A 103,543-nucleotide genomic window follows, 5' to 3' on the forward strand; every position below is an offset into this window, starting at 1 on the left:
AAAAGAATTATCTTCAATAAATAATATATGTGATATATATATATATATATATATATATATATATATATATATATATATATATATATATATATATATATATAAAATTCGTCATTGAACAGGTCAATTTAGACATAAATTTAAAATTCAATAATTTAATTGTAATTGAATAATAATAATAATATATAAATTAAAAATATAATTTTATAATACCTAAGATAAAACATCTTTTTTATATTTTTAGCGTTCAAAGTATATAAAAAATTTCAAATCAAATATATCATAATATTTAAGTTTAGGTTTCAATAACACACAATAACATTTATTAACAACAAATTCACATGTTGAATAAATAAGAAAACTACAAATTAATACTTTTCATTTGTTTAAGAAAGAAATTTAAACTAACATTGTATTAAATATTCATCATTAACGGTTGATGTGAATCAATTTTTTTGCTGATTTTTACCCTTTTTTAATTAGTTTTCTAATTATTTAACCGAATTTTTCCTCTATATCAATTTTCATAGCTTATTTGAATAGATAATCACTTGCTGGTCTAACAGATTATTCAATCCGATTTTCAAAAAACACTAATATAAAAACTCTGCACATGTGTGTGTACAACATTATAACATATGAAAAAAGAAATTATTGTTGGAATACAAATATGAGGTAAAATCTCACATTCAATAGAAAAAGGAACACTAGAAATGAGGAGAAGATTCATAAGCCTGAACTTTAAGGTTTTAAATTAAAATTTATTTCTATGATTGTTCATTTACGTAAATCTCTCTGATATTTATCACCTTAGTTCCCAACAATCGATATCAAAGTTAGGTTCGACTTAATAGTTGACTTAAACAAGTAAGATGACGACGATGAATCCATGGACATGAAGATCTTTTGTATCAAAAGTCTTCTTGACTGATCCATGCATGAAGATCAAGTGACGGGTCCCATAAGTGTTGCCGCAGTACAAGGTACTAGAGCATATTGGTAGCAATGACTAGACAAGTTGGGATAACCACAGTTAAGCTCTAAGGACTACCATTGGATACTTGTGGTTGAAAATGACTTCCACTTGAGGGGTAACTACTATGTGAAAGAAACTCATATTTGAGGAAAATATTGTTAAAGTACAAGTGTGAAGTGAAATCTCACATCAAGTAAGAATGAGAAGATTAATCACCGTATAAGTGAAGAAAATACCTATAAACTAAAGTCTTGAAGTTTTAAGTTAAATTATGATATCAAATTCACTTATGTGTTTACTTGTAATCCATTAAATCTCTCAAATATTTATTCTTATTTGTCCTTGAACACCAAGAAAAAACACATAAATCAAAATCTTAAAATTTTGATTTAAAATATAATGTCAAATTTATTTATCTAGTATATTCATGATTCCATTGATTAAAATTTCTCTGACCCTCTTCTTCCAACAACTGTGAAGTAAAAAGGCAACGTTATAGCATCAAAACGAAATTATGGAAGTTTAGATTGCAGAGATTGATATGTATACGTCGCGTTATGCATCAGCATGACGTTAATAAAAAGTTACATTGTGACATAGAGATGATTACGAATTAACTTCCTTTGAAGAGTGTACCCCAAACCATGAGTTTGTAAGTCTTCAAAATTGATTTGGATGGAAAACAAATCAGCATATAATCCTTGAACAAAATCAGCATATAATCCTTGAATAAACAAATACACAGCGGCGGGGTAATCTAACTAGTTAAATGGAAAGTCATCAATCCAATGAATATATGATAAGCTATATAATTGATATAATATGTTTTGTTTATTCCCATCATATTAATAATTTATCATTCAATTTTTTTTCTTTTTGATTTTTTTGCTGTAAAATATTGAATAAAAATTTAAGCAAATGTCGTCACCAAAAAAATGCAAATATAATTTCTCATGTTTTATTAACTGATAAAGGAAGATTCTTTCTAAGAAGCTTTTTTAAATGTGTATTATAGAGACAAGCTAGGAGCTGTGCTTTTAAGCAAAAAAATAAAAACAGTTATTGCGTATAAATTTGATTCTGTGATGGTCTGGATATACAAAGCAACTAGAAAACGACTTGCCTTTGTTGCCAACAAAGCTCCATTATATCTGTGTCTTGTGCTGTAAGTTAATTTGTCATCAAAACCTTATTAAACCATGGGAATTGTTTGACCTAAGTACACAACTTTTAGTATTTTCAATTCCGGCTAGTTATGCGTCCAATTTGTTATTGCCTTTTTTTCTGAAAAAAAAAAGAAGTTTAGAAATATACTTTTAAACGTATTTTTATTACAATAACTAATATGTACACTCACAATGTAAGTCTCTTTTATTTATCCGTTATCCAATCACGCAAAAAATGATTTTTGATTGTTGTTAATATAAAAAAAAATACTTGTATATCGATTAAATTCTTTTTATTGTTTTTAAAAATTTATTAAAGTCGCATTTATAAATTTATAGGTAAAATTCGTTAAATAAAAATAAATTTGTGCTATATATTTCATAAATCTTAATCAATTTTAGTAATTAATAATAAAGGGTGGTTGAAAAAAATATTTAAAAAATTTCTTTTTAGCATTTTTTTCATTAAAAGTTGTTAACAAGTGTCTTTAAGACACTAATTAAGAAATCAAAAGCAAAATATTTTTAAGTAAATATATTCCCGAAAGTGACACATTGTTGCTTTTGATCTATGTGGAAGTGTTGTCGTGTACAATTCGCTCCCCAAATGTCTAAACATTACAATATTTTTACAAAATAGTGTTGGCCATTTAGTGTTGGCCTCAAAACTAGTCGACGTTAACATAACACTAATTTGATTTTTACTAATATTTTATACTGTTTATCTTTTCTAAAGCTGTTTAATTTTTTTTAAAATAAAACTGAACATTAGCTTAGCCGACACTACTTCTTACAAAAAAAATAAAAACTCTCTTGCATTCCTTAGTTGAATGTGCTTGAAGCTTAAATTTTAAATCTCAAATGCTTTGATACAATACACCAAATGAATATTCAATTCCATTCAAACTTTTCTCTAAAACTGAAGATCAAGGAATAGCTTTCTCAAGGGTCCAAAGAAAAACAAGTGGTGCATGTGGATTTTTCTCAAGCCCTCGTTTCTTAGGGGTCCAAAGAAAAATAAGTCTTATATATATAACAAAAAATATTTCCACAGAGTTTGTAGCACTATTAAGGATAACTTTCCTTCGAGGAATCCTACAACACTCAAAAAGTGGTCTAATAACAAAGTCAATTGATATAGACTATAAATACTTTCTGTTAGCTAGAGACAATCTTACCCGAACTAGGACCACTATTTTCTCTTGATATCTATATCTTAAGAATTATCCACAAATTATTTTCCTAAATCAAAAGATGCATGGGTGTCACAAAAACTAATAAATTAAGCTTGAAAAGGAGCAAGCGAACAAAGAAGGCACAAACGCACGAGCGTGTTGTTTGATTGTTGCACGAAAAAACGCAAGAAAAAGGACCGAATGCTATTTATACCCTGCATATATAGGTGCATAATTTTGCGAACTTGCACTTCACATCAGAAATCTTGTCCTGTTTTTGAATTCAAAGGTGCCGAGAAGAAGCATATACTCATCCTTAATGTTTTGCTTTTGGTTCTTTAGTTCTACATTTCTACAAAATAATCTTTAGAAACGAATCTTTCGCGTGACTCTCTTTTTCTACCTAAGTATCTAATAAATCTGAATATATTCAAACAGGAGTTTCCATACATGGAGGATTGGATAATGATCATACAGAGAATTGAAGATGCATTTTTTTTTTCATTTTTATCCGGTGTTTTGCTACTACTTCAATCAATTTAAAAATATTGTATCATTATAAGTCCTTTCTTTTTCTTATTTTTTATGTATCAAATTTTTGTTTCCGGTTTTGAACTCTTATATATATATATATATATATATATATATATATATATATATATATATATATATATATAAATTAAAATTATATTTGTGTGTTAAAATATTTATTTTATATAATTAAAATTTACAATAAATAAGTATTTTTAAAAATATAAATTATATGAAGACATATCATATGTGAGAAATATAACTTATATAAGAATTGAGATGAATAAATCTAAATTGTATAAATAAACATGGATAGTCAAGATTTAATTTTAAAATTAAAAGTCATGTGAGTTTTTTGAATTTCTTCAGTTAACTTGTAAAAAAAGAATGAAATGGAGTTTTTTAAAAAAATCATGTGACTTTTTAAGTGATTACATCACATTTAATCTTAACCCTTCATATATGATTATACGATACAAATTTAATTCTCTCACTCTCATTTAAAGTGTTTTCTTTCAGAAGATATGTCCTTTAAATTATATTATGTTAAAATTTGTGATAAATAAATAGTTTTAAACATATAAACTATATTTTAGATTTATACTAAATAATATATTAGTTTATTCATTTGAATAATAGTATTTCTCATCCTTTATATAAGAAAAAAAAATTCTCATATACATATGACCATTTTTAAGTGTATTAATTAATAAACTTTTTTACTCTTAATTAATTGTGAGATCTATTAATGATATATAATCATTGTTCATTAGAGTTGATATACATTTATTCAACTATTAACAAAAAAAAAAATACTTATTTGTTGGAAAAGTTATCTTTTGAAATATAATCATATCTTAAACCATTTAATGATATGAACAGTTTTAAAATAAAATTAAAATTTATAATATTATTAATTAAAAATAATCAATTTAATCACTTTTATGAATCTTGATGAAGTTAGATATTTTTATATATAAGATAGGGTAAATAATTATTTTTGTCCCTGAATGTGTAATTAACTGGCAAATGCGTCCTTGAAAGATGAAAATATAAAATTTAATCGTTGAAAGTGTAAAAAGTACGACAAATATATTGAACGGTTAACTTTTGTCTAAGACAAATTTGTTATTGAAATGATTGTCAACGTGGTCATACTGATTAGATTGGACGAAAATGTCAGTAAGCTTTTTTTTAGACTTAAATGTGAGTGCATTCTATTATACCAAAGTGTGAATTATTGGAGAGATTTGAGGGGTACACCTGTGAACTACGAGCCACCACACTCTAACCCAAAACTTTAAGGCTCAGGTTTATGGGTCTTCTCCTCACTTATATGGTGTTCAACCTTTTCACTTCTACCTGATGTGGGACTTCACCTCACACTTGTGACCCAACACATCTCCCCCTCAAGTGTGAGTCTCTTCCACATCGTAGCCTCCCCCTCGAGCGGAAGTCTTTATCATCCATGAGTATAGTCATGGCCACTTGCGGTACTTGCCTTACCCGCTAGCCATTCTGGCCACCCCGCTCCACCTGCGAGGCACGCTGTGCCGCTAGCCATTCTGGTCACCTGCGGTACTTGCATACTCGTCTGAGCCGGTTACCAATTTGAACTATCATCTCTGATACCAATTATTGGGGAGATTTAAGGGGTACACCTGTGGACCACGAGCCACCACATAAAAAAGCCTGACACCACACTCTAACCTAAAACCTTAAGGCTCAAGTTTATGGGTCTTCTCCTCACTTATATGGTGCTCAACCTTTCCACTTCTACCATTATTGGACGAAAATGTCAATAATTTTTTATTGGACCTAAATATCAGTATATTTCTATTAGATTAATTTGTTAGACTCGAAATTTCATTTCATTTAAGGGTAAAATATAATTTTAGGCTAAATTTTTACCATTTTTTATTGTTGCAAGCATAACATTACAACAATCACTTAAGAAAATATATTGACAAACACAATTTAAAACAAACATAATAAATGATAATATTGATTATCAACCATAATTTATCTGTCAAAATAAAAATTATTCGAAATAAACATTGTATCAGTTTACCAAAATAAACATTTTAACAAGGTATCAATCATTATAATTTTTTCAAAATTATAATAATTAGTCACAATCTACTAAAAATAAAAGATAAATATATCTCATATTTCACTTCTTCGAATCTTTACTATTTTATTAACGGTGACGGACAAAAGTTAACGCTCTAATATATTTGTCGCATTTTTTACACTTTTGAGGACTAAATTTTATATTTTCATCTTTGAGGGATGTATTTTTTAGCGAATTACACATTAAAGGACAAAAATGACTATTTATCCTATTTCTATTCCCAAAGAGTGAGAAGACGAAAAGTCAATAAAATATTATATGACAAATATGTCTCTCCTCTTTGTTTTCATCCTTTCCTTCTCTTCACCTACAACGCACAAGTGGATTTCAGGGTCAAGTGTGAGAGAGAGACTTGGAGAGAAGTGAGGTTTGAGAGTTGGAGGAAGATGGTGGTGACGACTAACAATGGCGCGAGTGGTGACTGATGGCATCGCGACTGGCGGTGCCAACGGTGGTCGGTGGCTGGGTTTGTGGTGATCCTTGAGAATGGAGAACAAGAGGAGACAATCATGGAAGTAAGGGTTTGTGGAAAGAGCTCGCGACAAATATATCTCTATGTTGACAATTAGAGATGATCACGTTGACAATTAGAGATGGTCACGTTTACAATCATTTCAGTGACAAATTCGTCCCTCTATGCTATGTAGGCTATTTTTATTAATGATGACAAACAAAAATTAACGCCCAGATATATTTGTCGTATTTTTTACACTTTCGAGAACTAAATTTTATATTTTCATCTTTTAGGGATACATTTATTAACGAATTATATATTTAAAGATAAAAATAATTATTTATCCTATAAGATAAGAGATAACATATATGAATAAAGTTTTTAAGGTCGATGGTATGATGACTGCGCATAAAAAAAAGTCCCACTCACTAAATTCATGGTTACTACACATTTAATGATCATTAATTATATATTTAAACTTAGTCTCGTCTGAGTCGATGGTACTCTGAATTCTTCTTTAGTGTTTGTTTTGACTAACATTTTTTTATTTTACTATTACAAAGGTCAAATAAATAATGAAGGATTATTTCTAATTTATGTTGGCTAGGTTGACGTACTTAGCTTCGGTGTTCAAACCAACTCTAAATATTGTTAGACTCTATTTCACACATTTTCAATATAGTACCTTAATGCCGTGTTGAAATTTCATCTCTTTTATTTGGGTTAGAACACTCTTTGTATTCTTACTAATATAGTATTTTTTTTCTAGGAATCATGAATAATTTCAAGAATCATAATTTGCAGGCATGAAAAAAATTCAGTCCCTAAATTTTAAGATAATTGATTCATCACATGATATACATTTAATTCTTAGTGATTATCTTTATCGTTCTAAATAAAAAGTAAGCTTCAATGAAAGGATATATCCTTTCCTTGGGAATAAAAGCTACTAAATTCAAACAATGCTACTCTCTCTTAAGCTCATCCATCCGCTATTGATGTTTCTTTGCATTACCAAAAAAAAAAAATTGATGTTTTTTTCTTTTTTATAGAAGCAATTGTGATTCTTACTTTCTTAAATAATTTTTTTCAGAAAATATAAAAAATATATTTTAGACATTTTTAAGGTATTCTGTATTTTAAATGTTTTAAAATCATTACAATGGAAAAATTCTATATTAAAAATATTCTTAAACGAACAACAATAATTACTAAAGTATATATTTTTAATTTAAATAAGTAAGCAGTAATTAAATAAAAATTAATAATAAAGAAAAAAAGACCTACTTAATACAATTTATAAAGGAGAGTTTATTAGTATAACATCAATTTAGATGCGACTAATGCATTTTATTTTATTATTTAAAAAACTTAAATAAATAATGAAGGATTATTTTTGTGTCCTCCCAATCGGATTCCTAGTCAATTGATCTAGTATCTGACCATTTTAATTAAGTCTCTTTTGCTATTTGATTTAAGGTCGGAGGATGTGTCATATTCTTAGTCATATATATATATATATATATCATATCTAATACTTATTTTAACTTATCATCTTCTTTTTTTATAACTCCGAGACTGAAAAATTGTGTATCATTTAAATCATATATATATATATATATATATATATATATAGATTTAAATTGATTATGTCAACTCGATATCCATATAAATTCGTGGTAAAATCCAATCCTACATAACAACATCCGAAAAGGCTTGGGGGTCGAATAGAGATTCTGCCCAAGTTTGCGAAAACTAATTCCAATCCCAAATATTGGGGAACAATGACAAATAAGGACCTAATGAGATTAGAGATATAGGCAAAACAAACACTTGAATGCTCTGGCTAAGTCATCTTAAACACTAGAAGAAACTTAAACCGAAATGATTATGATTTTCAATTTGTATTAGTTAGGTTGACGTTAGTAGTATCGGTGTTCGAACCAACACTAAATATTGTTAGACAATCTATTTCACACTTTTTTTTCGTAGTATTAGTTTGAGTTAATACTGTCATGATCATTTATTTGGGTTTGAGTACTCTTTGTATTCTTAATAATATATCTCTTTCCTTTTGATATATATATATATACCAAAAAAATGCCATAAAATCGAGAAACGACGGAAATGGGAGAGATAGAGAAGGAAATATATAAACACATTATTATTAATTATAATTATTTATTTGGAACTACCTCCACTGCATATATATAAGATAATTACTTATTACAAACGCAGAAAACTAGCAATAACGCAAAGACACAGAAGTGACAGTTATTATTATACATCGAAACCTAAGATTTCAACCCTTACACACGTTGATGATATATGACATGCATGGTCGATCCACGAACATGTTTACTGGAGATAAAATTGATGAAGCTATTCATCATTTTTTGGTGGTGCTTTTGGGCATAATATCTTGTATATTGGGTGGGCCTGCTTTTGCAGAGCTTGAAGCACTCTTTTTGCTTTGTGGTGGTGGTGGTGGTGGTTTTGAAGGGTCCGGGCAAAGGCCTTTTGCAGAGCTTGAAGCACTCTCTTTGCTTTGTGGTGGTGGTGGTGGTGGTTTTGAAGGGTCCGGGCAAAGAGCTCTTTGGATAGTAAATTTATTGGGTGCTTCCATGAACACTACACTTAAACCTAAAGCTCTTGTGTCGTCGTGTAGTTGTAAGTTATGTTTTGAAAAACCCAGGCTTCGATAAGCCACAATTTATAGAGATTTTTTCCATGAGTGAAAGTAGCTAGCAAGCCAAAGCATGTGATCCTGTTTCTCCACCTTATATTCTAATATTCTCATGCATGCACATAGGAAATATAACAGCTTAATTATCACTACGTCTTTTCCTATTCTTTTCACTCAAACTTACAATTTGTTAGATGTTTCAAACATATTTTCACCATGTTTCTTTGTCTTCTTGTATTTATTTATGTTTTATTTTAAGAAAAGGAATCCTATATGAGTATATATGTTTTTCCTCATTGCTAAAACAAATTAATTTAGTTATTAAGTTTTATTAATTAAAGTGTACTTTAATATAATTTTTTCTAAGTATTAATTAATGTTGAATATTTTACTGCAAATCAGTCGAAGTTTTAATAAAAGAATTAAATAATTAAATTAAAAATATCCTTTTCGACTTTAATTATATAATTTTTTTTAAAAAAAGATAATAAACTCAACCATCCTCAATTTCTTTAAGTTTATATAGAATTTATTTTTTACATAAAAATTATGTACTTTCTCAGAGAAAAGATTCTTCTTACTTTCTCTTAATTCATTTCTTTTGCTTAAGTACATTTTTAGTTTCATCATTTATTTATTTTATTTCAGTTTCATTCCACTATTAATTCAATTATGCCTCATTATTTTAAAAAAAACATTTTGTGTAGTCCTTTTAGTGACAGTTTAAAACTTTCGCTAAGTATAAACATTGGTGACGAAATTGTGTGCAAAAGACTACATTGAGGATTTTTTTTTTCAAAAAAAAAAAATAGTTGGAACTGATTGAACATTTAATTATTAGTGTGACAAAGTTGAAAAAAAACAAATAAATAACAGAACCAAAAATGTAGTTAAGTCTTTTTTTTTATTTTTTAAGTATTTTATATTTTATTATTTTATTTTCTCAAATACTATTTATTAATTAAATTTAGTCATATTTTTTAATAATTTTTTGGGTGTATATCTTTTTTTGTTAAATTTAGTCAATATGTTAGAAACTTTATAAGTTTGATTTAATAAATTATTAGTATAAATATTTTTGCAATTTCAACGAATTAAAAATAGCTTTTAATATGATTTTTAACATAATTTTTATAGAATTAATAATTTATAATTTATGATTAAATGATAATGAAAAAACTCTACATTATCAATATGCTCCAATTAAATTCATTTATATTCCTTATTAAGAGACGCGATGTCATCATTTTTTAGATGTTAATATTTTTATTTTAGTTTGAATTTTTAGATTTTATAAAAATTAAAAGTATTGATGCCATACATAGAACTTTTTTCTAGTGTAATTTCAAATTTCAATTTTTTTATGTTTAATTCAAGTACTAAATGAGCTCTGAGTAAATAGTTATAAAGAGATTATTCTCTTGTATATTTATTTAAGGTTTAATATGTTTATCAGTTTCTATTAGTTCTTGATAAAAAAATTATTAGTTTTAATTAGTTTTCATAAAAAAATAGTACGATAATTAACCTAATTAAAAAAAAAAAGAGGTAATACGGTAAAATACTAACCTTTAGATATAGTATGAAAATACCAGCACATTCAAATACTAAACAATAATAGCATGAACTGGAAGTATATATGCTAATAAAGTAACAGACAACTTTTAACAGGAAGAAAACAGGAAATTCTAATATATATCAAAATTCTATTATTCTATCGTAATCTTGCTTTTAGTGGGAACCTTGGCTTTATTTGACTAAAAAAAGTGTATTAATGCTGGGTTTATCACGATCCAAATTCTTCAGACAAGGCTAAAGGGGAGCAGCACTGACCAATATATAGGTGGATGTGGAACAACATAGATCGTGCTGTCTAAAAGTGTAGCAGTACGTCATTAATTAATCGTTGATAAGCGATTAATTATTTGAATTTTAGGAAAAATTTTCTAGCACTATTGCACTAATGGCTTTACTTTTAATAAAAAACAATTGTTGTATATTTTAAAACCCGAAAATTAATTGAATTAAGTAATTAAGATAAAATGTTACATCATTTAGGTTAAGTTAGGATGAGTTAGGTTAAGATAAAGGCTCATGTCTAGTACATAGGTTAAATTCAAGTCTTGTAGATTTAAAAATTATCTCAAGTTTTACGAAACCTAACTTAATTTAGTTCATTTTAACCTATTGTGACGTAATAAAATCTAGAAAATTTAAAATGTTAATATACGATCTTTGATGTATGTTTTTAAATTCATTCTTTACTATTGACTAAAACTTATTCTAAATAATTAAATAACAAGACTCAATTGTAAATTGCAAAATAATGAGTGATATTAAATGATAATTTGTGTATGGAAGAATGTTAGATTATCATTTTTTTTATTTAAATATGTTTTTTTTTTGTAAAATTACTGAGTTTAATTCTAATTCTTATGAAGAAAAGAAAATGTTTAGTTGGCATCCTTCGAAAGCTGAAATCTTTAATTAGTTCTATATTTTATATCCCTAAGTTTCTAGAAAACGACACTCATGTAAATTTTTGTTCGCTCTATAGTTTGTTTGATGGAATATTAATTAATTGGCTAATTACAGCTAGACAGTAGACATTCCCCAGCTTGCACTATCTCGTTCTATAATTTGACTTCTTTTTTATTATTCATACATAAACCTAGTTGACATTTGATTCCAAAACGTTTTTTCTGTTTTAAAAATAAAAGAATAAAGGTAATTGTTTGAAAAAAGTGTTTTTCAAATAATATTTTTTTTATACAAAAAGAGAGAGAATAAAATGCAAGTTTTAAGAGTAAAGCCATCTGTGTTCATTATCTCCATCTTTCTTAGCTAGCGGGTATTTAAATTTACAGTTTTACACTACAAGAACACAATAAGGTACGTAGTAATAAGTATTTCGTGCATGATATAACTATATTTTTAACTTAAGTGAAATTCTAAAATGCAAACTTAGAAATATTTAAAATTGAAAAATTGATATCTATTTTTTTTAAGTAATTCAGATTTAAACTCAACGTGATGTCAAACCAATGTAGGAGTTTGCTGCTTCAAGAGGTGGTTCGCACTTTGTTGGCTTTTTTTTTTTTTATCGACAAATATCACATATTGTTGTTTGAACCCATCAGCATCCAACGAAGGGTTGGCATGTTGAGACAAACGAGGGGGTGGGCATGGCGGCTAGAAGCTCTTCGAAAATGGAGTAGGGATGCACAAAAGACAATTGGGAAAAAGAGAAAAAGAAAATTTATTTGTATTTATTTTACAGAATAAAGAAAAATAAAATTACATATAATCTTTTAATTTATTTAGATCTAAATAAAAGTGGATTGATTTTTTGTCCAACTGTAAAAGTGTTAAGAGTGTTAATATACACCTTCTAATTTTTAAATAAGTCTATGTTAGCGGAATAGTTTAAATCTTAATTTTTCATTTGTAAGCTTTGGATTAATGATCAATTTCTAAATAAGGGTCAATTAATGAAATATAGGGTTTAAGTTTTAAATATTTAGTACGAAGTAAATCTATGCCTTTTACCCTGATCATCCAATCATATCATGGTCTTATTTGTTGACTTGAGAGTTGAGATTCTCCCCTTATGTTAACATCATGTAAAGAGCTTTACGCGTTTTTAGTGAATTTTTTAGAGAAAAATTATAGCATTGACAACAAATTTTTAAAACTAAAAATAGAAAAAATTGAAACTACAAACTAAAAATTCAAAACTAAAATCCACCTAACAAGACATAATTTTTAAAAATTTAATTTACCATATTTAAAACACTATATGTTAATGATCTAAACATAAGAGCCCAATTAGTAAATTTTAAATTATAACAAAAAAAATAAATTAAAAAATTAACTACTATTTTTAAAAACCTCCAAGAACTGAGTCACAAAAGTTTTAAAATATAAGGACCTACTTAATTTCCCTAAAAAAAAGACGCTATAAATTAATTTTTGAAGAAGGTATCTAAGTATTATATATTATTATATAAGCATAGCAAACTAAGCAATCACAAATTAAACTAAGGTGATTGCTATATTACACATAGGGTGAGAATAGGTCAGGTCAGGCTTTGAAAGGCCTAAGCCTAGCCTACAATGAATCTTTGAAGTCTGAGCCTGACTTATAGCCTATCAAAGACTTTTATTTTGACTCGACCGGGCCTTTTTAAAAGTCTGGCCTAACCTGATAGCCTTTTTAAAAACTTTCTTCGCAATAAATATTTAATATTTTATGAAGTAGGAACGTAACAGAAAAGTTAAAGAAAAAGGGAAGTCAATCAAAATAATGAGGAATATAAAATGACACATAACTCACATTTAAATTGTAATTAAAGTCCTTGATTATAGGAATAAAAGTTATGGAGAATCAAAGTCTGATAGTTTCAAAAAAAAAAAATTAATTGTATCCAAAAAATAATATAAGTATATATATATATAGGCCGGCTTATCAGGCTTATAAGGTTTTTTAATAAGCCCAAGCCTAATTTATTTAATTTAATAGGCTTTTAAAAAAGTCTGAGCCTAACCTTTTTATTTAATAGGCTTTTAATTAAATAGGTCAGTTCAAGTCAGACTTTATGTAGGTTAGGTCGTAGGTCCCTTTAGGCCGGTCTGTCCTATTCTCACCCCTAATTACACATCGAAAGCAATTATTTTAGCGTACCGTACACATCATATCAGTTTGCAATATATATAACTTGTCGATCCTCATGGACGTGACGACCATTTTCAGATAACATTGATGAAGCTACACAACAAGTTCGGCGAAGGTAGTGCATGCTGATGTATTTGTATTTTGTAGTTGATGACTAATTAATGAGTTATTCATTTCTTGGTGGTGTTTTAGGGAAAGATTTGTTGTATAGTGGGTGGTGGTTTAGCATGCCCAAAGCTTGAAGCATTTCCATCACTTGGAGGTGGAGGGTTTGTAGGACAAAGAGCATTTTGGAGTGTAACCTTTTTTGCTGGTTCCATGGATGGAACACTTACAACTAGCTAGCTCTTATATCTGTTAATTAAGCTTTGAGAAACCTTACCTTTGTCAAAGAACAATTTATAGAGATATCATCCATATATAGTTTATGCATCTAATTAAATAGTCCAAAGGCATGTAGGTGTTTTACCCACCATATATTCTTATGCAAACATAAAGTATAACAGGCCCTAGATCGACCACAGCGAGCTTTTCTTTTTTGTGTATATCCTCAACTACAAGAGGGTGAAACAATTGTAATTTTGTTACACGAAATAATCTTATCTAATTTGAATAAGATTATTTAGTAAAGAACATGTGACATAAAAAAAATGTTATAACATATGTTGGTTGGTATCTAATGTTGCTGAATGACAAATATGACATCGATCTTTATCGTCTATTTTTTTTTATTGCATAAAATATATTTGGATTTTATTGTGAAAGAGAAATTATTAACAACTTTTTCGTATAAGAATATTTATAAATTGGGATACATATTTATTTTATATAATCAAATAGTTTAAATATATAATTTTTTATAATTAAAATTCATAATACATTAATATTTTTGACATAAAAATTATATTTTAAACTATGATAAATAATTTATATTAAATTATAAAATTATATTTTTAACTAGATGATGTTTTTAGAAAAATATTCAAATTCAATTTATGAATAAAGATAAAAAGGATAAATTGAAAGAGATAAGATGTTATGAAAAATTCATAAAAATACTTTTATTGAAGAAAATTTTCTAGAAATTGTTAAATAATACTACCTCAGTTTCTAATCAAAATACATGCTTAATTAAAATAGGTTAATCTTTGGAATGCTTGCTCATTGTCTCAATCTTATTTAATTTCATTTTCAAACTTATTTTTGTTCACTCTCGGTCTCTTTTATAATTACGAGAATATATACTAATCATGGTCAAAATAATGTTATTCATTTTATCTCTCCCCTGTTAGATAATGGTGCAGGAATTTAGGAGTAAAAAAAAGAGAAAGATATGGTCCTGGTACCTAGAAGTGAATTTTGAAAGCATCGACTTTTTGAATGTTGAATGGCTTAATTAGAACTCAAGTGGATCCTGGAATTCATTTATATGAAGTTTGGCAGTCTTCTGCACTAAATTTCTTAAAAAGTAAAGCTGCTATGGTTTCCATCCACCAGTTTTCTTAGAAAGGTGGAGGTCAATCCTTTATTTAAGAGGACAGGGATGCTTACTTAAACTTGTATCTAAGGCTCTCAAATTGACTAGTACATGTGTGAGAGAATTTATAGTTTTCTCCCCTCTTAAACGTGCATAATGGGTCTTATTGTAGGAATTTTACATTTAAAAATGGTTGGGTTTCTGTTTCTAACATTCATTGAAGTAATGCATTGGAATTAAAAACGTTGTTTCACAATTGCAACAACAGCAAATGCTACTTTCAATTAAACGCAACACACCACCCATGCATTTGTTTACAAATTATAACAAAACTGAAACTGCAACGAAAATCAATTTATTGACATATTTTTCAGAATTTTTTATTCTTTCAATCCAAACCCAGGTTGAATGTATTGCTTGTGTTACAACACAACATAATTAAAATAAAATTAGGGTGAGTTTATGGCATAATACTCCTAAAATTAGAGCTTTCAAATATTTATTTGTTGACATGCGTGTGGCAATGTTTTCAATTCTCAAGCCATTATAAAAAGTGAATGAAAAAAAATAGAATAAGTGGAATTGTGAAAGGGGGAGAGGAACTTGAAGTTGTGATAAGTGGAAGAGAGTGAGAAGGGAGAGAGAACAGGTACGTGAAACGGAATTGGGGTTGGGAGAATCATGGATAAAGAATCTATTTTTTTTCCACTACTCCGGGTGAAACAAAATGGGTTGGGAGAATTAGATAACGTAAAAGGGTGAGACAGAAAAAAAAAGACACATGTACCAAAGAATTGAGATTTCAATCTTAATCATCATTTATATATATATATATATATATATATATATATATATATATATATATATATATATATATATATATATATATATATCATGATCAATTGACACTAGATGCAATTCATTAGATTTATACCAAAATTTCAGTCCTTTAATTCAATTAGATTCACGTTGTATAGTATTTCACATTAAAATGTAAAAAACAAAAAACTAACATATAACGTGACATGAAATCCCTAATCTTGGCTTTGACAATTCAGCTCTCCCGTTCTGGGCAATTACGTGAGCAATTACGAAGGACTTCAGTTCAAGAAATTCAATTACGTGAGTGAGCAGAGATTGGAAACTTCAACTAAAAAATAGAATTGCAAACAATAGTCTCTTGGTGTTGTTGGTGCATGCGATTCTGTATAAACCTATTTTTTCACATGATATCAGAGTTTATCCTAATGAATTTTTATGATTTTCACGTTCTAAGCATATAATCTTGAACCTGAGAGGAAGTGTAATTACACATAAAGGGATGTGTTGAGAGTCCACATGAAAGAAGAATTATAAACAAAATGAAACATCTTAAAATTTCGAATGAAGATAATATCAAGATAAATCATATAAATAGGAGTAATTTTCGCCTAACAAATCAGTTTTGCAGGGGTTGAATTAAGCTTATGAAAATTTTGAATCAACTTTAAATTTGAACCGCTAGCAAAATTAATGTACGACCCAATTGATAATTAATCTCTAAACCGATGAAAAAAAAATTTACGTCCATAAAAAAAAACTTTGTTATTTACGTTTATAACGAGTGTCCTTTGGGGAACCTACTCCCCACCGCACTGGATCACAGCGCCAACATAACTGAACCTTTCCCAGCCTTTTCTGCAACTTTTCTCATTCTTTTACCACGGATCACTCTATTCGATTAAGCGAAGCACGTGACGAGCCTAATTTACGCTTTACACCCCTACACTTCCCACAATTTGTTCCTGGAGACGACGCCGTTCCATCACACCCTCAGCGGTCAGAGCATGGCGGCGGAACCGGTGAGTGACGGCGGAGCCGCGGCGGAGAAATTGATCAGCGGGAGAGAAGAATTTGGTGATTCGTCCAACTTGTTCAGCGCGATTCTAGCAATGGTGCTGTGGCTGGGAGCTATTCATTTCAACATCGCCCTGATCCTCCTCGCCGTGTTCTTCCTTCCTCTCTCCAAATCGCTCTTGTTCGTTATCCACCTCTCTCGTGCTCTTCATTTCTCGGTTCAATTTAATTGAGTTTCGGCTTTTTGCGTTGCAGGGTTTTCGGTTTTCTCTTTGGGTTTATGGTGCTTCCTATCAACGAGAAGAGCAGATTTGGCCGAAGATTGTCGAGGTAGTTTTTTTTTTTTCACTTCGTTACCCTTTTGCTCACAGTTTTTGCTTTTTCTACCGTGTCTCATAAATCTCACTTTTGGTATTTTGGTACATTTCAGGTTCATATGCAAGCACGCTTGCAATTACTTTCCGATCACGCTTCACGTAGAGGATATGAAAGCCTTTGATCCTAACCGTGCTTATGGTTTGTTTGAGCTCCCTTTTCCCTGCCTAAGATGAACTCTCTTGAAATGGAAACATAAATTAGAAGAAACATAAAATCTGTTTCCTATTTTGAATGGAGTCTTGAAGTTAATTTGTCTGCATAATTTTGCCTAATAAGTCATTGGAATACTGTTTACTTGTATCTTTTGTTCGTGGCTCTTTCATTGTAACAACAGTGTGCCCAACATGCAGTTTTTGGGTATGAACCACATTCAGTTTTGCCAATTGGCATTGTTGCATTGGCTGACCACACAGGTTTCATGCCTCTTCCAAAAGTTAAAGTTCTTGCTAGCAGCACGGTAAAGCTTGTACTTGGGACTCTGTAAAGATGAATTATGGTAATTGAGGATTTCATTTCAAGTTTTTCTTCACATTAATGGATAGGTGTTCTACACACCATTTTTGAGACACTTATGGACATGGTTGGGTCTTACACCAGCAACAAAGAAAAATTTTATCTCCCTGTTAGCATCTGGCCATAGTTGCATTTTAATACCTGGTGGAGTGCAAGAAGCATTTCACATGCAGCATGGCACTGAGGTGTATTGCTTTTCATTCCTCTTACTCAATGCTTATGTGATATATTTATTCTTTTGACTAAATGAATTTATTTTTATTTTCCTCTACATATAGGATTGTTATTGATGCCAAGTTTAATAATACAACAGCTGGTGCAGAGAATTTTCCCAGCTATTGTATCAATGGGGCTCAACTAAGAACTGTGTGTGTTTCAATTTTTCAATAGTATATTAGTTATTGTTTCCTATTATCTTCCATATCTAATTTCAATATAGTCTTGATGGAGGAAAGAGAAATGAAGTTCATTTACTTCATTTGTGATCTGATTTTTAGGATCAATAACCAGAAATAGTGTATTTCCTGCACGCTGACATGTCAATCACCCTTGAGTTGTGTCCAGTTGTGATAAGTAAAATCTTGTTGAATTGGTGTGAAAAACTGGTGGCTAATGCACAAATATGAATACAGAAAGTATATGTATAAATTTGTCTTCTATCCTCCTCCAATCATGTTTCTTCTACTAAATGGATACTGTCCAAGAAGCTTTGTTTATGGGTCATGTTGAATTTTTTTTAGTTTGTAAATATAGGTAGAAATGATCTATACATAAAATGGGTCTTTTAAGAATGACTTTGCTCTATTCAATGTATATTTATTTCATAGATGTAACAACACAACTTGAACTCTTTACTTTGTAGATTGCTTTCCTTAAGGCAAGAAGAGGATTTGTCCGCGTAGCAATGGTGAAAGGCAAACCTTTGGTTCCAGTCTTCTGCTTTGGTCAGGTATTTATTTCCGATGGAATCAGATTTCAGTTTACAATTCAACAATCATTTGTAATTTGTTTCTCTCTCTCTACATTTCTTCCTCTCATACTCTGATATCAGGAAAGATAGTTTCTAATATGGCATCATAGAGCTCCTTTTTTTAATTCATGGACTCATTCATGATGGCTTCCTCTGTGATTCCTGTGATGTTTTCCTCTTCAATTCCAATCAAACTTTGATTATAACAATTTCCTTCTATGGCAATAGCAAGTTGAAGCTGTGATGTGTGGCCTTAGCGCTTCATGGTGAATTCTTTCATTTCATCCCACTTTAACACAAAAGATGATTGTGAAACTGGTAGAGTGAGTCCAGCTTGTTTGGAGTGGGATCCACAAGACTCTGTCCCTCTACATTGCTTCTCTCTTCTCTATCTGATTCTCTGAGCTTGTGTAGTTGGATTCTGTCATTCTCGGCAAGTGTGGGACTGTGGGAGGAGGGGCACATTCACTTCCATGTTCTCATTCATGCAAAATCACATTAGTTTTGTCTAGAATTTTGTCACATAAAAAAGGCAAATCAATCTGACTTTCTACTTTGGATGAAATTCATTTCTGATGCACTAGCGCCTATTGGAGACCCTACCCTGTCTCTCCTCTTGATCACCTAGATGCTGTTTTGGGTGGATTACCCAATGAGTATGACTCATTTGTCACCTCTCTGCTAAGTTGTTTTGATCCGATTTCAATCACAGAGATTGAATCCCTTTTACTAGCTCACAAAGCTCAAATGGCAAAGCACAAGCATCTCTCTATCATTAAGTTGATCTAGGCAAATGTTACACCAGCTCCAACTTCAGCTCAACCACCTCTGTTGTAGGTGGCACAGAAAGCTCAAACATATGCTAGCTATTGGTTTCCTACTGGTGACTGACTGTGGTGGCAGATTTGGCTAATCACATGGATGAAGTGAAGGACACTCTGGCCTCAGTCTTCATTCCATTGACAAATGTCACAAGACAGGACACGAGGCCTCCATCTGTTATCACTTATCATCAACGACTGGGACCTCTAATATCCCACTTTTCCTTTTTGCTATGTTTCTTCCTTTGCTAGTCAATGGTCCTTCGATACTCTATCTTAATGCTTTCATTCCATGTCCGATGCCCCTTTCCATAGTTTGAAGCTGTTCCTTCACACCAGTATTGTAGAAATGCTGACCAAAGTCACAAGCAATCAATTGCTGCATCTCCACAATCGTTACAGGCCTTACTAACTGGCTTTGAGGCTCACACTTGGTATCTGGATTCTTGACTTTTGCACCACCCATCATGTCATATCTGTCCCATGCAACCCAATTCAAAGCACTCCCTTGTGTAGATCTGATCAAGTTGTCATGGGGAATGGGCAAGTTCTGTTCATAAATCAACTGATTCTTCATATTTTTCTTCCCCTGTTTATTTACACACTTCTTTGGTCCTCGACAATTTACTCCTTGTTCCTGACATGATCACTAAGAACTTGTGTTTATAAATTTTCTCAAGATAATAATTCCGTTGAATTTCTTCCCTTCCATTGTTTTTTAAATCATAGGACTCCTGTAAAGTGCTGCTGGAGGGCACTCTGGGACATGATGAATTGTACAGGTTCACAAATCTTGTCATTCCAAGAGATGGTTCTGCTAGTGCTAGTGTGCAGAATTCCTCAATTTTATCCTCTACCTTTTTTGCAGAATACTACTGTCTGTATCTCCTATGTTTAGATCCTGTAATTCCCGCCACACGTTAATTCACCCACTGCACTTAGTTCATATGTGAATTGGCATTGTAACTTGGGCATCCTCATCATGACACATTGCACAAAGTTATGCAAATTTGTAATATATCTGGGCTTAATAAAAGTGCCAATGGTTTTGCACCTCTAGTTGTTTGGGACTTCTGTGGCTATCAGTGACATTTGGAGACCTATAGCAGTAGATTCTTATTGTGGCTGTGGGTGTTTTCTCACCACTATAGATACTTTATTTGTTGTGATATTTTCTTTGCACATACATTACAATTTGAAGATAATTATCCTTTTTGGTATTATTTTTTGCAGTCAAATGTCTATAAGTGGTGGAAACCAGGTGGGAAGTTATTTCTGAAATTTGCAAGGGCTATCAAGTTCACCCCAATATGTTTTTGGGGAATTTTTGGGTGTGTTTCTTTTGTCAACCTGCAGCTTTTTCTCATTACTGCTGTTTTCACCAGCAAAGTTGCTAAGGGTCCTTCAAAAAGGAATGAATCTAACTAATACTTTGTGCTGGAAGTTGAGGCTGTGAAATTGATTAAATTGGAGAGGATGAAACAAACAATATAATGATATTCAATTTTAAAATGTGAAACCATACCTTCCACATTCAAAATGTTATGTAGGGATTGTCTAACAAAGGTATTAGGTGCGAGAAGTTAATTTTGGCTATACAACTACAGAAAGATGGCTGAAAATTTTTACTTAAATTTAATCTGAACCATTAATTTTGGTTGCATAATCAAGATTAATTTATTTCATGCTCTCACCTAATAGGTTTCCTATATATTTAATAACAAAAGGAATTGGCACCTAATATGTATAGGAGCAGTAGAAAAGTGAATAGTTCAAGTTTCGTAGGGAATAAGCTCAAAATATTTGCTAAATGTGATCAGTTTTTTAATAACTTGCAAGCTTTTTGTGTGTGGGTGTGAAAACATTTATTCTATATTGAAGGCACTTATGCAGCATTGAGTAATTAATCTAGGAGAATAGCCATTTATTGGTATAGAAGGATAGAGTCTAAACTAGTGAGCATGGAATTCGCTGTTCTCTGAAATCACTAGTAGCTTCTTCTTTTTTAAATACATTTTGTTATATCCTTTTCAGGTCTCCATTACCGTTCAGACATCCAATGCATGTGGTTGTGGGTAGACCAATTGAGGTTGACAAAAACCGAGAACCAACCACCGAGGAGGTATGTGCTATTGGACAGCCTTTATATTAAATAGGATTCACAAGGATCCAGTAATTTAGAACCTCTCCTAAGTTAAAATGCCTCATAAAATTTTATTACTTGTTAACTTGTTGCTAAGATGGCAGTGGAGAGAATTCGGAGTAATTACATAAGAAACTTACATCTGGTTTGATCGTTATCCTGTCTTTTCCTTCGCTGAAGTGTTTGAGTAACATGCAATCACCCCTATATGACAAACTATAATCTTCCTTCTTGAGAGTAGGATAACCCTCATTACAAGTTTTCTGGGTTTATATATCAAACACAACCAATATTATTTTCTTGTCAGTTAATTATTCATTCAAAGGAGACTTTTATTTTCCTTGTTTTATTTAATCAATGATTAAATTTATTCAATTAACATTAGGCATAAGGGAATTTTCAAATCACTAGTTAAATAGTCTTCTATTAACTAAACTATATCTTTGTATTTTAAAAAAAAAAAACTAAAAAATTTAAATGTTTGAATTTTATATTTTAATCAGTAAAACTAACATTCTCTTGATGTTTTTTTAATGTATATTTTTTGTATATATCTCTAATACTTAAAAGTTAAAACTTAAAATTATCCGTTCAATTCATGAAATACCTGTTTGTATACTTTCATAATTGAAGACTTAATTATCAATACTACCAATACGTAAAAATGATGACTTGAGATTAGCATAATATGATAAATTGTTTCTAGATGGGAATTCTTGTTTACTGTATGATGATATCTGCAGATGTGGGGTTCAGCTGGCTGAATTTCTGACCTCTTTCATTATTTAAACCTGCTTTTAGGTTGCCAAGATACATGGTCTGTTTGTGGAAGCACTTCAAGATCTCTTTGAAAGGCACAAAGCTCGGGCTGGCTATCCAAACCTTGAGTTAAGAATAGTTTGACAAGGCCTTAATATTGTACCATATTTTCATTGGTTTATTTTATTTATTTATTTTATTCCTTTTGGGGATGGAGTTGGTGAATGAAAATGACCAACTATCATCTTGGGAATGAAATAGAATAATAATGAGAAATAGGGCAGTAGCTACCTTTCGTTAGGGTATCTATTTCAGTTCATGGACACATTTATATGCCTAGCCTTTATATGCTGGATGTTGTCAAAGTATTTCAGTCTGGGAACCTTTGCCACGGCTAGCAGAATAATAAGAAATGATAATACAAAGTAGTGGTGATCAAGGTATATATTACCGAAGCAACTCCCTGATTCAAGGGAAAAAACAAAGGTTTGATTGGGTTGAATTTGTATATATCTGATTGAGTCGGCTCGTGAACTAGGTTTAACAATCTTGTATCTGACCTGATTCAATCTAATTACAGAAAGAATATGTAGGATTCACTATATATATATATATATATGTATGTATGTATGTATATGTGTGTGTATGTAATGTGATTTAATGAATGTTTTGGGGAATAATATTGACAAGATGTTAATATTCTTTCAATTTTTGATAATTTCTGATTCCCCCCACCCCCTCTTATAACCCATTGATCCAACACTATTCAATATGCACGTGATTGGATTCTTGATATATAGAAGTAGAAAGTAAAGATAAAATTATCAAGGCTCGGGGAGCGTATGTTTCACGCATAAATTTTTTTAATATTGGAAATACAGGAGGAAAAAAAAGATATCCCACATGTTACAAAATAATATAATAGTTACAAAATAAAAAAATAATTAATCTCATATTTTATTCCTAGATAAGTTACAATCCTACCTTTAAGCAATATTTAATTCTGACAGGAAATAAAAAATATATATTTTCATGTGTAAAAAAAATTTAACAATAAAATAATTATATTTCTTATAATTAGAATAAAAAAAATGTTACATTTTATTACTTGTATTATGACAAGAGGTATTATTATTATTATTTGCACCAAGAATATTATCAGTTAGGTAGTCAAAAACTAATTTCTTTGGCGTATATCAACGAAGTAAATTTGCCTCTCTTAACAAAAACTAATTTCTCATAAATCTGAATATTTGAAAACCAGTGAACCCATCCCTCACTAAAACTGGTCAGACATTGTTATCCAAAAAAAAAACTGGTTAGAAATTCCCTCTTGGCAGCTTCTTAACTTTTCACTACACAGGCACCCTACTAAAATGCTTCGCAAGAGGGTCAACCTACATGAAAGAATTACATGCATCAACTCCATTAATGGCAATCACAATTCAATCTTTCATTTCTAACTTAATATTTTGGACTTTAACTGATAATTGTAGCTTCTGCTCTTCAATATCTTTTAAAATCGACAGCAAGTTGGACCTATAGACTTCACACTTCCTTCGACCTCTGTCAAGTTGCCGTGTCAACTTCTCAATTGTTCTATCTTGGTCATCCTACGACAAAATTGTATTGTTCTTTAGAAACAGAACAAAAGAAAATAAGTTGGGAGAGGAATAACAGAAGCTAAATAAACAGTTCATAAATGACTTCACTGCATGAATTAAAGCAATTCTGTTGGTTCCATTTAGTTTGAATAATCCCAAAGTACGGGGCTCCCACCCCTAGCCTAAACTCAAATTTGATATGAGAATAATTTAATAAAAGATGTAAGAAAGGAGAATCAGGAATCCTCCTAGAAACAAAGGGAACAAAAGCTTTTTTTTCAAAGATCCAAATGCATGTGTAATGCCTCTGAATATCACATAGCAAATTAAATAAGATTCACTGTGATAAGGGACCAAGATTTTCTTGATAGTTTTTAATCTTTTCTATTTTTTTAGAACTATTATCAACAACACAGACTTATCTGCATGATACAGTGATGGTGGCAGAGGTGGATAAAGAGAGAGTGTTAGGAAGAAAGTGTCGCTAGCATTTTTCATTGAACAATAAATTGGCTGAATAGCTCTAGCAATTCTAACTAGCAGAAAGTAGCACAAGACATCAAATGTTGAAACAATAAAATTCAGAAACAAGATCATAGAGACTATTGTTAAAAAAAACAAAAAAAAAACCCAAATTGACATGGAGGAATTAACTAAATGCACCGAACAACTTGAGGGCTTTTGAAGTCAATCACATAATAGGTTTGTTCTCCAATTTACTCAAGGATAGTTTTGAGATAGAAGTTCTCCAAAATTTACAGGGAGAAAACTCTATAAAACCAAATATAGAGTGAAAGCCTAAATCAAAATGCAGTTAACAATTAAACTGTAAAACATTTTTAAATACATTTACTTTATTAGCATCAAATCTCTCCACCCACTACTAAGCACTCCAACACAATCTTGCTTGCTTTTCTCTTTTTCACTTTCATTCAACTTCAACAATATCTACTTCCTTTCTTTTCCTTTCCAAGATCCGGGTTTGTCCTTTTCCATTTTTTATTTTCAATAATTCTTATCCGGCATGCTCATGTTGATTTGACACCGGCACTCTTCTTTCCGCTATTCTAATCACGCATTCATCTCCATTTGTGTTGGTTTCATGGAGCTCAAACTGTACCATGCACGCACATAAATATTGATGAAGGATTGGTATGTTTTTTGTTGTTTATCGTTTCAGTTGTGTTTAATCATTTCAGCCCTTTAACCCCTTTTGTATTATGCACCTTTACTCTCTAATTTTTTTCAACAAAGATAGTGGCTTGATGAGAGATTGATGCTATTTTGATTATTGGGTTTTCTGTAAAATGGAGTTTGAGCCTTTGAGTCTCAGCAACAAGGTTTGTTGAAAAAATGAGTGTGTATGATAGAGCAGGAATCAATCAGTTTACAAATGGAAATAAGATTAAAATTAAATTGTGGTGTTGGAATTTTCTATTCCAATAATTAATAAAACCCTTTTATATTAGTTGTTTAATGAACTCTCTTAATTTGATCATATAAAATAAAATCAATTAATGATAAATAACTAATATAATTATCTTATAATATTAGTACACATTAATTATTGAAATAGAAAATTCTAACAATCTCCCACTTGAGTTATATATTGTAACAAAAAAAATTATAACTAATTATTTTTAAGTTCAGCTTACCTTCATGCAGCCTATAAGACATTGCTTCAGTTGGATATCTCTAAATGTAGATATGCTTAATGTTGGGATTTCCTTGACTCACACCTATAGGGGTTCTTAGTAACTACTTTAATTGGTACCCTAAAAAAATATAAATTGTATTCTTTAGAGCAACTTTGGTAGAGAAGAATCAAACTTCTTACTATATCTATACAAGCCTAATTTCATCATTCTGCAACTTTGTCCATGGTATGTTTACCTAACATTATATATTGTAGAACAATTTCACAATTATTGAAGAAAACACATGAAGGACTCCAAAGGTTGTACCTTATGTCATATCTACCATAGTATCCCACACGATCATATAAAGGACATCATGAATGACAAAGTTTGGTGAGGATTGGATTGTGCCTGAAAATTGTGAAATAACGGAGGCAATATCTCATTCATCCTTTGAGGCTAAATATTGAGCTCTTGCTTCCACCACTTGTGAGCTACAATGACTCACTTATTTACTAAAAGACCTACACATCACATGTTCTCGACCTGTAGTGTTCTATTGTGACAACCAAAGTGCTATACATATCGCTGCTAATTCTATCTTTCATGAACTTAATAAGAACTCAGACATTGATTGTCATATTGTCAGAGAAAAAGCTCAACAAGGTCTAATGCAATTGCTTCATGTTTCTTTTTCCAATCAAATAGCAAACATCTTCACTAAGGCTCTTCCTCCAAGTCTATTCACTATCAATCTCTCCAAGCTAGAGCTAATTGACATTATTAGAAAAATAACAGCAACCCATAACACAACATCAGTCCTCATTAGGCCAGGCCCAAGACCACAATTCTGTTATCTCACCATGTTCTAGAAGTATCTAGAACCATATTGTGCTCTTGCAGAGCTGTTATTCCTTGTATACATTACTATCACACACAATTTTGTTTTTCTATTTTGTCTTAATAGATTTGATTAAGAGATTTTTTATCACTGCTTTCTAAGCATCAATTAAGAGATTTGATTAAGAGATTTTTCATCAAATCTCTTAATTGATGCTAAGAAAGTAAATGTATTTATTAGTATCAATTAAGATATTTGATTAAACAATTTTAGCATCAATGATGCTATAAAATAAATATATTTATTAGCATTAATTATCTTATAATTATAAACGATTTTTAATCTTTCCAAATTTGTTATCATAATTGATTTTTTTTTGTTGCTAATGATTTTTAATACATTTATTAGCATCAATTATCTTATAATTATAAACAATTTTTAATCTTTCCAAATTTGTTATCATAATTGAATTTTTTTTGTTGCTAATGATTTTTATTAGCATGGCCCTTGTTTCGCCAGTGGTAATGGCGAAACCTGCTACATTGCACATGCAAGCACGCGTTTCGCCAATGGTGATGGTGAAATCCATGGTGGATAGTGGAATGTCGACATGTCATGCATGGGCATGGTGTAAGGATGCATAGTGTGTTTCGCCAATGGTGATGGCGAAACCCATGGTACTCACATGAACCTGCTGTGAACCTACTGGATTGACATGGATGCATGATGATACGCTAATAGGAATGGCGAAATAAGTGTTTCGCCAACCAGAATGGCGAAACCCTAACAAACCAGACCCCCCAAAGAAAATATTTTAAAAGAGACCCTTTTTTGGAATAAGTTTGTAGAACAAACCCTATCAGGTCATTTTGTCGTCACTTGCGGGGGTTTCACTATGTAGCTAACATGCGTCTGCGAGTGATCGATTGGATAAGCAACATTTCTAACTGGTTTGGGTTTCTCAGAGCATTTAATTTTGTGTTTAAGTATGAGAGATTGGTTTTTAATTTAATGGATAAAAAAATATCTTGCGAAATTAAAAAGTTGCAAACGGGTAAATTAAAAATATGTTTTAATAATATACTAATATTTATAGTTTTTAAAATATTTTTAAATTTTTATAAAAATATTATATTTTTAGATTTTAGCTGTTATAAATATTATTTAGTTATCTTAAAACTTTTATATATATTTTAATTAAAAAAACACAAATAAACAACTTTTGCTGTTAAGGCAAATATAATATCTTCCATGGATCATTGTGTAATGTATAGGACAAACAAATTAAATCAAACCTAGCTTGTTAAATACTTATTTTATATAATTAAAATTTATAATAAATAAATTCAAAAAATTGTATTAAATAAATGTTTTTAACATAAAAATATATATATTTATGACAAATAATTTTAATTTTGATATAATATTATTTTTAATTATGGAAATTTTCTTTCCAAAGATATTAAAATTTAATCTTTTATATATAAATTAAAATAATTATCGTGAATGAGAAAATTTTCAAATGCCATTTTTTCATGAGAGCGTTTTTTTGGGAGTTTTATTTTATGAGAGCATTTTAAAGAATTTTTTTTAACTTTTTATCTCTTTTAATCTATTATTCTCGATATTTTTAGTTTTGCTAAGTTAAGTCAAGCTAAACAACCCATTTTGATCACTTTAGTTAAACTTAATTATTCTAGATTGTCATTTGCAAAGTTTAACATTGATAACAACTTGTAAATAATATATATATATATATATATATATATATATATATATATATATATATATATATATATATATATATATATATATATATATATATGTGTGTGTGTGTGTGTGAGAGAGAGAGAGATAATTGTAATTTTATATTTTTATTTATTATATTTACTTTAAAAATCATGATTTTAATTTGTTTATTATCATCTTATATATACTACTTACCTAATATCAATTTCAAGTGTCATATTTTAAATATATAACTATAAACTTTCTTCAAGGAAAATCAACATTGTTAATTATCATCAAAGATTTCATCTTCAATTTAGACCATCTTATAAAATATAATATGTTGTGATTTTAATTTATGTTAAATAATAAATTAATAAACAAAGTTTTATTTAAAGAGAATTTCAATAAAAAAAATGACAAATAAGTTAATGAGTGAAATTTAAGTTTCAAAACTTTAATCAAGTTTTGTTATAAAAAAATCAAGTTAAAGCTCATGATTTGATTTGTTTATATAAATGAGTCTAAGTTTAAACATTTTTTTTTTCACAAGTTAAATTTCAATTGTCTTGTTCAACTCGATTTATTTACATATCTGGTAAGGGCGAAGTTGCAAAGTATCTTCTATTCATACACATAGTAAACCATTTATATCATTTATTGAAAAAGTAATTAATGTTTGAGTAACCACATATATTCTATTTCATCCATTTGAGGAAGTTTGTATAAAACTACAGATAGTGTAGGCAGTTCCTACCCCTGGCTGAAAAGAGATACTTATAAGGCAAAATTTAAAAATAAATAAATAATAACCATAGATAGCAATGAATACAAAATTAAGCCACAAGCCACATGAAGTAAGTTGTCCAAAAAGTGACTGCAACTGAGGCCAAAGCATATGTCCATAGCATGATAACAGAACATTCACCTTCACCAGCTCCAAACAATTGCGCGATTGTGCCTGCAGAAAGCGAATGTTTGAATATATAGTTATATCAAAATAAGTTTATTATCTACTACTACTAACAAATTGCAAAGGTGAAAAAGAAAACAGTAGATACAAAAAAGAAATTAATCGTTCCCCAAAGTCTACGTTATATGTAAAACTATCGGGAAAGTCATGCATGAAATATAATGATATATACATATCGATATGAAGAGCATGCATATTGATCATCAATTGGACATGTATATTCTGACACACCCCTTTTTATTTCACTTTCTGCCGTTGATTATTACAATTTATTTTATTAGGACTACGTACAAAATCATAAATAAAAATATTCATTAGTCATTAAATAAAAATTAAGATCTATCGAATTTTATGATTTTAAATAAATTTCAGCTAACAAAAATATATACCTCGTTCAACCCACCAAAACTAATAAAAGTATAGAACTTTGATATTATACCTATAGCCATTGCTGGTGGAAGTGCATATTGAAGGAGAAGCACAAACTGATATAAGGGATCTGGTTGCACCAAACCCAACTGTGTTGCTCCTTTAATAACTAGAATACCCAAAATTGGCAGGAAAATATATCGAACTACTATAATTCCAAGAATTGTCCAAAACGAAGTATTTGCTCCCTTCAAACCTGTGGTCCATTAATCCAAGAAAGAAAAATTATTCATAAGCTGCCAAAGAGGAGTATAAAATTTTTTTTAAAAAAAAAGCATGGCTATATAAGAATTAATTATTGCCTTTAAGGAGGTTTGCTCCCATTATAAGGGTTATAACTGGGACGGCTGCTTCACTGCATGTAATTAATAAGATAGTGTAAGGAAATACAATCTCTCAGGACAAGGTTCAAAGTGAATTTCATGATCAGCAATGAAAAGCAAGAAATCATAGTCATATGTTAGAATTTTCTAAAGTATAAGTTTTTTAATGATTGGTGTATTCAAATTTATAAAATTAGTTGAATGTAGTATTTTTTTTTTGCTTCAAAAAGTTTATATAATCATGTGATCTATGATCAGGTAACCATCACTTTTAACACATGAAATATCAGATTAGTAATGTTATTATGAAGTTAAGATGCCCTCACCGCTTCTAGCATTATTACTGGATTGTGTCTATACAAGACTTTCTCTATCTTTTGTGATTCTTGAAGTTAACTATTTCTTATGTCTTATTACTTTATTAGATTGCTTATGATCCTTTGATATGTTTTAATTTGTAATATTACATATATAGATTAAAATATATGGTACTAAAATTAGAATTGAAATTAAAAAATGGAAACACATAACTACTCCCGACGGCCTTGTGTAATTTCAAATCAAAAACAAGTTTTGGGATGCATACATACCCAACCATGGTAACTGAGTCCTGAATCACATGAAGTGAAGCATCGCCGCCAATCATCAATTTACGTATCTGGGGAACTACTCCAACAATAAAGCCAACAATCTGCATAGCCAAAAATAAATGTTCATTTGATAGGTGAATATTTTTAAAATAACATAAGAAACTATTGCGGCCATTTTAATCAATAAATGGGCTTATACTTAAAAAGTTATCACGGTGGCTATAGTATGAGCATTTTACATTACTATATCTGCATGGCGGTATTTCACTAACGTAAGTTCAGTTCATTGTATCATACCGCTCCAAGAGTTGCTGGTGAAAATATGGCTCTGAAATTGGAGTTGACTAAAAGCTTTCCAATTTGGTGTTTGATTTTAGCTGAGACTGGTAACTGCAATGAAACACCCGAAACTCAGATGCATATGTAATTTGATTTATTCAACATTAGATATGTAATGATCTCCTGCATAAGATAGAAGCTCCGATGATTTTTAGAATCACGAGTTCTACAAAAACAGATAAATTTAGGATTAATCAATGTAAATATGCTAGGTGATGCTTATAAGGATTTTGCAATTTGTAGACAACTTATTGAGGGATAGGGATTCAATTTACAATTTTATGTGTTACTACATTCAATTTGAATTCATTTTATGTCAACTGTCACACTGGCTAAAGAGAAAGAGAAAAATTAGGAAACAAGAACTTGGGTGTCTCCCTTTATTGCTTACTCTCTTTAAGTATAGATTGTGATAGTAAATGAGATTTCTGAGATAAGCACTATATAAAAGTTGGCCCTTTGTAGTTGAATTTTCTAATTATAATGCTAGTATATGAAACTATACTAATTTCTAAAATCATGATTTCCCTTTGATTAGTACAAGATATCTTTTGAAAGGGGTTATTGGGTTATCGGTAGCAACCTTCACATTCTCCTCAGATTCAATTGAAGAAAGCAGAAGTGTGTAATCATCCATGTTGTCCTTTGATGGATTTTCAGGTTCTGAGGATTCTTCCTCTGGTAAGAATTCTAGGAACTCTCCTGAAGCCTCCAGTCTGAAGGAGCTAGTTCTATAAGCATCTTTTGGTACTACACTTGCGGAAACTCTCATTATGTTATAGACATAAGTCCATATATAAACAGCTCCAACCTACAGTTTACAAATGAATACCACTTCAGAAAACAAAAATATATAGCCAAATAAACGTTTTCATTATTTTCAGTTTTTGGTTGGAAAACTTCACATTTATACCCATTATTGTAAGTTAAGAATTAATCTAAAAGAAGCTGATGAAGTTACAAACCGCCATAGAAAGTGAAGCATAAGCCATTCCATATTGATAGCAGACATTGGAGTCTCCAAAAGGACTACCTTTGTCTTTACATATAGCCGGGATAATGATTATAGGCAAGTTTCCTAAATTTCCTGTTCATGTAAGTCTGAAAATAAGCTTAACCGCAAGATGTATCCGGCAAGAACCGATGCTACAGCTTGAGCTTTAGAGAAAATATAAAACATTTCAAAAATAATAGCATGCAGCAACAGGACAACAAGAAGCTAGAAGTTTTTGTGCAACTTTCATGTCTACAGTTAATTAAAGGCCTTTCATTTCATTCAGAAACTGGAGAATATTTGGAATCCCAATTATTGCTTAGTTACTTTGTTTGCAAAATTAGTAAATGTACACACCATATAAGATTGGAGTGCTTATTTGTGAACGCCTAAACAATCCAAATACCTGATTTTGACACTCGCAAATTCTTTTTATCTCTCTTCTATCACATTATATCATTAATTATATCAATCACTATATCTCCTCTCTTCCTCTCTCTCTCTCTTGGTGTCCATGAATTTTTTTTCCTTAAGAAGTTCTGATTTTTAAACACCTATACAGTCTAAACGCCTGATTGATACTCCCAATTTCTCTATCTCTCTTCTATCACTTCACATCACCTATCTCTCATCTCTTCCTATCTCTTTCTTGGTGTAGACACCAATAGAGGTCCATAGCTCTTTTTTCTTGATGTTGATTTATGAACACTTAAACAGTTAAAATACCTAAATGGCACTCTCAATTTTTCTTTATCTCTTTGGTCTACCATATTCATCACCAATCACTTATCTCTCCTCTCTTTCTTGATGTAGACACCAAGGGAAGTGTCCATGAATTTTTTCCTCAAGATTGCTCAGATACACTTTTCAATGCCAGTAACCCATGTAGCAAAGAAGGTCTATACACTCTTTGGTATTAACTATTCAATAATAAAATTCAGGGGAAATAAACAGTGAAAACATAACACAGATTACATGTTAGGCTTCCAGGATTCATTAATTTTGAAGAGAAAATTCTACCTGCAGAACAGACACCCATTATTAGCCCTTCCAAGTGTTTGGGAGCCCTTGTTAATTTGATAAGGATCCATCCTAAGGCAGAGCCTATTATAAACGTCAAGAGGATATTGACCGGCATGAACCACCTAAATCACAACCAAAAATTGTTAGAAACCTAGTTCAAAGGAAGAAAGCGAATCCTCAAATTATTACCAAAATTCTGAACAAAATCAATAATACTCACAATAAAACAACATTCTCAAAAGTAATCGTGTCGGCCAAATTGCCACCCACCAGTGCAGGATTGAACACATAATGCACAAGCTGTCATATAAATGAAACACTGCTGTCAATAAGATATGTAAGTATAAAAGACAAATGAAAAATAAGAAAAAAGAGGAAAAGACTTCATTAAGTGTTAATGGAGTTACATGATTCACTTGTATCCTTGCATCTTTTCCCAACAAATTTACGTTGTCCAGTGCAAGAAGCAAGCCAACAGCAGTGATTAGTAGTACTTTGATCACGGGCATAGATGCCACCCCAAAAAGCTCCACAAGTCCCATTTTCACAACTCTTCCAAAAAAACTATGAGCTAATTATTAATCCTACACGCAAAGAGAAAAATTACTTTAGTAAAGCAAATATATCTTAAGCAAACAACAATGAAAAAAAAAACCACACAGATCTTGAACAACACAAACTTCAGATCCATCCTAGTACTATAAGAACTCCCCAACATACGTTATGATGACTTGGCTGTACTGTAAAGAGCATATTCATTTGATGGAACGTGGAAATGAAGAAGAAAAAAACCACTTATTATATTTAATATATCATAACTCTTCTCTTCAGACAGAACTATATGAATACAGTGATTATATATCATATAGACAAAAGAAACATAACTATAGAACAAAAGAACAGATAAAACCAAAGAAATAAAAAGTACCCGTGATAAAATTCAACTAACATATATAAGCATATATTGGCCAATGGCCATAATCTTATATATCTGAACGAGATGTAGTCTAGACGCAATGGGGCGGGGCGGGTACGGGCCGTCAGGTTCCTCGATCTCGTCACATACACGATTCAAATTAAAAAAATAATTTTTTTTGTAAGAAAAATATTAAAAATTTGATTTTAGAAAAATAAATTGATTGTTAAATATTTATTTTTAACTACTTATATATCAATAAATTTATTATAGTACGTGTTTTTACAAAAATAATTAAAAAAATAATATTAAATTATATAAAAATTTTAAAATAAAATTAACTATTAATAGAAATTCTATGCTTTTATTTTAAGTGGTGGGGCGAATTCCGATTAGGGACGGGTCTCGTAATCCCATACCCGTATTCGACTTTTGATTATAAAAAAAAATTTGAATCCGAATTAATACCCGATCAACTCGGATATTTTCTGTCAAAGTCGGAACGAATTCAAGTGAATACACACAAATACTAGTTTTTTGCCATGTCTAGATGCTATTTAATTCATTCTATCAGATTTAATAAGGAGAAGAGGGTAATAAACACCGAATAGGAAGAAAAAAAATATGACCTGGCAATAATGCCAGAGAGATGACATAGACACGCGGATTCTAGATGATTGGAAGGGAACCAATGTAATTAATAATATAATAATATTGCCACTAGATATGGCATTTGCAAATGGCAATAATTTAGTTTTGTTTCTGGTTAAGCAAATCAAAATAAATAATAATAATAAACACGTCTTTCCTACTATTGTTGATGCTTATTGGTCCCTGAAGTTTGTCAGTGAAAGTGAACACAAACACTTGACATTAATTAATTCGGAAAAAATTAATTAAACTCTAAAATCCTAAGCCATCAATTTTTTTGAGATTTAAAGAAAAAAGAATAAAATATTTTAAGATATGAGATGAAGATAATAATAAATCGTGTGTGGCTAATATTTCTTAAAAGTTAAACATCCAGAAGTGTATGAGGGAAAAAAACAAAGATAAATAAAAATAAAAAATGTGACAAATAATGTAAGAAAAAATAATTTAGATGCAGGATGTATAAGCCAGCATCCTTAACCATTAAAAAACTTCAAACAAATCTTGCTATCTTGTTACCTTTAATCATAAAGTGAAGCTAAGGGTAAACAAGAAAAGAGCAAGCAGCAATGATTTGTGTTGTTTTGTCAGTCAAACCATCTGTTACTTAGGCTGATGAATAAGATGAGAAAGACATGATAGGTACAGTGATGATAAAATTAAAATAGTGTGGCTCAAGGCCCAGCGATAAAAAGTATCAGAAAAACTATAGAATATCTGAGTCATCTGATATCACAATAAAAAATGGAATCGAGACAATTATCTCCTTCTATACTAGAATTAAAATATATCACTTTCTTTCATTTTCTATTCTTTCAAATTTCAATTAGACTTTTGTTTATTAAAAAAATCATTCTCCCTTTTAAATATATTTTCATATATTATATTACTTTGTAGTTAACTAAAAAAAATATGAATAGTCTCAAATCATTCTTTTGATTTCTATTTATATACTTAATATTAACCGTAATTTAATTTATATTTTTATATTTATTTTTAAATTACATTTTAAATTTTTTAAAGAAATTATTAATATGTTTTTAACAGAGAAATTATTAATAGTTAAAATAGCATTATATTATAATTTAAATTGCAATATAAGACTATTTTTAAATATCATAAGTTATTATAAATTTAAACTATTTTAATTATCATAAATTTTAAATATAATTTTCAAATTTAAAAATATTTAATTATTTTCAATTTTATTTATAATGAATTTATAAAAATTTATCTAATATGAATTTAATTTATAAAAATAAATACCAATTCGTGTACCAACAAGTCATTAACTTGATTTTTTAAGTAAAGTCTTATTCAAATCTTATCTTATTCAATGCATTAGTTAAAATACTGATCTGAAAAAATAGTTTTTGCTATGCTAGCTATTTTTAAATATAAAGAATATAAAAATGTGAAGAAAATTTCATCAATGATTGGTTTATTTAGAATTGATGGCTTGTTGACTGTTACGCTAGGATATATTTATACGGTTAACCTAATAATCAACCTTCTCTCATTTTCAGCCATATTATGCTAAAACCCGTGAAGCATATTTCATGTTGCATTATTTTTATTTTTATTTTTTTACGAAAATTTAAACCTATGACTTTGATGTATTTAAATAAAAGAGAATTTTTTTAATTAAAATAAAATATAAAAATCTCATAGGTCAAACATAAATTTTTTTTTATTTTTTTCTTTCTTCTGAACCAAACACATCCTTCATGGATATTATTTGGACTCTTCCACTAGACCGATCGTTGTGGTTCATTACTTTTATTATCCTTTGAAAGTTTGAAATTTTGCAATGAGGAACCACTTGGGCACAGACACATGCATGACAGCATAACATGGTCTACCAACCACAACCAGAACCAGAACTAGAACTGTGTAGAGACTGTAATGTAGAGTGTAAAGACATTCACATTGATGTGACAAAGATGGAGAGAACGTTACCTTACTGTGACCGCTGGGTTATCTAATGATCAGTATGTGACAATAATTTCCACAGTATATATATATATTGCCATATTAACCCACCACGCTTATATATTCAATGATGGTGATGGTTGGTTACTGATGCATGCATGTATGCTCGAGGATAAGCTGAAACGTAATAAATAGCTGGCGGCCAAGAATATATTTGTTCTTTTTCAAGTGGTATTCATTTCAAATTTTGACTGAAATCGTTTTAACAAAATTGTTGTTAAGATAATTAATTTGAAAAGGTTAATGTAAAAATTATTTGATATTAAATATATTTTAAAATAAATATAAAAGAATTGATTTATACTTGACCGAATATCATCAAATTGCAAATTGTTTAATAGATAAAATAAAAATCTACTTTAATATAACATAAGTAATTACTTTTTTAACTTATTTATAAATATTGTTTGCTTTAATCATATTTTAATAGTTTTTAATGGTGGGAATATTAATTTGAATAGTATTTTCAATTTAATTTTTAAATGTTTAATTAATAACATCTTTGAATGATTCTACATTTTTTACTATAAAAATGAATATATAGTCCTTTTTATATTTTAATAAATTTAAATATTCAATTAATAATATATAAATGATTATACAATTATTGTCATATTATTGATTTTTATTTTTTTCATATGGCACTTTTTCTAATTTTTCAAAGCAAATATAATTTATTTTGAACAAATAACAATAATACATTTTATTTTATTTATTGATCATTAAGAGACAAAAATAATAATATATCACGATAATATATATTTTATAAGAGTAATTAAATCATTTGATATATTTTTCTCAAAATAATAAAGCTATTGTTTTCAATTTTAAATTAATTACATATTCTATATTTTATTGTTTTTATAACTTTGTTTTTTCTTAATTTGAGGTCCTCGCTCTTGGTTGTCGACTCTCACACTGTGGTATTTTATACGGTAACATTTCACTCAACAATCCTTGTTAGTATGAATCCTTTGCAGGTAATCTTTTTCAAGACTTCGACAACCAACTTGATATTGCCCGACTAATAACACAAGACTTTTCCGTGTGTTTTGTCCTCATTCGCATATTTTTTTAGAAAACTTTCTAGAAGGTTACTCATCTCAAAATTATTTCAAGTCAAGCATGCTTAACCATGGAGTTCTCAAGTGATAGGCAACTAAAAAGTAAATGCATCTTGTTAGTATAGGTAGTACTAATTAATTTCTTTAAGTCATTGTCAATTGTACATTCCCATACCTGTACAACATCTAGATCTCTCTCATTCTGGTGTGATTCGTTTGAAGTGTTACATGTCCACCAGCTTTCATTTGGTTCGTCCTCGAATCATACCATATTGAGAGAGATATATATATTTTGATATCATTTGTAATATCCCTAATTGTCGACTTATCGGTGACTTTCACACTTCGATACTTTACACGGTGACACTTCACTCAACTCCTTGTTGATTAAAACCCTCGGTAAGTAGTCCTTTCGGAGAACTCGACAATCTACTTCTAAGATCAATGACTGTTCTCACAAATCAACACATGATTTTTTTAGTACGATTTGTCCTCACACACATTCCAATAAATTTTCCAAAAAGTCTCTCATCTCATAATTTCTCTAAGTCAAACATACTTAATTATAGAGTTTTTAAGTGATAGACTATCGAAAAGTAGATACATCTTATTGGTATAATAGTACCAACTAATTCTTAAGTCATCATCAACTATATAATCTTATACATGCACATTTTGCATCCTTCGTGTAATTCGTTCAAATGTTACATAAAGAGGCAATAATAATAATAATATATCACAATAATATATGTTTTATAAGAGCTATACAAAATATATATTTATAAGAGCGATTAAATCATTTGATATATTTTTCTCAAAATAATACAAGTTGTTGCTTTTAATTTAAAATTAATTACATATTCTATATTTTATTTTTCTTATAACTTTTTTTTTCTCAATTGGAGGCCCAAAAGGCCATAAAATTTTTATATTTTGATTTTAATATTTGAATGACACACATATGTTTTTGCAAGTCATAAACCTTATTTTCTTTTTTGTTCACAAAACTAAACACGATGGACGCTAGCAAGACAAATTCTACTATGCGAAAGTAAAACATTTTCACACGATATGAAAGTGAAATAGAATAGGTTGTTGGCTGAGTTCATTTTAAAAATCAAACGTTCTTGTTTTTCTTTATTTTTTATTTCCTTTTTACCTTTTTAATTCTCTTTTCTGATTTTGTCCCCTCTTTTCTTTCATCTACCTCAAGCTCCTTGTGGCCTTACCTTACCTACTATGCTACCCCACCGATTCTTTCACTCTCACACATGAATCCAACAAACACTAATTTCACAAAAATCACACCCGCCAAAGCATGTAAAAGACCAAGATTTGATTTGAAATAACTATAACTATTAAATTTATGAATTGTTCATATTCTGTATGAAACTAACTAAGGTTATAATCAAAACTAGAATTGAGAATTATTGGAAATTGGCCTTGTAACATGATGTGCAACAAAGAGATTAGGGGAACATACGACATTTACCACTGTGACTTCTGTCGTGAACCACTGTGCGCCGTCGCCAAAAGGGATTTCTGGCAGTGGTGTTTTATTTTTTACTTCTTTCCTCCTTTCCTCTTTTCTTCCTCTACTTCTCTTCTCCTTTCTCTTAGATCATTGTGCACCATCGTGAAAAGCATTTTCCAATGGCTTTTCCTTTTTTTCTCTTTCATCCTTTTGCTTTTCTCATTCATTCTTTTATTGTATCCCATGACCACCAATGACACCACACCAACAATGTCACCTTGCACCACCACTTTCTCTTTCTCGCTCTCCCACATGGATGAAGCAGCAGTGACCAACATATAGTTGAAGGGCGATGATTAGGTTTTGCATGTTACGGTTGTGGGTGTCGTAGGGGAAGAAAACAAGATTGTTGGAAAAAATGATTGTGATGATCCAGTGTGTTGATCATGACTATTGAGAAGATGTAACTTATTGGACAAGTAACTTCAATAACTTAAGAGGGAGGGTGAATTAAGTGTTACAAAATTTCTCACTAACAAATTTTAACTCTCTTTTTAAATTATATATGATAGGCTCAGAATGCACAAGAAAAAGAAACAATCAATTTAACAATATTATTTTAAATGCGCAAGATAAAGTAAACTACACTATAATAACTAAAATTAAATAAAGGAAAAGAATTGTAAACTCGATTTATACTGGTTCAATCACTTTCCGTGTTTAGATTAATCATGATGGTTGAGAAAGTGTAACTAAATCATTCCAATACAATAAAGAGAAAGGAGAAGACATGGAAAAAAAAGAAAGAAGAAGATAGATAAGAATATGATGGGAAAGAAACTAAAAAAAACTATAAAAAAAATGACAACCATAAATCTTTGAATTAAATAATCAAACAAATACAAATTACTTTCATACGTAAAACGTTTTACTTTCGCGTAATTAATATGGAAAGCTGGGGAGAAGAATCAAATATTTGCATGATTCATGTATGGTTTGTCACGTTCAATCTTGGCTTCACGACGTGATTAGATTGGAGTGACCCTTTTGCATTTGCAAAACGTACTAAAGCGGAATTGACGCCAATCATGTCCATAAACCCAACAAACAACAAAATCTTCATTTAATAGAGATACTTCAAAGTAGAGACTAAAACTTAAATAGAAAAATAATTTAAAAACTAAGATCAATCAAAATTTTAATTGAGGAATTAAAAATAAAAATTTAAAATAATTGAAAAACTAAAAATATATTTTTTTACAATAAATTGGCCCGATTAACGAAGGATTACTGTCATAATGACACTGGTTAAAAAAAGGTTTAAATATAAGTGAGCCTTTCACCGTTAGGTTAAATCAAGTTCAATAAACCCATTGATCATACTAAATCACATGATAAGAGCTTAGTAAGATTTCTTCTTTAAAAAACATTATTTTTTATCAGTGCTTACTAAAATTTATCAAGGATTCCTTAGCATTCTCGTCTACGTAAATAAAAAATAATAGTAGTTTTTTATTAGTTTTTTTTTCCCTAAAATTCGTTAACATTAATAATTTATAATGTATCGCAATGATGATATTCGTGATGACAAAGGGTGCACAATGATTGTCCACCTGAATCATGTCTTGGCTTTTTTGTCACAATATTTTATATATGCTTCCCTCAATCATTTAATTTTGCATTAGTCTTCTAATATACCCATATTAAAAACTTGTCACCACAATAACCTATAGAAATCTAAAATTAAATTGTGTGAAAATTACATAATTAAACGGATAAATAAAAATAATAATGCAAAATTAATGGGTAAAGAAAGAATAAAAACATAGGCAAGGAAAAAACTTATTATTCCATCAACGTTTTGGTCATTTTCATATTTGTAACATGACAAACTTATACGTGCGTCTAGTTAGTAGTCATTATAGGCAAGGGAAAAACTATTCCATCAATGTTTTGATCATTCTCATTTTTATGACATGACAAACTTGTATTTGTGTCTAGTTAGTTGTAACTCAAATAATCAACGCGCCAATTCAACATTTCTAACACTAGTTAATAATAGAAGGATTGATGATTTACGATAATTTTTATTATTATTTTAGGGATTAAATTGAATGATGACTACAATTTTAAGACTTAATTGATTAACAATTTACCATTCTAAATATTATTTTGTCATTTACTTCGTATTAATTATAGAGATTAATGTAATTTATTAGTGTAATTCCGAAACTAAATTTAGAAATGCGAATAACACATATTCTAACATATTTTTAACACACTTTTTATTATTAATTAAAATTTATTAAAAATTATAAATTTTAATAGATGTCACTTAAGGGGTAAATGTCAATCAATTTTTTTTTTTGATATGATACGTAAATGTCACTCAATTAATGAGTAATAAAATGTGTTTAGAAAGAATGTACTCTCAACTAAATTAGTACATTAATTCATTCAATTTTGATCTATTGTTTCACTTTTACTACCCATAAAAAGTAATGAATGGGCCTGAAACTGACACGTATGTTCCCTTCTCTTCCTCCATTTTTTCCTCAATTTGCCCACACCTTCATCCTTCCAACAAAGTCTTAGTCAAGAAGATGCACCAGCAACCACGTGATTCGTGAAGGATACCAACGTGAAACTTAATTTATTAATAATGTAAGAACAGCGAACGCACGTTCTCTAATAATAATAGAATACTTACCCTCGTCGGATCTAACTGCATTATTGTACGTCCCTGACAAGTTAGGGGATATGCATGAAAATCATATTTTGACTTTTGAGAATAGAAAACTAAAATAAAAACAGAAAGCATCACCAAATAAGACCTGGAGGCAAAAAGTAAAATAAAATAAATTGCATCCCGTAACATCTCGCCCAAAGAGAAAGATCGAGAGATTATGAAATTGTACCATTCATAATAACTCAAAAGAAATTAATTAATTTTACCTATATTGATAAAATATATTTATTTTTTTTATTGTTTATCACTTAAAAATTTTATAACTAAACATACTAGACTTGAAGTAGTTTTGAGATCATGATTTTTTGAAAAGAAAAGTATTATGTTAGTTTGTAGGGAGTCATTGATCGTAAAAGCCACAGTCAAAACATATTCACATATTCTTGAGGTCTAGGAAAAGAATTTTAACTAATGGAAGATTCTGAAGAAAAAAAAGAAATCTAAATGTATAAAGTACAAGTAAGGGTGAACTATCAAAACGTTGACAATTAGAGACATTAGACATCTGTTTACATGCATTCCGTGTAGTTTCTTAACTCATTCACTATATATTTATAATATATATTTTTATAATAGAATAACTTTTTTTCATGGCGGAGATTATATATAATATTGGAAAAATCATTGACAATCCAAATCCAAGTGCATGAGATAATTGAGTTCATTATAGTTCGTCCCTCATTAATTTTTGTTTTAGTGGTCTTTTGTTCTCTATTTTTATTAAGTAACTATATAACAAATAAAATACCACATTATATATATTGCTATACAGATGAATAAAGAATCAAAACAAACCAAAAATTACATGGACAGAAAATAATGGCTTCGGGGAGCCACATAGGTAGGGGTTCCCATATTGGATGGGGAGAAGCTATTCGGATTTGACTAGGGATATTCGTAAGCAAATCTAATTCAATGCCAAAAAAAATTGAACAAACTAATTATAAGGGTTTTTAAAATTTTTTAAAATTGATTCAATATGACGTAAATTGAATTTATTGTACATGTATAAGTTTATTTATAAAATTGATCAGTAAACAATCACTTTTACTCGTTTAACTTGAGTGATTGACTAATTGCGCACTTACAAATATATATATTTTTTAAATATTCATACTTTCAGATACTAATATGGTGGTGTTATATTTTAGGAACCCGAGTAATGTTTTGTCTTGTTCAAAACCAAATCAATTGATTAGGTAGTAAAATAATATATATATATATATATATATATATATATATATATATATATATATATATATATATATATATATATATATACTAAAAGTGATTCAATCAAACTAACTCTTAGCAGTATAAACAGATTTAACAGAAATAGTTAGTGAGCTGAATTAGTTAGTTAGTTTTTTCAGTTGTAACAGAACTCAAGTTGCAGATGTATATAAGCTTCACCATTAATGAATAAAGGCTGCAAGCTGTAGCTGATCATTTCTTTCCGATAGTCATAAGCTTCCATCTATATGCTGTCCTATTCCTTCTAACATGGTATCAGAGCTCTTCTGACGGAGAGTTCTGCTGCGCATACCCTTCTTCCTCTTTTCTCAACTATCCACCATGAACGAAGCTTCGATCAATAATACAGAAAGCTACCTATACCTTCATCCAAGCGAGAACCCGGCCATAGCTCTCGTTTCCCCAGTATTAGACTCAACCAATTACCATTCATGGAGTAGGTCCATGGTTACTGCGCTGAGTGCCAAAAACAAAGTGGAATTCATTGACAGAAGCGCACCTGAACCGTTGAAGACAGATAGAACCTATGGAGCTTGGCGCCGGTGCAACAATATGGTCGTATCGTGGATAGCACACTCGGTGGCCACATCCATACGACATAGTATACTCTGGATGGACAAAGCTGAGGAGATTTGGCGGGATTTGAAGTCACGATATTCACAGGGAGATCTTCTGCGAATCTCCGACCTTCAGCAAGAGGCATCAACAATGAAGCAAGGTTCACTTTCAGTCACGGAGTATTTTACTCGTTTGCGTGTAATCTGGGACGAGATTGAGAATTTCAGACCGGATTCGGTCTGCTCGTGCAACATCAGGTGTTCATGTGCTGCTTTCACCATCATCGCACAACGCAAGCTTGAAGATAGAGCCATGCAATTCTTACGAGGTTTGAACGAACAGTACGCTAACATTCGTTCTCACATGCTTCTCATGGATCCTATACCCGCCATATCCAAAATCTTCTCTTATGTAGCTCAACAAGAAAGACAACTGCTAGGGCACGCAGGACCAAACATTAACTTCGAACCCAAGGACATCTCCATAAACGCGACGAAGACGACTTGCGATTTCTGTGGGCGCATTGGACATGTAGAAAGCACCTGTTATAAGAAGCATGGGGTGCCTGCAAGTTATGATGGAAGAAACAAGAATAACAATGGAAGAAAGACGTGTACCCATTGCGGCAAGTTCGGACACATAGTAGATGTTTGTTACCGGAAACATGGATACCCGCCGGGATATAAACCCTATAGTGGAAGAACCACCGTAAATAACATGATAACAATGGAAGATAAAGCTGCAAATGATCAAGCTCAGCAACATGGGTCACAAGAGGTTGTTCACTTTTCTCCTGAGCAGTACAAGGCATTACTTGCCTTAATCCAGCAGCCGTCGGCAGGAAGCACGGCGCAGTCCAAACAAGTTGCATCAGTTTCCTCGTGCACTGTTAACACACCCTTAAACCCAGGTAATTCACTCTCTACCCAAACGCATCACACCTCCTAGATCCTAGATTCGGGAGCAACGGATCACGTAACCTGTTCTTTGCATAATCTCCATTCCTACACGCAAATTCACCCGATCGCAGTGAAGCTTCCAAATGGTAATCTCGTTCATGCTACTCACACAGGAACCGTACATCTTTCACCCAATTTAATCTTACATAACGTGCTCTACATACCCACTTTCACATTCAATCTTATTTCAATATCAAAACTCGTATCATCTAATAATTATGAACTAATCTTTTCTTCTACATCATGCATTTTGCAGAAAGCGAACAATCATATGAAGATTGGTATAGTTGAAGCAAGGCATGGTCTTTATCATTTGATACCAAACCAGATAACTACCAAGGCCATCTACTCTACCATTACTCATCCTAGTTGCAGCATCATCCCCATAGACTTATGGCATTTTAGAATGGGACACCCATCGAATGAAAGGCTACAATGTATGAAAAACTATTATCCTCTTTTAAGTAATGATAACAATTTTGTTTGCAACACATGTCACTATGCAAAGCACAAGAAAATCCCTTTTTCATCTAGCAACTCGCATGCATCTCATTCTTTTGATTTACTACATATGGACATATGGGGTCCATGCTCAAAACTGTCCATGCATGGTCACAAATACTTCCTAACCATTGTAGACGATCACTCGAGATTCACGTGGATACATCTTATGAAATCCAAAGCGGAAACGCGACATATAATCATTAACTTCATCGTTTTCATTGAAAGACAATATAACGGCAAGGTTAAAACTATAAGGAGTGATAATGGCGTAGAGTTTCTCATGCATGAATATTATGCATCGAAGGGGATCGTACACCAAACCACGTGTATCGAAACCCCAGAGCAAAATGGTATCGTAGAACGCAAACATCAACACTTGCTCAGTGTCACACGAGCACTCCTCTTTCAGGCAAATTTGCCACCTGCTTTTTGGTGTTATGCCTTGCCGCACGCTGCATTTCTAATCAATTGCATTCCCACACCATTCTTAAATAACATTTCACCTTATGAAAAATTGCATAAACACCCCTGTGATATATCCAATCTCCGTGTCTTCGGGTGTTTGTGTTATATCAACACAATCAAAGCAAATAGGCAAAAATTTGATCCCAGAGCACACCCATGCATTTTCATTGGCTTCAAAACTCATACAAAGGGATATCTTGTGTATGATTTGCATTCTCACGATGTTACAGTATCAAGAAATGTTACTTTTTACGAAAATCATTTTCCATACTTACCTAATACACAACATCTAAACTTAGATAACACCATTCCGTCTCCATCTCTGACATCCTTCTCCGGCAAAGACCATGACCAACCAGAAGAAAGCCACTCATCTCAACCCACAAAGCCAATACACTCTTGTGATGAACATTCAACCAAACCAGACCCTTCACACCTTAGACGTTCAACACGATCAAGACATTCCCCAACATACCTTCAGGATTACCACAGAGTTCTTGCTTCATCTACACCAGAAGCTTCAGTGATTGTTCGTTATCCACTAAGCTCCGTACTTTCATACTCACGCCTCTCACCTGCTCATAGGAACTTCGTGATGACCATTTCATCAGCCACAGAACCTTCATCATACGCCGAAGCCTCTCGCCACGACTGCTGGGTTAAGGCGATGAAGGCCGAGTTACAAGCTTTGCAGATGAATAACACTTGGAGACTCACACGTCTTCCTCCTCACAAGGTAGCTATCGGATGCAGATGGATTTACAAGATTAAATATCGGGCTGATGGTTCCATAGAAAGGTATAAAGCACGCTTGGTGGCCAAAGGTTACACTCAAATGGAGGGGTTAGACTACCTCGACACATTCTCTCCGGTGGCAAAACTCACTACCGTTCGTGTTCTTCTCGCGTTAGCAGCACAAAATCACTGGCACTTGCGACAATTGGATGTCAACAATGCGTTCCTCCATGGAGAGCTTGAAGAGGAAGTATATATGCAAATTCCACCTGGACTTGAAGTTGAAAACCCAAAGCTTGTTTGTCGTCTTCAACGTTCTCTCTACGGGCTTAAACAAGCCAGCCGACAATGGTTTACCAAACTATCAAGTTTCTTAGTCTCCCATGGGTTCCAACAATCTAACTCGGACCACTCTCTTTTCTTAAAGCTCACTAAGTCAGCCACTACTATACTCTTGGTGTACGTCGATGATATCATACTCACAGGGAACAGTATGCTGGAAATACAAGATATCACCACCCTCTTGGATTAAACATTCAAAATAAAAGATCTTGGTGACTTGAAGTTCTTTCTGGGACTCGAGATTGCCCGTACCAATCATGGAATCCATTTATGGCAACGAAAATATGCCTTAGACATTTTGTCTGATTCAGATATGCTAGGATGCAAGCCACACTCGACACCCATGGATTATTCCGTAAAATTGCAGATGCACTCAGGGAATTCTCTTTCTGACGAGTCCTCCTCTTCCTATCGAAGGCTCATCGGAAGATTAATATACCTCACCAACACTCGCCCAGATATTGCGTACGCTGTTCAACAGCTCAGCCAGTACATGTTGGCTCCTACCACTACTCATCTTCAAGCTGCTTTTCGTATATTGAGATACCTCAAGGGCTCACCAGGATCCGGGCTCTTCTTCGCAGCAAACGGGACTCCCCAACTCCGAGCTTTCAGTGATTCAGATTGGGCGGGGTGTAAAGACTCTCGCAAATCCACCACAGGGTTCCTGGTCTATCTGAGTTCTTCACTCATCTCGTGGCAATCAAAGAAACAGTCCACCGTCTCCCGCAGCTCCTCCGAAGCCGAGTATGTGAGCTGCAATGGCTAACGTATGTTCTCCAAGACATTGGTGTAAATTCCTCCCACAGAATTCCTACCACACTAACAAATATTTCTAATTTTGACAATGCAGAAAAAATGAAGTCAAGAAACAAGAAGTAAATTTTCTATCTCGAAATGACTACTAGTAAACGTTAAAAAAAATCATAAAGGTATTAAAAAATGTTTGATTAAAATTAATTTATAAACAGTGGGATTTGGAGGCACTATACGTGATGTTCAGGGTCAATGGAAATCGTTGGATATCAAGGTTCGTGTGGCTTCTTATATTAACAAGTTAATTGTAAGCTTAGCTGTTATGCCTTATCTGTTGCTTGGGCGAAAGGAATTAATTATGAATCAGATAGGTGAGTCTTATTCCTAGTTAGCTTAGCTATCACCCTCATCTTTGACAGTAACAATGATTTATATCCTTATGATCCTTAATTCAGAAGATTTAATACTTTTTTTTTACTTGGTATAACTACTATAATTAAGATCTTAGACTCTTTAATTATATTCAAAGTATTCCCACAATCTTTAATTATATTCAAGGTATTCAAACCGACATTTCTTTATATTATACAAAAATCAAATTAGATCCTCCTCACAACACTTCCTTTCCTTCTCTTGGCTGCTAAATTTTTATTTGGAAAATATTAAAATGTCTTTGAAATCAAAATTTTAGTTTAGAAGTTGATTATTCGTAAAAAAAATATCAACAACCTAAAATATTTGTTTAAAAATGGTTATCCATAAGTAATTAAGCTTATGTTTGGAATAGCCCATTTGAAATAGTTTTTAGTTTTTAATTAAGTATCAAAACCAAATTTTAGTTTGCAGGATTTTCTTTTTATTTTTAATTTAAAAATTTGTTATAAGTATCTTAGAATTTTCCTTTAAAAGATTCACTATATAATTTCTCAATAAGTAAAGAAAAAATTCAAGTTTTTTTTTTACGGATTCCTTAAACTAAGCGTCTAAGCCCATATCCAATCCAGGAAAGATAGTGAAAGTAAAGCAAAGACAATTTATTTGTGTAACGGTTTTAAATGTGTTTGGATAACATGAACATAAGTAATTTCATTTTAAAGCAATAAGGGACTTATTTTCTGTTTTCTTATCTTGAAAAGTGAAAAATTCCATTGAACATGATATTAAAGGAAACCAAACACAAATAAGAAAAAAAATACAATATACTGAATGTAGAAGTAAAATCAATTCTAACCTTGGTTGAATAATGCATTATTAATTGTAAATCAGTGTCATCAATTTTCACGAATAAAAAACAAAATTAATGTCTTTGTAGAATTTATGTGCCTACACCTACAACACAATGCTGACAATTGATCAAAATTGAGACAGAATCATCTTTGCTACGTACACGGGTGTGCATGATTGAGACAAAACGAATAAATATATACAGGTACCTTCTTAAAAATATTTTTAAAAAATCTTGATCATAAATAACACAATTCTGATGCATACGTAATTGAAAGTTTTATTTTATCTAAAAAAACATACATGTGTAATTGGTGTAAATAATCATAGCTTGATTGAACAGTACTATCAGTAAGTGGAACACTGGCACCCCATATTGAGCCCCTAGTCCCTAATATGACATGACATTGTATGTATTATCAATGTTGATGTTGATGCATGGTTGCTTTGTTGCCATGCATTAATTGGCACTATGAGTATGACTCTATGAAACCCACAAGGCTACAACCATGGTGCCCAACAACTGTCAAATTTTTTCACATATTTTTGACACCCACGAACCAATTTAACTACAACGACTATGTGAAGTTTCCCCTTAATTTGGATTCGGCATCAGAAATTGGGGCTAACAAGAAGGCTGGCCTTATATATATATATATATATATATATATATATTAAAAAAATTGTAGTCCTCTCTATATATTTATATTTCAGCACTACTCAACTCATTGCCAACAAGGAATATTTAATATATGTACCCAAAAAATGAAATATTTAATATCAAAATTTTAAAAACCAACTCTTTTTTTTTTTTTGCAATCTCACACTTCAAGCTTTATCTAGTTCACTAGTTGTTGATCATGCAGTCAGTTTTTGTCTTTTTGATACATCACCATAACAATTGTATAAAGAAAGCAGGCGAAAAAGACATTGATCGTGGTGAAGTTTTAAAGGGGGGGTTTTGTGCCTCGGTTAATTAAAAAAATAAAATAAAAATAAAGGTAAAGATATGTGCACTTCAATTTTTTATTGTACTATATTTTGATGCCTCAATTAGAGCAGGATCTAGTACAAATTTTGCTTGTAGTTCTTCATTGTTAGGCCATTTATAAATATGATTTTATGAATTTGCATGAGACTTGTGGTTCATTGATTTAACAAGTATGAGCGATTGTTACATAACCACTACATATTTTAAGAAGATTCTTCTACAATGGATTAAGTTTCCCAAATAAATGTCAAATAAGTGGTGGGTATTATTTATATAAATGCAAGCATATTTCTCTTAGAATAATATTTATAATTTTTCAATTAGTCTTTTTTTAAAATATTTTCAGTTTAATGTTTATGCAAGTATAAAACAGTTATATGCTGTTATCTAATCATAAATTACTATTTGAATTATTTCAAAATAATTATTTTAAATTTATCATTATAACTGGATAACTCTATGTAATTTTTCACACGATTAATATATAACTCTTTTTTTAAATACTTTTTTTGCCTAAATTTTAAATTTTCTTCATAGTTGAATTTTTACTCAATAATAATATTGCAATAATAGCTTTAACATAATTCAAAAAGTTAGATCAATTGGTTCATTCAATGAATTAATTAATCAGTTCAAGTAACTCTCAAAACTATTAAAACATACTTTCTTATTTGGGGTCAACAATTTTTTTAGTTTTATTTGACAAAAGGGTCAACTACTATTAAACCATGTTTAATTACTAATTACTATTTCACCATCATATTGAGTATAAGTAAACACATGTTAGGGCACATTGGCTATTGTTATATTCACTTTTTAGCAAAGTACATCCTCCGCCTTCTCGCTCTCTCTTTTGTTTTTTTTTTTATAAGTTAAATTACTTAAAATAACTTTTTTCTTTTTCATACCTTCTTCTCTCCCTTGCACACTTCCTCTTTCCTTCTCTCTTTCATGACACTCCCTCCTCTCTTTTACTCTCTTCACCCCCTTTGATATTCCTTTATGCCCCTTTTGCTCAATCTCTTGTTATAGCATTAGGATTTTTCCATCTTCCAAACTGTAATTTAGTATGTTTACACTCTATTACTTTTCTTCCTTGTTTTAATTTTATCCACTCATGTAACACCATTAATATCTTATATGTTTAAGTTGTTGCAGCGAAGCACCTCTTAGAATTGTTCAAATTGAATGCTTTCTCCACTTCAATTGTTTGACCATTGTATAATTTTTCATTTATATAGAGTTTTTAATAGTCCTATTGTTCTGCTTAATTTTTTTTTGTGGATATTTTTAACATTTTGAAAAATATTTTTTGGAACATAATTTATTTTTTAGTATTCCAAAAAGTACTTTATGAAACACAAAAATAGTATTTCGAGAACTACTTTTCAAAATATTAAAAATAAAATTGTGTCCCAAAAAATACTTTTCGAAATATTAAAAACAAAACATTATTATGGAAAAGTACATTCTAGAATAATGATTATGTATCTATGTTATGGGAATAAAAGGGTAAGTGGATATAGCAAAAACCCTTGGCAATGTGCTATTTGGGCTGCCATAATAATTACACGAGCCCATTGTCAGGTCCAAAATCCCCCACACGCTAGGCAGAACGACGTCGTATCGTTGATCCCGGCATTGCCCGGCGCGTGGCGCGTGCCACCAAGCACGCATCAAAATCTGCCGCTTCAACCAGCAATTTGTGCAGGGAAATTCCTGTCAAACCGCAGAGAAGAGGACAAACAATTAGGGTTTTTCAAATTCAACATTTCTTCGTTTTCCAATTTAGGGTTTTTTTCTCCTCGCTCTGTTGCTTTACCCTTCAGTTGCAATTCGTACAGGTAATACTACATTGCATTGTTTTTTCAATTTTCTTTATCACCCCCCCCCCCCCCCCCCAAACTTCGAATTGATTTATTCTGTTCTCTTGAATTTCTGCAAAGAATTTTCACAAGCACACCTTTTAGCTTTTTGAATTTCATAGGCACATAGTTCTGTGGCGCCTTTTTCATTTTTTAATTGCATAATTAAACGTGATTGTCTGCTGGAGTAATGGTTGACTGTCTAGGGTTTAGTTCTCAGTGTTTAAAATTTTCCTTCTTTTAATTTTGTTGTAGGAATTCTTTTTTGGTCTCTCTTTTTTCTGAAATTTCTGTAATGGGTTGGTGTAGGAGGTTGTTCTATTCTCATGCACAATTGAAATTGGCAAATGAGTGATGCAAAAGAAAACGAGGTAGCTAGCCAGGGCATGCCCTCGGTCGTGGAAGAAAACCAACAGTTGGTTGATGCTGAGGTTCAAGATCAACCTGAAACTGCCTCTGCTCCTGTTCCAGTAGAGGAAACTTCAAATCATGTTGAAATTACAAAGGAAGAACCACGTGCCGAGGATAAAAATGCAGAACTTGAGGCTGTTTCAGAGGGAATTCCACAAGAAGATGTTCAAAATACTCTTCTCTATGTCCCAGTAGAGTCTGATGCTCAGATTTTGGATAGGACTGAGTCTGAAGAAGCTTCTGTTGCGAAGGTGGAAGCTGATGAATTAGCCCAGAATAATAAGGAGGCCGAGAATAATGATGATGTTCATCAAAATAGTAATGGTAATGTTGAGATGGCTTTGGAGGTGAAGCCTGAAGCCTGTGGAATGGCTGATAGTAAAGCATGTGATAATGGTGACCCTGTGCCTGCAAGTCATAATGAGCTTGCTACGCACCTACCTGCTCCTGCAGATACAAACACTGAAATTATGAATGTATTAGAAGTTGAGAATAAGGCTGACGAAAAGCAAGCTACTGAACCTGCAGATAATGGGAAATCAAATTCAAAGTACATGCTTTTCTTGGATGCTGACCATTCCTATGATGGTAATGAGTCAGGAACAGAGGAGGAGCAGTCAGCATTTATGAAGGAGCTTGAAAACTTCTTTAGGGAGAGGAGCATGGAATTCAAACCTCCCAAATTCTATGGAGAAGGATTAAATTGCCTTAAGTGAGTTATGCATGATCATTTTAACTTTCTCTAATATTTAAATATGACATAAATACACAATTCTAAAATGTTATCACTCTGGCCTAATGCTTAATTATTGGTGAATATAAGGCTGTGGAGAGCTGTAACGAGATTGGGTGGCTATGATAAGGTATTCATGTAATTTTACACTTGATGAGCAAAATTTTAAGGGGTTGTTATTTGAGCCAAATTAACTTTGATTACATTCTAAGCTATTAGTTTGTTTATATCAGATCACTTGTTTTTATTTTTTCCGAGACATACACCTAAATGGCTTATATTTATAAATAGGTGACTTCATGTAAATTATGGCGGCAAGTGGGAGAGTCTTTCAAGCCTCCGAAGTAAGAACCAACATGCTCTTTCATGTCTTGATCTTGTTTATGGCTCTGAAATCAAAGTCTTCTTATATATGCAGTTTTGTATCTATGCCTTCTGTCTCTTTTAAGTGTTATTTAATGTAAAGTTTTGATATGAGGGCGAGCCCTGGTGCAGCGGTAAAGTTGTGCCTTGGTGACTTGTTGGTCATGGGTTCGAATCCGGAAACAGCCTCTTTGCATATGCAAGGGTAAGGCTGCGTACAACATCCCTCCCCCATAGTGTTGGATGCTTCTTTTAAACTATGAAGGGTTGATTTACGAAAGCTTATTAGCTTAGCTTTGAAGCAGTTGTTTTCATTATTTAAGAAATGGATTGCTTGTGGTCTTCCAATATTTCTTCAGCGACTTTGGCTTTTTCCCAGAACCTATCTAACTGCACATTTTTTAGCTTTTCTTTTCCTTTTTATTGAGTGGGTGGGGAGTTGGGGAGGTTGTTGGAATACTGTGAGCTGTTTGAAAGGAATTGATACATAAGTCATAATATAATATAATATAATATATTAATACAGTTCTCTGTCTTCAACCTATGCAGGACATGTACCACTGTCTCATGGACTTTTCGGGGATTTTATGAGAAGGTGATTGTACATTAATAAGTTATACTTTAGATTTTTGTTATTATTAATTGCTCTCACTAATTACACATATAGTTTATATCTGTGCTTTGATGATGTTCCTTTAAAGCTTACAAGTATGTCTTTTGTTTGTGCTTGAATATTGACTTTTGATGTAGATAATTAGCATTTACCTGAATTGCTTGGACAATTTCTGTTACATTGTTAACATTCTTTTTCTGGCTGTTAAGATAATGACATTCATGCTATGACCCTATTGGAGAAGATTTCATACCATTTACATAGTTTCCTCGTGCCCCTAAATTTTATACTAACTTATTACTTGGCTGTGAGCCTGTGACATGGGATACATTTCCTGTTTGTTTGCTTTCTGACAGTTGGCTATAAATATCTAACTATGCTTGATTTAGAGGTTAATATGACATACATGTTTATTTCATTTGTATATTTCCTATTTGCAAAATATCCGTAAATTATATCAGATATTGTGCCTTTAGTACTATGCAGTTTGTTATCCATTTCTATTAACCCTTGCCTCATTCTTGCTGTCTGTGATATCCTACACCAGGCACTTCTTGATTATGAAAGACATAAAATAAAAGGTGGTGAGCTGAATGTTCCTGTTGCTTCTCATCCAGAGCCTATAAATATTGAAAATCAGGTGATATGTAATTTGTATTTTTGCTTTCTGTAGCATTAGAAAATATATATAAGATGGGGAATTATTGGAAAATCTAATTTGGCATCACCAAAATTTCATTAATTTCCTGTGTTTGGATTTAGCTTATTTTGAATTTGAAACAACTTGTGATCAAGAACATTCTTCTAGAGCTTTTGGGAGAACAAAAAGTGGTTTCTCCCCTAAATAAATGAAAATCAAATATGCATGCACTATGACTTTATCAGGGTGCAATACTGCAATAATCATTTATTGTCTGTCAAAGTTATTTGTTCTGGTTTGAGAAAAATTTTAGCATCTATTTATCATTTCAAATTGCCCCCAATATGTTTTATCTTTAATAATTTTAGTTGCTGGCGTATGTTGCTTCTTATATTCAGTAGAAGATTGTTTTGAAGTCAAATAGCATCATTATTTTGCAGTTACTTCTTTCTAGAAATTAAATTATATGCAGGGTAATTTCTTGCCTCAGAATTTAAGAAGTCCAATGTAAATTTTTGTTTCCACCATGGAAAAAGGTTTAATTTGTATGCCTCTGGTCATGTATACAAATTTTCTCCCCCTCTCTATCCATAGATAAGCAATGACTGAACATGAGTTTAAGGTGTCATTAACTGAGTTAAATTTCATGTCTAATTTGATCGAACAATATCTGAAATTGGTTTGAATTTCTACTTGCTTTGCAATAAAGTAAATTCCTCTTTAGTTGTGGTAGGCTCTGTAAGGGGAATTGTACTATGGCTCTGTGTCATTTTTCCTGCGACCATTAATTTGTCTTACAATTGTTTTTAAATGATGGGCAAATTCAGGCCTCTGTATCAGGTAGAGCACGGAGAGATGCTGCAGCACGAGCTATGCAGGGGTGGCACTCACAACGCCTCCTAGGCAATGGTGAAGTTAGTGACCCTATTATTAAGGTCTGGAGAGTTTTGAATTATTGATTTTTGTTCTCCTGAATTATCTTTCATTGCCTGTTACTCTGTTTTGGCCGCCATATAATTGTTTAATACTTTTGTTTTTCTTAGGATAGGAATTCTGTGTCTGTGCAAAAGCGTGAAAAGCAGCTTAAAAGCATCAGTATGTCCTTCATCCTATTGCTTTCACTTTTAACAGTATGGGTGTTAAATGATTCTTACTTTTGGATTATCTCTCTTATTGACTCAGATATACACAAACGTAAGAAGCCATCTTCACCTTACATGGATAATGCAGTCAAAGCTGCACGCAGTAAACCGTCTAAACCACAGTTAAGATCTGGTTGCTTCATTTTCAATATCGCTTTTCTTGTGTGTTGTGCTTACATAATGCTTGCAGCTTTGTCTAGTTAATGAGTGAAATGTTGCCAACCTTTTGCTTTACTTGAAACTAGAAAGTGTTTACTTTGGGACTTTGGTTTATCTGCTGACTGGCCTGCCTTTGTTGATTTGTGTGGGCACTAGATTGGACACAACTGTGATTGATATTGGACCTCCTGCTGATTGGGTAAAAGTGAATGTACAAAAAACTGTGAGTTTTCTATCTTGTGTTCAAATAATATGAGTCATATATGCATGTACTCATTTCAATGAAAACTCTTCTGTGCAGAAAGATTGTTTTGAGGTATATGCTTTAGTTCCTGGCCTGCTGAGGGAAGAGGTATGCATTCTGGTTGTTATACTTCTTTTATCTGTATTAATCTGTGTTGTTGTGATGAAAATTTAGCATATTATTTTTGCCATTTCTCCCCTTCCTTTGAGAGGAAGTTGCAACATGGGAGACAGGCAAAAGTCATGGCAGTGAGTGGGAAATTCAGTGTATATAAGGACAAGTTTACCTGTTTATAGAATAATCTGGACCTTCAACCTTGAGCTGTAAACAAAAAAAAGTTGATTACCTGATTTTGTATTGAATTGTGGCATTGTGTGTAGATCCATCATCCATGGTAAATTTGCGTACTACTAGTGACAGCCCCTTTGTCTATATAATAAATTTATACAACAATGATAGTGTTCATACTGTAAAATGTTCTATAACAAGGATACTTATAGTTTATGAACTACATAGGACCCTTGAAAAATTATTATTGTAAGTTGTGATCTCTTGAACTAGCTATTTCATAAACCCCATTTTCTTTTTTCAAAAAAAGGGAAAAGAAAAAGATGATTCAACTTCTATTTAAAGATTTTCATTTTGGCAGATGACAAATCAGAATTAACTTCTAAAGTTAAAGTGGTAGACTGATTTTAAATTTTCCTTTTCTAGCCTTTATTTTATCACTTGTAAGGTCTGTTGAAAATTTTCCTTTATTGAAGTTTGTTAGCTTTTGATGCAATAAGCTATAATCTTAAATGTATAACTCACACTACTGAATGTCTGAAATGGAATTGTGGATGACCATGTATAATATGTATGCTTTTCTAAAACCAGGTCCGTGTACAGTCAGACCCTGCAGGACGCCTAGTCATAAGTGGGGAGCCTGAACATCCCAACAATCCTTGGGGTGTGACACCTTTCAAAAAGGTATATTTTCTTCTTCTTCAACAATGAAAAGAATGTGTCTTGCTTTGAAAATTTTCAACACAACTGCTATTGTTTAAACTTTCAGCTTGCAGATATGAATTGTCTACATGTTAAAACAATCGGTGGTCTGTGTTAATTTGCTGCAATTTTAGTCTTCATACCATAAACACTGCAGAATTTTATTTTTCTGATATTCCTGGTTGTAAGTAATTGATACACTAAAAGGCTTACTAATACATTCCATATTTAAACTCTTTCTTTGGTTTCTAAATGATTTATCTGGAATACTATGCTGTTACTCGTCCCTTTAACACAGAATTTTATGAATTCAGGTTGTCAGCTTGCCCTCAAGAATTGATCCTCATCAGACATCCGCGGTGGTGACACTGCATGGGCAGTTGTTTGTTCGTGTCCCGTTTGAACATTTAGAATAGTGGTCGCTTATGCTTTCAATGCCTCTCTCTTTGACCATGATATGTATGTAGGATAGTTGACCCGGAAACCATGTAGAAAACTATTTCTGCCTGTAAAACATGTCAATTTCTAGCTTAGCGTAGCATTTACTTTAATGTTTGAGTTCACTTATAAATTCTCGTACATGATTTTCTCAAACAATACTTTAACCTTGTTAATATGAGTTAGGTAGGTTCTGTAATTGCCGAGGATCAATGTTGTAATATTGTAACTTTGTTAGTGATATTACATTTAACTTTTGACCTTTTTATATGTTGCTACTATTGCATTTAATCTGTTCTATTTGCTCCTATACAGCAGTAATTATCTGGTAGGTTTTGATTTCAAAGACATTTTTAATAATTGTTAATACTTTCCAAATAAAAATTTCGGTAATAGCTCAACATTTTTTTTAAAATTTATTATTTAAAATTTTTTTTCCCACTTACTTCATCTCTCCCACTCTTCCTTATCTTTTCTCTCCCTCCCTTGCTCCTTGTCACGCTATAATGGATTGGGTTTTGGTTTGCATTATATTTTAGGACTAAGGTATATGGTGACTTGTGGCTACCATGTACGAACACAATGTTTGATTTTACTTGACTATATTTTGCGGGTTTAAAATGCCACAAATTTATTTTAAAATATTATGTTTATCTAAATTTTTAGGAGTTTAAAACTGTCAAATCAATTTTTTAATTTTATCAGAAAACACACTGTTAGTCAAGTCAGCAGATATTTTAATGACAACTTTGAGGACCAAAATGATTTATTTCTAAATTGGAAACTAAAACAATCATTTTCAATTAAGGGAACAAAAAAATCACTTTAAAATTTGAGGGATCAAAATAAAATTTGGACACAAATTTGAAGGACTAAATTTAAAAGTAAATTCATGAAAAAAGAAAAATGGATTTGTTAATATATGCATTAGTTTATTATCTTTTATTAATTATCTTTAATTACTTAAAGATACTAGTATTAAATAATTTTATATTTTTATATAACAAATATTTTTTTGGTAGTTTCTTTTTTTTTTTTTTATTTCTTAATAAAGTATCCTTAGCACAATTTGTTACCGAACTTCAAAGAAATAAACTGTCAAATCTATTTAGCAAGTCATTTTTTTGTCTCATCAAGAGTAAGCAGTACAATGCCAATATGAATTGATTCAATTAAAAATAAATTTTGTTTACTATAAAATATTAGTAGTTTAATGACTATGAAATAAAATATATAAGTCTTTGTGATGGCTTAGATAAGCCCTACAACATACTTTATTTTTAAACCATGTAAAAAGAGTAAAAATAAAACAATTTTGTCAATTTAAAAGAAAAACCTTAAAATAAATAGATGATAATGGTCAACAATGGGTGCAAATGAAATATTATCATTTAACACATGGCTGGCTAAAATTACAGAGCACATATATGGATATTGTCTTTTTTTTTCTATGGGTTTTGCTAGGGCACAAGTTAAATAATTAAAAAAAGAAAAAGTTTTACTACAAATCCCATAAGTACATTTTGAAATTATAGAGGGACACATTTTTTTTGCATCCTAATAAAAAAAATTATTTTATTTTCTTAATTAATGTCCTAAGCAACTAGTTAATATTTAGGCTTAAATATGTTTTTAATTTTTTAAATTTGAGTAATTATTTTTTTTGGTCCTTCACAAATAAAATTATTTTTATTAGTCCCTCAAATTTCTGAAAAACTATTTTTAGTCCCTTTTTGTTCATTATGTTTATGGTTTAACAATTTGTGAACATTTTTAATTGTCAAAATAAATATTTTAATTTAATTTTTAAAAATAATTTCTAATGATTTTAGGTCATCAAAATAATTGACTTATATGGATTGGTGGTCTTTATTTTTTAATATTTTGGCGGTTTTAAAAAATAAAAATAAATATAAGAATGTTGAATTGTGATGTTTTTTTTTTACATATTTTGATGAATTTAAACTATCACAAATCATTTTCAAAAAAATTAAATTAAAAAAAAATCTGGCTGAGAAACCAACATAAATTATGAAACCATTAATGCAAATAAATAAAAGTAGCTTTTAAAAATTTGAGAGATTCATAAAAATAATTTTTTTAAAGAACTAAAAAATGTTGGGTAATCAATGCTTTTATAAATAAAATTATCAACATCCACAAAGGATCGTGAGGACACACACAAAAATTACACTGTAAGAAAAATAATAACAAACACAAGAATTTAACGTGATTCGACACCTCTTGCCTACGTCCATGAAGCCGTCTCAAAATATTTTCACTATCACAAGAATGATTACAAGATTGTAACTCACCCCAAACAGTATATCACCATACAAATCCGAGTACCCAACTCAATGGTTACAAGAAATGATAACACTCTCACACAAAGACATTTTTCTCTCAACAAAGTAACTTTGGTTCACAATCTCTCTTCTCACACTCTCTCTTCATGTGTTGTTTTTCCACTAATTATCTTCTCTATTTATAATGAAAATTGTCACCAACTATAATAAATAAATTCTCATGAAAGTTGAAACAAAAATAACTTCTAATGTATCTATTCAACTAAGGTTCATATAGTAAAATGCAATCTTTCACTTTGCATTTAAACTTCCTAAATCTTAGTGATAAAAAAATTCAATTTCCAATGTGCATACACCTTATCTTTTGGCTTGAAACTCCTCAATTCTCCCCCTAAAACCAAAAGAGAAATATCATTCAATCAATTTGAGAGTGAACAAACTCCCCCTCCAACGGAAGTATCTCTCAACACTTCTACAACATTAGGAAACTTCACTTTCTTCTTCACTTTGCTTTCACGGTTCCCATTCAAGGCTTGATCATCCAAATAGGAAATGTTACCTTTATTTTTCTGTCCTTGCAACATCAAGTGTCTCCCTTTGTACACCTTGTATTTCCACTTTGAACCAACATATTTGTACCTTCGTGATGTCTTCTCTCCCATCTCGAACTTTTATGTGCTCTCAATCATAGTTGAGATACCACTATTGGATAATCAACACTCCCTTAAATAAAATTATCCACACTCATAAAGGGTCATGAGAACACACACAAAGATTACTCTGTAAAAAAAAATAACAAATACAAGAATTTAATGTAGTTCGGCAACTCGTCCACAGAATCGTTTCAAAATATTTTCACTATCACAAGAATGATTACAAGATTGTAACCCACCTCATATAGTGTATCTACCTCACTCAATGATTACAAAAAATGATAATACTCTCACACAAAGACACTTTTCTCTCTAACATAGTGACTTTTGTTCACAATCTCTCTTCTCACATACTCTCTCTTCATATGTTGTTTCTCCACTAATTTTCTTCTCTATTTATAATAAAGATTGTCATTAACTATAACAAATAAGTTTTTTTGAAAGTTGAAACAAAAATAAATTTCAATGCACTCATCCAACTAAGGTTCATATAGTAAAATGCAATCTTCCACTTTACATTTAAACTATCTAAACTTTAATGATAAAAAATTTAATTTCCAATGTACATATATTTTTATCTTTTGGCTTGAAACTCTAAAAAAATAATTACTCAAATTTAAAGGATTAAAAACATATGTCTAATATTTATTACCTTTTCCTATTTATCATGTGATAACTGACAAGTATTATTTTGTTATTTATTAGTCAACAGGTACCGTGCTCGTGGGAAGAAAAATGAATTTCTTTTTTTTGAAATTTTAGTTTTTCTTGAGGTACAAGTATTTGTTTAATTACTATTATATATTGACTCTTGATACCTTACCTCTATCAAATTTAAACTAGACTTTTTTTGTGTGGTCAATAACGTTTTTCTTTTACACATTTTCTCGTAGACTTAACGTTTTAAACTACATTCAAAATCGCGATGTTGATTTTTTGAGAGTAAAATCACGATGTTAATGTTATCCATTTAACATGAAAAATATTTTATAGTAATATTAAATTAGTTAAAACTTTTTAGTTGTGATAAATTTCTTCTTTCATAAAGTAGCAGGGGTTGCATTAGATTATGCAATAAAATACTCTTCTATTTCAGTTTTTAAAAACTATTATTACTTTCTTTTAAAAATTAATTTTATGTTCGAGTGATGGAAAAACTGTTTATTTCTGTTCTGATTCCGAAATAGCTATATGTACTTTAAACCGAAAGCAAATACAGTAATTTCTTGCTTCTCGCAAAAACGTTAGTTTTGAAAAAGAGCAAATTAAAGCCAATATAATGGGTATACTATACATACAAACATGCTATAAATGTTAAGGATCCAGATTTTAAAGTTGTCAAAACACTGCCATAATGTAGTTTATTTATAGTCTTTCACATTGAACTAAAACAATTAAAGTTATACAAAAAGCACTCACGAAAACAGTCTACTTTGATAATTTTTTGTTGTTTTTTTTATGTATATATTAATCCTTCCAACTTACAAATAAGTAGTTCAGAAGTCGGCACTCTTTTGAATATTTGCACGTTAGTAGTTTGGAATTAAATATGTGAAGGTTATGGATAACCGGTTACGCACAAAACGTTTTATGGTTGCTGAAAGTGAAGTTCTTTTGGTTTCGTATGCAAAAACTACGCTGTGCTTTTAACAAGAACTACACTCAAAGGTTGTTTGGACAGGTGAAGGAATAGCAATACAGCATCATAACCGGCACTCATCAAATTACACACTAGTCTAAATGAAACCAATTTTAGATGTCTTTTAAATTAGATTTTAAGTTTGAGTGATGAAAAAAATGTGTTTAGAAGAAAAGTTTCAATTAAAATTAGTTATTGGCGTTTTCAGACAAAAATTAATTTTCAACAAAATCTGTTTTTACACTTATATACATTGCAAAGTTGATGTGCAATGTTCAATGACTTTCTTAGTCTACCTCCCTAAGTATGTTAATTTATTTTCTGTTTGATGAACTAGTTACTTCTTCAAATTTAAATTTTGTTTCCCTACGCAATTAAGTTCATTTACCAATTATGTACGTTGGTTCATATTAAGGAACAAGAAGACAATGCTGAGCTTACCAATCTCACTTTCTAGACAAGCATCAAGTTTCATCTAGAACTATTGAGCATTCATAATTGGAGAGATTTGATGAGCTTATCTAATGGAAAATATAGACCACTCCTCCCTCCCTATCTTAAAGTTCAAAATTAACAAATTAATAACAATCATGAAGAATAATAATAGTTCAAGAGTAGGTGTTAAAGATAACATAAATTTTCAATGAAAACTGTGGTTCAGCTACTCTTTTTGGAAGATTATTGGATCTTTTGACAAAATTCTGTAGTAATTAAAGGAACCATAAATCCAAGGAAGCCATTAGCCCTCAAAGTTCGTTATTATCATTAAAGGTAAGAAGCAATCAAACAAATTTTTAATGGAACAAATGGAATTCATCACATTCCGAATAAGAAAAGCCAGCCACTCTACCACAAAAGCCCATTCAAAAGTCAAAACGTTGTTAGACTAACAAAGCTTGAATAGCCATATTATAATATAGGCTACGCAACTCATTTTTCCGGAATCTCACCAATTTGTTACTCATTATCATATTCTCGTGGCGCCTTAGTCACCTACTTTGAAAAAGAATAGATGGCATTTTTCTCTTTTTGCTTGTTTTTCCCTTGGCCCTACCACACCAATCAACGATTCAAAACACCTTGATGCTTTAAATTGTTTATGGTCCCTTCCAATATTTAAATACACAAGTTTTTCAAGTTTAGTTCCGGTCACATATATTACGCCTCAAACTCCTTTGTCTTTGTAGCATATTAGGCCATCCAAAGTTTTCAAAACAGTCCAAATACACAAATTTCCAAGCTTCTTCCCTTCATTCCCCTTCACACACACACCCATCATATTCATTATTACCACACCATCCAAAAAGTCACCCTCCAACCTTATATATTTGTACATAACTCAGGGTGCTTAGCATAAGCCAAAAACCAAAAACATGGGTCATATGAGTTACAATAGAGTTAGCAGTGGGAGAGGATCATCATCTTGCCATGGAAAATGCAGAGGGTTTAGGTTAAACCTCAGAAGGCTTTACTTCCTTCGCCTAAGGAAGAGGTTCACCTTCTTACTCAGGCTCTTTGATATGTGGAAACTCTCTTATTCTCAGGCTCTTCAGCTTCTGAAGAAGGTGTTGAGAAGAAAAAGTGGATTCAAGAGAAACTACAGCAACAGCAGCAGAAGTGGTTTAGTGAGGGATGAAAGAATCAAGGGTCATGCTGATTGTAGGGTATCATCTTATGGAAGGAATAATTCTTTCTATGCAGAAGCCATTGCTGATTGCTTGGAGTTCATCAAACGAACATCTATTTCTTCCATGGACCAAATTCAAGACCCAGTTTGTCATATTCAAGATAGAAACTCGTGACTCCTTTTGTTTTCTTTTTGGTAGAGGAAATCAATATTAGATTTATCTGTTTTTTTTTCCTTTTAATTTTTTGGAAGCATTGAGAAGATATGATATAGTTACTCCTTAATCTGTGTATATATATTAATTTCTTCTAAATTTTTGCATCGGTTATGAGTTATTCTCTGTAAACAAGTGTGAAAATTGTCATAAAACTTGTAAATATTCTTCCTTCAAATTAGAAATTTCATTCAACATTATAGAGATGTATAGATTTTTCTTTTTTTATTTTATTATATTATAGATGGGAAATATTTGTTGGTAATAACTAATTATTATTTGTTATAGGAATCGAAGGTGATTGATGATCTTTTATGGAATTTCTTTTCTTAACTACGTTTTTGTATAAAAAAATTAGTCTAATTCTACTAACATAATGTTGTTAATAGAATTTTCCTTGTGAATGGCACGTGGCAGTGGCTGAATGGTTCGTTTCTTCTTGGTACATTTGAAGATTCTCAAGCTGTTCTTACCGTATTACCACCAAACACTAAAATCGTGTTTTTGACTAATCTAAACCTAAAGTAAGTCTAAAAGAGAAGATTATTGTTGACATTAGAAAAAGGGTGGCAATCATATCCCGGAATTTTAAAGTAATTTGTTGTTTATAATTTAATAGACATGAGTTCCATTCTTACCCATAATAAAATGAGGAAACCTTGTTTCCATATTACTATTGATGCTGATTAGATATCCACTAATGCTTAGCTTTTCAGCTAATAAACTAGGGTTTTGTTTGTGGGCCATACCGTGGCTGCTATGACAAGGGCATGTTGTGTCTAAATTGGCTTACAGGTTGGCTCTACTTAACGACCCTGTCCAAAATAATATGGGATTTCAAATTCTAATACCGACCATTCTTCCACAATATCGTTTGATTTAGATGCTATGACGACAGAAATTTTTTGTTTTTTTGTTGGTGTAGCAGTATAATATGTAATTATGTATTATGGATTCTTATGATAATGTTAAGAAATTAACTTCAAGTAATTATGAATTTATGATGATTATCAAGTTCTTTCAATTATGATTGGATTAACAGTTTCATTGAACATTTGTTATCTTCCTAGTTTTCCACGGTAATTGTATGTTATCTTGTCATCCATATATAAAATGTTTGTCAAAGAGAAATAAATCATTCAATTGGCTAATTATTGATGTTTAATTATTTTAAAAAACTCTTCGTGCAGTACACTCATATATAAAAGCTATTTAAAAAGTATTGTAATAATGTTTTCAAATTATTTTTCGTATTAATAACTTTAAATTCTTTTATGAGTAAAATATATCTTTAATCTCTTAATATGAAAATGTGTTAGCTTTTGGATCCATATCTTAGTTCACATACTTTTTTTTTAAATTAAGATTATATTGAATAAGACATTTCATTTAGTTTTAGCTGATAAGCTTATTTGGTTTGTTTGGTCAACAAATCTTCTTAGAGCATTTTTAGTACAAGTTTCTTATATGAATTAATCAGTTTTTTTTGTCTTCGTAACACTTTTTGTGGTTTCACAATATCATGTCAATGATAAGAAATTCATATAGAATTTTACTTCAATGCATGAAATCACAAGAAATTTCAAAAAAATTTACACATTTAATTTTTTTATTATAACTTAATTATTATTTCAATAAAATAATTAATTCATTTTTTCAATTTTTATGTATACAAATAATAAATATAAATAATTGAAGGAAATATAAAATATAAATTAAAAATAAACAAAATTACATAACATTGAAAGGAAATATGTAACAATAAAAAAATACATTTTTACATAATAATAGATAATTAAACAAAATGACATTGAAATAAAAAAACATATGATAAAAAATAAAAAAATATTACATAAAATTAATTGTTATTTTCATTTCTGAAACATACCCAAATATGTTCTACTAAATCTTCTTAAAGTTGACGATGTTTTTGTTTGTCATGAACCTTTGTTCCTTTGGAGATATGTTGATCTGATACTGGGGTAAGCACTTAAAGATACTTTGAATCTTGACATGCTATTACCTATACTATTGTAATCAACATTATTTCGATATGTGTCATGTTCTTCATCATCAATCATGTTATGAAATATGATACATGCATAGATGATATTCTTCATTTTACCAGCATTCCAAAAACATGTTGGACCACGTATAATTGTGAATCAAGATTGGAGCATTCCAAACAACTATTCTACATCCTTTCTTGCCGATTCTTGTTGTTATGCAAATAATTTTTGCTTTTCTCCTTGTGGCATTGAGATGGTCTTTACAAATGTGGCAAAGTTTGGATAAATGTCATCCACTAAATTGTATCTCATATTATATTGGGTTCTATTCACGGTGTATTGCACTGCGGGCGCATATCCTGACAAAACTTCATCAAACACATTAGATCCATTTAACATAGTAATGTCATTATTTAAACTTGTGGTGCCAAAATATGCATGTTAAATCCACAAGTCTTGTGATGTTACGGCTTAAGGAATGATTGTTGGGTTGCGATGATCACCTTGACAAAATTAACCTTTCCACACAATTGGACAATGTTTTCATTCCCAATGCATATAATCAATCGAACCTAACATACCTGAAAATCCACGTGCCACTCCCATTTGTAGTAGTCGTTCAATGTCTTCATTATTTGGTCTTCTCAAGCACTCATTCCCAAATATGGTGCAAATGTCTAATACAAATCGCTCTAAGCATTCCACTGCAGTGGTTTCACCAATTCAAACATATTCATCCACACTGTTTAAGTTTTGATGTGTTGACATTTTTGTCCTTCATTACACTTTCTATGCCAAATAAATCAAGAGTGTTAAAAGCTTCTTAACCTTTGCTTTTCTTTTTTGCTACTTTTTGTCCAATTGGGTAAGGCATTGGCGATGACGTATCATATTCTTCACCTTCAATGGGATTCTCTGGGTTAGAAGATGATGAGTAATTTCCACCAGCAAAAACCTTTCTTCTTTTTGAATACTTTGACATAAATTTTGCATCGAATTTGAGTTCATCTTTCAACAACAACCAAGCATGCTCAACCTCAAATTTTTTACCAATATCCTGTGAGTAAATCATATAAGCATCAACCAAAACATCCTTCTCTGAACTTTCACTTCTCCTATGTTTATTTGCTTGTTTGTAGCACCCATTAAAATTTTGAATTGGAGGGTGGATCCTGCTCTACCGAGATTTCAATTGAGTCCAACTTCTTTCACAAAATTGTCCACTTTGATGCACATCGTCATTGTTGTACGCATTTTTTATCCTTGCCCAATATTGCTTTGATGTTTGGTCAACTCCTATAATTGAATTCTTTGACACATTGAGTCATGATCATATGAGAATCACAACTTCTATCATTAAGAATGTTGTACGAGTTTTTTTCCACTAGAATTTTGTTCTCCCTCGTCTAGTTGAATACTGTCTAAACCGGTTGGTGATTCAACTTCATTGCTAGGGGGCTCAATATTGGATAAAGAAGGCCTATAACACGTGTTTGGGTTGATGGAGGTTGATGGTTGACTACAAAATTGTGGATTTTGAGAACTATCACTAGTAGGTGAAGGATGCATATACTACATGGGGGGGGGGGGGGGTGGATACATAACATATTATGATGGATTTTGAGAATTTTCACAAGTAGGGGGTGGTGGTGGATATATAACATATTGCGGTGGATTTTGAGAATTTTCACTAGTAGGGGGTGGTTGATTTTGCAAATAATTATAGTAACATTGATAATTATGCTGATTGAGATCCATTTTAGAGAGAATAAAAAAGATTGAGACTTGATAGGAATAAGAAAAAAAAAGTAGTAGAAATGTTGTATGCAAAACTCCATCAATGAGACTCAAATTTATAGTGAACAATACGTGCAACGATAAAACAAAATTGGGTCACAATAGTTATATATGTCCTGTTAACGGTAACATTTCTAGATCAACAATCATAATTTTTTTGTAAAAATATTTTATCAACGTTCCAGATCCTTCCTCACTAATTAATTGTTCTAATCAACGTTCCAAATCCTTCCACACCAAATAATGAACTTTCTAGATCCGTCCATAATACTTGTTCACCTTCACGAAAATCCTTTATTCTCTAGAACCTTCCCCACCAACCCTCTGCAGTGCACCTTTCTATCTTTTTCTCCAGAAACTTTTCTCTCCAAAATCAAACCTTCTTCACTCTTCATGCATCACCTCTACCTCCCCGCTCATTGCCACTGTAGCCACCACTGTGTCGTTCCTTCCCACTTGCGTCTTGCGCCGACGCCTCCAGCCACGGCTATGCCTCCATTGCAGCACTAACGTTGGTCATCATGTGTCTGGCGTTGACACCTCCAGCCATGGTTGTGTCTCCATCTAGTTATCCCCTTTCCATGTTTTTTCCCTTTCATCTCTTCAATCTGGTTCATGAAAACCCTTTTTCCCTTTATTGTATTGTTTGAATTTGGATTGAATGATATTTTTTTTTCAAATTTTATCAATTTTGGAATTCATTGTGGTTGTTCTTTGATCAACTGAGTTTCTATTTGTTCATTGTTCTTTTCTTGGGATAGTTATTTTCCCTTTTATCTGTACGTGTGTTATACCTATTTTGTGTGAAGAAATTATTTTTTTAATGGTAAGATATTGTTTCTTATATAAGAAACAATTTTGAAGAGTGAATTAATGCACCCTACCACTTGGGTTTGCTCCAGTGTGAAAAAATTTAAGAAATAGTTTCTTCACACTAAGCACCTAGGAAGACACTTGTGCTGAAGATGCTTTTAACGTTTTTGGAAATGTTATTTGAGGTAATATTTTTTGAAATGCTAGCTTTTAACTTTTTATATTTTCTTTCATTTTTATTCTTAATATATTTATTTAATTTCCTAGTTATTCTTTTTTAACTAAAGCATGATTTTATTATTTTTTGTCATTTTATATTTTTCATCTACTTTAATAGCTAGTTTTACTTAATACTTATAATTTAATAAGCTCGTTTTTTAGAGCTACCAACTTTCAGTTACCAACAAACTTTTCAGCTTTTAACGAGTGTTTCAGCTAATTTTGCCTAACATAACCTAACTGGTTCTTTTAGATGATCACTCTGAATCATTATAATTCTCTTCACTCCTTGATAAAAAGAATTTCAAATCCTTTTTAATCTTAAAGTAGACCTTTCTTCATCTTTCTTTTAGAGATATGTTGGATATACTAGAGGCAAGTTTCAACTATCTTATCTCTTATATTCTTTGATGAAAAAAAAATAAGGAAGATAAATTGTAATACTCTAATTTCTCTAAATATATCAAAGTTTAGTTTAATCCATTTTAAAACATAAGTACCAATATTTGGCCACATGAGATGAAAATGACATGTAACTGACAATGAGGTGATAATTCATTATCCACAAATATTAAATGTGAAATTTAATATTAATTTTAGTTTTATATTTTTTTCCTAGGTCAAAGATCATGCCTGTTTCTCAATCCATTTGATCAGAGATTAATCTTACTTGTAGTACATGATTGCCGCTGGTCCAACAAAATTTTATATAAGGTGGGAATCGAACATAGATTCTCCTATTAGTTTCATATTTCTATCAATTATTGTTATATCTATTCAACTTCTTTATTTAATTGTTACATAAAAAAGTAATAAATATATTTTTTTACAGAATAAATATATTATATTTAAAGAATAGTATAATGTCTAACCATATTGTTTAATTTGATTATATATTATATTTAATAAATATAATGTATTAAAAAATTTTATGAATATTAAAATTGATTCATTTTAATTATATACTGTAACAAATATTTAAAAGTTTAATGAAATATTAAAAAAATTATATTTAATAAATACAACATAAAATTTTATTGGACAATAAGTTTTTATCCTGGGGCAGAAATTATGAGTGTCGTCCAATTCTTTAGAAACTAATCTCACTTACGGTGTATGATAGTTGTTTGAACCAAATAAATTTTATACACGGAACATGAGTTCTCTTGACTCTTGTTAAATAGATCGTTTTCATACCTATAAACATAATGGAACGTTACACTATTACACGAATCATTTGGGTTGGACAACAAGTTTTAATTACAATATATTAATTATAGTATTTATAAATAAATCTGGTATATTGATTTTTTTAATATATCTAAGGTAAAAAAAAAAAGTGGATGTCCACCTTTGGACAACCTAATAGCTTGTCCAGCGTAGAATGCATGACAAGTAAACCCTAACTTCTTTCATAACCTTTCATTTGGCTGCAAAAATTAGTTTGCTAGGCTTCCGATGTGAAAGTCACTTTGCTGGTCCAATTGATGAAGGTAATACTTTGACCGGACTGAGGGGGGAAACTGTGTTTAATTGACAAAAGAGAAGACTAAGTTGTTTTTTGTTTTATTTTTTCCAAAAAGGGCGGAAAGAGTGAGTTTTAGTTTATTAATTATTAATAATATAAACAGAGGCATGTACAAAAAAAAAATATAAACAGAGAACTAAAGTTAATCAATTGACTTTACTTTTCCTTTCCCACTTATTGTTTAGTTTCACACGCAAGTCATGTAAATTAACAGTTTTATTTATCATTTCCCTCCAAACTATAAGGTCTAGAAAGTTATTTCCATTGGCAAATATAACATGCACTTCATCCCTTTAACATTCGAAAAAATGTTAGCACAATTGGCGATGCAAACAGTTAGTGTTATCCTTTCCTTTGTGTACCCGAACAATGAAAATGGAACACCCAACAACCTACGTAGAAAGACAAAAAAACGAAAACATGGAACAATTAGGAATACCCTATAACCAACGACAGATTGCCCTGGTTAGATTCTACCGGCCAGCTAAACAAAACAACAAGTAACAAACCACATTGTTTGTTCCTCCTGTTGTCGTCCTCAAGAAACCCATAAACGACATCATCCTCTTATAAATCCTACTTCCACGTTGATTCGTTCCGTGAATTTTGAAACGCATAGGTGCTTTCCTTCTCGTGTTCCCATCTAGATACAAAGAATATTAAATTATATATTTTAGCATTTAGATTCCTCCGGTTGATAATTCAATTGCATGAGGTGTAATTCTAAATATGACGGTGATGAAAGCTCTACAACTACAAGGATTTTCATGTTTTAAATTAATACTGATTCTTATTTTATGTATAAAAGTTTAAGTAGATTGAATCTTATTGAAAAAGTAAAGCATGCATAGTTCCATTCTTAAATACCATACGAGGCAGTCAAGATTAATGTCACCACCGGACAAAATAACTATTAGTTAAGAGGAAAACATGCATAACAATAAACAAAAATAAAACATTGCAAATACATACAAATACTAACGAAACAAACATGCTTAACAGCAAGAGGAAAACAAAACTTGTCTATTGGATGTTTCTTCGTCGATGGCCTGGTAAGCGGGGAAATAAAAAATGAATAAAAAACAAAGTAGAAAAATCAATAAGAAAAAATAACTATTAATTAAGAAGAAAACATACATAACAATAAACAAAATTAAAACCTTGCAAATAGAGACAAATAGTCACGAAACAAACATGCACAACAACAAAAGGGAAAAAAACTTGCCTACTAGATGTTTCTTTGTCGATAGCCTGATAAGCGGGAAAATAAAAAAGGAACCAAAAACAAAGTGAAAAAATCAATAAGAAAAAATAACTATCAGTTAAGAAGAAACCATGCATAACAACAAAAACTCAACAAAAAACCAAAGCAAAAATTAGAAGTGAAGATGGAAGAGACGAATCACAAAAATGAAGAAGAAAGAAAGCATGGAGGAAATCTCATGTAGCAAACAGAAAATGGGAAAACAGAAACAAAAGCAAAAATCGAAAATGAAGCTAGAAGAAGAAAGAAAGCAAACGGAGATAGCAGGAGTTGGTGAGGACACTACGGGTCAAGGCTGAAAAAGAAAATACGTGGAGCAACCAACAGAGGTGGAAGTGTGATGCGAAAATAACCAAAAAATCAATAAAAGTGTCACGTGTCAGGTGTCACAGCCTTAAATAGGGACATTTTTTATTTTTCCAAAGTATTTCTCTTTTATTAGATAGTATATAGATGCTAAGTATTTATGCATAAAAAAAGTATGTTAAGTATTTTTCGCATTATTTTCAATTAAAGTTAAAATATTAATTAACTTTTAGGAAAAAAAGCCAAAAATGTTTTATGGAGAGAGATAAATCATGATGATAGTTATGAATTGAAGCACGGATCACTCATTTTCTCAAAGCCAATTTGAATTTTTACATGTAAAAAAAAAAAAGCATAGTTTAAAAATAATTTTAGATTAAAAAGGACGAAGAGCAAGGGGGGAAATGAAATTTAGAATCTGCCCTAATCATCATAACTGGAAGAACCTCTTATCGAAGGCGCGAAACTTGATCAGTGTTGGACGCGCTTCATCCGCCGCCTTCGCCAACGCCATGGGTGACGTTCAGATCCACAAGACCAAACTCTGCATCATCGGAAGCGGCCCCGCCGCCCATACCGCCGCCGTCTACGCCGCCCGTGCAGAGCTGAAGCCTATCCTCTTCGAGGGCTGGATGGCCAACGACATCGCCCCCGGCGGCCAGCTCACCACCACCACTGACGTCGAGAACTTCCCCGGCTTCCCCGACGGCATCCTCGGCGGCGAGCTCATGGACCGCTGCCGGAGCCAGTCCCTCCGCTTCGGCACCGAGATCCACACCGAGACCGTCTCCAAGGTCGATTTCTCCGCCCGTCCTTTTAGGGTTTTCACCGATTCCCGCACCGTCGAGGCCGAATCCGTCATCGTCGCCACCGGCGCCGTTGCCAAGCGCCTCCCCTTCCCCGGCTCCGGCGATGGCCCCGATGGCTACTGGAACCGCGGCATCTCCGCGTGCGCCGTCTGCGATGGCGCCGCGCCGATCTTCCGGAACAAGCCACTGGCGGTGATCGGCGGCGGGGACTCGGCGATGGAGGAGGCCACCTTCCTCACCAAGTACGGTTCCGAGGTTTACATAATTCACCGCAGGGATACATTCAGGGCTTCGAAGATTATGCAGAGCAAGGTTATGGGCAATAGCAAGATTAAGGTGATTTGGAATTCGGTGGTGGTTGAGGCTTTTGGGGGCGGAGATAACAAGAGGGTGCTTGGGGGATTGAAGGTGAAGAATGTGGTGACTCGAGAGGTATCTGAATTGAAGGTTTCTGGGTTGTTTTTCGCAATTGGGCACGAGCCCGCAACCAAGTTCTTGGACGGGCAGCTTGAATTGGATTCTGATGGATATATAGTGACGAAGCCGGGGACGACGAAGACCAGTGTTGAGGGAGTGTTTGCTGCTGGGGATGTTCAGGACAAGAAGTATAGGCAAGCTATTACTGCTGCTGGCACTGGTAAGTTACAGATTTGTCTATGATGCATAGAGCTGCTTATTGGACATTGGTGTATGTACATGTGTGTGTATAAGATCCCTGGTTTTGAAGCATAGTAGTGTATTTTGCTGTTATTTAGTAGGGTGCCCATTGTTGACTGATTATCGTTTAATTTAACCAAGAGTCTGTTGGTTTTAAAGTAGGGTAGGGCTGGTTTCGAGCAGTTGAATAACGTAATTGGGATATGTGCCTAAATTAATCTCAGTCATAGTTTTTATACTGTTAGAATGTGTATCACAGTGAGAGGACTTGATTTTAGTAGTTTGCCAAACATGAACTAAGTTGCTGAGTGCGTGTTATTTGACTGATTGGTAAACCAAGTTTGTAGACTTAAAGGAGGTGGGGTCGGTTCAACAGAGACCATAGGTGTACCAACAGTGAAGTGAACTCACCTTCAATGCAGTATAGGTTTGTAAAAAAGTGTCGGTGTACAACAAATTTTCTATCTAGTATAGGTTCTTTCAGAACTCAGAGCATATTAGTTTGTTCTCCTGTTTGTTGTTTCTGATTTGGGGGTTACTGCATGTTTGGTTGGGCGTCATCAACACTTTTCGCATGTCCCTCTGAAGTATTATACTCTTGCTTGTGCTTCCTTTTGGAATTTGGGCGTGGTTTTTTTTTTTTTTTACCTAAATATGTGTATAATATGCAGTTCCAAACACACAATTAATCCTTCAATTAGATGAATTACAGAGATAAAATAAATAAGAGAAAGAGTTAATGTCCTAAGGTATCAGCTTTTAACATTTGAAGCTGAAATTGGATTATTCTCTCGCATGTTTAGCTGCAAACTTGACTGATTATTTCCAGCTACTTAATTAATACTTCAAACCTTGGCCAAAGGTGGGGGAATCAAGCATGTCCCATTTTCATACAGACGGCTGTTAGTTCGTACCAGACCAGAGCAAGTTTCACATGTTCTTTTTTAGACTTGTGATTTGTTTGACTTGTTGCATTATATCTGATAAAATACAGAACTCTGAAGAGCAGAAAATGGAGAGGTGAAAGGAACACTGAACTCTATATAATTTGATCAGAGCAATTAAACTCCTTTCAAGCAGAGAAATAACTGAGAAACAGTAGGAAAATAGTTATATAGTAGACAAAATGAAGAAGAAAAGTGGAGGATACTCTGGAGGGTCAGAGACCTTCTTCCACCCTAAAATCCTGCAACAAGACATACTCCTGCCAAAATCCCCCTTCCTCTCTCCCACCATCCTTTCTTAGTTCTGACCAATTTCCTCCTGAATGACACCCAGTAGCTCTCCATGCAACTGCAGAGGATGATCTGGCCCACCATCCTTCAACCCAACCATCACCCCTTAATTCTCCCAGTGTAAACCTGATTCATGGGCCTAAATTCCTTCCCTGATAACACTCGCCATGTCTTCAATTGAAGGTGAAAATAAGGAGATTTCTTGTGAAGGGTATAGTGTTCTTCCCAATAGTATTCATGTCCTGAGATTTTTGCAGCATCATAAATTCAGAATCTCGCTTGTGCCATCAGACATCTGTGTTAAGACTAGAACTACTGCTGGTTGAACATGCAGCTCATGCTCCTCTGATAACATTTGGATTGATATCATGTTTCAGCTAAGATATATGGCTGATGGGGTAAATAATCGAATAAGCTGGTGGGACCAACATGTAGGTCACGGCTTTCACTCTGATAATCACCTCAAGAGGTCCATAGATATGTGGACTGAATTTCTGATTGACCTAGTTGTCCAACTTAAATTCAAGTTCCCTATGATGCTCTGTTCTTCAATTCCTTGTTGAGCTCAACACAATTTTTCAAATCATCTGTATAGCATTTCTGTTTTCCGAAAATCTTCTATGGAAGTTGACCCCCTTTTGAAATGAATTATTCTAGAGGACTTCTCCCTTAAAAGGGATCATCCCAATGTTGACACTGATTTGTGGGAGGTATTAAACCAGAATTCTCCCCATGGAATTAGAAACAGCAATGGGTATTTTCTTGAGTAAGGTACTATGGTACCTATTATCATTCCCATATTTTTAAAAATTACTCATACTGATCTCTATACCCATATGGGCATCTCCATACCCTCTAGGTACCTAGGTCCCCAAACTTGTCCCCATTAATGTGATTTGGGAGCTCCTGAGGTAACTTAAAATTCAGAGGAGCAGAAAATGGGGAGATAGATGAAAGGAATACAGAACTTTATTTATGAACAGAGAAGTTAACCAGCTTACTAACTGTTAATTAACTCTCGGATACAATAAGAAAATAGTAGGATAGTGTACAAAGTGACGACACTTCTCTTCCAGCACAGACTCCCTGACAAAACCCTTTTCCTCTCCTAATTCTTTTTAATTCCCTCCTCATTCACACCTAATAGCTCCCATGTGTGTCCAGAGTATGATCTGCTCATCACCCTTCAGCCCAACCCTCCTCTCCCTGATTCCACTGGAGTAAACATGATTTTTGGGCTTATCATATTCATATCAATATTCATCATGAACTATATTATCTGTGTCTTGTATTGGGATTTCATTTTTTTTTGGTTGTGTATGTTGCATATAATGCCTCTGGTGTGCTGTTATTTATGTTTGCAATAACAGCCTTATGAATATAGTTCCTTGTTTGATTATTGTTTCAGGCGAGTTTCTCTTATTTCATCTGTTCTAGAAGCCTGAACTGAGGGCTTAAATTTACATTATTTTGTAGTGTGAATTGTATAGAAAGATACTAAATGTGTGGTTGTGCCTGATCTGCTAATGACCTTTAGTTATTTATGGTGGAACTTCTTCCTTTAGAAATATTGATATAGAAGATAATACATGTTACAAAGCATTAAATCCTTGTTTAACTGTGTATGTAGACATTTTCAAGCTGATTTGTTTTGTTATTGGAGTGGTATCAAATATCAATGATGTAAGAATCGGGAATTGCTACATTGTTGTCATACCTGTTAATTATATTTGAACTGCAAGTAATTTAGACCAATGTAAATAAGGAATGCACTGTGCTGTCTTTGGCTTTGATAGTTTTTTTTTTTTTTGCACAGCAAAAAAATACTTTATATTATAAATATGATTCAGTACTAGATGTACTGAAAAGTACAACAAATATCATAGGCAGTGGGAGACACCATTGTAGTTATCAGGGTTAGTGTATGCTTCATAAACATTTTTTTCTTCAAAGGATAAGCCAAGTTGTGTTATTGGTACAGGATGCATGGCAGCTTTGGATGCAGAACATTACCTACAAAATGTTGGTTTACAACAAGATAAGAGTGATTGACTAGCTTGGGTGTGTCCAAAGATCAGAAGATGCTTAATCAGAAGCAATGTTTAATTCCTATAGAAGAATGGATGCATCCTACCAGAATCTTCATTTGTGGGTTGCGACATTCATATTTTTATTGCAGAGCGAGACTTGCATTATTTTTTAAGCAGTGATGCTCACGTGCACAAGTACATGTATTATGATTATTGGGCTTATGTTACGTGCATTATTGTGACGATGCAGAGATATTTGCTTGCCCGGTGCAACTCATGCATTCATAGACAGGTATTGCTACCGTTCATAGACTGCTATGTGCTATCCTATCCAGTCCTTTTTTTTTAAGGGAAAAAAAAACGGTTTGCTCTTCAGGAAGGGGTAACTCAAACTATGTTCAGTTTTTAGATTGGAAAATTTTAAAAGTCCATCAACTCAATTTGACCTGATACATAGTGTTTTTTTCTTTCTTTCAATTTTCTTTTCATATTTTATTTGTCAATTGTTAAACTCGCCTCCCTTAACTGCTAACATTCCTCTTTTATTCCAAGAATACCCCTTTCGAAAATTAATTTCCGGAAATACATTCTCCGGAATGTATTCGTTAGTTCCTTGCTCTTATGGATTCCATGTCCGCTCCTGCCCAAAATTGCATGGTATTAAATAAAATACAGTACATAACACCCAAAATTATGAAAAGAGATATACATAATAAAAACTACAATACCCCTTGGTTACCATTTATAAAAATATAACCAGCCTCTGAATGTTCAAATAAGCGTAGCTTTCATTAGATTGGATCTTTAATTAGATGAATATGCATTAATGTGCCCGTCAACCCCCAACGGTAATTAGTGTGTGATCACTATTACATCTTCATGTCTCATGTCTGGATCAGTTCTGGATGTGACTTCGAAATTAGTCATTAACGTAAGGTAAGGCTTGCTTTCATGAACAAAATTTTGGTTTAAGTAGCCAAGAAGTGAGGGATGAGTATATAAAGTAGGTATATAGGGGGGCAGTGGCTAATCAAATTGTCAATAAACAAATAAACTAGAAAAATATGTCCTAAAAGAATTTAAGAAAACGATGTTGTACTGTATGATTCTGAATGTTGATTATGGAATGACTTTCTACCATTTATATGACTTTGTATGTTCAAACAAAACTACATTAGTTCATTTAGTTTGGTTAATCGCACACCCTCCCTCCTATATATATTACGATTGGTCTTTTGGAATGTACATTGAGAATAATTTCCTTCAGTTGCACTTCGTAGCTCTCTAGATAGGTAGTATAATTCAAAAAAAAAAAAAAAAGACAACGGATTGTTTGCATTCGAGTCTTGTATCTTCACGAATTGTGTAAACGAATCAGGGGTTGGATTTTAAAGTTTCTTGTAAATTAAGTATGACACTTGACATTAAGTTAACTAAACCAGTGATTCGGCAGTCAATTCAATTAACTAATCAGCCCTGTTAACGTGGGTCAACATTGTGATAGTTTTGGGCCTCTGAAGAGAAACCCAAAACTTGCATTGCTCTTGCTATATCACCTCCTTTTTCCTAAGTACACCCTCATACCTACCTCTCAATTACCCATTATACCCTTTTTCTTAAAGAAGTACAGCTCTTTTGCTTTCCAGAAATGTATTTCCAAAAATGTATCTTCGGAACTATGATTCATAATTATCGAGATATACTTTGGGAATATGTATATATTTTTTAATAAAATATCATTTAAGAATTAAGATGATTGACGAAAAAAAAAATAAATGATAAATATTTATCTTATACTCATGTTTGTTAATCTTATTTTCATTGTATCATTAGTGTTTTTTAAATCCTATCTAAAATCTTATTTTTGTCTTATTTTTATTATTCTTTAAACTCTAATTTTAAACTATTTTCACAATATATTCATTATATAACACTGCATTTTCATTATTATTATACAATATTTTATGTTTTTCTTCATGTGGCAATGCGTTTAAAGCTACGTTCATCACTAACTTCATGTGACATTGAATCGTTGACATAGACTTGGATTAGAAAATGAATGACCACACTTGAAGGAAAAAAAAAACATTTGTCAAAAACTTTGCTTTGTAATTAAGGTGTATAATATATGAAGTTAGTGATGAACCTACCTTAAAACGCAATGTCACATGAAGAAAAACATAAAATATTGTATAATAATGATGAAAACATAGTATTATATAATGAATATATGATTAATATAGTTTAAATTAGGGTTTAAAGAATAATAAGATAAGATGAAAAATAAGATTTTATATAAGATTACAAGAATACTAATGATAGAATAAAAATAAGACTAACAAATATAGGTATAAGATAGATATTTATTATTTTTTTTCTTCTCAACCATTTTAATACTTGAGTGATATGTTATTATAAAATATATACTTATTTTGGAAGTATATCTCCAAAACCATGATTTATAGTTCTGAAAATACATATCTGAAATAGGTATATGTGATTCTGGAAAGACATTTATGGAAAGCAAAACAGGTGTACTTTTTTAAGAAAAAAGGGTATAAGGGGTAATTGAGAGGTAGAAAGGGGGATATGGGTGTACTTAGCGAAAAGATTATATAAATAGCAAGAGCCGACTTGCATTCTGTTTTTGAATAACCCACGAAGCCCAAACGCACCGAAAGAACTCGTTCGATCTGCCTTCAGGGTTTCTCTCAATCTGAGATCTATTATATCCTTCTTCCGCGTTGATTTTGCCCAAAATTCAACTGATTTGCCTTAATTACTCTGAAATCGGCGCACACAACGGGGTTCCTCCCTTCCGCGACCCATTAAATGTTCATCATTTTGCGTGCAATGATCTGAACCATTTTGATTCCCTGCACCGTTATTTCGTTGTGGCATAATCAAATTAAGCCATTGATTTTATGTTTGTGGAAAACGTTTCTGATCACTCACGCAAAATGATGTCAATTTTGTGGGTTCATGTTACTGGGGCCTAATCCAGCTCACAAAGGTATGAATTTGGATGCATATTATCCTAATCTTTTACTCAATCAGATATTTAACTAAGAGCCTGCGCCTGTTTGTTTTAAAGTTCGGTAGGACTGATATGAACCATTGAATAATGTAATTGGGATGTGCCTAAAGTAATGTGGGTCATAGATTTTATATTAGAATGTGCCACAGTGACAAAAATTGTTTTTTGTAGTTTGCCAAGCAAGTACTGAGTCACCTTATTAAACCAAGTTATTTGACTGACTGGTAAACCAAGTTTGCAGGCTTTTTTCTTAAATGAGGTAGTGGTCGGTTTTACAGAGAGTGTAGATGTACAATAGTGAAGTGAACTCACCTGAGGTAAAATAATTATCCTTTCATCTATAAGGTGGAGTACTTGTTAGTCTAATGGTTGTGATGGCCTGTTTTCTTCATCATTTATTTTATCATAATTTTATATATAGAGCATATAATTTTAATTTTTAAAATATATTTCTTAATTTGAATTTAAAACTTAATTTGATTTGAACAACTAACCTAAAAGAATTCCTTTTTATCCATATCAAACCACTTTTCTTCTATTTCTTTATCCTTACACTTAATTTTTTTCCCAAGTTTTCTCCTTCAATTTATTATTATTATTATTATTGAATTTCAACATTTAAAAAATATCAATAATTAAAAATATCCTTATAAATTATTTATCATAAATTCAAAATATAATATACATATTTAAAAATATTTATTTATTATAAAGTCCAGTCATTTAAAAGTAAACATTTATCTTACTACACACATAAACACTTCATTTGTTATGGAGGATTAGGGGGGTAGATTGAGGAGGGAAGAAAAAGTTTTAAAAAAATGAGTCATTTCTTTGTTATGTGGTGAGGGAAAGAGGAAATTAAGAAAGGATTTTGCAAGTGCGACCCATTATAATTTTAGGTTATGTTTATTTGTGGATGGCGTACGAAGAAAAAGGATGTCTTCTTTTATAGAATGACAAAAAAATATTTTATTTACATATCATTTTATTATTTATTTAAGGTTTCTTTTCACCTTTTACACAAGCAAACAAGTGATTTTTTTTTTACTTCCTTTTTTTTTACCAAACAACCTAAAAAAATATTTAATTTTCTACTCTCCTTTTTCTTCCTTTTCTTTTCTTTCCAAAAGAAAACATATCATGAAATACTTGTTAAACAAACAAAATGTTAAAGCATAAAAAGAAAACAGCAAATATTGTTAGCTAGTCCTGCTAGCAATAAAGTACTGTAAATCGAGCTTCTTGTCATGAACTTAATATGGTCAACGAGTGGCTTTAAATATGTTCCCTTAATCAGGGGTGCAAATGGTTACCAGAAAGGATTGATTTACACTAGAGTTAGTGCGTATTTAATTTGGTCCAAGTTAATTCGGGACGTGATTTCTCAGTTTATCTGCACGTTTGCCCAACGCATAGAAAAAATAAAAATAAAAATCTGCATGCTAACATTCTCTCTTGGTATGAAAGCATTACAAGTGTTTTATATTTAATATTGTTTTTGTCCGATTATAATTGTTGTATTATGTTATTTTGTACACAAAAAAATTAATAAATAGATTAAAAATGATAACAATTTTACAAAAATTAATTTTATTATCACGAATTTATTTTTTATTTTTGTAGCCCATATCATTTAATATTATAAGAGATATGAGTAAAAAAAGTTATTAATATTACATTAAAAAACTTAAATAGTAATTATTTTTGGACAATTTTTTTTTTACAGAACGATTATTATTATGAGACCATGGGAGTATTAGTTTTATAAGATAGTAGATAAATTCGTAGGAGCATCAATAGAAGAATATAATATTATTCTTATCTTTATGTTATTGAACTTCAAAGGTTGGGAATTAAATTGCAACACTCCCTTTATAAGCTTTCAGGTCAACTGGCCAAGGATGTGAAATCTAACGCTCTATAACAGCAGTAGTTATAGCTTTAAGTATTGAATTATTAAGGCGTCTCTGGTGTTCAGAAAGACCAATTCTTGCATCAGTATGATACTTATAATTAAGTATAAGAAGCAATGGTTAACTTATATAGAATAATCGAAAAAACTCTTTCTCTCTGAACCCTGCTGGAATCTGTATTTGTGAGTTGTTATTCAGAATTTGATTATGATACTATGTTAGAATTATATATAGAGTTAACCAAGTTTGCTTCATAAAATATATTATATACAATCAGAAATTTTGTCTGATGCATGATTATTCGTTTAATTATATTATTTATGTAACTATTTTTTCTCTTTATGTTTTTTACAACATTACCTAATTGATTTTATACTTTTCTTTTTTATGGTTCATATAGTTGTAAAATAATTATTCAATCTTATTTATACAAATATGATTTTTATATTTGAACACTATACACAATTATTGTACTCGTGGTGCAGCAGTTGGCTTTTCTATTTCAACTTCTGGTGATCATGTTCGGTATTCCTTTGATTTATTTGCATGTAATTGACCAATGGATATGATAATGCAATATTATTTGCTTGCATGTTGGTAAACGTAGCTTACTAATTAAGGCGCATTCTTAATATAAAGTGCTACCAGCTGTCCGGTGATTTTCTTCGTTCAGTATTGAAGTAATCTTGGGTAAATAACTCTTATTTGCTGTCATTGGCGGATCTGGTTTCTGTTGTTCAAACTGTTCCTTATAAATCACAAAGTTTTAAAATTGAATCACAACATTAAATATTAACACAAAAAAACAACTAAAAAAAAAACAACAAAGAAACCAATTTCATCACAGGTCATGCCAAAACTCACCTAACTCACCTAGTGCTTTGGTTCAGATCAAGTGTGAGATAATTAAGAAAGAAAAAAAATGATATATGTATTTTCTTGAAACCAAATGGATTTATTTTTGCATGATTTGCTGGACAACAACCAGGGAGGAATTTTCCCACTTCTTACAAACCACATAGAATAAGAATAGATGAACACGTTATAATTTCCTCCCTTCCAGATTATACCACACACTTAAGATTTTGACACAAGTATTAAAGAATATAATTAATTTGTTAAATTTCATAAAAAATATTATAAACAAATTTTTAATATATCTTTTATTTCTTTAATTAATTACTCTCTTTTTTAATTATACACTACTTTCAAGTAATTAAGGTAGTGCTTGAAAAAAATATTTAATACAAGATTTTGTAAAGTAATATTTTTTTTGAATAATTTTATTTTATAAAACATCATATAATCTACAAATGGAGAGAGTATTATTTCTATCTTTTCTTCTTCTTTTTTCTTTGTGTCTATAAGCTAATAGATAACCATCCATTCATTATTTTCCAACTACATATCACATGTTGTCAACAAACTTCGTTGATGCGACTCCGATTTAGTAATGAAAGTATTGTTCTATTTCATAGTCATCTTGAAATTTAGACATATATGGTTGGCCAGAAACAATTAATGGAAGGTACGTAAGGTTGACCTGTTTTTTCCTCGTTGCTAACTAGTGTTGCTGGAAAGAAACTGTGGGCTGAAAGTCTACCACCTTGTCTTGAATTGAATATCATTGACAAATAATGTTAGGAAAAAGATGGACGTACACCTCGTTTTCTAGGGTGTATGTATTAAAAAGAGAGAGAGAGAGAGTTAGAAAATATAAAGAAAAAAAAAACAAAATAATAAATATGATAAATGATATAATAAAAATGAAAAAAAAACAAGAGAATCATGCAAAAATAAATCCATGGCCATTTGGTTTCATATACAAGTTATTTGCTCTGATATTTTGTAAATGGCTCGTTCCATGTACACAGCAATATCACTATCTTCTTACGACCCATCCATTATTAAAACAGATGTTGAATAAAAAAGTAAACATTCAAAGCTATAAATGTTTGACAGTGCCATGCATGCATAACATCCAACCATAGACGCAGTTACTGCTTCCCTCTCTCTCATAAACGCAGTTACTTAAGCAGTTGAGCTTACATATATACTCTTACAAAGATTATAGAATACGCAGATAACTTGGCACAAAATCATTCTAATTTAACTAATAATCTCAAATTTAAGTGCAACTATGTTAAATTCCAAAAATCAAAACATTATCATCTATAACCATTCTATCCATAACTCAAACAAGAATTATTTCCTATAAAAAATGATTGTAGTCTCTAAAAAAATACTCTTAAAATCTTTCAAATGGTGGACACGGAAAACATGTCATTATCATGACAAAGAACATGGTTATACATTCAACAAAATTTGATCCACGTCCAACTCAATACTGCTTCTAAAGAAAACGTCCAACCCAATACTTTCATCTATAGTTTTTATGTTTTTATTTTGATTGGATGCAAAAACATGGTTTTATATATGTGTGTTTCTGACGCCTTCCAAAACACAAGACATGTCCATAAAAAAAAACGTTAAGACATGTCATAAGTAAACAGTTAGAAAAAATACCATATGCAATCATATTATAAAATAGTTTCATATTAACATTTAATTATAAATTTTTATTTATGATAAATTTATTAAATCTTATACTAATTATCTTAAAAATTATATTAATAATGACTTTTGATCAGTTAACAAATATAAAACTATTTACATCGATAGTATATCATTGTTAAACTGAAATAGTTATATGTTGCTAACATTAAGAAAGTCAAACTTTCTTTTGCAACAAAGGGTCTTTTGGCAAAATCATCACAAAGCCTAATTTACCCCACCTCTTGAATTTGAAAGCTAAAGGAAAACCTATCCATCCTTTCATTTACAGAATTTATATGCTAATGTAGAAAGTATTTATTATTATTGTAAGAAGTCAAAAGATCGACGTAAACCATCTTCAGCTCATCTTTCATATTTTGTTGTTAATTTTAAGGTACTTTTGGTCAAGAGCAAAAGACTATTTTTTTAAATATGAAAATTTATTTAATAAGTTGATTTCTCTCTCTTTTAAAAAAAAGTTGATTTCTCTCTATTGATATTTTTTTGACGTCAATTGATATTTTTTTAAATACATATAAGTTTGAAAATATTTTTGATCCTATATTTAAAGGATATAATTATCTGTTAATTAGAATGATCGATTTTTAATTATTAGTAGGATGGTGCATTAACCTATGGGCGTGTTGTCTCGTGTCGACTCTGAATTTGTCCAATACATCCATAATTCCACATGTCCCACTTTCTTTTTGGAATTTTAGAAGAAACAACAAAGCAAAAAACTTTCCTCCATTTATTTAATGTTATGATCGAAACCGTTTTCCTCGATGCATTTTTTATATATTAAATTTTAGATCTACTTTGAAATTTGATATATTAAACCTCAACTACAAAATACACGTGATTACGATATGTTGTCAGAAGCTAAATCGATCAACCAACTTCTATAATATGCAAGTTTGAAGTTGCAGACAAAAAATATTTACGGAGGGAAGTAATTTCTAAAATGTGAATTCTATATTTCTATCCTACCCGTAAATGGAATGAATATATATATACTATGTCTCGTAGTATTTCTTTTATTTTCAGATTTTTTTATGGAAAGCTTTTTAGTGTAAAAAAGAAACACAAATACCAGAGATTCACATGATCAGATGGCGATCCATGTGCCAATTCGGTTCTTGAGATAGGAGACGAGATTGCTGCAAGATGCTGTCAGGAAAAAACCGCAAAAAGTTAAAAACAACGAAAATGTTGATGCATTATTTAGGAACGCCAGTAGAAAATTGCACACTCACACCGACCGAGTATTATTTTATGGGTGTTTTTTTTTTATCATGGCAATGTTAACCTGTTAAAATGTTAATTTTTTTTTTAGTAAAAAGGATTAAAATTATGATCTTTTGTTAGTAGAGGGTCATGCTAAGGACACTAATTAAGAAATTAAAAGGATAAAAATATTTATTATAAAAAATTATAAAAGAACTCAAAATATCATGCTCATGAAAATTTTAGGCTTCTTAATAAATAAAAAATTTGCTTTAGCATTTGCCTTATTTTATACTACGTAGATGAATTTCCCCTAGGTTCCATAAATCATTTTAACACCATGTTATTATAAATGAATTGAACCAAACTCGCTTTATTTCTCATGTATATACACTCTTTTTTTTTTTTCCTTCAACACGTGCAAGCAAGCAGGAAAATTAAGGTTCGTACAATTTCACTTTAATATAATTCCTTTGTTTTCGAAATCACCCATCAAGTGCCATGTCTGGCATCTTCCCAAAATGACAAAATAATGGAGAATACATAAATAATGACAAAGAAAAAACACAAGACTAAAATACCACATCCTTGATACATTTGCTTTAGATGATGATGGGACCGACACACAACACATACATATGGTGAAAACAAGTTTTTCATCAAAAGACCAAAAACTAAAAAAAGAAGAGTAGCAAAATTAAACTAAAGTCTTATTCATGTTCTGTACACATCAGAAGCAGATAAAACACTCGTATAAAGTGACTAGACATTAATGAAGTACTCTAATTGCAGGTCATCTCCCACCAACACGAATTAATTGTCCTTCTGAAGCTAATAATTATACAATTGCATTGCATTCTTTGCTTTTACTATTGATGATACAATTTTAAGTTCTTGTCCAAGCTAGCTAGCTAGCTTAATTAGGATCCAATTTTGGTGATATCCTTGCTAGATCTGTTGTATTTCATGTGGCTATTAACAAGTTGGCCTGCTGCAATTGCAGACATGAGTGAGAGCTCCCCTGCAAGGACTGAACCTGCTACTATGGTTGCTAGTAACCTAGAATTTGCACCTGGGGACTCTTTGCTCGCACCCTTTACTCCTAGTAAATTAAGGCATGCTGATTGAGACGCCAGTTGTGTGCCCCCTCCAACTGTACCCACCTGCACCATTAAACCGTGACGTATATCAAATTGAAAGGTGGCATGCATTGCCATTATTATTATTCTCAGGGATCATAATCAAAGACACAAGCAATTTTTGACTAAAACAAATTAATAAACTAGCTAACATCAACATAACATGGACAACTTCTAACTTCTAAGCTCTAAGTCAAGTAGGAATATAACTTGGAAGTCTTTTTCATCATTAATTTTAGCATGTTAGGAAGTTGCTAACACTATAAACCATAATCAATAAATTGTTGCCAAAGAAGTTATAAGATGGATTGGATAATTTTTTATTTTTTTTTAGAAAGTGGATTGAATAGTTAAAGAAAGATGGAAGAAAAAAAAACTGAGTTCCATCCTCTTTTACTAAAAAAAAATTAACATTTTTAACAATTAATATTTGTCTTTTAACAAAAATGTTGCCAAGACATGATTTGTACAAGTATTATTAGATTCAAATTTTTTAAATAAAATTTTGAATTTGAGTTTTGTAAATGAAAATCCTATTACAAAATGTTGGTTAAGTTTTTTTAATAAAGATAAATTATTGAAAAAATCAATTAATACATTCAATTAATAACATGTTGAGGGAAAAAAAGAGGGATAAAATGCTAAAATTAAAGCAATGGGGATCAAATACTAACAGATTAAAGTGAAATTTAACCCTTGAGCAATCTGTATCAGTTGGTTGGCTACATACAAGTGATCTTACTAGAGGACGTGGATGTAAAGGAAACAGAGGAATTAAGAAAGACCAAGTTCAGTCCAGCTCATTTTCGCGTTAAATTTAGTTTCAAGAAATAATTATTTTTATCAATTTAAGTAAGATACTTCAAAAAAAATTATTATTTTCTGAAAGCAATTGTTATCAAACATGCACCGAGATTGGCCACAATATATGCTTCTCTCTACACCTGGCGAATGCTATTGTCGACAAAGAAAAAAGAAAAAGCGTCCGACAGAAATTAAAGGTGCAGGGTAAATTCAGATATTAAAAAAAATATGGGATAAACAAACACTTCGGACATTGAATCTTTGTTTTGGTCATCATAAGAAAGAGGTTAAATTTGGTTAAAAAATATTATTTTTGTGGTGAATCTTAAATTGTGTTGTAGACACGGATTTTGATGATATCATCTTTTTGACTATAGGATGGACGGATTCATACAGGGCAAGGAGGTAAAGTACCAAATATTAATGGTGTGTTCGGAGGAAGAAAAAGTACAACCATACGAGAGAAAATTTTAAAATTTCTATTGAAAATTGTGGTATGAATTTTTTTTATTGTTCTAAAATGGAATAAAATGAATTTTTTTTCATCTATCCGTAAATAAGTCTTATTCATGAGATACACCAGGTGTTAGTTCTTGATGTATTTTTTTCTCTCGTTATTTTGCATTTAAAATTGATTTCTTTCATTATTTTTTCTGCATTGATGTGATTGGGTATCCGTATCTTTCTCATTCAAAATACAGGGGGTATAATTAATGATATAATAAAGGAACTTCAAAAACTACCAAAAAATAAATAATAAATAATAAAAGAATTTAAAAAACTATCAAAAATATTATAAAAAATGCAAGAGGTAATTAATGAATTCTTATTCATGGATATATTTACCTTATCGACGGTATAATTAATAAATAATACTGTTTTTATATTTTTTTATTTCTTCACATCTTCTTACTTTTATATTTTTTTTTCTTTCTTTAATGTAGTAGTATTGTTTTGTAGACAGATACAAAAAGGATATGTTTAAATGAGATGAAAAAGATTAAAGCAAAAAATATAATAAGTGTTTTTGTTTGAATGAAAAAATAAAAGCAAAAAAGTCAATTTCTTAAACCAGAAATTCAATTTTTTTTCTTTCCATTTTTTTAATTTAAATTTTAAACTTTTTCTTGTCTTTGTTCATTTCACTGGTACCAGCCAACCAAACCCATCTCAAAGTTGCTACAACCACAAGTGGCATCTATTCTGTTTACTATAATGAAGAGTCACCCCTAAGTAATGAAAGAGCATTAAAGCATAACAAGAATTTAAGACCAAAATAAGTAATTAATTAAGCATACCTCAAGGGAAGGCATAGTAACAGAGATGTGAAGGTCCTTGCCATCATTCACAGCTTCCATCATGGTTATGCAGTGAGAACTCTCCACATTCTGAGCAGGGTCCTGTCCAGTGGCCAAGTAAACAGCAGAAACAATGTTACTAGCATGAGCATTGAAGCCACCAAGAGCACCAGCCATAGCAGACCCAGTAAGATTTTTCAACATGTTAAGTTCAACCAAAGCCTCCACGCTGGTCTTCAACACTTTCTTAACCACCTCCTCTTTAATTACAGCCTCGCATACAACCGATTTCCCTCTCCCCTCAATCCAGTTCACTGCCGCAGCCTTCTTATCCGAACAGAAATTCCCTGTTATATAAATATATTCCAATTTTTAATTCATCGTGACATCAAGTTTGACCATAGTGAATAAAGCAAAAGATTAAGGGTGATGTCATGTCATGTTTAATTTAATTTAATTAATTACCAGATATCCCAATAACATCCATATCTGGAAAATCACTTTGGAGAAAAGTAAGCACGTTTTGGACTCCTTTGGAAACCATGTTCATCCCCATGGCATCCCCTGTAGTGCAACTGAATCTAATGTACAAATTCTTCCCTGCTATTGCTGCCTTAATATCTTGCAATCTCGCAAACCTGCTTGACCTGCACAAATATACCATTAAATTTTAATATTATAATAAAAAGAAAGGAAAAAATATGCATGCAGTTTCTATATTTTCCATCAAATGTGCTTAAATCCTTATTTTTTGTATGAATGAATTTAGTTAAGATTTGATAGGATGTGCCTTAATTTAGTTTTAAAAATATAACTATAAGCATCATTCGTATGTCTTCTGCTAAAACATCACCCTATCCATTATTATTTTCCTTTGAGGAATATATATATATATATATATATATATATATATATATATATATATATATATATATGTGTGTGTGTGTGTGTGTATAAATCTCTCTAAAAAATCGTCATATCTTTCAAAGTTGACGAAAACTGAATCTATCAATATAAAAAAAAAAAACTTTGATCACATTTTTTTCCTTAAAAAAATACAGAATTCCTTAAAAGTGAAAACAAACTCACTTGTTGAAAACGACGGCAAGGGAATCGAAATTGAGAGGGTCTTCCAGGTAGAACTTAAGCTGAGAAGCACGTTTGGCGGAGTTGAACCTAACCACGGGGGCTCTGGTCATGGCGTCACGGAGGAGCATGGAGGAAGCTCCCCCGGAGACGTGAATTGCCTTGCAGCCTCTGTTGGTGCTAGCGACCAAGCAACCTTCGGTGGTAGCCATAGGAACAGTGTACTCCTTCCCGTCGAGGAGCAAGGGCCCCGCGACACCGACGGGGATCTGCACGAACCCGATCGGCATCTCACAGCACTGACCGAGAATGGAATCATAATCAAAGCCTTCTACCGGGAGGCCTTCCAGAGACCTCCCGGTGATGTGTTCCACCGCCTTGCGCCGAATTAATGCGGCTCGACGAGTATCGTCGAGCCGCGTTTCGAGGGAGTAGGAGGGGATGGAGCCAGACACGACGGCAAGGATGATGTCCTCGTCGTGGTGGGGGAGGGCAGCAGGGCATGAGGGAGTGGGGACAGGTTTGGGAATGTGGAGGTCGAGGTCGTCCTCGGGGGAAGAGCGGTAATTAAGGAATGGGTGGAGGATGAAGGTAATGCCGAAGAAGGCCATGAGGTAGAAGAAGGAGGCGATGAGGGAGACGATGGCAGCCATCTCGGAGAGCGTGACGACGTGGAGGGGAGTGGAGGTGCGGATCTTCTCGCGCCATCGGTGGAGGAGGAAGTACGCCAGCGAGAAGAACAGCCCGAAGAACACGGCGTTGGTGAGGTACGATTGCTGCTGGGAGTGTGGGTGTGGGTCCTGTTTGGGCTTCAAGGGTTCGCCGGCGGGAGCGGGACGGAGGACTCGCCGGCGAACTTCCATTTTCTGGGGATAAAATGAATGGTTGAAACAAAATGCGGAGTCTTGGAAGGTTTTTTTATAGAAAGGGAGAGTGAGGTTGGCGCGCGCGACATTGGGTCAGCGTACCAAGGATTGCGCTTCTAACAATATTCTTTTTTTTAGTTAATTGTGTAAATTTTTTAAAATAGCAGTATATAAAAACTGAACTCTTAATACATATTAAGCTAAATTTAATAGAAAACAATTATTTTATTTGTTTATAAAATAATCTAGTTCTGAACACGGAGGATTTATTTATTTAGTCCGGGAATGTTATGTATATTTATACGTGATTTTACAATATTAGACAAATATTAAATTAAAAGATACAAAATGAAAGATTTAACGGAAATCAAAATGGTTCCATTTGTGTTGGATTTCGTATATCCACTATGGTAACCAGCGGAAATAAGGGCGTTATCCGCATTTTTACTGTATTACACTGTATATAAATTAAAAAAAAACACAGATATTATTGTATATTTATTTTATTATTGGAAAAATAATTCTTATATTTCTTTTAAAAAAAATTCAAATTTTTTGGGATAAAATTAAAGTTAAAGGAATTCGTGAGATAGTTTGAAATTTTAAAAATAAAATGAAATAACAATATTTAAGTAATGTTAATTTATTTAAGAAAAAACTAAGAAAATAGTAGAATAGTGTGAAATCTTAAATTTAAAAACAATAGAAATTTACTATGTCCATCTTAAAAGAGCTAAAAAGAACTACTTTATCTAATATTCATTAACCAGTATGAATCGAATCTCGTTTACAATAAACAAAGAATAGAAGATAAATTTTAAGAGATATGATAAGAAAAAAAAATTACAACTATCAAATTATGCATATTAATTAGTAGTTGATACATAAAAATCTAAGAGTGCAAAAATAAAGAAATAATACAAAAAAAATTATATTTTTGAAATGAGAACTGATTTTAGTTTTAGATATTATTTGTTAATGTAACTATATAAATGAAAAAGTAGAGAGTAATTAATGGGTGGTTATAACATTGAGTGGTTATAGTTTTAATTGAGGGGATAAAATAACAAAATGAACATGTAAATCAAAATTTGTTTAAAATTTTGTATTCATTCATTGTACATAGCTTATTTTATTTTGCTTTAATCATGAAAAACTTATTGAATGTGTTTTTTAAGAATAAAATGATCTAAAAAAAGAGAAAAAAAAAACAGTTACCAAATATAATATTTCCTATTGTTATAGATGAAAAGCACTTTCCTGTTACCCCAGTCATATGTCTCGTTTCACATTGCGATTTCAGGTGTAAATAATTAATAGTATTATTTTTTACAGCAAAAAAAATACTATTTCTGTTCTAAATTTATACATATTTTAGGTTTAAATATGATTTTAGTTATGTCAGTGATTTCTTCGCCCTTTAAATTTGTAGTTATTTTTTTAGTTTCCAAAATTCATAAAATATTCTTTTTTGTTATTATGTAAAGTGTGGGTTAAATAAGAAATAAAAAATTCATAATTTTTGACATTTTTTATCATCATAATTTGATTTTCTATTTTATATTTTAAAGTACAATAGTGATTTAAAATTAATAAAATCAAGTTAATAAAAAACCATAAAGTAATTTTTAAAGCGAATAATGAGTTTTAAATTTTTTTTATTGACTTTAAAATGTAAAATATAAATTCAAACTTTGGCTGTGGAGAGTTATTGCAAATTATGAATTTTGAATTCTATATTTGACATGTGTCATGTAGAACTAAAAAGAGTATTTTGTAAATTTGAAGGACTATAAAAAGTAATTTTTAATTTAAAGGACTAAAAGAATAATTTATACTCTTAGTATTTAAACCTATATTTTATTATATTATTTTTTTTCTTATTTCTGTATGTTAAGATATCTATGTTAATTTATATTTCCTATTTTTTATACTTCTCATCATTATATAAAATTTAAGTAAAAACCCCAACAGTATTTTTTTCTAGGTCGAGAAAATCAACCAAGGAAGCAACTACCAATCACTTGTACTCATGTACATGTTACTTCTCTGGTGTGAATGGGGTGTAACATATTCTTTGAATCGCCAGCAAGGAAAGGGATATTTATCCAAGTTATGATAAAAGTTTGCCGCATTTTGGAATGCATTAAGGGAGAAAGAGAAAAGGAAATGAAAAAAAAAATAATAAATATAATGAGGAAAAAGAAATGAGAAATAGAAAAAAAAGAAAAAGAAATGAGATAAAAGATAATACAAGTATGAGAATGCAAAATAATTTTATATTATCCTTTAATCATAAATTGTTTATTATAAATTTGTTGATTTTTTTATAAAATTATTTTAAAATTTATATTAATAATAATTTATAATAATAACAGTATAAATTTATTTTATACCGTCAATAAATCATCATTAAAATGTATATGCTTATTTTTTCCATTTATTGTTGGATGTATATTCTGTTTCTAGTGACTTGTTTAAAATTGAAACTATGCTCTATGAGTGAATAAACATGTCCATAAATATTAGAATATAAAAAAATTTAGACTTGTTAAAATTATATAATTCAATATTATAATATAAATTAAGTAATAAAAGTATACATTTTTAAGTGTTATAAATTTATCATTATTAATTTTTTCTTAATATGATTGTAAAATAAGTCAGTATTTATTTAGCTTAAATAAAAAAAAATTAGAATGTCTTATAACAATTTAATTAAATTTTATATTATATGATCAAATATATTATTTGAAATTAACTCAATTCAAGTTTAATCACATAAACAAGGTAAATGTGAGCCAAACCCAAATACTCCAAGAAGATTTTAAACAAGTAAGTGTTAACTCGATATTACATTATAATATTTTTTTAAAAAAACATCTTATGGTAATACTTAACATATCATAACACGCTATAAAAAAATTAAAATAATTATAATAAATTATTATTATTATAATTTGTATGGAACTTGACTTTTGCATCTTTATATCTCATATTTATCATATTCTTTACTAATATAAGAAAATTTTAGTCCCTTTAAATCCACATCATGCAGTTCTGCCTAATTAGGTTGAATTTATAATTTGTCAATCTCAATTTGAGTTGTTGCATTTCAATCTCATTCGTCCAAGAATACAACAAGTTGTCCCAAATTAACAAGAATGAACTGTAATCATATGTACCTTTTTTTCAACAAGATTTATACCTTGGAAGGTTTTATACTCTTCTTCAACTAGCGAATTATTTTTATGTATTATATCTATACTATTAATAAAAAAAATATTTTTTTAATGTCCATAAATTTTAGACTAATTTATCTTATCAGTTTTTAAACTTTTATTATTCTTTTCTAATAACTATCCATTACTTTTATGTTATTAGTTACTTTTTTTAACTATTAATATATTTCTTTTTCTTTTTTATTTTAAAATATGTAAAGAGTCACATAGTGCCTCTCCCCCCTAGTGATTATAATTAGAATACAATATGTAATAAAAAAGCTAAATTCAAGATTATATTTTCTATAAAAAAAGCTTGAAAGAAAAAAAAATGTCAACATATATAAAGAAAATAAGTTAGGAATGACATGTGATAATTTGAAGATATAATAAATTAAAACTTCTCTGAATTTATACTTTAATTTATTAACTATAGGTAGATTGATATATTATTCTTAGCTAATAAAAAAACGAACTGTTTGTCAACACTAAAAAATGTCATATACGAACACTGTAATTAGTTAGTATTAAATGCTTAAATTAATAACAAGATTTATAGTGTATGCTAAATAATCGATGAAATTTAGGTGGAAAATAATAAATGGGGATCTGACGTGACAAAATTTTCTTTAACAATATATAATTTTATTTAATATTTATTATTATTATTATTTAGGAAATAATAAAAAACCTACAAGAGGACCCAAGGAAAATTGTTAAATGAAAGGGAAACATCAGTAGAAGGACGACTTTATTAATGTCGGATTTGGATCATCTCATGTGTCATTTTTATCGTTTGAAATCTTAATCTTAAATTAAAATTAAGAGAGAGAAAATTTAAATAATAAAAAAAAACATGAGATTTGGATGGAAAATATTTACATACGAGCGAATAGGTGAAAATGTGATATGAGAGAATCAATTCTCTCGTGTGTCGCACCTTACAAGCACCAGTTTTCTTACAAAACCAAGTAACTTTGAATGGAAAACACAAAAATTTCAAAATGCTGTGATGTTTGCATGTGTCCAGCCTAATATTTGCCCGGGCCAATATTCATGCATATAACCATTGTACCTATATCAGATCAGATATAATCAGATACGAGAACGGTGCATATACTCAAAAGATTTTAGAAAATACTTTCTACTTTATTTTGTTTCTTTTTTTAAGTAGACAAATATTACTTTTTGTTTTCACTTTTCTTATATAAATTTTATAGAAAGGAAAAATAAAGTTAGAAAAAAGAAACAGAAAATATTTTCTCAACCAAACAACCCCTAAATTTTCACCTACTATAATTATTGTTAAGACTTTGAAAAGGTTAACTATTGAGGTAAAAAACAAAAAGTTAATTATTATTATTATTATTATTATTATTATTATTATTATTATTATTATTATTAGTTCTTCTGAAATCTCAATCAAATAATCAATAATTTCTCAAAAAACTAAAGTTAATTTTGATTTGGTACGTGACCCTGCTTAAATGCGTGGGGAAATCCATATTGTGATATACAAGGAGATCATGGTGTGGTATTTCATGGTGATATAGGTTTGCTGATCGAGATGAGGGGTTTAAGTATCTTAATGAATTGTTTATCAGACTCTTAACAAAATTGTTCAGCTAGTGCAACAAGGCGTTTCTGTTTCTCATCGTTTTGCAAATGAAGTGGCTGCTATAAGAGAATCTATGGACAGGGATTGACATTTTACCATCCAGCATATATACTATAAGAGAACGTAACTACTATGTGAATTTTTTGTCCTAAGTCCGAAATCACCTGTTCTTTAATTCATTGAATCAGAGTCTAATTCCACTTATAATATATGTCTATCGCTGACCTAAAAGAATTTTACACATGATAATATGCAGACTTTATTGCAGAATTGGGAACTAATAATTAATATGGATGAACTTGTTGTCTTGCATGCATCATCCTCATGCTGTATATAATAAATCTCTTACATGCTGGCTCATGTTTTGGGGTCTCTTTTCCTAACTATTAATCTTGTTTTCAACTTTTATTTTTATTTTTTCCCATGTTAAAAAAAGAGAGAAAGAGAAAGAGAGAGACTCACTTAAAGAAAAAATGATGCATGCAAGACAGGAATGTCGTAGGTTACAAAACTGGCAAAGAAAAAATGATTAACCCAAGAGTAAAGAGGAAGAAGGCTTAATAGAGGTAAAGAAAAAATAAAGAGAAATAAAGAAGAAACAAAGAAGAAGCAAAAAATAAGTCAATGGCCTCATTTTCTTTTAAAATTATTTTTTAAAAAAAAAACTTCAGCCAACTTTTTTTTTTCTTTTATCACTAATAATAAGCTTATAATTGTCATTGTTCCCCTCTTTCCACTTTTATTGGGAAATAATAGGAAATTTGAATTTAAATGTCATAACTTATCTATTTAATTAAATATATTTAAGAAAATTATTTTGAAATAATTATTAAAATTACAACAATCTCCCACATATTTCAAAAAAATAAATTACATTTAATAAATAAAAGAAAATTTCTCGGTCAACATGAGGTGTAATGCATCAGACCTGGTATAGCAAGCTATATGAACCAAACCTAGACTGATAGGACTTGACACACAGTGTAGTTGGTGTAACAAGCTATATGAACCAAAAGCACTCGAAATGTGATAGTGGTCTACCAATCACAAAACACCCTTACAGTCTTTGTTGTTATCGTTGTGTTGCACTACGAGGCCAGGCACGTGCCTGATATTCATGAGTGCTATGGAGATCTCGCTAAGATCTCATGCAAGCGGCCCCACTTGACACTCATATAGGTGATTTCATCAAGTGCATGTTGCAAATCATACACCACCCATAAGGGATATGAAAATCATTAAAAACTTTATAAGATGTAAAGTTTTCTCAAACATGAAAAGTTTACTATAAAGTTTATCCTCTTATTAATACATCTCTAACACTTTCTCACACTATAGGAAGAGACTAAAAGCAAATTGATAAAAATCAATTTAAGTGTTAGCAAAACTGATAAGTGACTTGTTTTTACCCATATGAACCTTCTTTATAGGATTTCCAATCACAAAGGTTAGGTTACCATCACTTGTTTGTTTTCAAGTGACTTAAGTTCCATTTCCCTCGATGTTTCTAATATCTTATTCCTCCCTAAGGGTTTTTTCAAAGGATCCACTAAGTTTCCTTCTAACTTCACATAATTTATGGAAAATTGTTTCATTTTTTATCATTTACTTAACCACATTATGTCTCAGTTGTATATTTCTATTTTTCCCATTAAATGTTTTATTCTTAGTCACAGCTATCGCTGACTGGGAATCACAATGCATAGATATTGATGGGGTCGATTTTATTCCTCAAGGAATGTTAGTTAAGAAGTTTTTCAACCACTCAACCTCACTACCATCCATTTCTAGAGTAGCAAACTCTGACTCCATTGTTGATCTAGCAAAAATAGTTTGTTTGGTTGATCTCCAAGCTATCACCACCACCAAGAGTAAATACATAACCACTAGTGGATTTTGTCTAATTTGAATTAGAGATCCAGTTAGCATCGCTATACCCTTCAACTACTGAAGGAAATCCACTGTATTCAATACCATAATCCATGGTACCTCTCAAATATCTCATGAGTCTAACAAGTACATCCCAATGATCCTGATTAGGATTATAGGTATATCTACTCAATCTGCCTACTGCATATGCAATATCAGGTCTAGAAAAGTTCATCAAGTGCAGTAAGCTCCTAATGATTTGGGCATATTAAGTTTCAGCAATTGGTTCTCCTTTATTTTTCTTTAATTGAAAGTTAGCATCATAAGGGGTACTTAGTGACTTAAAGTCATAATATTTATACTTCCTAAGAATTTTCTCAACATAATGCTCTTAGGATAGTAATATATTATCTCCCTTCCTTATAATTTTAACTCCCAAAATAACACTTGCTTCACTCATGTCTTTCATATCAAATTTAGATGCTAAGAAAGATTTAGTTTTAAAAACTATATCATTGCATGTACCAAAAATAAGCATGTCATCCACATACAAACATATAATAACTTGATCATCATTCACAGACTTTGTATATGTGCATCTATCAGCATCACTACTAGAAAAACCATCAACAAGTAAAGTTTTATTAATTTTTTCATGCCATTGTTTAGGTGCTTGGTTTAAACCATATAGGGATTACAAAAGTTTGCACACTTTGTTCTCTTGACCATCCACCACACACCCCTCAGGTTGAGTCATATATATCTCTTCCTCTAAATCACCATTCAAGAAAGTTGTCTTAACATCCATTTGATGAATCACTAACTTATGGATTACAACTAAGGCTATCAAAATTCGAATGGAGTAAATCCTTGTAACATGTTCAAAGGTATAAAAAAATCTATGTTAGGTTTCTAAGTAAACCATTTAGCGACCAACCTTGTCTTGTACTTATCTATAGATCCATCAGGGTTATACTTTCTCTTAAAGATCCATTTACATCCAATAGGATTTTCACCCTCACGTAGATCTACTAAAATCCATGTATTATTCTTTTTAATATAGTCAATTTCAGCCCTAATGGTTTGCTCCCAAAGGTTTGCATCTGAAGAACTAATAGCTTCTGAAAAACTTAAGAGATCATCCTTAATAAGATATGTATAAAATTCATCTCCAAAAGATTTTTCTGTCCTATGTCTTTTACTTCTCCTCAAATCCTCGCTTATAGGTTCACTATAGGTTTCAACTAGTTGTTCAAGACTATAAACGGTACTCGAACTAGCCCTAAACCTCAAAGTGAAAATGTCCTCAAAGAATTTGGCATTCTTAGTCTCCATGATGGTGTTGTACTCAATCATATCACTCTTAAGAACTAGAAATCTATAAGCAACACTATGTTCAGCATAACCACTAAACAAACAATCAGAAGTCTTAGATCCTATTTTCATTTTCTTTGGATCGGGTAACATCACTTTGGCTAGGCACCCCTACACTCTCTGATATTTGAGGTTTGATTTATATCTTTTCCATAACTCATAAAGGCTTAAACCTGTTTTCTTATGTGGAATTCTATTTTGTAAAAATCAAGTAGTCAAGAGGGCTTCACCCTAAAGGATGTTAGGAGCAAATAAACTGACAAGTATAACATTTATCATTTACTTAAGACTTATATTTTTCCTTTCAGCTATTTCATTTGACTCGAATGAATATAGGGGATTACTTCATAAATTATACCTTATTTTTCATAAAAGTTATTAGGCAAAGTGTACTCACTATCCCTATCAAATCTTATTGCATTTAATATTTTATTAATTGCATCTAATATTTTATGAGTTGTACAGTACTAGTAACTTAGAGTTAACAGTTACTCTTGAAATTAAATTGAAGAATACTAGTTAGGACAATTAAAAGAAATGAATGTTTAAAAATTGATGGTTTAAATATATTTTTTGTTCGTGTAATCTAATATTTTTTTATTTTTGTTTTTATAAAAAAAATTGTTTTAATTCTTATAAAATATATATTTTTTTATCTTTAAAATACTTTAAATAATATTTTTTTACTGTTTATAATACTTTTTACTATTTAAAGTAATCATCTAAAATATTTTAAGAACGAAAATAAAAATAAACACACTTTATAATCATTAAAACAAAGAAAAAAAATTACAAAAATAAAAAATAAATTTAAGTCAAAATTTAATGTGAAAAAAGGACAATTAGTCATGACGGTGATCTCAACATCATTTTACCTTGGAGTCAGGGCATTGGGTTCCTTAAATAGCTATGGACCAATTACATATGGCTGAAAGTTGAAAATAAAGAATCCACAAAATTCTGAGTTGGTGCTTGTGCATAGCTGGTTATGCTACAAAATATTTTATACTGCTCCAGCATCTATTTAAAATAAAAAATGCACTCCAATATCTATCTATATAAAGATGCACTTGCCCGTGATATTTAACATTATTACATTAATAAGCAATTTAAACAACGTTAGAATTCAAACAACTTGTATAAATAGACAGAGAGGATAGAGAAAGCAAGAGAATAAATTTGAAAGAGAAAGAGTGAGAGGGAAGAGGGAGATGGAAGTAGAGACATAGAAGAGAAAACGGGAGAGATGGATAAAAAGAGGCGTAACATAAATAAAAAATTCAAAGAGTTCATAATAAAACTATGGAAAAGAAAAGAATGTTTCATATTCTTTTATTTTAGATATCAATTGTAATTACTTCATTTCACTTGAATAAAAAATCCTTTTAAATTTTTTTATAACACATGTATGTGTAAAACCAACTAAACTACATCTTCTTTATTTTTCCTATTAACTTGATCCACAGTCAAGTTTATACATGTATGGTCAATTTCTACCAACCTAATCATAAATAAATGGCTAGTCTATGTCTCTGTTATGATTCCAATTTAAGTCTTACTACTGAAAATAACTTCGCATTCGCTAGTCGGAGACTACTTCATCTGTTATTAATTGTAAGATTTTTTTTTTCAAAAATTTGTTTGTTACTTTTTATAATATCATTTTTTTAAAATTTTTAGATATAATAAATATTTTTTCTAGATATTCTTACTTAATTATTTTATCTTTAAGTATTAATGACAAATGGGTAGAGAGATAAGAAGAGTAATTTTAAAATGATAGTATAAATAATTGATATTTTTAATGTGATTAACCAAATTAATTATTTTTTTAAGAAATATGAATTAATTAAAAGAGTTTTATAATTAAAAAATGGAGAGAATACAATTAAGTGATGCTCGCTTAATTGTTATCAAGTTGTTCTAATTTAATAAGTTGTTTTGATTTGAAATCTTGAACGTGTAATTCTATTAAATATTTTTAGAAAAATTATTACCTATAACAATTTTAACCAACTCAATAGAATTAACGATGGTAAAAGATATCTAGTTTCTAAGAAACCAGTGAAATACTAAAATGAATAATATATAAAAGTATAAAAAAATCATACAGGTACTCTTAAATTTTCATGCCAATTTAGAATATGCTTGAATAAAATTAGTTGAGATTGTATTTTTGAATTTTACAATTCACATTCTAAAAGGAAAATTGTTGTTTTGAGAATAAGAATACTAAGAAAATTGTTGTTTTGAGAATAACAGCTACTGACACATCAGAATTTTACTTTTACTTCTGTATACTCTTTCTCTTCCAATTCTCATACGTATTTCCGGTCACCAAGAAGGAAGAAATGACACGATATATTACATAGGCCTTGATAGTTTTTATCCGGTGAAAATTACTCAACTAATTAATCTCCCTTAAAATCGATTTTTGTTAAGTGTTTTCTTCCAAATCTTTCACCTTTTACAAAAAATTATCCATGCATATATATACCGCGAACATAGCCACATATGTACACCAAAAAAACACGCATCACGTGTGCATGTTATATACACACACACACAAGAAAAATCGTTTGGAAACCGTTTTTAAGGAGAGTCGAAAATTACAACTTTTATAAAGTTTAAAGACCAAATTATCACAAAGTTGCATTGAAGTTTGAAAATTAGAAATATATTTAATCCTATATATGAAAAATCATCCCCCAACGCGTGGGTGATTAGTGTGTAATCCCTGTTGCATCTTCATGTCTCATGTGTGGATCGATTTTGGAATATATATATATGACCTCGAAATTAGTCATCAACGTAACGTATGGCTTGGTTTCATGAACAGATACTAGTATTTTTATTTTTATATATCGATACTAGTATTTTGTTTAGCTAAAAAGTGAGGGATGAACATATAATATAACAACAAAAAGTAGCTAGGTAAGGCAAGTGGTTAGGAAATTATCTGTCCCAAAGATAGAAGAGAACGATGTTGTGTGGATACAACTTCCTACCATTTCTTCCACTTCATAGGTTCAAACAAAACTACATTAGTTGTGTTAAGCATTCTATCTTAATAAGTTAATCCCCTCATCCTATCTACATACCTTGAGATTAAATTTCCTCGCCAACACTTCGTAGGAATGTAGCTCTCTAGATTGGTAGCTAAATTAAAAAAATAGAAAAAATAAAAGAATATGACTATGGATTGTGTGTCATACGAAATTTATATCTGAAGTAAGTGCAAGTGCAGACTTAGGTTAAGATTTTCATACTTGTAATAAGGGGTTTCATTTTAAAGTTTCTTGCCAATTAAGCATGACATTTGACGTTAACTAAACCAGAGAATGATCCATAGATTGCAAATTATTGAACAATTCAATTCAACAATAAGTGCGATTAAGGTTGGTATAACATTGTGATAGTATTGGGCCTATAAATAGAAAAACCTAAAACTTTCATCACCCTTGCTATTTACACTCCGTATTTACTAAGTAACCCCTCTCATCTTTTTTTCTATTACCAATTATATCCTTTTAAATGTGTTTGGATATGCGTTTGTAAAATTGATTTTAAATCAATGTGATTGTACATAATTGTAAAATTGATTTTAAGTAACCTAAAATTGATTTTGTCTCACAGAATCATTTAGAAACTTGCATTCAAAATTACTTTTAGGTGTATAGTCATCAAAATGGATTTGAATATCTATAATCATGCTACATATGACTTTTATCACTATCTCAATATCAAGGGTATACTTGAAACAAATTTTGTGACTCAAGTTCAAGTTGATACAGAAGTTACTTTCAATTGCTTTAATGGGACTTGAGTTCAAAATTCAAAATCATGTTTTCAACACTCATCCAAATATCCTAGTCAACAAAAACATCATAAACATCATGTTTGATCGTCATCAAATATTAAGTTTGAAGCTCCAAATGCACATAATAAGACCCATCGAAACCAAAAGTTACATGGCTCACATGGTTTTTTTCCTTTTAATTTTTAAGTTTAATTCTTTAAGAATTTACACTCAAGGATAAAATAAGTAAATATAAGCAAATGCATGTCAATGACTATTTTTTTCATATTTTTATTTTTAATGTGAACAAAATTGGCTGCTGAGTGCTGACACCCGTGTTTAAAACAAAACTTTTGTCGAATATATACATGAATAACATTTTGTTTTTCAGTAAAAAACAACTTTTTTTTTAAAACATGAATAAAAACTTTTTCTTTTGGTAAAGACATGAATAACAACTTTAATATTTGAGTTTAATGACATGCATGTCAGTATTAAAAAACTATATTGTAAATTTTTACGTTAATTACTGTGAAAGTTAGTAAAATTATTACGGTTTGTTTTTTATCTATTCACTTTAAAACATTACATATAAATTAACAAAAATAATGAATTATATTATTTTTTTCTAAAATAATAATAATAATAATAATAATAATAATAATTTTAGAAATGTTGGGGCTGTATTACCACCCGAGTTTTTCTTGTTTTGGTAAATGTCATTCACCTATATTTGATTAAAAAAATATATAAAACGGTAACTTGGCTCTAATTGGTTGGCTCGACACAATTAGAGATGCGATTATATATAGAGTACTTTTATAGTATTAAGTGAGAGGATGAAAAATAAGATAAAGTAAACTTAGATTATATTTTCTTGATGAATTTCTTCTTGTGAGCACTTCTCCTATTGTTGTGTTTTCTCCTCACTTTGTTGTGCTAGCTTACCAACTTGAATTTCTAGACTTGTAAATGCTTGCTGAGTAGATTTTGTTGTTTCCTTGAATTGCATCAACAAATTATCCAGATTAGAACTTACTTATTCTTCATATTGATTGTAGGGTTGTAACTCTTGCTTCCACTCATAATTTTCCATGAGTAGCTTTTGTGAACCTGAATTTTCTAGTTTTGCATCGAGTTTTGATTAGTTGTAGAGCTAGCATGATATGTCGTGAATTCCGTAAACACACCCTCAAAATTAAGAGTTCGTTCTTCTTCATATT

At 31.0% G+C, this 103,543-nt stretch overlaps 6 protein-coding genes and 1 non-coding gene across 10 annotated transcripts; 5 read left to right on the plus strand and 2 right to left on the minus strand.

Moving 5' to 3' along the window:
• The first annotated feature begins 16,897 nt into the window (after window positions 1-16,897).
• On the plus strand, window positions 16,898-23,295 carry LOC100784657 (diacylglycerol O-acyltransferase 2-like). 2 transcript variants are annotated; one of them, NM_001312657.1, is made up of 9 exons: window positions 17,098-17,288; window positions 17,363-17,437; window positions 17,538-17,623; window positions 17,836-17,942; window positions 18,028-18,183; window positions 18,861-18,947; window positions 21,023-21,120; window positions 21,824-21,911; window positions 22,734-22,835. In NM_001312657.1, exons 1-9 carry the CDS (start codon window positions 17,098-17,100, stop codon window positions 22,833-22,835), a joined length of 990 nt encoding a protein of 329 aa, NP_001299586.1. The 2 variants fall into 2 exon arrangements, with proteins under 2 accessions (XP_040871942.1, NP_001299586.1); XM_041016008.1 differs by lacking the exon at window positions 18,028-18,183 and having other exon boundaries at window positions 16,898-17,288; window positions 22,734-23,295.
• Window positions 23,296-29,138: 5,843 nt separating this feature from the next.
• Window positions 29,139-34,240, minus strand: LOC100785182 (protein PIN-LIKES 3). Of its 3 annotated transcripts, none has more exons than XM_006573443.4 (11): window positions 34,101-34,240; window positions 33,580-33,756; window positions 33,393-33,472; window positions 33,170-33,294; window positions 32,121-32,242; window positions 31,739-31,966; window positions 31,114-31,206; window positions 30,817-30,917; window positions 30,206-30,258; window positions 29,914-30,099; window positions 29,139-29,462 (listed from the first exon to the last, which is right to left on the minus strand). In XM_006573443.4, exons 2-11 carry the CDS (start codon window positions 33,712-33,714, stop codon window positions 29,338-29,340), a joined length of 1,248 nt encoding a protein of 415 aa, XP_006573506.1. In that variant the 5' UTR covers window positions 33,715-33,756; window positions 34,101-34,240; the 3' UTR covers window positions 29,139-29,337. The 3 variants fall into 3 exon arrangements, with proteins under 3 accessions (XP_006573506.1, XP_003517114.1, XP_014630979.1); XM_003517066.5 differs by lacking the exon at window positions 34,101-34,240 and adding an exon at window positions 33,893-34,094; XM_014775493.3 differs by lacking the exon at window positions 34,101-34,240 and adding an exon at window positions 33,853-34,094.
• A 12,938-nt stretch (window positions 34,241-47,178) lies between these two features.
• Window positions 47,179-47,604, plus strand: LOC102669367 (uncharacterized mitochondrial protein AtMg00240-like). The gene has a single exon (XM_006574218.1). It carries the CDS (start codon window positions 47,179-47,181, stop codon window positions 47,602-47,604), a length of 426 nt encoding a protein of 141 aa, XP_006574281.1.
• Window positions 47,605-51,390: 3,786 nt separating this feature from the next.
• On the plus strand, window positions 51,391-57,672 carry LOC100781627 (AT-rich interactive domain-containing protein 3). The gene is made up of 13 exons (XM_014775500.2): window positions 51,391-51,650; window positions 51,981-52,794; window positions 52,906-52,945; window positions 53,107-53,159; window positions 53,728-53,773; window positions 54,339-54,431; window positions 55,259-55,366; window positions 55,475-55,526; window positions 55,614-55,695; window positions 55,889-55,955; window positions 56,034-56,084; window positions 56,856-56,948; window positions 57,281-57,672. The coding sequence occupies exons 2-13, from the start codon at window positions 52,019-52,021 to the stop codon at window positions 57,380-57,382; spliced, it is 1,563 nt and encodes a 520-aa protein (XP_014630986.1). The 5' UTR covers window positions 51,391-51,650; window positions 51,981-52,018; the 3' UTR covers window positions 57,383-57,672.
• A 14,408-nt stretch (window positions 57,673-72,080) lies between these two features.
• On the plus strand, window positions 72,081-76,820 carry LOC100786086 (thioredoxin reductase NTRB). Its single transcript, XM_003517068.5, has 2 exons — window positions 72,081-73,225; window positions 76,462-76,820. The coding sequence occupies exons 1-2, from the start codon at window positions 72,184-72,186 to the stop codon at window positions 76,530-76,532; spliced, it is 1,113 nt and encodes a 370-aa protein (XP_003517116.1). The 5' UTR covers window positions 72,081-72,183; the 3' UTR covers window positions 76,533-76,820.
• Window positions 76,821-79,339: 2,519 nt separating this feature from the next.
• Window positions 79,340-79,484, plus strand: MIR1515A (microRNA MIR1515a). Its single transcript, NR_048624.1, has one exon. It is a non-coding gene; the product is annotated as a microRNA MIR1515a (primary transcript).
• A 6,331-nt stretch (window positions 79,485-85,815) lies between these two features.
• LOC100786956 (3-hydroxy-3-methylglutaryl coenzyme A reductase 1) lies at window positions 85,816-90,583 on the minus strand. Its single transcript, XM_003517069.5, has 4 exons — window positions 89,577-90,583; window positions 88,953-89,134; window positions 88,488-88,834; window positions 85,816-86,409 (listed from the first exon to the last, which is right to left on the minus strand). The coding sequence occupies exons 1-4, from the start codon at window positions 90,434-90,436 to the stop codon at window positions 86,167-86,169; spliced, it is 1,632 nt and encodes a 543-aa protein (XP_003517117.1). The 5' UTR covers window positions 90,437-90,583; the 3' UTR covers window positions 85,816-86,166.
• Between the last annotated feature and the right edge of the window lie 12,960 nt (window positions 90,584-103,543).

This window comes from Glycine max, chromosome 1, assembly GCF_000004515.6.
Source record: "Glycine max cultivar Williams 82 chromosome 1, Glycine_max_v4.0, whole genome shotgun sequence".
In the NCBI taxonomy this organism is placed as follows: domain Eukaryota; kingdom Viridiplantae; phylum Streptophyta; class Magnoliopsida; order Fabales; family Fabaceae; genus Glycine; species Glycine max.

Excerpts from the sequence above, each read along its gene's own strand:
- LOC100781627 (XM_014775500.2), top strand. The coding sequence starts at position 52,019 with ATGAGTGATGCAAAAGAAAACGAGGTAGCTAGCCAGGGCATGCCCTCG. Across the intron at positions 54,432-55,258 it reads CTATAAATATTGAAAATCAG|GCCTCTGTATCAGGTAGAGC; the intron begins GTGATATGTAAT and ends GGGCAAATTCAG. Across the intron at positions 55,367-55,474 it reads TTAGTGACCCTATTATTAAG|GATAGGAATTCTGTGTCTGT; the intron begins GTCTGGAGAGTT and ends TGTTTTTCTTAG.
- LOC100785182 (XM_006573443.4), bottom strand. The coding sequence starts at position 33,714 with ATGGGACTTGTGGAGCTTTTTGGGGTGGCATCTATGCCCGTGATCAAA. Across the intron at positions 30,918-31,113 it reads CACCAGCAACTCTTGGAGCG|ATTGTTGGCTTTATTGTTGG; the intron begins GTATGATACAAT and ends TTGGCTATGCAG. Across the intron at positions 30,259-30,816 it reads GACTCAGTTACCATGGTTGG|TGAAGCAGCCGTCCCAGTTA; the intron begins GTATGTATGCAT and ends AATTACATGCAG.
- LOC102669367 (XM_006574218.1), top strand. The coding sequence starts at position 47,179 with ATGGATTATTCCGTAAAATTGCAGATGCACTCAGGGAATTCTCTTTCT.
- LOC100784657 (NM_001312657.1), top strand. The coding sequence starts at position 17,098 with ATGGCGGCGGAACCGGTGAGTGACGGCGGAGCCGCGGCGGAGAAATTG. Across the intron at positions 17,289-17,362 it reads CCTCTCTCCAAATCGCTCTT|GGTTTTCGGTTTTCTCTTTG; the intron begins GTTCGTTATCCA and ends TTTGCGTTGCAG. Across the intron at positions 17,943-18,027 it reads AAGTTCTTGCTAGCAGCACG|GTGTTCTACACACCATTTTT; the intron begins GTAAAGCTTGTA and ends ATTAATGGATAG.
- LOC100786956 (XM_003517069.5), bottom strand. The coding sequence starts at position 90,436 with ATGGAAGTTCGCCGGCGAGTCCTCCGTCCCGCTCCCGCCGGCGAACCC. Across the intron at positions 88,835-88,952 it reads GGATGTTATTGGGATATCTG|GGAATTTCTGTTCGGATAAG; the intron begins GTAATTAATTAA and ends TTTATATAACAG. Across the intron at positions 86,410-88,487 it reads TTACTATGCCTTCCCTTGAG|GTGGGTACAGTTGGAGGGGG; the intron begins GTATGCTTAATT and ends TTAATGGTGCAG.
- LOC100786086 (XM_003517068.5), top strand. The coding sequence starts at position 72,184 with ATGAAATTTAGAATCTGCCCTAATCATCATAACTGGAAGAACCTCTTA. Across the intron at positions 73,226-76,461 it reads TATTACTGCTGCTGGCACTG|GATGCATGGCAGCTTTGGAT; the intron begins GTAAGTTACAGA and ends TTATTGGTACAG.